This window comes from Oncorhynchus kisutch, linkage group LG17 (assembly GCF_002021735.2).
Source record: "Oncorhynchus kisutch isolate 150728-3 linkage group LG17, Okis_V2, whole genome shotgun sequence".
In the NCBI taxonomy this organism is placed as follows: domain Eukaryota; kingdom Metazoa; phylum Chordata; class Actinopteri; order Salmoniformes; family Salmonidae; genus Oncorhynchus; species Oncorhynchus kisutch.
This window is the reverse complement of record NC_034190.2, coordinates 78,348,626-78,484,031: the sequence shown is the minus strand read 5'-3', so window position 1 is coordinate 78,484,031 and position 135,406 is coordinate 78,348,626. Positions and strand designations below refer to the sequence as shown.

Genomic DNA, 135,406 nt, shown 5'->3' with positions numbered 1-135,406 from the left:
GGAGAGAATTAAAGTAGATGTCACGTGTCAAAATTTTGATTGATGACCCTATGTGAACTATGTGAACTCTATGTGACCCTATGTAGTGATGACGTGTGCATGTCTTCTGGTCAGGCAAGCCTGGTTAGGTGGGGGCTATGGGGTGAGTAAGGGTCCATTTGACAGGCCGTTAATGATTGATGACCCAAGCCTGATAGGCAAGCCTGGTTAGGTGGGGGCTATGGGGTGAGTAAGGGTCCATTTGACAGGCCGTTAATGATTGATGACCCAAGCCTGATTTATGACCCTATGTAATGATTTATGACCCTATGTCATGTAGAAGGGTGCATGCCCATGGGGTTGAGTAAGTGACCATGTGTCAGGTCAACCTGTTACTGTTTCTCACGGTTTGGGTTGGTTAAGGCCCCTTATAAAGCCGCTGAACAATACCTGTTTAAGAGTGCACAAGATCTTAAGAATAACCATGGAATTTGGGATCGGTACCAAAGCAGTGATGACGGTAACAACTGAAACAGGCCTTCGGGTTGTCCATAGAGCAAGGGCAAAGTATCAACCAGCAATATATGATGCGCCAAAAAAACGTTTTTTAAATGTGTATAGAACCCAAATACCGCCAGCAAATGCTCTGACAGATCAAGTGTTGATGTCTAATGGCCAGGCAGTGGGGGTATCGGTTGATTACCTGGCCTGTAGAGTGACCCTCTATACGGTAGATGAAGGAGAAGAATATACAGACCAGACTGTAGGCTTGGAATATGGTGTTGAAGACTGGTCGGTTTTCGCAAGGTTGTGTGTCCTGAACTGAGCCTTATCACCAAGGGGTATAGTGTGTTCACGGGCCACGAGACCCGTTGGGAAGGTACCCCTGACTCCTCAGGACAAATATTTCACAGGGTGAAAATACAAAGAAAGAATGGCCGACCGTGCGGCAGAGCGTGGAGTTCTATATCGGCACCGAGGCAATCCGAAACCACAACCTTAGGGGTGGTGGCCTGACTGGGGATACCCGACTGCGTCTGCTTATTCCTTTTAAGAGTTGGGATGTACTGGAATTGAAAATGTTGCAACCGTTGGATGCTCTCTTTGTACAGAGCCAACAGCGTCAGAGCCTTGTTCATTTAAGAAGTGCATAATATATACGAATCGTAAAGATTACGATGCAAAAGAGCCTCAAGAAGATACAGCGTCAGAAGAAAACTAAGTAAGCGGATGCTTTAACCCCGCCCCCCCCAGATACCCAATGGCCTTGTTCTACAATAAAAAGAAAAAAGCAGCCAGTTCTTCATTTCAGCATACACCATGGATCTCCAGACCATCTACGAGGAAGCCACTACGTCATGGGGGCCCGACACTAAAGACTCTATGCCACGAAGCCCTACACTCTACGCACCCCTGGCAAGACCCGTGACACCCCCGACATTTACCCAGCCTGAGGATGTGTTTGATGGGGTGGCCAGTACTATTTTTGTGGATACAATCAAGGCCTCTGTAGCTACACTTTAAATGTGGTGATTGGCGAATATATACGAGAAAAATGCATCGGCTGTGAGATCAATCATCCCAGCCAGCGTCGTCATCCTTGCCTCTACGACCCTCCTAGATACTACTTTTTCAATCATTTTGAGGAGCTGGTGAAAAGACTGTGGTCCTGCCGTTTTATACCAGCGCTGGTCATCGCCCTGGAGTCTATGGGTATTGCGCCGTCTATCCCTAGAGTTTACGGGGTAACCGAAGCCTTCCTACATGAACTGAAGGAGGCCATCTTCATCCATGAGAAACTCAAAGAAATCCGACACACCCTGGTGGACGACAACAAATACAGGGAAGCTGTGGTGGCTGATGTGATGCTTTTCTGGCTCAATAAATCCCAAGAGACCGAGTGACATTTGTTTATTTAGAGCTATGGGTAACTATGTGTCTACGATGTTTGAGCGAATAAATACATTTTTTCTTTGAGAGACCTTACAAATGTTATGCATCAGATTATTGAAAATAAAGTGAACAATGTAAAGTTCTACACAACCCCCAATACAGGGGTTATTGTAGAGCGTGTGTTAAAAATGGAGCAAATCATGAAACGTGTCCGACATACGGGCGAGAGTTTACAATGGTCACATATGGTATCAAGGCTTGTTGAGGATTCTGAAGAACTAGAAATAACTTTGGCTAAGATTTTACATTATTTGTTTGAACCACCCTTTAATGTGAATGTGTATCATATTTGTTGTTTATATACTTATATATCAGACGTGTGTGTTTTAAAAATTCAGCGAAACAAACCTGTAAATCTAAACAATATATACAGGGTGTTGCATGCTGTGATTGTTGAGAAAACGGGGACTTGTATCTTGCAACAAATCCTGAATTGTCTGTATACGTAATAATTGTTGCATTCTTAAAATAAAATTCACAAACTGAAATGTTGTCGTTATATGAAAGTGGCTCATTACAGTTATTGTACCTCAGAGAGGCAAGAAGGATGGCTGAGCAGCTGTTGAAAAACATATATTATAATCCCTCTAACCCCGGGTCTTATGGGGGTAAAGAGCGTTTACAGAGAGCTATAGTCGAAGAAACAGGTAGTCTGTTAAGCGATGCTAAAGTGAATGAATGGTTATCAGAGCAAGATGCCTACACTCTACATAAACCTGTAAGAAAACATTTTCCAAGAAATAGAGTTTTTTCTACGCATCCATTATCCCAATTTCAGGCGGATCTATGTGACATGCAGTCCCTTGCCGATAAAAATGATGGAAATCGCTACATGCTAACGGTTATAGATATTTTCTCTAAATTAGCCTATGTAAGGGTGTTAAAAAATAAGAGCGGGGCAGAGGTGACCAGGGCCTTTGAATCGATCTTGAAGGCAGGAGGCGCACCCAAGAAAGTGCAGAGGGATGGCGGAAAAGAATTTTTAATAAAACATTTCAGAAGCTAATGAATAAGTATAATATAGTACATTTTGCTACAGGCTCTGATTTGAAAGCTTCGGTTGTGGAACGCTTTAATAGGACTTTGAAAGAGCGGATGTGGCGCTATTTTACAGCTCACAACACCAACCGATATACAGACATAGTTCAGGATTTAGTAAACGGGTACAACCACAGCTACCATAAGACTATACGTACGAAGCCCTCGGAGGTCTCTTCGGAAAACTCTTTTCAAGTCTTTAAAAATATGTATGGTTTGTTCCCACTTCGCCGTAAGAAAAAAATGACTTTTAAATTCCTAGTGGGTGACTTGGTGCGTATATCAAAGTTGAGGGGTGTTTTCGACAAAAAATACGAACAAGGCTTTAGCTCGGAGTTGTTTACCGTTACCGAATGTCTGCCACGCATTCCGCCGGTCTACAAATTAAAAGATTATGACGGGGATCTTATAGAGGGATCTTTTTATGAGAAGGAATTACAGAAGGTCCAGTTGGGTAAAGACAAAGTCTTTCACGTGGAGGAGATTCTAGATCAGAAGAGAGAAAAGGGTAAAAAATGGTTACTGGTCCGCTGGAAAAACTGGCCTCAAAAGTTCAACAGTTGGGTATTGGAGCAGGATGTGGTGGAGGCAACGGGGCTTAATTTAAACCCCTAGTCATGATAACTAGCGCATCATTCGCGTGTACACAGTTGGGCATCATGGAACACAGCGGCTTCTACCTGACTCTCCCCAGTAATGCGTCGGCACAGATATATCGTAATAATCAGAGTTCGAAGTATACAACCAATTTTCCAAAGCCTATAGAGTTATCAGAGGCTTGGGAAGTAGGTCTCAGCGAGATTACATACCCCCATAGTTGGTATAATATCAAAGCTAAGGACCGTGATTTTTATTGCAAAAGGTTCTCGGAACCTGCGATACTTATTAAGCTTAAAAAAGGTTTCTATAGAACCGTCGACAGGATCGTCTCAGAGTTGAATGAACACCTAACCCTGAACAAGATGGAAATATTCCTATTCTACAATCCAATCCATAAAAGGATACAAATCTCAGGGCCTGCTAACGGAGGTATAAAGACCAGCGGTAATTTATCCTACATGTTGGGGATGGGTCCCAATAAATGGACGTATGTGAACGATAAATTATTCCCATTCCCTGCGGATATACATGCAGGCTTTTACAACATATTTGTCTATACCGACATCATAACCTATCAAAGGGTCGGAGACAGCTGTGTGCCCCTCCTGCGAACAGTTCATATAGACGGCAAGGATGGGGACATCGTCACTGTCAATTATGACAAGCCGCACTACGTACATGTCAGCAAGAACTATATTGAAAACATTCTGGTTGAGCTTAAAACGGATCAGAACGAAAACATTGAATTTACTTATGGTAAAACGATTGTAAAACTCCACTTTAGACCCACCAAAACCTCTCTACATATATAATAGCTGTATTATATTTATAAACATAATACAAATAAAAGTGTTATGGAGCACCATCAGCTCGACCCTAACCGTTATGTTTCATACTATGTGGATCAAGTGGGTAATGGACTACCAGGATATCATGGAGCGCCGACAATGTATGGTTCGGGGATAGGAGGTATATTCCGTAACCTCTTCAGGATGGTTTTACCGTTTATGAAGAGAGGCTTCAGCATAGCCAAACCACATTTAAAATCAGCGGCTAAAAATATAGTAAGTGAGGTTGTAGCCAATGCTATGACCCGAAGGGCGTCACCAGAGGTGGAGCATCAAGAAGGCTCGGGGCTTATGATATTGTCTCGAAGGCCAAAAAAGAGACCCCCTGGTTTAAGGCATATGCCGGCACCTAAAAAGCGGCGGTTAACTGTTAAAAGAACCTCAGTAAGTCAAAGACGGGATAAAGTGAGGAGGTCTGTACCAAAACAGGCTAAAAGAATACTAGGAAGTATTTTCTAAAAGAATAAGTGACATGGCTCTTTTACATCGAATGTCCTCTGAAGCTATAAAGACAGAACTTGATCTTTTCACGGCACCGTTAACGCAGCATTCAATAGATAGATCCAGTTATGTGGAGATAGCCCCTCTCTCTGCTATTACCGATAACGGGCCTATCGAATTTTTCATACCAGGCCATGGTGACAACTATCTGGACCTCAACAACACCTTGGTGCATTTACGTCTAAAAGTGACCAAAAGAGATGGGTCTAATATTGCAGACGATGCCAAAGTGAGTCTCATTAATTACCCCTTGGCCACCATTTTCTCCCAAGTTGATGTGACTTTGGGTGAACGCCTAATCAGTCAAAGCAGCGCTACATACCCTTATAGAGCCATCATGGAGTGTTTACTAAACTACTCCGAAGACACTCTCAAAACCCAATTTAGCGCCGGGCTGTTTAGCAAGGATACTGCAGGAGCCTCTATGGAATCGACAGACCCTTCCACCGGTGCAAACAAAGGACTAGCGGCACGAGCTCGCTACTGCGCCGAATCTCGAGAGTTTCATTTGCTAGGCCCTATACACTCTGACATTTTCTTTCAAGAACGGTTACTCTTAAATTCGGTTGATTTAAGATTAAAATTAACCAGGGCCAAGGATGATTTTTGCCTGATGTCTCCCCAAGACGGGGATTTTAGTTTGAAAGTTTTGGGGGCAACCCTTTTTATTAAAAAAGTATCTGTATCTCCGGCCGTGCGCCTGGGTCACTCACATGCTTTGATGAAAGGAAATGCCCTTTACCCTCTCCAAAGAATTACCATGAAAACCTTTAGCATACCTGTGGGCAGTAGAATCTGCAGTCAAGAAAACCTATTTCTAGGCCCTTTACCTAGATATGTGGTTATAGGTCTGGTTGATCACGCCTCTAATACGGGCAGTTTAGATAAAAAACCCTTTAATTTTCAGCACTTCAATGCAGAGTATGTAGCGCTCTGTCAGGACGGACGTCAGGTTCCGGCGAAGGCTTTCCAACCACAATTTAATAACAACATATCTGTGCGAGAATTTTACAATCTATTCCTGGCTACAGGGCGACATCTAAAAGATCTCTCTTTACCTATTGACAGAAATGATTTTGCAGAGGGTTACACATTGTATGCTTTCAATTTATCACCTGATGATGACACCTCAGGAAATCTGTCTGTGGTGTCCCAAGGTAACCTCAGGCTGGAAATGCGTTTCCGTACACCTTTAGCCTGTACAGTTAGCATGATTGTTTACGCATGCTCTGATTCAATCTTGGAAGTGAATGCCCGAAGACAGGTCTTAGTGGATTATTATTAAGGACCTTTGAACAAAGACATGAATACCCAAGAGTTGGACGGGCTCATGAGCCGCTTGATTGGAAAACAATTTTGTGGAGTGTTGGCTTGTGATGAATTACCTATTGAGATATGGCCTGAGAGGCCTGCAATGTTTATTGTCAATACCCATCCTAAACACATGCCTGGTGAACATTGGCTAGCTATGACATTAGAACAGGAAGGTGGACGCTTTCCCCCCGGTTTTTCACATTTCCCTAAATCTATTAAAGATTTTTTGACCCTAAACGGTACAAAGATCTACTACAACATCAAACAAGTGCAAGATAACCTTTCCACTACATGCGGTCACCACTGTGTATTTTACCTGTGCCAAAGAGCCCGGGGAGTTTCTTTTGAAGATGTTATGTCTCTTTATAAGGATGATTTAAGAAGTAATGATAACCTTGTATCTTGTTTTGTTAGAAAATATCAAAAGTGTTCAAATGTGTGTCCTTTAAGAACGCGTAATCAAGGCGTATGCTCACGTCATATGTTTCAAGAATGCCACAAATGTTAACTTGCTTATTTTTCAAATAAAACATTTATTGAATTTAATCATAGTCATTCAAAAGTCATTTTCAAAAGTCTAACCACGCCGAGAGATCGGGTTTAGGAAAAGGTCCTGAGACGTTCATGGGAGTAAATGAGTTAGCATCATCGCTTTCATAGGGGGACGGTGTCGTTGGGGCATCTTTAGGGGTGCTGTATCTCGTTGAAGGCTTTTGTTTTAAAGCTTGAATCTGTTGACGAAGCTTATGGTTGGGTACACCGGAGAGGGGGATGTTGAGGATTGCCAGGGCCTTAAGAAACTGACGCCAGCCGGGAGGCCTTCGGTCATCAGCAACCTTGTGGGCAGCCGTGGTACTTTTAAGCAAGTCCTGCATATGGGACCCCCTAACCACAGAGCCCTGAAGGATAAACTCTCCAGAGTCGTTCCAAGCAGCTATCCCCTTTGAGTCTTTTATCTTGTTCATAATGTATTTAACATTCTTCCTGTTACGTAAAGGCACATGTGTCAGTAGGTCATGCATAACTTTATCTTCAAATGGCATTTGAGCTTCACCCGACATATTATCTCCACTAGGTAAGATCGACGGTACAGGCCTTACAGGGGCATGGCTATCGTTAGGTTCGACATCTGTTAAAGGGTCCGGTAGGGAAAGGGTTAAATGGTTAGTCTCTCTCTCCCCTTGCTTTACCCGAGTCAAATACCTTTGCATTAGGTTTGTGTATTTTTGAATCTTATCATAGGGGTTCAATCCTTTTCGGTTCAAAACATCCTTCATGGCCGTATCCAAATCATTTTCCGCTGTTTGTCTGATATCTTCAGGACCCTGCATTTGTTTTTTAAGTCTATCCAACTCTTGTTGAGGCACCAAGTACATTTTAGTGGCCATCACACCACGTGTTCAACCCCCACGTCTGGCCGCAATAAGGCTGGTGATGAAGGGCACGGCTATACTGAGTAAAGGTAGAAGAAAACCCCCAGACTGTTGTATACTATGTCTTTTCTTTTGAAGACTGGCCCTTTTATTGGCAAAGAGTTTGATCGCTGTCTTTTGTCTCCTTAATTTTTTCAATTGGTTCAGGGTGAGTGGAATGCGTCCTTTGAGAAGATTCAAAGCAATCTCACATAGGGCTAATATGAGATCTGAAGAACAGCGACCCAAGATGGCCTTCCGTTCTTTAGCTGTAGAACCTACTAGCCTTCTCAAGAGGGGGAGGTTTCTTTTTAAACGCAGAGACATAGCGTTTACTTTTTAGGAAGGTATGCAGCAGGCCTCTCCCCCGGAAACAGCCCTGTACGTAGCCTAAGGTGTTCTGGAGTATTTGCTTTTAAATCCACGATTAAATAAGAAAATGGCTCTTTGGTAGCGTCCTCATAGCTCTCCATAAAGTATGATTTCCGTCCAGGGTACATCTGCTGAGCTAGAGTGCTAATTTGCAGTTTGTCTCTAGGATTTTTAAACAATACCATGTAGTTGGCATTCAAGCTAATGGTCCGACTATTTTTACCTTGGTGAAACACATTCTGGACCAAGTAAAGCACGGACAGGTTTCTATGATGAGTATATTGGGTAAAAGCTCGTGCAATTTCAGGGTGTTCGCTACCAGCAAATAGCATATCGTCCAAAACCAGCAGATTATTTACATGTGGGGGGAGAAGTTCATCATCAGACAGAGAATCGGGTATTCCTTCAACAAACTTGATTTTTATTGTCTTCAATAATTCATCATACAGAGGTTGGTAACATGAATAACACCATACAATATTGTCAGGCTTTTGAGATAACACATGTTCAGAATTCTCTAAAATACTTTTTACAAAAAAAGTTTTACCACTGTTTGAAGGGCCTGCAATTAATGCTGAAAAAGGCAATTGTAGCCGGGGGTCAAAACCCTCGACAGCAGTCATAATATCTTAAGCTTTAAGACACACTGGGGCTTGTAGCATAAGTCAGTAGCCAAAGGGCAATGTGGTACCGTCAGGCAATAGCTGTCTCTTGTCATAGACTACCCTGAATCTTTTAGTGAGTGGTGCGTTTCTTAGATGGAACCCCTTTTTATCCCTCACTATTTTGTTGTAGGAGCTCAAAATCTCCAAGTCACTATTCTTGTCCTTTACGAACCCCTCGACCAAGCGCGTGATTGATTCCAAGTTTACACGCGGTGCATTTTCATAGTTTTGAGTCACGCCTTTGGCTTTCAACACCACGTGATTGGCTTTAGTCCTAAAAGCATAGCTTTTTGGACCACATGAGGACCATTCTGTAATATGGTCACCCTCTTCGAGTTCACTCGTTAAACCCCCAAGATAGTTGCTAAGTGGGGGGGTCCAATCCCCCGGTTTGCTTACATAGACCACAGAGTCTGTGTCGTGGTAAAGAACCCGCCTCTGAAGCTGTTCCATGAGGGTGTACAGTTCAAGGCGGCCATAGGCTGTGGTAAATGCTGCAAGAAACACATTTACATTACCCGGGGGTAGAACCCACTTTTGGTGGCGCCTCCATTGCACCAAGGCAATGTCTTGACTCAAGAAGGAAAAATGTGAAATTTCGTATTGGTCCGAAAAAACAAATTCCAAAAATTCTTCGGGGTCTTTAATGATCGAAGTTGTTAGCATATTGCATCTCTGCGCTAATTTCCCCCAAAGGGAGTTCAAGTACAATTTCGACACATTTCTTTTGGTTTTGTTGACCTCTATTCTGTCAGGGTCAAGAAGTATGCCTTCTCTGTCATGGTAGTCTTGAATGTACTGGTCTTTACTTTCTTGATCTGTGACCGATGCAGGATAGCCTGAAGCCATCTGCTTGCATCTCAAGAAGGTTTTGATGTACTCTTTAAAAAGTGTGTCTGATTTCCTGGAAAAGTTCCACACTTCAAAGATTTTGGCCACACGATACCCCTTCTCTAAAGCCTTAGAGAATTCTACAGTGACCCATACACCGGTCAGGGCTCTTTCTTGATCTGTGTGATCACAGGGGTTTTCCTGGTTGTGGTTTTCACAGCATGTGCGACAAAGGGGAAAGAAAAGTTTTCCTTTAGGACCCTTGTAAGGCAACACAGGTATAAACAGCCCCCTAGGAGGGTAGACAGTCGCTTTGATTAAACCAAAATAATTTTGGGGTTCGTCAAAGTCGCTGTGAATAATTTCAGGATGCCCTATAGGATAGAATGAGGAACTCATTACATGAGGATATAGGGATGTAAAATCTACATAGCCTATTGTCTCGTCGGGTTGAGCTACATAACGCAATGTCAAAGCATTGGTCCGGCCTCCAAACAAGGCCTGTCGCGGTTCCAGGGGCTCTGGAGGGTCATAATGGGTAAGGAAGGCCTTAACACTAGGATCTGCCTTTTTGAGGGCTGTCCATTCGTGCTCCCACAAAACCACAACTTTTAACCCGTAAGTAGCCTTTAAAGAATTCAGTTTGTCTTGAAACTCTTGGTACATTTCCCCAAAAGTCTTTTGGGTTAGGACACACAAGGTGTGGGGGACAAAGCATAATTTACACCCGTGGAAGAAACAACCGTTGTACTCATACACTGTCTCAACCCCGTCAATCTGTGTGTATCCATCTACATGGTAAGGCCCAAAAGCCTTCTCCCCCCGATTCAAAGCATGTTGGATAAAAATATCTTTATCCTGGGCCAAGTACTCCAACCATTGAATGGAACCACTAGAGTAGGCCTTGAATTGGCGTCGGTAGTTGTCTGGCGATGGGATAGCTATAGATTCAGGAGTTAGATAGTGTGTACGATAGGTTTTCATGCACGCTGATGCAATAGTTGTACAGCTCCAGGGGTCAATGCCCGCATCTTTGATTACCTCTTCTCTGAATCTGAGGCATCCTTCACGAAGTATAACAACGTCATTGTCACAGTATGATTCCATCTCTTTATGGAAATCAAAAGTGCCATGTCTTACGGTCTCGTACCATGTCATGAATCTCTCACGCTCTTTGGGAGACATTTGATCACACCCGTACATTTCGGGGGCTGGATAAGATCCTATATAATGTAGATTCTCCTCAGATGTGAAGAAATGAGGGAAATAGCCTTTGACAGAGTTTTCAAAACCCAAGGCCTCTGGCATTTGAGCCAATCTCATGGGTAAGAAGCTTAAGCTGTCAATGTATCTCTGTTTGAAGGCGGGGTCAACAAAGCATAATATTTTACTCCCTTGAGCTATGACACTGGGGGCCACGCCTTGCTGTATCAAAGGGTTCAGAAGCAGATAGGAGTCATAGGCCCTAGCATTGTGAGCTATAAACGTGAAGTTTCTGTACTGGGCTTTTCTAAAATGTTTTAGAAAGAGCCGGGCACAATTGGGTCCCTCGGCCGACCATTTTTCACCCTTGAAAGTCATGGTTGACACAAAAATAGGCAAATGAACCCCTGATTGCTGATTTGTCTCAAAATCATAAAACACATATTTCTCTGTATGTTCATCTTCAGCCAAGGGCTGAATGTAACACTCATGTGTTACTTCTTGAACCGCTTCCGCGTCTCTGCTTTTCAAAGGACCTTTACAGATTGGGCAGTGTATAATTCCACAAACATGAGGTTTAGGGCTATCTATTTTAAGGTTGTAATTGCAATGACATTTTGGACATTTCTTGTTAATGTCACAACTGCTTACAGATTTACATGCCTTGGGATGCCATGTTTCAGTTTTGTGTTTTTCGTAACAGTAGGCCGAACGACATGTGCGGTGACAATCCGCACAGGGGGTCAAGTTTAGCGGCTGCATAGGGCAATGTTTATCCAGACATACTGAACAGTTGTAATGGCACGAGTGCCCCCCCATGCGTGTGTAGCCGGTATGACAGGCTGGACAGACATATGGCGCGCCTAAAAAGGCTGTGATGTTAGTTACGGCATAGTAATGCTCATTTTGCACATAAAAGTACATAGTCTTAGGATGTGGTTCGGGTATATTTTGGAACTTGAGGAGAGCGTCATTAGCCCTACTGTGGTACAAAACCACAATCTTGATGTTCAGAAAGTTTTCAAATTTGACTATGTCTGAGAAAGCCACAGCATCCTGTATACCGAGACCCACCGCAGTTTGTAGCTCTCGAGCTTTTTGTAACGCGGCTTGATCAGTACATCCTGGGCTGAGTAAGTGGGCCAAACCTATGGCAAAACATAGCTTATTACCTGGATTGTGAACGTTTATGAGATAGGCCCTTTTATTGCTTATGATTTCGTACTGCATTAAACTCTCGAGCTTTCGTCTCTGACCCCCGCCCCCTTGTGGTTGTCGTACTAATTGTACTACAAGTTCGAGGGTCCTATCTGCTAGCACGTTTAAATTTGACTGAACAAGGCGTTCTAGCAGTTTAACAAATTGTTCAAGCTCTGCTTCACCATTCTGTAAAATAAGCGATACCTTGCTCTGTAGACTGTCTCCACAAATTTCCAACTGTAAGAGATCCCTAGGTTCGCTATAATCTCTAATCCTCGCTAACAGTTCATTCAAAGTGTCCATAAGCATTACGTAAAACACAGCATATTCCCGAATCTGACCCCCCCATGCGAAATTGAAAAACTGGCGAACCTCAATATTGTTGAATTTATTTCGACGCAAAACATGTACACTTCGATCAAGACCTCCCCCCTCCAGATTTGCTAGGCAATTGTCCAACTGTTCAAAAACATCGTATTGGGTTTCAGACTCTTCGGACATTGGTGTTAAAGGCTGATTTATAGGTGTCTGGGGTGCTGAATTAAACCTAGCGCTCTCGTTCTGTACACTGATCTCAAGACCGCCCCCCTCCAGATTTGCTAGACATTTGTCCAACTGTTCAAAAACATCATATTGACTTTCAGACTCTTCGGACAATGTTGTTAAAGGCTGTCTTAGAGGTGTCTGTGGGGCCGAATTAAACCTAGGGCTCGCGTTAAGCTGGGTAATTAGAGATATGATGGTTTCGGGAATCTGTGTTAACATGTTTTCCTCGGAAGGCCCTGACTCATTCATACGTGTAATAATGTCTATGAGTTCGGAGGGAATCTGGGATAATAGATTTTCATCTATTGTCATTATGTCAATTACCCCCGAATCATTCATATGGTTAACTATATCTTGGAGCTCTGTAGGGATCCTGGCTAAGAGGGTTTCAATTGTCTCACTTTGGTCAATAGGGGGCGCCATCTGTCTAATTAAGGATGTGTGTGTGTGTGTGTGTGTTTACATGTGTGTTTTTTAACGGCGGTATTTGCTTGTTTTAGCCCTAATGTTTTTTAACATACGGGGTAGCTCGCTACGCCAGAATGACACATCCTGATTGTATTGATGCTCGAGTAGAATACACATGCGCCTCTGGAGTAGAGCCTTTCGTGATTTTAAACCCAGGGTAAACGCTTTGAAAAAACGTTCTTGGTCTATTTCAGAATCTGCTGTTTCCCCCACAGAATTGGCCGATTCAAGAAGGTTGGCAGCTTCACAGAACATCAAATCGTCTACCTCAGAAATGTTATTTAAATCTTTGACATCATCAGGTTTCGCTGTTTTCTTGACTGGTGTCTTTGGAGCCTCCTCGGGGATGCTTGTCTGGGCATCCTCCGATGTTTGTGCGTTGTGTTTATAAGCCGGTGAGGAGTCTGAAATAAAAATAATACATACAAAAATAGGTTATTAACCCTAAAATATGTTAAAAATGCCAAATACATTTCAGATATAAGCCTATATATTAACAATACATTAATTAAATACCTCGGCTTTTTTGACGAGGGCTGTTCTGAAGAAGCTCTGAAACCAGGGGCTGATGTCTTTGTTCAACCTGTATTACAGCATCTGCAGGTTCGGTAGATGGTGAGCCTGAAAAAAAAAAAAAAAAAAAAAAAAAAAACAGCATTAGGCCTTGTTTTAACATATTCCGGCATAAAAAAAATATATAAATATTAAAATAATAATATATATAAATAATAATATATAATTGATTCATACCTAGTCCTTGGAACGACGTCTCGTGAATATCGGCCAAGTAGAATTGTTCAGGTGAAGCGGAACTGTGGATCTGAGCACTAATTATCCTTTGGTGTTTAGAAATATGGGGGACAACGTTGTCCTGGCCAAGGGGAGTTGACCTGCCGTTTAAAGTCTCTGTTCGCTGCTTTTGTGTAAATACATCCTGGGAGTAGGGCAGAATTGTCTCGTAGTCATATGCTTCGCAGAAACCGTTCAGGCTCCATAGGGCCTCGTTTAACCTTCTAGGCTTTAGGTCCTCTGTAAACATATAAAATAACTTTTAATATAAGATGCCCACACTTTTTGTTTTTAAGGTATAAATATTTTTATGTATGGAATTCTTGGAGCTTACTTACGTTGACAATTCAGGGCAGGCGTTTGTTTGTCTGCACTTTGTTTCGGAGCCCCATTGGATGGTTCGAGCTCAGTTATACCTCGGAGTATCTGCGTGAATGCTTCAGAATCTATAAAACATTCGACAATATTAAAGCTATAATCACTTTAGCTAATATTGCCTTGTTATACGGTAAGCATACTGATCCTAATGATTGTTTAATATTTCTATAACATCCCACGCTTTTCAAACAATTCCCCACAACAACCAAATCTAATAAAGATTTATTTCAAGAACTCACCTTGCGATAGATCCATTAGACTGTTTTCCCCGATTATCTTTTTTAACGCTTCAGTCCGATAACGATTCTTGGAGTTTCTGGAGGTGCTGTTTGCATCGGAACTAAAACGCTGCTAACATTGCCCATGGTTTCTAGCGCTTTTGTACCCTACGACCTAGAGAAAAACCCCTGAATGATTTTTTACATAGCATTTGGGGTTTGTCGTTTTTTTCGGGCTATACCCCCGCCCATGGTATATTTGACACATTTCAAACACATGGTATTGGGTGTGTCTAAACATTAGGATCCTTTTGGATCTTCTAAAATCTCCGGGGTGCTAGCACCTAGATGCATGGGGGTGGGTTGGTCTCGACATCGCTGGGATGAATGACTTTTTAGCCCACCTAAAAAAATAGTTTTATGAAAGGCCTTTAAGATTAGGAGTCGTAAGACACAATATTATTGTTGGGGGGTAGGCATCTGTTTTGCAGGCTAGTGTAAACCTTGGTTTCAAACGACCCACCAGGCATGCAAGGGTATTTTTTTAACAAACAACCCGCCCCCCCTTTTTCTGTTTTTGAAACACACACACACACACACACACACACACACACACACACACACACACACACAGCCACTACAGAAAACTCCCTCACGCACATACGCGCGCACATGGCTTTTTCCGCAAGTTTTTTCTCAGGGACAGACTGCGCTAAGAGTGAACAAACGCGAGAGTTCATAACGTGGTGAGATTCTGATTTTAAAACCATTTATTTCATTCAAAATATTTAGTACATACATTTTATATCCTTACATTCTTAAGGTATTTTACGATGCCTTTCTTACAGATCCTGGGAGCTTATGCAACCAACCGCCATTGTCCGTGTCGAGTTCACCCTCAAAAGGCAAGGCTCTCTTGCTAGGTCCATCAACACTTGGTAAGTTTTCACTCCAGGGGTAGATCCTCCGTCGGGCCTTTTGGTCTTGACTCTGTCTCAAGGAAAGCCTCGCCCAGCGCTTTAACTGTTCCCCATTTTGGAAGAGAATGTCCAGCTTATTCATAAGTGTTATGAAAATTGGATAATCCACCCATTTAAAACTAAACACAGGAATAAAAAAGTTTACATGTTTGCGTGCTCTGGAAGCTACAGGAGAATTGACAGACTTTGTAGCATTATACTTATCATAAAGGTCACAGGCTAAAATTGTCACTTTGTTGTCAGGGCTATAGTCCATTGAAGCAATTCTTAGAGCCTTGAGATCACTGCGGCCGCAGACCTGTTCTTCCAACGCATATCCTGGCACATTTGTAACACTTAGGACCTGTTCAATTTTACAAAGAGCCAGCCTGATGTTTAGCCATTCTCTCATCCCCAGAGCCGGGGGAAAACTCCCAGGTTTTGCAGGATAAAGGGGTTTGGGTCCACGGTCTGTGAATATCTTTACCGTAGAATCCTCCGGGTGGAATATGTAAGACATGTGGCCCTCACTCGTACCCAAAAATCCTTTAAAACATTCTGGAGCTTCACACAGAACTTCTTCAAGGCTTTGGTCACTGGGTTCATGACAAGCCGAGCATAACATCCCTAAAATTGGCATAGGTGTCATTTTTGTTTAATATTCAGGGGGGTTATCATGTACAGTCTTAAACAGGTATTGTTCAGGCGCTTTATAAGGGGCATTAACCAACCCAAACCGTGAGAAACAGTAACAGGTTGACCTGACACATGGTCACTTACTCAACCCCAACAACACCCCTGGGCATGCACCCTTCTACATGACATAGGGTCATAAATCATTACATAGGGTCATAAATCAGGCTTGGGTCATCAATCATTAACGGCCTGTCAAATGGACCCTTACTCACCCCATAGCCCCCACCTAACCAGGCTTGCCTATCAGGCTTGGGTCATCAATCATTAACGGCCTGTCAAATGGACCCTTACTCACCCCATAGCCCCCACCTAACCAGGCTTGCCTGACCAGAAGACATGCACACGTCATCACTACATAGGGTTCACATAGCGTTCACATAGGTTCACATAGGGTCATCAATCAAAATTTTGACACGTGACATCTACTTTAGACTCTCTTGTACTGATTGTAAACGGTCTCTTTGCCTGCTGTTCCGTACGAACTAACGGAGGAGCCGTAATTACGCTGTACTAGATATCTTCACTCTGAATAAACTGTCGCTTGTCATACAATTTACCACCTTGTCTGAATCGATCCTTGACCGACTCACCCGTCTACATATCTAATTTCTAACAACATCTAAGCGAAGTCTATATTTGTCATGACAATATAAACGGATGGATGTGTGGCCATACTATCTATTGGCTGATTTGGCGATCCGGAGTGTAGATCGTTGTTTTGAAAGCGTTATGAAATGTGATAGTGTGAAATCCTGTATCTCCAGTGACAATAATTCTATTGCCTAGTTATGATGCGTTCATACACGATGTCCAGATTTTCACAGGCGGACAATTTACAAGTTAAATCATGAGGAGAAATGTATAGGCTTTCACCAAATTGATTTGTATTTCTGGGGTGGATTATCCACTTAAACTGTACAGTGTGATTATCAGTAGGTTGCCTCCCACTTTTCGCAAACTTTATCTGGAAAGGTCAGTGAAAGTAAAATAGTTCAACTGCGAACCAAGACGGGTAAGATACAGTTTGTGTAAATGTAGAAATAGCCTACTTAACATGTACGGTGCAGTAACTGAAAAGAATGACAGATTTTAATCGTGATGAATGACTGTATTTGTAATTTTACGACAAGGCTGATCTCTTCCTTTTGTTTTCAATGTCGGTTCTGCCTCTGGTGACTCAACTGCTTTTTAATTTGAAGGTGTGGTGCTAAACTCAGTCGAATTTTCCATGTTCTTGAAAAATGAAAAGCTTTGGCCTTCTCATTTGCAAAGAAAAATTATTACAATTTTGCTTGTTTGCAACAAAAAAAACGGCCTAAATAATATATCTTACGTCAGAAGCCCTGAATTGGCCTGGCTGTACTGTACACTCTAATAATAAAAGATTGCTGGAGGATCCTTTAGGGGTTCTTCAAATTGAAACTGTGGAGAACCTCTATAAATTCTTCAAAGAACCCTTAAATGGTTCTTCAAAGAAACCCTTTTAATGAATCCTCGAATAACCTTTTGGGGAACATTTTTTACCTGCATTTTGGCCTGCTGCCAGGTGTAGGACATTGCTCCAAGCATGGGCAAAATTGGCCATCTGACAATTCTGGCAAATTCTAGAAAGGCCAAACCATTGGGGTGGGTTGGTGAAAAATTAATAAATTAAACAATGTTTTATTTATACAAAAAAAACATGGCCTGCGGGTCATGAGCCTGTTTTTGATTACTTTTGTACAATTTCTCTGCTGTCATAATAATCTATATTAAGCACTTGGCTGACCAGTAGGCAATGCCGCTCCACCCTCCCAAAATGGTCCGGCCCGGTTTTCTGATTGGCTGAGCTGAAGTGGCACACATTCAAAGTCAAACGGGTAACAAAAAGAGTGATACATACAGTATGTGTCAAAAGTACACACCTACTCATTCCAGGGTTTTTCTTTATTTGTACTATTTTCTACATTGTAAATATATCAATATAAAATATATTAAAACTATGAAATAACACATGGAATCATGTGTTTAAAAAAATCTAAATATATTTCATAATTGAGGTTCTTCAAAGTTGCCACCTGTTGTCTTGCTGACAGATTTGCAGACTCTTGGAATTTTCTCAACCAGCTCCATAAGGTAGTCACAAATGCTTTAAAAATAACAGGAGTGCCTTGTTAAAAGCTCATTTGAGGAATTTATTTAGTTCTCAATGCGTTTTTGCGTAGCAGTTGTGTTGTGACAAGGTAAGGGTGGTATACCGAAGAAAGCCCTATTTGGTAAAAGACCAAGTCCATATTATTTCAAGAAAAGCTCAAATAAGCAGAGAGAAACTACTTTTTTTCATTACTTTAAAACATGAAGGTCAGTCAATCTGGAATATTTCAAGAACTTTGAAAGTTTCTTCAAGTGCAGTCGTAAAAACCATCAAGCACTATGATGAAACTGGCTCTCATGAGGACCACCACAGGAACGGAAGACCCAGAGTTACCTCTGCTGCAGTGGATAAGTTCAGTAGAGTTACCAGCCTCAGAAATTGCAGCCCAAATAAATGCTTCACAGAGTTCAAGTAACACACACATCTCAACATCAACTATTCAGAGGAGACTACGTGAATCAGGCCTTCATGGTCGAATTGCTGCAAAGAAACCACTACTAAAGAACACCAATAAGAAGAAAAGACTTGCCAGTGCCAAGAAATATGAGTAATGGACATTAGACCGGTGGAAATCTGTCCTTTGGTCTGATGAGTCCAAATTTGAGATTTTTGGTTCCAACCGCCGTGTCTTTGTGACGCAGAGTAGGTGAACGGGCAATCTCTGCATGTGTGGTTCCCACTGTGAAGCATGGAGGGGGTGGTGTAATGGTGCGGGGGTGCTTTGCTGATGACACTGTCTGTGATTTATTTAGAATTCAACACACACTTAACCAGCATGGCTACCACAGCATTCTGCAAAGATACGCCCACCATCCCATCTGGTGTGCTCTTAGTGGGACAATCCTTTTGTTTTTTCAACAGAACAATGACCCAACACACCTCCAGGCTGTTCAAGGGCTATTTGACCAAGATGGAGAGTGATGGAGTGCTGCATCAGAGGACCTGGCCTCCACAATCTCCGACCTCATCCCAATTGATATGGTTTGGGAAGAGTTGGACCACAGAGTGAAGGAAAAGCAGCCAACAAGTGCTCAGCATATGTGGGAAATCTTTCAAGACTGTTAGAAAAGCATTCCAGGTGAAGCTGGTTGAGAGAATGCCAAGCATGTGAAAAGCTGTCATCAAGGCAAATGGTGGCTACATTTTGATTTGTTTAACAATGATTTATTTTCTTTTTTTTACACCCCCAACAGAGGGAATGCAGATGACAAGCATATTATGCACATAGAAACACATTGGGCTTATTCAGGACAGATTCTGGCGAGAGTGAGTCCTCTTACTTCACCTTTCCCTCTCTGCTGAAATTAGCTAGCGAAACAGCGCCCCTCTGTTTTACTATATGTATCTGATTCTGTCTGGCCAGAAAAAGTATGACATGTCATACTCTTTTGATCAGATCAGAGTATGTGAGCGGAGCAGAGCGTGCCGAATTTGACTGGAGAGAGATTCCCAAAGGCTGGAGCGTTGATCTTCTCTCCCGCTCCAATAGTGCTCACTTCAGGAACTCGGGGCATGCCTGCCCCAGCATGCATTTGTAGTCTACCTGTGTGCTGCTACTGACCCTTGCTTTTGCTACTGTCATGGAGTTCGCTAAATATTTTCATAAAGAAACTGATAAAACACACAGGTGCTAAATCAAGGTGACTTACAAAGTTGAGGCGCAAGAGAGGGAGTGTTGTGATGTGTCCACTGTTATGTTTAAGGCTTGGATTCCACCTGCTGGTATGGTGCTAAACTTAAGTTACAGACCGGATTCCATAGTTCTATGTGCAGGATATGGACTTTATTACAGGCTGGCTACATGAAACATCCACAACTAAAGGATCATTGTGGTATCTGAAAATACACTTATCCTATAAGTATGATGGTGTACTTACTACGTGCACATGCTAAAAGAAAGTAATGAGGTGGGTAGATAACAAACTGGGCCATTGTAGCAAAGTATTTATAAACTAAAAATCAGATCTCTTAAACATTTCATTCATATTCGTTCTATTATCTATACAATAGGCCATAATTGATTTTGGCCCAATAGGACTGGCATATTCCCACTTTCAAGGAGCTTTCCATCTTGATTGTGTTTTGCCTAAAAACCTTTAGGCCTACCTATAGACATGTTTGAAAACTCCCACTCTCCCAACCAAGTACATGAGGTGTTACACACACATCCTGACTCCTGTGATTGCAGACACAATAGGAGTAGTTATGTCTGTTCTCTCTACTAAATAACCTGGCAGTGTTAATTCCAGAGTCCTACCAAAGAATCAATGTGTGGAAAAAGGAGCCTGGACACTCGCCACAGACGCCTCTCTCCTATAGGAGAAACACACTGGTGGGCCAAGGATTCTGCTCTGAAGAAGGTCTTTGTATTCTTTGGCGACCCACAAAATACTCTGTTTGTGGATGTAATTCTCACCTTGATGGTTATGGCAGGTCAAAGGCCAACTGTACGTGTCAAGGCCAGAGCATTAACAGAGTCTCTGCTCAAGGTACAACACAATCTTCACTGCCCAAACAGTTCTGTCTATATTTGAGAATACGTCCCCTCTCTCCAAGTACCTTCAAACCAGTGGCGTGGACATCCTGACAGAGGGATGGTATTGGGAACACAAGAGGCTAGGCAAAGGAATGTGAGGGACTTGCTGTGGAGAGGGCTGCAAACAGCTTCATGCAGTGGTCCACTGACAAGCTGCAAGAACAGGATGAAGACAACGAACTGGAAGTGCAAGCTGAGATGCCTCAGAAGAGAACAAAGAAAAGGGAGACCATGCCATTATACCATGATAGGGATGCAGAGAGTGTCTACAAGACTAAGGTGCACTTTGTCATCATGGATACAGTCACTGAGAGCATCTGTCAGCGCTTGCTGACACCAGGCACGTTGTACAAAGACTTTACTCATCTGGACCCCAGCAGGTTCTCAGAGATACAATATAATGGATTGCCCCAGACATCACTTGCAAAACTAAGCAAACTCTTGCTTAAGTTTGACAACTGAGCAGCTGTCAGCACTTTGCAGTGTGAGTTGACTAGTCTTGCCAGTCAAGGGGAGAGACTGAAAACATCAGCAGTGGAGAAGTACACAACCAGGACTGTGAGAGATACCTGCAGATGGACCTGAGGAAGAATAAGTGGAGATGATGAATACAAGTTGTTCAACATGTAAGAACTGTGCTGTATGTTGTTGTCAACGTCTACAGGGGTACATCTTGTTGACAGAGGCTTACCATGTTATAGGCCTGGGGTACAAGTTCCTATTCACCCTGTCTGTCACCCAGGTAGCCGGTGTGAGGAGCTTCTCAACTCTCCAATTCATAAAACATCGACTCAGGAGCACCCTATCCTACGATCTCTTGGAAGTATTTATTCTGATGGCAACTGAAAAGCAATTCCTTATGGTCCTGGATACAGAAGATGTCATTGACAGGGTGACAGAGAAGAACTGCTGTGACACCTGCTGACAAAAGGGTAGGGAGGGCAGAGTGACAGCAGAGGAGAACAAGAAGAGACAGGCTGACAGACAGACCGACAGACAGCAAAGGAGAACAAGAAGAGACAGGCTGACAGACAGGCTGACAACAAAATTACAGACAGAGTGACAGATCAGAACAAGGAAAATCACAGACAGACATGCTGACATACTGTGACAGATCAGAACAAGGTGAATCACAGACAGAGGGACAGTGACAGCAGAGATGCAGAGACAGACAGCACAACAGGGATAAAACAGACTCAGAGCCCAGTTATAGTGATGAGTTGTATCTCCAGACTCCAGTGGTGTTTTAACATGTATTTGTTTTAAACATGAGCTGGTTAAAAAAGGAGGAAGACCATGTTTCTTCACTCACTGGGACAGTAAAGGTTGGGAATCTCTGTACTATAGTGTACTTCTTATGTTATACACCGCAGGTTAGGAGAGTTAGGTTGAGGTTAGGAAAGGGGATAGGTTTAGCGGAAATGCTCTCCTAACCTACTCCGAAAATCACTTACGTTCGTAGTGTCAAAGATGGCAACATTCTCTAATAACTACATGCCTAATTCTGTTTCATACTTCTCAAAGTCCTAAACGATATCTTAACCGCCATCGATAAGAAACATTACTCTGCAGCCGTATTCATTGATCTGGCCAAGGCTTTCGACTCTGTCAATCACCACATCCTCATCGGCAGACTCGACAGCCTTGGTTTCTCAAATGATTGCCTCGCCTGGTTCACCAACTACTTCTCTAATAGAGTTCAGTGTGTCAAATCGGAGGGTCTGCTGTCCGGACCTCTGGCAGTCTCTATGGGGGTGCCACAGGGTTCAATTCTCGGACCGACTCTCTTCTCTGTATACATCAATGAGGTCGCTCTTGCTGCTGATCCACCTCTACGCAGACGACACCATTCTGTATACTTCCGGCCCTTCTTTGGACACTGTGTTAACAACCCTCCAGGCAAGCTTCAATGCCATACAACTCTCCTTCCGTGGCCTCCAATTGCTCTTAAATACAAGTAAAACTAAATGCATGCTCTTCAACCGATCGCTACCTGCACCTAACCGCCTGTCCAACATCACTACTCTGGACGGCTCTGACTTAGAATACGTGGACAACTACAAATACTTAGGTGTCTGGTTAGACTGTAAACTCTCCTTCCAGACCCATATCAAACATCTCCAATCCAAAGTTAAATCTAGAATTGGCTTCCTATTTCGCAACAAAGCATCCTTCACTCATGCTGCCAAACATACCCTTGTAAAACTGACCATCCTACCAATCCTCGACTTTGGCGATGTCATTTACAAAATAGCCTCCAATACCCTACTCAACAAATTGGATGCAGTCTATCACAGTGCAATCCGTTTTGTCACCAAAGCCCCATATACTACCCACCATTGCGACCTGTACGCTCTCGTTGGCTGGCCCTCGCTTCATACTCGTCGCCAAACCCACTGGCTCCATGTCATCTACAAGACCCTGCTAGGTAAAGTCCCCCCTTATCTCAGCTCGCTGATCACCATAGCATCTCCCACCTGTAGCACACGCTCCAGCAGGTATATCTCTCTAGTCACCCCCAAAACCAATTCTTTCTTTGGCCGCCTCTCCTTCCAGTTCTCTGCTGCCAATGACTGGAACGAACTACAAAAATCTCTGAAACTGGAAACACTTATCTCCCTCACTAGCTTTAAGCACCAACTGTCAGAGCAGCTCACAGATTACTGCACCTGTACATAGCCCACCTATAATTTTGCCCAAACAACTACCTCTTTCCCAACTGTATTTAATTAATTAATTAATTTTGCTCCTTTGCACCCCATTATTTTTATTTCTACTTTGCACATTCTTCCATTGCAAAACTCCCATTCCAGTGTTTTACTTGCTATATTGTATTTACTTTGCCACCATGGCCTTTTTTGCTTTTACCTCCCTTCTCACCTCATTTGCTCACATTGTATATAGACTTATTTATACTGTATTATTGACTGTATGTTTGTTTTACTCCATGTGTAACTCTGTGTCGTTGTATCTGTCGAACTGCTTTGCTTTATTTTGGCCAGGTCGCAGTTGTAAATGAGAACTTGTTCTCAACTTTCCTACCTGGTTAAATTAAGGTGAAATATATATATATACATTTTTAAAACATGTTTTCTCTCTAGGTTTGGGTTTGAAGGTAAAGCAGTCATGTAGACCTTCATCAGATACTGTCTGTGGGACACTGGAGGGGTTCTACTGTCTAGACCCAACTAAGGATGGTTGTAGAGCAGCCCAGAGACACAGCAGCTGTAAACCTGGTCAATACATCAGTCACACAGGTTGGTCTTCTGTCTCATCATAATACTCATCGTGTTGTCATAATTCAATTTAGTCAAGTTGGTAACTTTAGTGTGAATAATCATTAACAGTTAATGGAATATAATTAGTAGGGAAAAACTAAATGCAATCATATTTTTCTGCAGGAACAACGTCTACAGATACTGTGTGTGCTGACTGCACTGGTGATACTTATTCAAATGGATCATTAACATCCTGCCAGCCACACACACAGTAAGTTCACATATGTTTACATACATCAAAAGTGTAAGGTAAATCAAACAATATATTAAAGTACAAATCTACAACAAAACAGAAAGTTGAATGATCAAATTGCTGTCTCAGACTGTTATATTATGTGTTACAGGTGTAAATCCTTAGGTCTTCAAGAACTAAGACCAGGAACTCATTTGTCCAATTCTGAATGTGGACCACAATCCTCAAGAATAGAACCTGGAATCATCATTGGTGTTGTTGTGGCATCAGTCCTAATAGCTCCTATTATTATAATAATAAGAATTGTAATTCTAAGGAAGAAAAGAAGTCCAACAACAGTGTCTTCTTCTCCAGTGACAGTAAATGCTGTAGAGGTATGTTGATATAATCTACATGTTGAACAGTCACTGTACTAAGGTTAGCTGAGCAGATGATATTATTGCTCTACTTCCTCTGGGCTGAACTAGAAATGTTTCATTGAGTAATATGTTTCCTTCTATTAGGCATCATCAGATTTAGAGGAAACACCAAGCAATGTAGTACAATGAAACAGAAGACAGTACAGCATCTTGCAGGTGTTAGTTTTGTAAATGGTGAGTTGTCAAGAACTTCAGCCGTATGACTAAAGGTGTATGCTCTATTACTTCACGTTATCAATGCAATGATGATAACTAAGATATGATCAAAGTGCTATGAAACTATAGCTTCACTTTCACACGGTCCTTGTTCATTACTGGTTTATTCTCCCACAGATTCAAGCTCTGACCCCACTCATCATTACAAATGCTACCTGAGGTACGTCCAGATTCTGTACACTGTGGTTAATGTGATCTACATTCAATTGTTTCTTGATGTTCGTTTCTGGCATATTACTGTTGCTAAGTAAGATTTTATGAGGATTGCCAAATTGGAGTAAAATACTGTAATTGTCAGTGTTTTTTGTGCACTAGTATCCCAAAGTATTAAGTGAAAACAAAACATAGAAAACAATATTGGCAGCAATGAAAGAAAATGAAAAGGCTACTATTATATTATAATTATTTCGGTGACAATCTGGTTGATTAATAATATTGGGTTGACAATGCAGATAGTCCGGGTAGCCATTTGATTAGCTGTTCAGGAGTCTTACGGCTTGGGTGGAGAAGCTGTTCATGAGCCTTTTGGACCTAGACTTGGAGCTCCGGTACCGCTTGCCGTGCGGGAGCAGAGAGAACAGTCTATGACTGGGGTGGCTGGAGTATTTGACAATTTTTAGGGCCTTCCTCTGACACCGGTTAACCAATGCAATTGAATAGGAAAACATTCAAAGCTTATTAATAGGACAACATTTAGCGTAATTGGGAACACATATGGCGCGGGGAGGAGTCAAAGGATCCTAGTCAGTCTATTGTTTCAGAGAACCTGTAGGGCTTCATGTGTATCCAATCTGTAGGCGCTAGTGGGCTAAATCAATGAGAAATATAGCTGAAATGTGCAGGCTTTGTCATGATCTCTGATCAAAATAGACAGGGGTGTTTTTGGTTCCGTTTAGGCTATAGGTTATGGGTAAGTACGCAGCTGCACTGAAATGAATAGCCTGATTCAATGCGATTCTCCTGAATAAAAATCTGTTCAACTGTTTGGTCTATGGATACCGCTTCTATCTTTTTGGTATTTTTGTATAGGCATAGCCTACCACTAATATTCTAAATTGCGGAGACTAACACGGAATCCAAACCGGCTGCGTGCCTGCGCTATCATGTATACATGGATTTTGCCGCCCCACACCAAACACGATCACGAAACGCAGGTTAAAATATCAAAACAAACTCTGAACAGGCAACATGTTCGGTGTTGTTAGCATGTTAGGCCTACCAAGAACCCATGTTGAGGGTGAGCAAGACCTTCGATAGTCTAGTGGACTATGCAGAAATAATTGCGGAATTCATTGTTGAAGCCTATATCGCTATATACAGTATAATCTGGACTGTTGTTTTTACTTAGCAAACAAGGGGTAGCATTTGCTTTTTGCCCATATCTATAACAAGAGTTAGTCCTATATCCTCACATACCCACTCAATTCAAGCCCTGCTTTTAACCATAAGACATCTCAGTGATTGTGTCTGTTAAACAGTTGAACTTGTGGTAAACTGGGAACTCTGGGGAATTGACAAGGACAACACTAAAAGGCCACTGAGCCCAGACGTGGCGCCTGCACGATACACTGAACCCACACATGGTGCCTGCACGATACACTCAACCCACACATGGTGCCTGCACGATACAGCATTAGAATACAAGTAGTACTAATCATTAAGGTTGTTGTCAGCATGACTTTCAACTGCACAATATGCATGATTTCAAAAACGTTCTGCTGAGTTGTTTCAAGAAATGTAGCCTCGATAGTATCACTTCTTTATGTCCCTTGTGAAACAGGTTCTACTACCAGCAAGTAAATACACTTATCTCCACAGTTCTAAGGAAAACACATTCACCCCAAAGCAACTTTTTACTGAATTACCATAGACATATAATTTACAGTTGACAGTCTTAACATCCCCCAAAAAACACATAGTTAAAGCATACGACTAGATGCAAATCATCGAACTGAACAAATAAAAGAGCAATAGACTTTTAAACCGTCCTCCTCCCTAACATTCCCTGTCATACAACAGTACATAATGGTTTCACTCTGAGCTGTAGGCCAAGGTTTCCTTCCTCATAAAACTCCCCCCTCTTCCTGTTTTCAATCGCTACAATCAATGGACAAATGTATTTGCAATTAAATTAATCTAACAACAATAAAACTATTTGCAGTTTAGCAGTATTATTATGATTAATTTGTCAGACTACTAAAACAGATAGTAAACAATGTAAATATACGCCTGCAACCATTGGGTACTTTCCACTCTGCCTAACATGTTTCATAAAAAACTGCAAGGACTTTCCTAGTCGAATAACAAACTGGAAGGGTGAAAACAAATACCATAATGCTTTCACCTGTCTCCTGTTCAGATGAGTGACAATGAAAGAAGGGAGATAGAGGAAGCCACTGTAGACTATTGAGATGCACCCCTACAGTAGGCTGTAGCTGCCTTGTTATCAGTCTTGTGTTTCTCTCCCTCAGGAATGGCAGACCAAGGAGCTGCTCTCACTTATGACTCCACTGTCTGATGAAGAAACAAAGCCGCTTGATGACATTGGATCCTCCTCAAAAGGTCAAAGGGCAGACTAACATCCTAGGCAGTAACATCCCAGTCTGCTTCAGTGGTCCAGAAATCAGGAGCAAACCAAGACTCAGCTGGATAGGTATGACACAGACTCAGAGCTGGATTCGTAAGAGATAGCATTATCATAATCAACCCCAGACTCAGAGCTGGATAGGTAAGAGAGAGGAGCATCATAATCAAACCCAGGCTCAGAGATGGATAGGTAAGAGAGAGGAGCATCATAATCAAACCCAGGCTCAGAGATGGATAGGTAAGAGATAGCATTATCATAATCAAACCCAGGCTCAGAGATGGATAGGTAAGAGATAGCAGTATCATAATCAAACCCAGACTCCGAGCTGGAACACCTCTTGTTATACACTACACTTATGAACATTAGTTTGTCTGTGAGACAAGTTTTATATTTAATTCAAACCATCACAACTTAATTATCCTTCCCACAGGCAGTTAAGATGGAATGTTATAGATGATGATTATCTCATAGAACAAAACTCCTAAGCCTGTGTTTACCACAGACCTTATTTTCTACACTCATCCGAAAACCCTACCAAAACGCTGTTCATTTCCCCATAGGCTTCGTCCAACGAACCATGGTGGAGTTAGTGCCTACAAGAAGACGCCATTGCTATTTCTCTCTGTAGTAGTGTTGTATTAATTAGGCTTATTGTCCTTGTCCTGTGTGTGTATGAACCAGTGATGATTCGCTCACCCCCTGCCATGTCAGCTGACCAGGAATGAGGCAAGCCGCCTCGTTACTCCCGAGACTGTCTGGAGGGTAAGATACAGAATATAGGTCTCTCCGTGGGTGGGAGATGGATATTTAAGCTTATCAACACTCCCTTTATTTTACTGACTTGTTGAATGATTGATCCATTTATCCTTTCATCCCTTCCCAGCCTTCCTCTCCTCTGAGGACCCAGCGAGGGTGGAGCACAGTGAGACACTTCTACAGCCAGAGAGGTGAGAGGTCACATGCTTTAGATGGTAAATATTTATATCACGTAAGCAAAAGGGAATATGTTCCATCATCTATGTTGATTTACGTTAGTGAAAAATTTCTCTCCCTTTTTGGCTGTATGACCGTTGATTTCCTCTCAGGAACCCACATTTGTTCTTTGTTATTCTGAAAGTAATTTGTGTAGCGTGTACTTTTCCCCACTCATTCACCCCATCTCTTTACGTAGCTTATACATATTTGGTGGCCTGATTGCATCCAGACTATGTCAAATTCTGAACACAATGCCCATCCTGGCAGATCTGAACCTAATGCGAGCACAATGGCCCCTCACACTAAGTCACCTTTAAGTGCCGGGTGTAACTGAGTCCATAGATGCTCCATATCTATTACATTGAGTGTTTTATATACATAGCATGACTAAAGATGTTTATTTCTGTGTTGCACTGGCAGTCAAGAAAAGGAACAGCAAGGCCACAGAACATGACATACGTAGAGCTGTGGGAGACCACCTGAAGCATAGGTAGAGACAGGGGAATTCCCCTTTACCACGCCACCACCAAACACCTTCAACAGGCTTGAAAAGGTTGATTGATCTGTTTGATCCATTTGTTTCAGTTTTCAGTAGTTGAATCCTTTGACGTATTGTTGATTTTAAAAAATAAATAATTATCAACAAAAATGAATTGGTGGAAGATATCCTGAATTTGTACCATTTTTCATTCTAAGATGGACCAAGATGTATGTAGCTTTTGCAGATATTTGTTCATTATTTTTGCAAGAGTGTTGATTGGTCGATCATTGGGTTCATTAGTTTCTCAATATGCCATTGATTAAAAGAGTAAGAATTTGATACAATATCCAACCCAAAATATAAGCTTATTTTACTCCATTGTTTGCAAACAATACAATTGTAAAAAACAAAAGTCAGTTGGTTGCATAAATAATGACGATTACTAAATGTTACATGAAATATCAAAACCGAATTGAAACGCCTTTGATAAAATGTAATGGCAATAATTCAGTTAATGGTAAGGCATGGAATAATGGACGTTTGAAATATGAGCAGGTGATGATTCGAGTCATGGTTCTTCAGTAGTGGAATAAAGACAATTAGAACAAATGTTGTACAGAAATACTGTGTGTAAATACTGGAGTGATGTATGATTGTTAATAAAAATTGTCCATATACCAAAAAACATTATACTGCGTTATGTGTATAGGCTGCAAGTACATTGAAATGATGTTGTTTTAAATCGTTGAAACTTTCAACCAAAACCAAACGGAGATTGGACGTCGGGCATAGTCGTCTTTTCAACTACATTTTGCTAGGTGGGTATAGCCTGCTACATCTTCCATCCTCTCAGGCCAGAGGCACGATGTATGAATTAATGGTTGGATGAGAATCACCATTATAATCATTGGCCATTACAGAGAATTAGGTAAAACCACAAGTCCAAATACCTATCTCCATCCATTACTAATTTAGGAGAGGACTGATTTTAACTAGCTAGCTATCCACCGGAGGATAAAGACAAGATTTATTTTCAGTTGAAGCCAAATCCAAACTGGCCTCCCTTGACAATTGTTTTGGGTGTACCAGAACCATTCACAGTTGAGCTCAGTCAGTTTAGGTCAACGCTAAACTACTTTTTTATACTTTGTTTGCTAGCCAAATGCTCACTGGCTTCCCTTGCATTCAGTGCTACGGGCGGCAACAATGTAATACTTATTTTGACCAGCTACACATAACTGAGACTGAGGCGCAGTTTCGCTCAATCAGATGCTTTCCCGGTGAGCTACATTCAGCCTCTTGTGAATTGAAGGAAAATTCTGAAACACAGAGAGACAAAATATAAATTATGATTTTTTTTGGGGGGCATTCCATTGTTTGGGGAAGCCTGGCTTTCCTTGGCAGCCATGAATATATGCCACTGGGGGAAATCAGATTTTCAACATTTTGATGCCATATTTATAAATATATAAAATATATGCAACACATTTTCCACCACCTGTGCCATTGCTACACACAACCAATAAACAAAGCAGAACTACTTTGGGCACTTCAATATCATGGTTTACGTTTGTAGTAATAAATAGACTGTCAATCTCAACAAACAGAAAATACATCCCTCCCTACCTTGTAGGCTTACCCAGTACCGAATGCTTGCCTTGACAATTTCCGAATGTACACATACAATTACATAGATACAGGCACATTACAGAGCTACAGATGAAAAAATGCTTATCATCTAAAGGGAGTTTAAGTAAACAATTCTTGCAAGCTTGTTTGGCTGGTAGCTTATGATGTTCAGGCTTAATCACAGTTACAGACTTTTGGCCTCGCATCCTACTCTAACCAGCTCTCGCCTGCTTTGTAATCATGTTGCCTGATGGTTGTATAATATGATCTTGTTGACATCTAATGCACATTCAGATGTCATAAATCAACACTGCAGAGCTCTCCCTGTCCTCTGCCGTGCCTTGACTGTATAAATGTTGATGATATCTGGAAATGTGCTTGTACACCCTGGCCCATCTACTGTTGCTTGCGTCAATTCTGACTTGTGCTCTGATATTTGGTTCACTGATTTCAGCTCTCGTAAAAGCCTTGGTTTTCTGCACTTTGAAAGTGTGGGTTAAATTAAATTAAACAATTAAAAAGACTGATCGAAATTAATTTAAGTTCCAAAAATGCTTCCTTCCTGAATAGAGTTGTACAGTAGCCTGCATATGGTCGTGCCAACATTCTTCTCATCTTAGTCTATTACAATATTACAACTTATATTAAATTCCCCTTGTGTGCTTTTCACTACAGCCATACTCTTTTATTGTGACTTTTTATGAAGTTTTGTTTTACTTCAATGAAAAAGGCCTCCATCTTCACATTCAATGGTAGATAGCCTAGGTCAAGTCCCCTGATTCGCTCTCTCTCTCCCCAGCATCAGGCGCACATGAGGCATGAATCGTGAATTAGGGGTGTAGGCCATGATAGACAGCCTCTCCTGGACAATATGGCTACAATTTTATTTATCGTCTTTAAGTGTTTTAATCGGCCAAAAGCTGGCAATTACCAGCTAAGGGAAACCCTGGTTTGCCATCAGAGTTGTGTTTCCATCAAGTCGACTTGTTGCAGATAAAGGTCTGTGAATGAATTAGAGGTTACATTCCCGTGTACCGAATAAAAAACAAAAGTAAAATGTATTTCCATAGCATTTTCAATTCCAGGCCTACTGATAGTTTTGTGACATAGCATAGGTAGTCAATAGAGAATGTGCCCAAGCTCGCTCTACACAATACATTTTGCAGTGTTAAATCAACACTGCAGTAAATCAGTTAATTGTAATGCTACCCCGGATAACATATAGTCCCACTCTACAGAGTTTAAAAAGCACTCTGATTATAGTGTTACATTTTTTTGTGTTAATGTGAAACTCAGTAGTGTAAAAAAATGAACACTGCATTATAGTTCCTAATTTCACTCAAATGTAACACTTGGAAGGAATTAACACTCACATTGTCATTTCTATTCAACACTTCTGGTGTTAACATTTACACTTCTGGTTACTCTGTCCAGTGTAAAAGCAATGCTTTTTTGGAATGACAAAATAATGATGCATCATGTCCCAAAAAACATGTATTTACTGCTTCAAATATCAAATTGTAACACGTGCCTAATCTTAGCACATACTAATAATGATGTTGACTTATCCAAAATTGGTATGTGGCCAAAGAATAAATTGGAGAAAAAAAAATTATAAAATGCTTTCTATGATGGACGGACTATCACTGAGGATACACTCCAGTCAATCAGCAGTCCACTTGCATTAATATTTGTAATGACCGGTATGTAACCAACCAACATTACAACATTGAAGAGCTGCTTTTAACATCCTTAATGACTTATTTTCCACCATAATTTGCAAATAAATTCATTAAAAAACCTACAATGTGATTTTCTGGATTTTTTTTCTCATTTTGTCTGTCATAGTTGAAGTGTACCTGTGATGAAAATTGCAGGCCTCTCTCATCTTTTGAAGTGGGAGAACTTGCACAATTGGTGGCTGACTAAATACTTTTTTGCCCCACTGTAAGTAAGACATTGAGGAATAAAACAAGTCCAGGACATGGTTTCATTTCAACAATAAGCAAGGTAAGACTGATGAATATAATGAAAAACAAGAAAAGATGCATACGAGTTGGACATCTCCAGTTCAACTACAAATGTACTGTACACCGTGTTTACATCCATAAAGCAACCTGTTCAAAGTTGCAATAGGTGACAGTATGGAATCACATACCAAAAATGATTTGATACATAATCAATCGGTAAATCAAATGGTTTATAGTTCAAAATGTCATTGACTATAAGGGCACAAGGCGAGACCCAGATGCAGGGAATGGAGTTCCCTGCATCTTTGCCAGAAAACAGGCAAATGTCAAAACCTGGAGGACTAGTAGAAGAGAATAGAAAAGCAGGAGCACAGGAAAACACACTGGTTGACTTGAACATACAAGACGAACTGGCACAAAGAGACAGGAAACACAGGGATAAATACACCAGGGAGGATAAGTGACACCTGGAGGGGGTGGAGACAATCACAAGGACAAGTGAAACAGATCAGGGTGTGACATTGACATAAAATACACAGCCCACTTTGCTTCAATACGTCTTTGAATGCATGGAAATGGTCATCAAAACAAAGAGTTTTAAGGGGTGAGCCAACCAATAGAAGTTGCTCATCTTTCACAACAATGTACTTGATTTTGTAAAACAATGGCACGTCGATGATTACTTTAACACATATGATCAAGCCAAGGCGATAGTCAGCACCTTGGTGCTTTAAAACCGTTTCACTGAAAGACCATTTGTGTGCACTGAGACATTCAATCTAGTAGCAATCTCAGGACCTTCTGTCATGTCATTGAGCTGTACCATCTTCCCTGGACCTATGGCTAGTCTGTCCTGGCTGAAGGATTCCAATTTAAAGTGTGTTCAGAAACTACACAGACACCTTGACTTCCACATTTGTTTCTTCACAGCCTGATTCTAAAATTTATTGTGTTTTTTTCCCCTCACCAATCTACACAGTTCTTTAGACATTTTTGCAAATGTATAAAAAAAAAAAAAAATGAAATATCACATTTACAAAAGTATTCAGACTCAGTACTATGTTGAAGCACCTTTAGAACCGATTACAGCCTTGACTCTTCTTGGGTATGACACTACGAGCTTGGCCCACCTGTATTTGGGGGGTTTCTCACACTTTATCTGCAGATCCTCTCAAGCTCTGTCAGATTGGATGGATAGCCTTGCTGCACAGCTATTTTCAGGTCTCTTGAGAGATGTTGGATCGGGTTCAAGTCCGGAATAATCAGATACTTGTACCGAAGCCACCCCTGCGTTGTCTTGGCTGTATGCTTAGGGTCGTTGTCCTGATGGAAGGTGAACCTTTGCCCCAGTCTGACGTACTGAGCAGGTTTTTATCAAGGATTTCTCTGTACTTTGCTCCGTTCATCTTTCCCTCAATCCTGACTAGTCTCCCAGTCCCTGCCGCTAAAAAACATCCCCACAGCATGATGTTGCCACCACCATGCTTCACCGTAGGGATGGTGCCAGGTTTCCTCCAGACGTGACGTTTGGCATTCTGGCCTAAGAGTTCAATCTTGGTTTCATCTAGACCAGGTCATGGTCTGAGAATCCTTTAGGTGCCTTTTGGCAAACTGCAAACGGGCTGTCATGTGCCTTTTACTGAGGAGTGGCTTCTGTCTGGCCACGCTACCATAAAGGCCTGATTGGTGCAGAGATGGTTGTCCTTCTGGAAGGTTCTCCCAGAGGAACTCTGGAGCTCTGCCAGAGTGACTATCGGGTTCTTGGTCACCTCCCTGACCATGGCCCTTCTCCCCCGATTGCTCAGTTTGTCCGGTCAGCCAGCTCTAAGAAGAGTCTTGGTGGTTCCCAACTTCTTCCACTTAAGAATGATGGATGCCACTGTGTTCTTGGGGATTTTCAATGCTGCAGAATTGTTTTGGAACACTTCCCCAGATCTGTGCATTGACACAATCCTGTCTCTGAGCTTTAAGGACAATTCCTTCGACCTCATGGCTTGGTTTTTGCTCTGACATGCACTGTCAACTGTGGGACCTTATATAGACAGGTGTGTGCCTTTCCAAATCCTGTCTAATCAATTGAATTTACTACAGGTGGACTCCAATCAAGTTGTAGAAACATCTCATGGATGATCAATGGAAACAGGATGCACCTGAGCTAAAGTCTCATAGCAAAGATTTTGCATACTTATGTAAATCAGGTATTTCTCTATTTCATGGTTAAAACATTTGTAAACATTCCTACAAACCTGTTTTCGCTTTGTTATTATGGGCTATTGTGTGCAGATTGATAAGGATTTTTATTTATTTTATCCATTTTAGAATAAGGCTGTAACGTAACAAAGTGTGGAAAAAGGGAAGGGGTCTGAATACTTTCCCAGTGCACTGTATACATCGTGTTTCCACTAGTTACCCCAGCCACAAAGCTATAGCATAGAAATTCATGAAAACATGAACTTTTTGGTCTTAATTTAACGTTAGGTTTAGGCATTGGGTTAGCAGTGCTGTTAAGGTTAGGTTTAAAATCACATTTAAAACACATAAATGTTTTAAATAGGCGAGGTTCATGACTTTGTGGCTGTGGTAACTAGTGACGACCGGTGTTACCTTTCTCATACAATTATTTTTATTTGAAAAAGGAAATCAGCTGTTTTAAACAAACAAGTAGATAGGCGACTGCTGCGTGTCATGGGATTAGATCATCTCCCTAAACAAGTGAAAGTGATAGCATAGGCGACTTCGACATGTCATGGGGTAAGTGTATTTCAGTGTATATGCGATTCAGCTGTCAATATGTAGCCACGGATTGTATATGGTGGGACAGCTGTTTTAAACAAACAAGTAGATAGGCGACTGCTGCGTGTCATGGGATTAGATCATCTCCCTAAACAAGTGAAAGTGATAGCATAGGCGACTTCGACATGTCATGGGGTAAGTGTATTTCAGTGTATATGCGATTCAGCTGTCAATATGTAGCCACGGATTGTATATGGAGGTATTTGGGAAATTCCTCTGAGTACCAGCTCATGTGGGAGAAGAGGGTAATGAGGAAGTGGAACATCCTAATGTTGACATGGAATTGTCAATCAGTAAAGCAGAAGCCAAGGGGTTGAAAACAAATGACAAGAGTTGTGGATTAAGGAGGGAAAGTGAAGACACCTGTATCATATATAGGAAAAAGGTGGGGGCAGGGAGGTCCTCAGGCTGAGAGAGAAGTGTCACGAACCGGCTCAAAGCCCCGTAACAAAAGGGAGACAACATGGAGATTACATTTATTTTTACCTTTATTTAACCAGGCAAGTCAGTTAAGAACAAATTCTTATTTTCAATGACGGCCTAAGAACAGTGGGTTAACTGCCTGTTCAGGGGGAGAATAACAGATTTGTACCTTGTACCTTGTCAGTTTGAACTTGCAACCTTCCAGTTACTAGTCCAATGCTCTAACCACTAGGCTACCCTGCCACCACAATAAGAGAAGGAGAAACAAAACATATATTTATTAAATAAGTAACTAAGTACAATAGACAATGGTGCGTGTAATCAGTAATCAGTAGTGTAAGTGAGTGTTTTGCATGCATGTGATAATGCAGGGTGTTGAAAGATGCCAAAGCAAACAACCAAAAGGCCACCAAGATACACAACACAATCTGTAAAGGTGTCTGCATGGAGAGAGTCTCTTCCATGAATCTGCAAGAGGTGTATTTATCCTGGGAGACACCTGGCCTAGGTGTTTCCCATGTAGCTGACGACCCTCCCAACTCCGCCCACCGGCATCCTAATAAGGAAACAAGAACAAAGAGAGAATACGGCAGACAAAGTGGGAGGGTCGTCACAGAAGGGAGGAAAGTGTAGTCACAAGGCTGTGACTGGGACACACAAGGCTCAACAGTACATATAAATTGGAGGGAAAACATCAGACTGGGAGGTGTGATCATTGTCAGGAGGAGATGGAGACAGTGGAACACGTTCTATTTCAGTGCCAGAAATATGGGAGGTAAATGGAGCGATTGTTATTAGATTTGAGGAGTAATGGGGTTGGAGAGCCAGAATTACGTGAACTGCTGGGGAAATCTTCAGGGAGGTAGTATTTAATTATGTATTTAGCTTCTTTGGTGAGATGAGAATATTGGGTAGGATTCATGGTTTGTCGGGTACTTCTAAGAGAGCAATGGAGCATGCGGCTTATTGGCTGAGTCACGTGAGTGAGAGGAGACGTTGTTATAGCCTTGTGTCAATTATTATGCAATTATTAATGGCCATGTTAAGTTAATTAAATTGGAAGTTATCAATGCTCTATCAGTTTTTAGAACACAATAGGTTGAAGGTAACAGTCAGATTAGGCAACAGGTAAAACAAACAACAACAAATTAACACAGTCTGTTGTTGACAAGCATATTCAATTCATATACATTCATATTCATACTTAATTCAGTGATTGAAATTATGACCCCATCCTCAGTAACCAATTCCAGGAGGCTATTGGGAAACACAATTACTTCTTACTTCGAAATTGCCAAACTATTCATGTTGAATAAATGAGTCTGTTGATTTGAACTAAGCAAGCTGCTAAATCTTCCAGTTTACATCTTGCCTACATTTTGCCCAGGCTACTGTAGACTATCTGAAGATGTAGTCCTATCAGGGGCTATATGCTACCTGCATCTATCTAAGCAAACCAACCATGGCAACGTTGAATTACAATCATAAACCTAAGCCTTTTAAAATGACAAGCCAATCTCGCAAATGGGCCATTTATAGCTGTTTGTAGTTGTAGTATCGGTGATCTATATCTGTCTATGTTAGTTACTATGCTGTTACTAAGCAGTAATTTATCACAGCAGTGTTACGACACCTAATATAAAGTGCACATGCTGCTATTGGCCCGGGGGCTGAAGGTCACAAGATGTTTTTACTAAACGACACTAAGCTGTACTCCTGTTTCCTGCCTGGTGATATTCTCCAAAACACAAATATTATAGTAGTCTTAACATCTGGCTCATAATAATGGCACAATTGCCAGAAAATAGCTTAAGATAAAAAAAAATATTAGTCCAAGTGTTTCTTGCTAAGAGATTTCGAGATCCTCTGTCCAACTTTCATCACTCAAAATCTCCTGTCAGATTTATATATAATTATGCACAAAAGGGATTTATTTACAATTATAAACCGGGTTCAAGCCCTGAATGCTGACTGGCTGAAATCCGTTGTATATCAGACTATATACCATGGGTATGACAGTTTATAATATCAATAAGGCACCCAGGTACTGGGTCATCATGCTAAAGAACAGCCCTTAGCCATGGTATATTGGATATATACCATACCCCCTCATGCAGTATTGATTAATTATAGCTGTCAAACAAGTTAATCAACATCCATTGATGGAAAATGATCTGGCAAATGTAATAAGTGCAAATGATCTTTTCTCTTGCGACATATTCAAATCGGTTTATTACGTCTTGTCATAGTTCACAAGAGTTATTATTTTGATGAAAACCTAATTTTGCTTCTAACGTAATTACAAGTTATGCCGATATTCCTTTGTAATTTGCTCGATAACGTTATGGTGAAAAAAATGTGTTTATTGTATAAATGTGGCAGCACTTGCTGTGGGGTGAAACAATGGGCATGTTTTCAGGCCTTTTGGGCATGGCCATTGGTCTGGAAATGTTTGTGCCCCTCTGTCTCAATAAATAGTACCAACTAACCAGTCTCAACATTGGCATTGATGAGGCGACTACGGGATACTGGCTTTCTAGGCAGAGTTCCTCTGTCCAGTGTCTGTGTTCTTTTGCCCGTCTTAATCTTTTATTTTTATTGGCCAATCTGAGATATGGTTCAGGCCAGCATCCCGGAGTCGCCTCTTCACTGTTGACATTGAGACTGGTGATTTGCGAGAACTAATTAATGAAGCTGCCAGTTGAGGACTTGTGAGGCGTTTCTCAAACTAGACACTCTAATGTACAGTGCCTTGCGAAAGTATTCGGCCCCCTTGAACTTTGCGACCTTTTTCCACATTTCAGGCTTCAAACATAAAGATATAAAACTGTATTTTTTTGTGAAGAATCAACAACAAGTGGGACACAATCATGAAGTGGAACGACATTTATTGGATATTTCAAACTTTTTTAACAAATCAAAAACAGAAAAATTGGGCGTGCAAAATTATTCAGCCCCCTTAAGTTAATACTTTGTAGCGCCACCTTTTGCTGCGATTACAGCTGTAAGTCGCTTGGGGTATGTCTCTATCAGTTTTGCACATCGAGAGACAGAATTTTTTTCCCATTCCTCCTTGCAAAACAGCTCGAGCTCAGTGAGGTTGGATGGAGAGCATTTGTGAACAGCAGTTTTCAGTTCTTTCCACAGATTCTCGATTGGATTCAGGTCTGGACTTTGACTTGGCCATTCTAACACCTGGATATGTTTATTTTTGAACCATTCCATTGTAGATTTTGCTTTATGTTTTGGATCATTGTCTTGTTGGAAGACAAATCTCCGTCCCAGTCTCAGGTCTTTTGCAGACTCCATCAGGTTTTCTTCCAGAATGGTCCTGTATGGTCCTGTATTTGGCTCCATCCATCCATAATTTGCACGCCCAATTTTTCAAGTTTTTGATTTGTTAAAAAAGTTTGAAATATTCAATAAATGTCGTTCCACTTCATGATTGTGTCCCACTTGTTGTTGATTCTTCACAAAAAAATACAGTTTTATATCTTTATGTTTGAAGCCTGAAATGTGGCAAACGGTCGCAAAGTTCAAGGGGGCCGAATACTTTCGCAAGGCACTGTACTTGTCCTCTTGCTCAGTTGTGCACCGGGGCCTCCCACTCCTCTTTCTGTTCTGGTTAGAGCCAGTTTGTGCTGTTCTGTGAAGGGAGCAGTAAACAGCATTGTATGAGATCTTGAGTTTCTTGGCAATTTCTTGCATGGAATAGCCTTAATTTCAGAAGAAAGTTTCAGAAGAAAGTTATTTGTTTCTGGCCATTTTGAGCCTGTAATCGAACCCACAAATGCTGATACTCCAGATGCGTAACTAGTCTAAAGAAGGACAGTTTTATTGTTTCTTTAATCACAACAATAGTTTTCAGCTGTGCTATTATAATTGCAAAACGGTTTTCTAATGATCAATTAGCCTTTTAAAATGATAAACTTGGATTAGTTAACACAACATGCCATTGGAACACAGGAGTGAGGGTTGCTGATAACGGGCCTCTGTACACCTATGTAGATATTCCATACAAAATCAGCCATTTCCAGCTACAATAGTCATTTACAACATTAACAATGTCTACACTGTATTTCTGATCAATTTAATGTTATTTTAATGGACTTTATTTTTGCTTTTCTTTCAAAAACAAGGACATTTCTAAGTGACCCCAGTCGTTCAGTCAGTTTCCTCTTGATTGCCTGCAATAGCATAAATTCTTCACTTAAAAGTGTTATCTGACAAAGGTATTGATGTCAATTTCTGTGCCTCTGCCTCCCCTCACATTGTTTTCACCATATCAATTGTAATATCAGTCTCTGCAATAGTGTGTGGTTTCATAATGTAACGGGTCTAGAGATTCACCATAGTAATGATTCAAGTGTAACGGTCAAGTGCGGCCTTTTTCCATGATATTAGGGCGCTCTCTGGTTGAATTTTTATCTTTTGGATTCAAATCATTTTAATTTGGATTTTTAAGGTCAACCACATTACAATCATTTTGAGATACAAAGACAAAATATATATATATTTTTTTTTGGGGGGGGTTTATGAAATTCTCCCGCGACCCCATTTTAATATCAGGCAAACCCACATGGGGTCGCGACCCCTAGTTTAGGGACTCCAGACTGCACACAGACACACAGTGTGCACATGCTGCTCCAGAGCCAGTACTGTTCTAGCTTCACACAAGCATAAGTCAAAACTCACCAAATATACCTATATACACTGAACAAAATCATAAATGCAATATGTAAAGTGTCTCATGAGCTGAAATAAAAATCCCAGACATTTTTCAAATGCACAAACAGCTTATTTCTCACAAATGTGTTTATATCCCGGTTATAGAGCATTTTATCCTTTGTCAAGATACAGTAATCTATCCACCTGATAGGTGTGGCTTATCAAGAAGCTGATTAAACAGCATAATCATTACACAGGTGCACCTTGTGCTGGGGAAAATAATAGGCCGCTCTAAAATGTGCAGTTGTGTCACACAACACAATGCCACAGACATCTCAAGTTTTGAGGGAGGGTGCAATTGTCATGATGACTGCAGGAATGTCCACCAGAGCCGTTGCCAGATAACTACATTTTCATTTGCCTACCATAAGCCGCCTCCAATGTTTTTGAAAATTTGACAGTACGTCCAACCGGCCTCAACTGCAGACCATGCCAGCCCAGGGCCTCCACGTCTGGGGTGCTGGGGAGTGTTTATGTCTGTAATAAAGCCCCTTTTTGGGGAAAAACTCATGTTTAAATGTAAATATTTGTTTATTTTTCTCCCCAGTTTCGGGGTATCCAATTGGTAGTAACAGTCCTGTCCCATTGTAGCAACTCCTGTACGGACTCGGGAGAGGCGAAGGTCGAGAGCCGCGCGTCCTTTGAAACACAACCCAGCCAAGCCGCACTGTTTCTTGACACAATGCCCGCTTAACCCAGAAGCCAGCCACACCAATGTGTTGGAGGAAACACCATACACCTGGCAACCGTGTCAGTGTGCATTGTGCCCGGCCCGCCACAGGAGTCAGTAGTGAGCGATAGGACAGGATATCCCTGCCGGTCAAACCCTCCCCTAATCTGGACAGCGCTGGGCCAATAGTGCACCGCCTCATGGGTCTCCCGGTTGCGGCCGGCTGCGACAGAGCCTGGACTCAAACCAGGTTCTCCAGTGGCACAGCTAGCATTGCGATGCAGTGCCTTAGACCACTGCGCCACTCGGGAGGCCCGAAAAATGAATTCTAATTCGCTTCCTGTTCTTTGACTCCCGCTGGACCGAAGACAATGCAAAGTTTGAAAAATGTCAAAGTATGTGAAGTCCATCTCGCAACGGCGCCTTTGACCGCAGTGTGACAAAAACAACACAGAGTTACACATGGGATAAACAAACGTACAATCTGCATACAGTGTGTCGAAATGAAGTAAGGAGGTAAGGCAATAAATAGGCCAATAGTGGCGAAGTAATTACAGATGAGCAATTTACACTGGAGGGATAGATGTGCAGATGAGGATGTGCAAGTAGAGATAATAAAACTGTCTGAAGATGCCTCGTAACAAAATAGTTAGAAGAAAATAAATTAAGAAATTGCTAAAAGCTTCTGTTTACCAAAGAGAGCACTTTATTCTATCAGCTCTCCTCTACCTGTCCTGGCTGGCAAAGTTCCAGGATGTTGTCTGAATTTTAAAACGGATTCTGAATGCATCTGAGAAGTTGAATATATGAAACATTTGTCAACTTGAAATGATGGTTCTGTAAACTTGATACACAGACTATTAATGCAAGATGTACCATATTGAAACTTAATTTATAAATATGGCAATTGAATATTTAATGTTAAAGCTGAATGCAGTACAGGACTGGAGAAAGCAGGACTTCCCTTCATGTACACCCACTCATACTATACATGGATATTCACATGCTATGTGCCACTATCATAGAGAAGAGAGAAGTAGCAGGCAGTACTGTGTTCAAGGATTAGAATAGAGGACAGTGACACCTGCTTTGTTCAGTCTCAAATTCAACTTCATATCGTCAGTGAATAGATTGCAAACCAGGGCTAATCGCCCAACATCAGTGCCTTACCTTTGCGGACGACACAACAGTGGTAGGCTTGATTACCAACAACGACGAGACGGCCTACAGGGAGGAGCTGAGGGCCCTCGGAGTGTGGTGTCAGGAAAATAACCTCACACTCAACGTCAACAAAACTAAGGAGATGATTGTGGACTTCAGGAAACAGCAGAGGGAACACCCCCCCATCCACATCAATGGAACAGTAGTGGAGAGGGTAGCAAGTTTTAAGTTCCTCGGCATACACATCACAGACAAACTGAATTGGTCCACTCACACAGACAGCATCGTGAGGAAGGCGCAGCAGCGCCTCTTCAACCTCAGGAGGCTGAAGAAATTCGGCTTGTCACCAAAAGCACTCACAAACTTCTACAGATGCACAATCGAGAGCATCCTGGCGGGCTGTATCACCGCCTGGTATGGCAACTGCACCGCCCTCAACCGTAAGGCTCTCCAGAGGGTAGTGAGGTCTGCACAACGCATCACCGGGGGCAAACTACCTGCCCTCCAGGACACCTACACCACCCGATGTTACAGGAAGGCCATAAAGATCATCAAGGACATCAACCACCCGAGCCACTGCCTGTTCACCCCGCTGTCATCCAGAAGGCGAGGTCAGTACAGGTGCATCAAAGCTGGGACCGAGAGACTGAAAAACAGCTTCTATCTCAAGGCCATCAGACTGTTAAACAGCCACCACTAACATTGAGTGGCTACTGCCAACACACTGTCAATGACACTGACTCTACTCCAGCCACTTTAATAATGGGAATTGATGGGAAATGATGTAAATATATCACTAGCCACTTTAAACAATGCTACCTTATATAATGTTACTTACCCTACATTATTCATCTCATATGCATACGTAGATACTGTACTCTATATCATCGACTGCATCCTTATGTAATACATGTATCACTAGCCACTTTAACTATGCCACTTGGTTTACATACTCATCTCATATGTATATACTGTACGCGATATCATCTACTGTATCTTGCCTATGCTGCTCTGTACCATCACTCATTCATATATCCTTATGTACATATTCTTTATCCCCTTACACTGTGTATAAGACAGTAGTTTTTGGAATTGTTAGTTAGATTACTTGTTCGTTATTACTGCATTGTCGGAACTAGAAGCACAAGCATTTCGCTACACTCGCATTAACATCTGCTAACCATGTGTATGTGACAAATAACATTTGATTTGATTTGATTTTGACCTCACTAATGCTCTTGTGACTTAATGGAAGCTAGTCCCCACAGCAATATTCCAACATTAGTAGAAAGCCTTCCCAGAAGAGTAGAGGTTGTTATAGCAGCAAAGGTGGACCAACTCCATATTAATGATCATGATTTTGGAATAAGATGATCGAGGAGTAGGTGTCACATACTTTTGGTCATGTAGTGTTTGGTTTGGTTTTGTCCATCATGAAACACTCCAGCACATTGGCAATCTTGATGCTTCCAACAATTAAATGAATGTGTGCAGTGTGTAGAGTAATTATTTATTCTAAACTTTGAGTTTTTTTTATTGTTGACTTTTATTCCATGAACCTGGTAATACATGGTGAGTTTTCTAGTTGTCCATCAGTCCAGGTAATAATTAAATGAGGGTATTTTATAAACCTGCCAGACACCAGTTTAACTTGCAAACAGAGTTTTTGATGAGGCACAATCTATTATTCTTGTTAACCAGTTGTATATCCACCTCACATGTCTATTTTACTACAACCTTTTTGACTATTTCTGTTAAGCCCTCATAGATCCACTAATATTCCAATTACTCTTGTAATTAATCTCTCTCTCTGATTCCTAAGGTTTCAATGAAGTCTCCAGTCAGTTCATTATACTTCATAACTCCTAAGAAATTTACAAATCTGGTGTGTGGGTTTTCCAGTGACTTGGTGAGGATTGAAGAACCATGGCACAGTTTGAAAGCTTCATATGGACTGTAAGTGAAACATTTCTGATTTGCACATTTTGTGGTTTGGCATGTTTCACAGAAATATTCCTGACAACACAGTACTTTCAAGTCATTTACACCAATGGGTGCCACCACTCACAACATACTGTTTAAAATGGTCCTACATAATTACAATAACTATATTTGAAATGTTAATATTTTGATTAGAATTAGTTAGCTCTGTTTCATTTTTTTTGCTATTTTTTTTCTCTACAACCAGATACCTATTATATTGGTGCTTGAAAGCATCGGATCCTGTATTGCATGTGGTAGAGCTGAGTACAGAATAAGGAATGAATGTTGTCCCATGTGTTCACCAGGTAAGGACCCTCTCTTTACATCATATGATTCACCAGATGTCAATACATCATCAACACTAACAGAAAAACGTGACATTGATTCTCTCTTCACCAGGAAATCATGTACATAAGCATTGTACTGAATTCACCAGCACCAGCTGTGTGCCCTGTGTTGATGCTACATTCCTTGATGAGCCCAATGGTCTATTGAAATGCAAAGTGTGTACCAACTGTGATCCAGGTAAGAGTGGTCCTGTGTGTCTGTACTGAAACCCAGACACAAACACTGATATGTTACTCTATGCTGTTATGCTATGAGGATATGTCAGTTGTAATCTGCATCAGATAATAGATGCCATGTTTTCTCTCTAGGTTTGGGTTTGAAGGTAAAGCAGTCATGTAGACCTTCATCAGACACTGTCTGTGGGACACTGGAGGGGTTCTACTGTCTAGACCCAACTAAGGATGGTTGTAGAGCACCTCAGAGACACAGCAGCTGTAAACCTGGTCAATACATCAGTCACACAGGTTTGCCTCCTTTCAAGTATTCAACATTATTTTGTCATGATTTTTTGTGTGAGTACATCTATAAACAGAGAGTACATGGGGAAAGTTTAAGTACAATGTTTACAAGTTTGTTTTGGGAAGTCTAGGTTTTTAATAATTTAAATGTACAGTATGTTTAAACCTCCATTTATGCAGGAACAACATCTACAGATACTGTGTGTTCTGACTGTACTGGTGACACCTATTCAGATGGATCATTAACAGCCTGCCAGTCACACACTGGGTAAGTGTGGCTTACACAAATAGTTTTTACCCTAAATACAAATTTACCTACCACAAATCCAAAACTGAAAGATGCATGACCAAGTTATAAATTATTAATTAATGGCCAGTATTTCTCTGTTTATAGATGTGAATCCTTGGGACTTCAGGAAATTAAACCAGGATCTCCTTGGTCGGATTCAGAGTGTGGACCACAACTATCCCATTCCACAGCTAGAAGCAGAATTGGTGCTGTTGCATCCATGACAGTTGTCATGATATTAGCTGGAGCTGTTTTCTTATTATTCATAATAGTGAGAAGAAATGTCTGCATTTTATCTGTTTCCATTGCGTCGGTAAATTATTGTTTTGTGTGTGTGTGAGAATAATTGGTTAGTGTTTGTGTGTGAGTATGAGTGAGTCAGAGAGAGGAGCGTCAAGCAACCTAGCGGGACGGCAGGTAACCTAGCGGTTAGGAGTGTTGTGCCAGTAACCGAATGGTCGCTGGTTCGAATCCCTAAGTAGATTACCTATTAACACTAATAGCGTCTGCTAAATTATTTAAATGTTACAAATTTGAGAGTGCGTGTGTGCATCTATCACTCCAGTGTTTAATTGCTAAATTTTAATTATTTCGCCACTATGGCATGTTTATTGCCTTACCTCCCTTCTTACCTCATTTGCACACACTGTAGATAGACTTTTCTATTGTGTTATTGACTGTATGTTTATTCCATGTGTAACTCTGTGTTTGTGTCGCACTGCTTTGCTTTATCTTGGCCAGGTCCCAGTTGTAAATGAGAACTTGTTCTCAACTGGCCTACCTGGTTAAATAAAGGTGAAATAAGAAAATAGGAATCATCGTCAATCTACACACAATACCCCATAATGGCATACAAAACAGGATTTAAGATATTTTAGCAAATGTATTATAAAAACTACAGAAATACCTTATTTACATAAGTATTCAGAGCTCAGGTGCATCTTGTTTCCATTGATCATCCTTGATGTTTATACAACTTCATTGGAGTCCACCTGTGGTAAATTCAATTGATTGGACATGATTTGGAAAGACACCCACCTGTCTATATAAGGTCCCACAGTTGACAGTGCATGTCAGAGGAAGAAGCTGATTAAACAGCACTCATTACACAGGTGCACCTTGTGCTGGGGACAATAAAAGGCTGCTCTAAAATGTGCAGTTTTGTCACACAACACAATGCCACGGATATCTCAAGTTTTGAGGGAGTGTGCAATTGTCATGATGACTGCAGGAATGTCCACCAGAGCTGTTGCCAGATAACTACATTTTCATGTGTCTACCATAAGCCGCCTCCAATGTTGTTTTAGAGAATTTGGCAGAACGTCCAACCGGCCTCACACCTGTAGACCACATGTAACCATGCCAGCCCAGGGCCTCCACGTCCGGGGTGCTGGGAAGTATTGATGTCTGTAATAAAGCCCCTTTTTAGGGAAAAACTTTTTATAATAAATTATCATATTTAAATGTATATTTTTTTTTCTCCCAATTTTGTGGTATTCAATTGGTAGTATTAGTCCTGTCCCATCGTAGCAACTCCCGTACGGACTTGGGAGAGGCGAAGGTCAAGAGCCGTGCATCCTCCGAAACACAACCCAGCCAAGCCGCACTGCTTCTGTGGCACAGCCACTGGAGAATTGCGATGAGGTGCCTTAGACCACTGCGCCACTCGGCAGGCCCAAAAAACTCATTCTAATTGGCTTCCGGTTCTTTGACGGACTCTGTCTGGTCTGAAGACAACGCAAAGTTTGAAAAATGCGGCGCCTTCAACCGCAAGGGGGCTTTGCTATTCCACTCCATTGTGAACGTCCCCATTGAAATGCATTAGGCTCGGAGTCCTTATGGGTAGTTAAATAACAAAATGAAAATAAATATATATATAATTTGCAGAGAACCTGGTTCATCACAAGAAGGCAGCATTTGATTCTATTTGATATTTTGGATGAAAACATTCTAGAACGGGGTGGGCAACTTTGATGGGGGTGGGGGCCACAAAATCTGATAATGAGGGGCCACAGTTGCTCGCAGCTCTGTATACCTACATCCATACCACGCCTCCCCCTCCCATATATCTTTTACGTTTTAGAGTTAATTTCGTGCAATTCTAATTATTTAGCTATGGGGTGTACAGAACATGCTGCACTTTTCAAGCAAGTGTGCTGCAATTCCACACATTTTGCCATGGGGCAGAAAGCAAAATGAGCTGTTTTACATCTAATTTCCTGCAATTCTACACATTTTGTGTGCACTCTCCCTAGATAGAATTGTGTGGTTCAGTGGCAGATTTTCAAAAGAAAATTGACATAATATGAACCACACATACTGTATATCATCAGCAATTCTCGCTCAGATGAGATACACAGCTAACTCAAATTGAATTTCATTCATAAATGTGGGCACTAATTATAGTTAATATTCCAATTATCTAGGTCCTCCATTACCTAAACTGAACCCTCCTGTCCCCAGCAGGAAAGACCAGGACAACATTTTGGCTTAAGGTACATCAGTTTCCTTCTCATGGACTGCACCAGATTTACCAGTTCTTGCTGTGAGATGTTACCCCACTCTTCCACCAAGACCCTCCGATCCAACAGGTCCCAGGCGTGCTCAATGGGATTGTGATCCGGGCTCTTCGCTGGCCATGGCAGAACACTGACATTCCTGTCTTGCAGGAAATCACGCACAGAACGAACAGTATTGCTGGTGGCATTGTCATGCTGGAGGGTCATATCAGGATGAGCCTGCAAGAAGGGTACCACATGAGGGAGGAGGATGTCTTCCTTGTTACGCACAGCGTTGAGATTGCTTGCAATGACAACAAGCTCAGTCCGATGATGATGTGACACACCGCCCAAGACCATGACGGACCCTCCACCTCCAAATCGATCCCGCTCTAGAGTACAGGCCCCGGTGTGACACTCATTCCTTCGATGATAAACATGAATCCGACCATCTCCCCTGGTGAGACAAAACCGCGACTCGTCAGTGAAGAGCACTTTTTGCCAGTCCTGTCTGGTCCAGCGACGGTGGGTTTGTGCCCATAAGCGACGTTGTTGCCGGTGATGTCTGGTGAGGACCTGCCTTACAACAGGCCTACAAGCCCTCAGTCCAGCCTCTCAGCCTATTGTGGAGTCTGAGCACTGATGGAGGGATTGTGCGTTCATGGTGTAACTCGGGCAGTTGTTGTTGCCATCCTGTACCTGTCCTGCAGGTGTGACGTTCGGATGTACCGATCCTGTGCAGGTGTTGTTACACGTGGCCTGCCACTGCGAGATCGATCAGCTGTCCGTCCTGTCTCCCTGTAGCGATGTCTTAGGCGTCTCACAGTACGGACATTGCAATTTATTGCCCTGGCCACATCTGCAGTCCTCATGCCTCCTTGCAGCATGCCTAAGGCACATTCACGCAGATGAGCAGGGACCCTGGGCATCTTGCTTTGAGTGTTTTTCAGATTCAGTAGAAAGGTCTCTTTAGTGTCCTAAGTTTTCATAACTGTGACCATAATTGCATACCGTCTGTAAGCTGTTAGTGTCTTAACGACTGTTCCACAGGTGCATGTTCATTAATTGTTTATGGTTAATTGAACAAGCATGGGAAACAGTGTTTTAACCCTTTACAATGAGGATCAGTGAAGTTATTTGGATTTTTAAGAATTATCTTTGAAAGACAGGGTCCTGAAAAAGGGATGTTTCTTTTTTTGCTGAGTTTAGCTAGCTTTTTATGACCAGCACTGTCCAGAGCTTGGGGAAGTGTGTCTGCACTGTGGCATGTGCGCGAGACAACTTGACCAGCATCATAGCAATACGTATACATGAATCGTTGTGACATATGAAATACGAGGGATAGTTATTACACATTGATTACACTATGTAAAAGATTTATGAATGTGTTAAATTATTATGTGCAGTCATATTCATGTCCTGGTTGGTAAACGACGAGTCAAATAGTGTTTTGACGTGTATCTTTTTTGACGCGCAAAAATAGAATGTTTGGGTCTCTGTGTGGTTGGGTCTTTGCATTCCATAGCCGCCCCGCTGGGCTACCCTCCGTGCCGCTGGGCTACAGGATGCCCCTCTCTGTTACTCACTCATACTCACACACACACTAAACAATATTTAACCGATGTAATAGAAAACGGTACAATGCCTAAAATGAATCTGAGTTGTTTTATTCATTAGAAAACAGCTCCAGTTAATATCATGACAACTGTTATGGATGCCACAGCACTATTTCTGCTTCTAGCTGTGGAATGGGATAGTTGTGGTCCACACTGAATCTGACCAAGGAGATCCTGGTTTAATTTCCTGAAGTCCCAAAGATTCACATCTATAAAACAGAGAAATACTGGCAATTAACGATTCATTTATAACTTGGTGATACATTTATCAGGTTTAGATTTGTGGTAGGTAAATTTTGTATTTAGGGAAAAAAACTATTTGTGTAATCCATACTTACCTAGTGTGTGACTGGCAGGCTGTTAATGAACCATTTCAATAGGTGTCACTAGTACAGTCAGAACACACAGTATCCGTAGATGTCGTTCCTGCATAAATGGAGGTTTAATCAAATGAAATACACTTCCCAAAACAAACCTGTAAACATCGTACTTAAACTTTCCCATGTACTCATCTGACTGAATTATTTTCATTGTCTAATGATTTCAATCAAACAAACAGTTACTTTTAATTCAGTCCATAAACTTGGCACAATAGAAATCATGACAAAAATAATGTTGAATACTTAATTAAAAGGACACAAACCTGTTTTTCTGATGTATTGACCAGGTTTACAGCTGCTGTGTCTCTGGGCTGCTCTACAACCATCCTTAGTTGGGTCTAGACAGTAGAACCCCTCCAGTGTCCCACAGACAGTGTCTGATAAAGGTCTACATGACTGCTTTACCTTCAAACCCAAACCTAGGAAAATCACATGGTGTTTATTGTAAGGCTAAGATGTGCTGTTTTTATTCACACGTCGCCTGTGTTTTGTGTCTGGCTGTTTTTCTGCAAAGGGACCAGGGCGACTGAAAAGTAAAGGAAAGAATGAATGGGGCCATGTATCGTGAGATTTTGAGTGAAAACCTCCTTCCATCAGCAAGGGCATTGAAGATGAAACGTGGCTGGGTCTTTTAGCATGACAATGATCCCAAACACACCGCCCGGGCAACGAAGGAGTGGCTTCGTAAGAAGCATTTCAAGGTCCTGGAGTGGCCTAGCCAGTCTCCAGATCTCAACCCCATAGAAAATCTTTGGAGGGAGTTGAAAGTCCGTGTTGCCCAGCAACAGCCCCAAAACATCACTGCTCTAGAGGAGATCTGCATGGAGGAATGGGCCAAAATACCAGCAACAGTGTGTGAAAACCTTGTGAAGACTTACAGAAAACGTTTGACCTCTGTCATTGCCAACAAAGGGTATATAACAAAGTATTGAGATAAACTTTTGTTATTGACCAAATACTTATTTTCCACCATAATTTGCAAATAAATGTGATTCTGGATTTTTTTCTCTCTCATTTTGTCTGTCATAGTTGAAGTGTACCTATGATGAAAATTACAGGCTTCTCTCATCTTTTTAAGTGGGAGAACTTGCACAATTGGTGGCTGACTAAATACTTTTTTGCCCCACTGTAGGTATATTTGGTGAGTTTTGACAATTGACAAATGAACAAAGTTTTGACTTATGCTTGTGTGAAGCTAGAACAGTACTGGCTCTGGAGCAGCATGTGCACACTGTGTGTCTGTGTGGAGTCTGGAGTCCCTAAACTAGGGGTCGCGACCCCATGTGGGTTTGCTTGATATTAAAATGGGGTCGCGGTAGAATTTCATAAACCATCCCCCCCAAAAAATACATTTTTACCCACTTGCTTTTATCTTCCGAGACAGGATTGTGTCGAGGCACAGGTCTGGGGAAAGGTACCAGAGGTCTGGGGAAAACCTTCCAGAAGGACAAACATCTCTGCAGCACTCCAATCAGGCCTTTATGGTAGAGTGGCCAGACAGAAGCCACTCCTCAGTAATAAGCACATGACAGCCCGCTTGTAGTTTGCCAAAAAGCACCTAAAGACTCTCAGACCATGAGAAACAGGATTCTATGGTTTGATGAAACCAAGATTGAATTATTTGGCCAGAATGCCAAGCGTCACATCTGGAAGAAACCTGGCACAATCCCTATGTTGAAGCATGGTGGTGGCAGCATCAAGCTGTGGGGATGTTATTCAGCGGCAGGGTCTGGGAGACTAGTCAGGATCGAGGCAAAGATTAATGGAGCAAAGTACGGAGAGATCCTTGATGAAAACCTGCTCCAGTGCTCAGGACCACAGACTGTGGGTGAAGTTTCACCTTCCAACAGGACAACGACCCTAAGCACACAGCCAAGTCAACGTAGGAGTGGCTTCGGAACAAGTCTCTGAATGTCCTTGAGTGGCCCAGCCAGAGACTAGAAGCTGATCGAACATCTCTGGAGACCTGAAAATAACTGTGCAGCAATGCTCCCCAACCTGACCGAGCATGAGGATCTGCAGAGAAGAATGAGAAAAACTCCCCAACTACAGGTGTGCCAAGCTTGTAGCGTCATACAAGATGACTTGAGTCTAATCACTGCCCAAGGTGCTTCAACAAAATACTTATGTAAATGTAATATTTCAGTTTTACATTTTTATATAATGTAACATTTCTAAAAATCTGTTTTTGAAATAAAAAAAAGGGGTCTGAATACTTGCCCGGATTCACTGTAAATTAGGTTACTTACATTGTGTCTTCCAACACCCCTGGGATAATGTACATTTGCTGAAGCATTATGACAACTCAGCGACACAACGGTGGGGATTAATTGAGCTGCACCTGGGTCATTGATAAATCATTGTCTCAACGCAGCCTGATAATGGTGTGAAAAGATCCAGGAACCCAAATGATTTGGGTGGATCCCATCCTCCTTTATAAAACAAGCTTTGTTTCCAGAATGTATTATTATGTTTGTCAATTAATGTTACACCCACAGAGCTGCAATAGTCTGGTAGCCAGTTATGGAGAGCTAAACATCTGTTGAAATGTTCAATGCCACAAATTAGGGAGGGCACAGGGCCAGATATTAGAGTGTTTGTGGTTGTCAAGCAGAGACTGCCTACCTCGGCCAAACCCGGAAGACGCTGGGCCAAATTGTGCCCCGCCCTATGGGACTCCAATCACAGCCGGATGTTATACATCAAAAAATGGATAATTACTACTCTCTGAAGCCCCGGTAATTAATTATATATATATACAGCAGCAGGCTGTCTACACTCATTGAGTGCAGGTTCCTCTTGATTCCTCCTCTGGTTGGTGGTTGCAGTAAAAACATATATATATGTTTTTACTGCAACCACCAACCAGAGGAGGAATCAAGAGGAACCTGCACTCAATGAGTGTAGACAGCCTGCTGCTGCCGCACTGATAATCATCAGATGGTGGAGAAGAGGATGTAGGGGGCCCGCATGGGTAACTGGGGGGCCCTGCCTAGATTGGGTAACTGATTAATACAAAAACACACAATGAACTACATAATAAATAAATGTGTATGGTCAATTGTGTGAGTCTTGTCATTCATAAACTGATCAGAAAGCTGTTACCAAATATGACATGCGTAATGTGTTTGCAAAAATCTTACTAGCTAGCATGCCTACTCAAAAATGGTGAACAAAAAATAAACAGCAGGTGAAAGAATTTAAACGAGAAAAACTGACTGGTTATTTTCCAGCTCAACACAAAGACACGAAGGACAACGACAACCAAGCAGGGCCCAGCAGAGTGACATCGAGTCCAGGTAACTTAGCTAGCTAGCTACTTACCACCACCACCACCAGAGGCCAGACCTGTATCTAGCATGATGACAAGCAATTTAGATAGATGTTGTTATATGTACGCTGAACAAAAATATAAATGTAACATGTAAAGTGTTATGAGTTGAATAAAACATCCAATACATTTTCCATGCACACAAAAAGCTTATTCCTCTCACATTGTAACGGCTTTCTTCCTGGGAAGGAGAGGTGGACCAAAACGCAGCGTGGTTATAGTTCATGGGAATTTAATAAGGTAACTCAACCATGAACAGAATACAAAACAATAAACGTGGCAAAACCGAAACAGACCTAACTGGTGCAGAAAACAAAGACAGGAAACAACCACCCACAAAACCCAACACAAAACAGGCTACCTAAATATGGTTCCCAATCAGAGACAATGACTAACACCTGCCTCTGATTGAGAACCATATCAGGCCAAACATAGAAATAGACACACTAGACACACAACATAGAATGCCCACCCGGCTCACATTCTGACCAACACTAAAACACACAAGAACGTGACAGTCAGAACGTGACAGTACCCCCACCCCCCCAAGGTGCGGACTCCGACCGCACAACCTAAACCCATAGGGGAGGGTCTGGGTGGGCATCTGTCCGCGGTGGCAGATCTGGCGCTGGACGTGGACCCCACTCCCTCAGTCTTTGTCCACCTCCTTAGCGTCCTTTGAGTGGCGACCCTCGGCGCTGACCTTGGCCTAGTAACCCTAACAAAGGGCCCCACTGGACTGAGGGGCAGCTCGGGACTGAGGTATCTCAGGACTGAGAGGTAGCTCAGGCTGGTTGACGGCTCTGGCAGCTTCTGGCTGAATGGCGGCTCTGGCGGATCCTGTCTGAATGGCGGCTCTGGCGGATCCTGTCTGAATGGCGGCTCTGGCGGATCCTGGCTGAATGGCGGCTCTGGCGGATCCTGGCTGAATGGCGGCTCTGGCGGATCCTGGCGGCTCTGGCGTCTCCCTGCGGACTGGCGGGAGGCTCTGGCGGCTCCCTGCGGACTGGCGGGAGGCTCTGGCGGCTCCCTGCAGACTGGCGGGAGGCTCTGGCGGCTCCCTGCAGACTGGCGGGAGGCTCTGGCGGCTCCCTGCGGACTGGCGGGAGGCTCTGGCGGCTCCCTGCGGACTGGCGGGAGGCTCTGGCGGCTCCCTGCGGACTGGCGGGAGGCTCTGGCGGCTCCGGACAGGCGAGACGCACTGTAGGCCTGGTGCGTGGTGCCGGCGCTGGTGTTACTAGGCCGAGGACACGCACCTCAGGGCGAGTGCAGGGAGGAGGAATAGGGAGTACTGGGCTCTGGACACGCTTAGGAAGCCTGGTGTGGGAGGCTGCCACCTGAGGGCTGGTGCGTGTAGGTGGCACTGGATAGACCGGACCGTGCAGGTGCACTGGAGCTCTTGAGCACCGAGCCTGCCCAACCTTACCTGGCTCGATGCCCACTCTAGCCCGGCCGATCCGAGGAGCTGGAATGTACTGCACCGGGCTATGCACCCGCACTGGAGACACCGTGAGGTCCACAGCGTAACACAGTGCCTGCCCGGTCTCTCTCGCTCTCCAGTAAGTTTTCACAGGTCTCCTACCTGGCTTCGCCATACTTCCTGTGTGCCTCCCCCCAAGACATTTTAGGGGCTGACTCTCGGGCTTCCTACCGTGCCGCCGTGCTCGTTTCTCCAACTCCATTCTCATGTAACCCTCCTCGCACTGCTCCAGCGAATCCCAGGTGGGCTCCGGCACTCTCCCTGGGTCGACCGCCCACCTGTCTATCTCTTCCCAAATTGTATAGTCCAGATTCTGCTCCCAAGTCCAATAATCCTGACATCGCTGCTCCTCCTGCTGCTGCCTGTCACCACGCTGCTTAGTCCTGTTTTGGTGGGTGATTCTGTCACGGCAGATTTCCTCCTCTGAAGAAGTGTAGCAAGGATCGGACCAAAACGCAGCGTGGTTATAGTTCATGTTTTTTAATAAGAAAACTAAACATGAACATAATACAAAACAATAAAACGTGGCAAAACCGAAACATTCCTAACTGGTGCAGAAAACACAAAGACAGGAAACAACCACCCACAAAACAAGCTACCTAAATATGGTTACCAATCAGAGACAATGACTAAAACCTGCCTCTGATTGAGAACCATATCAGGCCAAACATAGAAATTGACACACTAGACACACAACAGAATGCCCACCCGGCTCACATCCTGACCAACACTAAAACAAGGAAAACACACAAGAATTAAGGTCAGAACGTGACACACATTTTGTGCACAAACTTGTTGACATCCCTGCTAGTGAGCATTTTTCCTTCACCAAGATAATCTGTCCACCTGAAAGGTGTGGAATATCAAGAAGCTGATTAAAAAGCATGATCATTACATAGGTGCACCTTGTGCTGGGGACAATAACAAGCCACCCTAAAATGTGCAGTTTTGTCACACAACATAATGCCACAGATGTCTCAAGTGTTGAGGGAATGTGCAATTGGCATGCTGGCTGCAGGTATGTCCACCAGAGCTTTTGCCAGAGAATTGAATGTTAATTTCTCTACCATAAGCCGTCACAAGTTGTATTAGATAATTTGGCAGTACATCTAACTGGCCTCACAACTGTAGAACACGTGTAACCACACCAGCACCTCCTCATCTGGCTTCTTCCCCTGCGCGATCGTCTGAGACCACCCACCCCGACAGCTGATGAAACTGAGGAGGATTTCTGCCTGTAATGAAGGCCCTTTGTGGGGAAAAGCTAATTATGATTGGCTGGGCCTGGCTCCCCGGTGTGTGGGTTATGTCATGTTATGGCTAGTCGCTGTGAAATCCTTAGATTAGGGCCTAATACATTTATTTCGATTGACGGAAAGTATTCCGACCACTTGACTTTTTCCACATTTTCTTATTCTAAAATTGATAAAATTGATATTTTTACCCATCAATCTACACACAATACATTTTAATTGAATCATTTTTAGAAAAAGTTAAAGGGTCTAAATACATTCCAAAGGCACAATGTACAATAAGAAAGGTGTTTGATAGAGATGGATAGAAAGCAGTTGTTTCGCAAGGTATCTCTACCTGAAAATACATGAGCTTAGTGATTGATAGTTGGTATTCAGTCATAAAATAATGCCCGATTTACTTTGAACTAAAATAATGATTTCGTCAGACAGCATCTCTATAGAGGTGAGATGACTTGGAATAAAGTCATGAGAAAATATTTTAAAGGAAAGTAGCATGAATATTTTGTGCATACACAACATTTATGAGATACCTTAAATCAACGGAATACCAGATAGGGTATGCGCTTTTGAAGAGCTAATGTCACACAGGAGGGGCTGGTGACACAGGCAAATAGGAACAGGAAGAAGGAATATTTTTGAAACAGCCTTCCTCCATACATTTCAAATGAGAAACAAAGTATTTCCCCTAGCCTTAGAAAAACAGAAAGTATTTCCACAATTCATGGAAAAAGGATGCTCCAACTTCCCAAAACCCTCATACAGAAACAGAAATTATTTCCCAAAACCCTCAGATAGAAACCCAAACTCTGTGTGTGGGGTAGTACACTCTTAGAGAGAGAAAAAAAAAGAAGGTGCTTTCTAGAACTTAAAAGGGTTCGTCGGAACCCTGCGAATAACCCTTTTTGGTTCCTGGTAGAAACCTTTTGGTTAACAGCTTCTATCCCCAAGCCATAAGACTGCCGAACAATGAATCAAATGGCCAACCAGACTACTTACATTGAAACCGCCTCTTTGTTTTTACACTGCTGCAACTTAATGTTTATTATGCATTGTCACTTTACCCCTACAGTTGAAGTCGGAAGTTTACACACACTTAGGTTGGAGTCATTCCACAAATTTCTTGTAAACTAACTATAGTTTAGGAAAGTCAGTTAGGACATCTACTTTGTAGATGACACAAATAATTTTCCCAACAATTGTTTACAGACAGATTATTTCACTTCTAATTCACTGTATCACAATTCCAGTGGGTCAGATGTTTACATACACTGTGCCTTTAAACAGCTTGGAAAATTCCAGAAAATGATGCCAAAGTCCAGTGGTCTTCACTTACAGATTCAAACGGCGTCTTGAAACATGTGTTTCTGTGTTAACATGTTGTGCAGCATTGTCTCTGTAACGGCTTTCTTCTGTGGACGAAGGAGAGGACCAAAGCACAGCGTGGTTAATGTTCATCATGTTTAATAAAGACGGTAAACGTGAACACTACAAAATACAAAACAACAAATGTGGGGAAAAACACAAAACAGTTCTGTCTGGAGCAGACACACGAAGACAGGAAACAATCACCCACAGAATACCCAAAGAACATGGCTGCCTAAATATGGTTCCCAATCAGAGACAACAAATAAACACCTGCCTCTAATTGAGAACCAATCTAGGCACCCATAGACTTACATAAACACCTAGAAAGGAAACAGACCCATAAATATACAAAACCGCTAGACAAGACAACCCATGTCACACCCTGACCTAACCAGATTCCAAGAACACAGGATTAGATGTTACTATCCGTTGTGCAAGCAATTCCAAGAGTTCATGAACAGTGAGCCTGGTGAAATTTGGGGAGCGCATCGTCAGTAGTGTACCTTTGGTTCCTAGGGTATTTCGGCCTTTCACACTATACACCCTCCCCAAAGGCGGCCAGCGACAGGGTGATCAATCCTACGCTTGCGTCCCATTCCCAATTAGTCATAGGAGTTGCCTTGATGTTGATAGCCAACATCCCACCAAAATAACAAGAAAAACAAAGAACACTAAGGTCAGGGTGTGACAGTCTCACAATCTCCCACTGCAATATTTCCAGTGCTGGAAAAAGTACCCAATTGTCATCCTTGAGTAAAAGTAAAGATAGTTTAATAGAAAATCACCCAGTAGAATACTACTTGAGGTAAAGTTTTTATAAAGTATCCAGTTTTAAATGTACTTAAAGGGATACTTAACCAAAATTACATATTGGTTTTCTTACCTTGTAAGCAGTCTACAAACACGGTATGACGGAAATCGATGCTTTGGTTTAGTTTTCCTGGCACTGTTTCCAAATACTGACCTTTTAGCATTTGTGGCACAAATCCCGCTCAAGTCATGGTATGAATATTATCATTTTCCTTGCATCATGTTGTAATCATGTAGGACTCTGTTGAGTTTCCCCATCAATTTGAGATACTTTCGGATAATTTGGACATGATGCCCGAAAAATGCTAATTCTTGAGTCTCATCTTTCAAACAAAATCTAACTTTATTTGTCACATGCGCCAAATACAACAAGTGTAGACCTTACCGTGAAATGCTTACTTACAAGCCTTTAACTAACAGTGCAGTTCAAGAAGAGTTAAGAAAATATTTACCAAATAGACTAATGTAAAAAATAATTATAAAAAGTAACACAATAAGAATAACAATAACAAGGCTATATACAGGGGTTACTGGTACCGAGTCAGTGTGCGGGGGTACAAGTTAGAAGAGGTCATTTGTACGTGTAGGTAGGCGTGATTTGACTATGCATAGATACTAAACAGTGAGTAGCAGCAGTGTACAGAAGTGAGGGGGGGGGGTCAATGTAAATAGTCCAGAAGCAATTTTCTTATTTGTTCAGCAGTCTCATGGCTTGGGGATAGAAGCTGTTGTGGAGCCTTTTGGTCCTAAACTTGGCACTCCGGTACCGCTTGCCGTGCGGTAGCAGAGAGAACAGTCTATAACTTGGGTGACTGAAGTCTCTGACAATTTTATGGGCTTTCCTCTGACACCGCCTGTTATATAGGTCCTGGATGGCAGGAAGCTTGGCCCCAGTGATGTACTGGGCCGTACGCACTACCCTCTGTAGCGCCTTACAGTCAGATGACAAGCAGTTGCTATACCAGGCGGTGATGCAACCAGTGGTGCTCTCAATGGTGCAGCTGTAGAACCTTTTGAGGATCTGGGGACCTATGCCAAATCTTTTCAGTTTCCTGAGGGGGAAAAGGTTTGTCGTGCCCTCTTCACGACTGTCTTGGTATGTTTGGAACATGATAGTTCGTTGGTGATGTGGACTCTAAGGAACTTGAAACTCTCGACCCGCTCCACTACAGCCACGTCGATGTTAAAAACTTCTTCGGGTTCGGTGTCCCTTCCACAGTACGGTTGAGCTAATGTAGGCTAATGCGATTGGCATAAGTTTGGAAGTAACAAGAAAATTTCCCAGTACAAAGACATATCTCATAGTTGCGAAAAGCTACATTCTTGTTAATCTAACTGCACTGTCCAATTTACAGTAGCTATTACAGTGAAAGAATACCCTGCTATTGTTTGAGGAGAGTGCACAATTTTGAACATGAAAAGTTATTAATAAACAAATTAGGCACATTTGGGCAGTCTTGATACAAAGCTTTTTATTACGGCAGAGTGGGATATAAAAAGCCACGTCCTTCTAACACATTCCCTTGAGAGTAGTCACACCAGTGTAAACTTGGGGGAAGAGCTAAGGGAAGTAGTTGCAGTGTGGAAGTTGGAGAGGGATAATGTAATGAATCCTGTGACCACTGACAACGCTAGAAATAAATGCAATTGCACTAGCTGGATTGGGGCCACAGATTTAACCATGGAAAGAGGTCTGGTGATATGGCTGAATATAAACAGTGTAGTTATTCCCTCTGCAAGGTAATCAAACAAGCGAAATGCTGGTACAGGGACAAGGTGGAATTGTAATTCAACGGCTCAGACATGAGATGTATGTGGCAGGGTCTACAGGAAATCATGGACTACAAAAATAAAAGCAGCCACGTCACGGATACCGATGTCACGGTTCCAGACAAACTAAACACCTTCATTCCCCGCTTTGAGGATAATACAGTGCCACCATCACGGCTCGCTAACAAAGACTACGCCCCCCCCCCCCTCTCCTTCTTAGTGGCTGACGTGAGTAAAACATTTAAACATGTTAACCCTCGCAAGGCTGCTGGCCCAGAGGGCATCCCGAGCCGCGTCCTCAGAGCATGCGCAGACCAGCTGGCTGGTGTGTTTACAGACATATTTAATAGCTCCCTATCTCAGTCTGTTGTCCCCATATGCTTCAAGATGGTTACCATTGTTCCTGTACCCAAGAAGGCAAAGATAACTGAACTAAATGACCACTGCCCCGTAGCACTCAATTCTGTCATCATGAAATGCTTTGAGAGGCTAGTCAAGGATCATATCACTGCCACCTTACCGGCCAACCTAGACCCACTTCAATTTGCATACTGCCCCAACAGGTCCACAGATGACGCAATCGCCATCGCACTGCACACTGCCCTATCCCATCTGGACAAAAATAATACCTATGCAAGATTGACGACAACTCTGCATTCAACACAATAGTATCCTCCAAGCTCATCATCAACCTGGAGGCCCTGGTCAACCCTCCTTGTGCAACTGGGTCCTGGACTTTCCCAAGGCGCCTCCCAGGTGGCGAAGGTAGGAAACAACATCTCCACTTCGCTGATGCTCAACACTGGGGCCCCACAAGGGTGTGTGCTCAGCCCTCTCCTGTACTCCCTGTTCACCCACGACTCAATGGCCATGCACGCCTCCAAGTCAATCATCAAGTTTGCAGACGACACAGCGGTAGTGGGCTTGACGAGAAAGCCTAAAGGGAGGAGGTGAGGACACTTGGAGTGTGGTGTCAGGAAAACAACCTCTCGCTCAACGTCAACAAAACAAAGGAGATGATCGTGGACTTCAGGAAACAGCAGAGAGAGCACCACACTATCCACATCAAAGGGTCAGCGCCTCTTCAACCTCAGGAGGCTGAAGAAATTTGGCTTGTCACCCAAAACCCTGACAAACTTTTACAGATGCACAATCGAGAGCATCCTGTCGGGCTGTATCACAGCCTGGTACGGCACCACCCTAAACCGCAAGGCTCTCCAGAGGATGGTGTGGTCTGCACAATGCATCACCGGGGGAAAACTACCTGCCCTCCATGACACCTATAGCACCCGATGTCACAGGAAGGCCAAAAAGATCATCAAGGACAACAACCACCTGAGCCACTGCCTGTTCACATCACTACCATCCAGAAGGCGAGGTCAGCACAGGTGCATCAAAGCTGGGACCGAGAGTGAAAAACAGCTTCTATCTCAAGGCCATCGGACTGCTAAACAGCAATCACTAACTCAGAGAGGCTGCTCCCTCCAATGAGACCCAATCACTGGCCACTTTAATAAATGGATCACTAATCACTTTAAACAATGCCACTTTAATAATGTTTACATATCTTACATTACTCATATCATATGTATATACTGTATTTTATACCATCTATTGCACCTTGCCTATGCCGCTCGGCCATCGCTCATCCATATATTTATATGTACACATTCTCATTCACCCCTTTAGATTTGTGTGTATTAGGTAGTTGTTGGGGAATTGTTATATTACTTAGATATACTGCAATGTCGGAACTAGAAACACAAGCATTTCGCTACACTCTCATTAACCTCTGCTAACCATGTATACGTGATCAATACAATTTGATTTTTTAAATTTAAGGGAGTTGTACTCCAGTCTAGTAGGTGGCGGTAATGCAACATTCATTGGATGCCATCCACCGTTAAATCTCATCGAAGAAGGAAGTGACGAAATCGTTTGTGCCGCTGGTTCTTTTCACACCGGCTGCACCGTTGTTACTCTGCACCGTTTTTGACAGTCATCAAAGCGTGGAATCATCATGGTGCTCGATTTAGACCAATTTCGAACCGATAAAGGCGGTGATCCTGATGTAATCAGAGAAACTCAAAGAAAAAGGTTCAAAGATGTGTCACTTGTGGATAAACTAGTACACGCAGACACAGAATGGAGAAAATGTAAGTTCCGACTGCAAGCTAGCATTCATTGAATCGGATGGTGGTGTCCACTCACATGGCTTGCTAGCTTCATGCATTTATTATAGGTAGTTAAAAGCTGGCCTTGTAGTCACCCAGATACAAATTAAGAAATTGAAGCATAATACGTCAGTTCACGTTTTTAGAAAATGTATAGTGAATTATCTGCCTGGATATTTTCAGCTAAACTCTGTTTAGTTGGTAGCCTGCGCTAGCTAGTTAGTCACCGGTAGATAGCAAATGACTGTATAGCCAGTTAGCTATCCAGCTACGTTAGTTCACTAACCACAACCAATACATTTTCTTTCCCATGTCTTTAGTTAGGCTATACCTGATATGTCGTTCAATGTTGTTTAACATTAATTTAGCTAACTAAAATAATGTATGCTTCAGTAACTAAACTATCAAGGAAAACCCAAACGATGGTTAGCCACGTCATCCTATCCACACTGACTGTAGCTCCAATCTGATGCAATCCCCGTCCAACGTACCCATAGCAAATGCATCAAAACGTCTCCTCTCAGCGTCCCAGAGCTGTTATTGGGTCTTGGCTAGAAGGGATCCAGCTTTTGCCAGAATGTACTTTTCGTAGTAGGTTTAGGATAATTTACTTAGCTGGTTAGGATAAGTAGGTGAAGGTTAGGAAAAGGGTTAGCTAAAATGCTAAAAAAACATATAAACTTTTGTTGTAAATTTGACAAGCTGGATCCCATCTATACATGACCCTGTTATTGGAACAAGATGGAAAATAGCGTGGATGCAGATTTGACTGAGATTGAATGTTGGACTACTCAAGTCTACATTGTTATGGTTATGGGGGTCTCTTCATTGTCGCCTGTGAGTGTCACTGACGTTAAAGCTACTTGTCGTGATACCTAGGTTCAAGACACAACCACCATTAAATTGATTCATGACGTGCATATGACGCTGACCCTTGCCCTTTCCATGCTCATCAGGTCGTTTCACTGCCGACAACCTCAACAAGGCAAAGAATTTATGCAGCAAGACAGTTGGAGAGAAAATGAAGGTAGAGCCTGTGAAACTGCTGGTGAACTATATAGGCTTTATGTAACCTACATGGCTACATGTCCCCCCCATCAGTCTGAAAGCGTTATGTTCTATTCTATATGCAGATAGTTTCTTTCTACCAGTTCACCCTGTTCTGTGCCTTTTCTGTATACAGAAGAGGGAGCCAGTTGGGGATGATGATGATTCTGTCCCAGACGACGCCCAGAACTTGGAGGCCCTAACGGCAGACACACTATCGGTAGGTCAACTCGCTAGCCAGCAGTTCATCTATATGCTGATTGACTTGTGGGTCCCATACTCATGGGTATGTTTCATGTCTATTTTTTTCTAGCCCCTCACGGTCACCCAGATCAAGAAGGTCCGTCTGCTTGTAGATGAGGCAGTGCAGAAATCTGACGGTGAGAGGGTAAAGCTGGAGGAAGAGCGCTTTCAATACCTGCGAGAGATCGGCAACCTCCTGCATCCATCTGTGCCCATCAGTAATGATGAGGTGGGTGTCATGGAATTTGAATTCCCATCCGCAATAGGGAGATGGATGAAAGTTCACATTGCCTCGGGGAGAAAATTCAAATTCTCATGCCTTGTCCGCTGCCTTTGTCTCATGAATGAATTTTGTTTTGCCTCTTGTTTACTTGTCTACTCTGTAGTTTACCTTGTCGCTCTCTCCCTGCCAGGATGCTGATAACAAAGTGGAGCGCACCTGGGGAGACTGTACTGTGCAGAAGAAGTATTCCCACGTAGACCTGGTAGTCATGATCGATGGCTACGACGGAGAGAAAGGAGCTATAGTGGCTGGGAGCCGTGGCTACTTCCTCAAAGCAAGTTCTTAGTCACTGTCATATGTAGCCAATACACTCACAGGCCGATTCATACCAGGTGTAATTCTGTTAAACTCAGTGTATCCTTGATAGTTATCCTTACTGACTGTTTCCTTTTTTGTGTTTGTAGGGGCCGCTAGTTTTCCTGGAGCAGGCATTGATCAATTATGCTCTGCGGATGCTCCACAGCAAGAACTACCAAATGCTCTACACCCCCTTCTTCATGAGGAAAGAGGTCATGCAGGAGGTGGCTCAGCTCAGCCAGTTTGATGATGAACTTTACAAGGTATGATGGATTTGAAACTAATCTTCCTTTCATTCCTATTGCGGGATAAGGGCCCCGATATGTTTTTTTTCTTCATGTCTCTTAGTTTTGTTGCATGTTAAGACAAATATGCATTTTTGATCATTTTGATATGTGGGTTTTTGTATGTAATGTATTCTCTGCCTTCCCTCCTTGTCTCTCAGGTGATTGGGAAGAGCAGTGAGAAATCTGAGGATGCAGCCATAGATGAGAAGTACCTGATTGCCACCTCAGAGCAGCCCATCGCAGCCTTCCTGAGAGACGAGTGGCTGAAGCCAGAGGATCTGCCAATGCGCTACGCCGGCCTCTCCACCTGCTTCAGACAGGAAGTGGGTTCCCACGGGCGTGACACCCGAGGCATCTTCAGGGTGCACCAGTTTGAGAAGGTAAGTGGACATTTTCTCAAAGTAGACATGGTGGGTGTGTCATGGTCAGTGTAGAAAAGGCAACATCTTTGTTGTAGTGCTTTGCATTTTATAGGCCTAATTGGCGAAGGATAAAGTCTGGATATTATTGACAATTTACAGATCATGTCAAAGGATACTCGTTTCCAGAACAGGTCATTTTTTGGGGGGGTGGGCCTCTGCTAACGATTGCGAAATACTAATGAACATGCTCTCTGCCCCCAGATAGAGCAGTTTGTTTTTGCCTCTCCTCATGACAACAAGTCCTGGGAGATGATGGATGAGATGATTGGGACGGCTGAAGAGTTCTACCAGACACTAGGGATCCCCTACCGCATCATCAACATAGTCTCAGGTAGGTCCTGTAGATAGTCCTCCCCAACACGTCTGTTCCTCTCTGGGACAGAGACTAATGATCACATAGCAATTCCATACGCGGTTGGCCCAAAGATATTTGTGTTTTGGATCTTCCTGTAAGTAAATCCATAGAAAGGTCCTTTTTGGAGGAAGAATGATTGGCAGACCTGTATCCAAAATGATTGAGAAATAAAGGATTAAGTTTGGGAATTGTGACATTTTGGGCTTACCCAAGGTTTCTGTACGACAACACAACAATGAGGCTGTAGTTGCTACAACAATGAGGCTGTAGTTGCTACAAATCCTGTCTTGATGTCATTTGAAACCTTGTGTGCTCTGAAATACAAGTTTTAGATTAAATGGATAGTGCTATATTCTGAGTGCAGTTTAAAGGGAGTTGAGGGTAGTTTTGTGCGCCAATACTAACTAGCGTTAGCGCAATGACGAAGTCCTGTTTCCCCTCTGAATTTTTTTCAGCAGTGGTGGCAAAGGTGGAGGCGGTTCATTGTTGCTACTAGCGTTAGTGCAGTGACATGTTACCTTTTGCCAGTCATTGTGCTAACTCTACTTAGCATTGGCTCGCGAAATCGCCTTCAACTTACTTCAAACTGCACGCAGGGTCATACCTGGGGTCCAAACCATACATTGGTATCCATAAGACCATTTGACTCTGGGTAAGTAAAATAGGGCATACAAGTCCAATGCAGCTGTTTTTCTTTCTCAATATCAAATTATTTCTAGGTAACCAATTTAAAGTACCTTTACTGTGATTTGTTTTCAATTAAAATGGTCAAAAAGAAACAAAAGTAGCTTCTTAGCAAAGAGCAATTTCTCAAGCAAGAATTGTGCTTGGACTGTCTGGGAGTGGGGATGGAAAAACTGAAAACTAGCTGTTATTGGCAGAGGTTTGGAACTCTTATTGGTCTAAACTAATTTACCACCAAAGCTCCATCACACCAAAACAGGCTGAAATTTCAGGTGATCTTTTCAAATGGCTCTTACACTAAAGCATCCTCATTTTCACAATATTATTCTAACCTCGGTGTAAAATATAGATAAAACACAGGGATATCACGTTTTTGACTGCACTGGGCATTTATATTGATACTTTGGGCCTTTGGCAATTAAGCCCCTTCTACATCACCGGAGTCAGATGAACTTGTGGAGAAAAAATGTCTGCGTCCTGTATGAAGGATGGTGGAGGTAGTTTCACGAGCCATTGCTAACTAGCTTTTGCTCAATAACCGGAAGCCTATGGTATCCATGAGTTCATATGAATCTGGGGAAGAAGATAAAGGACTTCATTGCCAAAATCCTGAGGTATCCCTTATTGCCAGAATCTTGCACTATACTTTTAAGTATACATCATGACAATAACAGTCACTCATAAATGTTAACTTGCCATTTAAAAAAAATACCCTTCTCATTGTAAGGTATTACAATGACCTTTTATCCTGTGTGATTTATGTGACATATAACGGACATTTCCCTTGCAAGCTGTCTTACTACCTACATGTCTTTTATTTTTTTCACCTTTATTTAACCAGGTAGGCTTGTTGAGAACAAGTTCTCATTTACAACTGCGACCTGGCCAAGATGAAGCAGTGCGACACAAACAACAGAGTTACACATGGGATGTCTGTGTTTGTCTGCTCCCACCCAGGTGCTCTGAACCATGCAGCCAGTAAGAAGCTGGACTTGGAGGCCTGGTTCCCAGGCTCTGCAGCCTTCAGAGAGCTGGTCTCCTGCTCCAACTGTTTAGACTACCAGGCCCGTCGGCTGCGTATCCGCTACGGACAGACCAAAAAGATGATGGACAAGGTGAGCATACCCAGTCTTTAAATAGAATCTGGATTTTCTTCCATAATCAAAAAGTCATAGTAAGATGGAATATTTGAACCAGTTTTAAAACCACACTTCCTGTGTTCTTCAGACTGACTATGTGCACATGCTCAACGCAACCATGTGTGCCACCACACGTGTAATGTGTGCTATCCTGGAGACGTACCAGACCGAAGAGGGTGTGGTCATTCCAGAGGTACTCCGGAACTTCATGCCTCCAGGTGAGAGACAGTATTTATTTATATTTTTTTTGTGAAGGGGCCTGCCATACTTTTGTCCTGTGCATGGAAGATGGTGGTCATGAAAGGTTGTCTTTCTCACAGAGTACTTATTTTTCTAAATGTCTCTAGAGTTGTAGTTGGTTCTATGCATATTTGATGACTAGTATTGCCATAAACTGTGTGGGGACATCATTTTCATTCGTCTCCTATTCATTTTCTTAGGTATGACAGAGATGCTGAAGTTTGTGAAGCCTGCGCCTATTGACGTGGAGACGTCCAAGAAGCAGAAGAAGCAGCAGGATGGAGGGAAGAAGAAGAAACAGGGAGGTGGAGACCAGCTCCAGAACCAAGTGGAGAACATGTCTGTCAACGATTCTTAGACACCATCATCATTCCTATCCTTAAGTTCCCGTCACTTATTATCACAGAGCCCTGTCCTACTGTAGAACCAGAGGACTTTGGAAAAGGGAAAGGCCATTGGCGTTGTTAGGGAAACAGCTTGGGGGTAATGTTGGGTCTGCTGCATGCAATTATCGTCACTAAGATCCAAACAAAGTCTATCAAGTCTGAACTCTGGAATTCTGTTAAATTTCGTTTGAAGCAAACATGCGACATCTTGTATATAAGGTGCTTTAAGAAATAGGGTTGCTTTGATGTTCTGAACTCAATTTTAATTATCTTATTGCACATCACCATAAATCGCACATGTAATCTGGACCCATTTTTTTCCTACATTGTTGCTTGCCTTGAGGTCATTTGCTTCTAATTACGTCTGTATGTACTATTGTAAGACGAGGCATTGATAAAGTGGTGCGCTGTAACGATACAAAATCTGAATGACACTTTCCTGATGTTTTTTTTCTTCTCCCTCCGATCTGAGAGATGTCAGTGCCTGCAATAGCAATACCTGCAAAACAGTCACATAGCGTCTGAAGGTTATTCGATTAATGCTATTAAGTGAGAAGTTCATTTTGGTTAGTCATTTACCTCCCGAGACTTTACACACAAAGCAAGCTCGCCACCTGACGTCAACAGTGCTAAAATAGAGTTATTTAAAAGGGTTAAGATCCCAAATTGAACAAAGAGTTGTATTATTGCGTAACAGGGCCTTTACACGTCATTTACACCCAGGGATCATGAACCAGTTGATTCAGTGGTGTAACATCCTGAAACCCTAAACTTTCATCTGTTGTTCCAGGAGCACAGCCCTGCCAAAGATGAGTAATATCAGACAATAATGAAAGCGGAGTGCACACTATTAGAGGTTTCATACATGACAACTGACTTCAAAACAGCGTGCATAATATTTTTCCTAATGTAATATATATATTAGTAACTCTGTATTGTTATTGAGGATGGGAGGGAAAAATTTTGTGAATGTTCTTGGCCTCTTGACTGGCTTTTTTTGGTCTAAGTTTCTGTGGCGTGTTAAGGTGGTCCATCCTGAGGGCATGCAAATTTGAATGAAGCTGTCCAGACGTCAGATGACTAGTGTGTCATTGAAGTACTGTTAGTATGATTGTTTGGTTTTGTCGCTAATAGATAAAAAAAAATCAAGGCTCATGAAGGAAGCAATTTTATCAGTGTCTAACATGGTTTCAATGAACAGTTTTTCAAAAGATCAGATTGATTTAAATATTCATATTCAGTGGTTGAGCAAGGCCCTGTCCTTTGCCCTCCATTAGATGTCTGACACAGTCGACAGAAAAGCTGCAGAAGAAGAGCAAAGTTAGTTTTTGTCCTTGAGCGGGATTGACATTTTGGAGCACAAAACCAAGGTGAGAGCCTACTCAGTAAGCAAAATGGCATACAAAATACACATTTCAGTAATATTGTCCTGACATTAACATCTTGTGCATTTTAGTTGCTGAATGAAAGGTAAAAATACATGTTCGCTGGATGTAAAAATGTTATTTGCAGACATTGTAAATAAGTATTTTTCAGTTATTGATTCTATGGTCAAATTTCAGCTGCTACACATTCGCATTACAACACAATTGTACTTTTTTCACACATTTTAATAGAAAAGAGGAGCCAAATTAAGAGTGCAACAAAATATGTATTATTACTCCCATCTATCATGCAATTATGCTTGCATTTCCTAAATCTGGGAGCAATGATGTTTAGAACAAGTAGAACAACATGCATAATAAACCAACAGACCAATTCAACTACAATAACATTCTGAGTAATGGTTAGAGATTTTATTTTCTCACTATTATTGTGATATGTTGTCGTTTATCTATCCTTAGTTGAATGCACTGACTGTAAGTCACTGGATATGAGCGGCTGCTGAATGACCAAAATGTAAACGTAAAAACAAACACTTGCAAAGCATGCTGGCTATTAATGAGCTCTGCCCCCAAACAAGTACAATTTGGTTGGTGCAGACCAGATCCAAATCTGAACGAATCATAGACGTTAAAGGCTGTGTTTCACAAGTTTGAACATCACAGTACAGTTTTGTACAGTAGAACACAAGAGTACACTACAGGACAGTTCAGTTTTATTCAGTAATGGACAGTACCGTACAGAATAGTTAATTAAGTAGAGTACAGTTTTGCTTCAGTAGTACATTACAGTAGAGTACAGTTTACTACAGTAGAGTATATTACAGTAGAATACATTACAGTAGAGTACAGTTGACTTCAGTAGAGTAGAGTAAAGTAAGATACATTATAATACACTTTTCTTTACTGTAGGCTAGTGTGCTCCACTTCATTGTACTGTACTGGACTCTACTGTGCTATACTCTAATTTTCTGTACTGTACTGTGTATTGTAATGTACTGTGCTGTCCAAACTTGTGAAACATAGAAATCTGAACCCATTCTAGACATCTATGTTTGGGCTAAATCGGGATATTTGGGACAAATATAGGCTGGATCGGACATCTGTGATTGGTTCAGATTTGTTTCGGACCGGTAAGTCCGTGGACGTTGAAATCAAGGACTGCACCAAAAAAAAAGACGCTACCTAACGTTAACTGCTTAGTTGCGTAGGGTCCAACTCCAAAGGAATAGCCTAGGGTTTAACTCCAAAGGAATAGCCTAGGGTTTAACTCAAAAGGAATAGCCTAGGGTTTAACTCAAAAGGAATAGCCTAGGGTTTAACTCAAAAGGAATAGCCCAGGGTTTAACTCAAAAGGAATAGCCTAGGGTTTAACTCAAAAGGAATAGCCTAGGGTTGAACTCAAAAGGAATAGCCTAGGGTTGAACTCAAAAGGAAGAGCCTAGGGTTTAACTCAAAAGGAATAGCCTAGGGTTTAACTCAAAAGGAATAGCCTAGGGTTTAACTCAAAAGGAAGAGCTTAGGCTCCAACTCCAAGGTCAGAGCCTAGGGTTCAACACCAAGGTGAGAGTTTAGGGTTAATCTCCAAGGGAAAATGAAACTGCTTCATTATGATGAAGTCTAAAAAGGAGAAATGTACACTTGGTTTACAGAAGTAATTGGGCCCCTTACATTTTCTGTGTTTCTATGGTGTTGTGTAATACAACTGCCCCATCCTCCCTCTTCCAATAATCTTAATTTAGCTTTTTATCACTCTCATTCTTCCCTCTTTTGTCTTGTGTTCCCCAGTTTATGCTGTACACGTGCCTCCTCTCCTCTGTGTCCTTCTGTGCCGTCCTCCCGACCACACCCAAAATCATTGGCTTTTTGTTTATACACCCAGCTGCAGACATGTACCAATGTTACATGTTCCAGAGCTAGACATTTGTGAGTACAGGGAAATAATTCAGTCTTGATTTCAGGGCACATCACTAAAAGCATCTATGGGTTGTAGATTGCAGATCTCTTATCTTTTTTTATTTCCTTGCTCCTCTTCCCAGTATTACCTGCTGGTGTTCATTATCGCAGATGCGTTTCGTAGAGAGAGGAGTCTCAGAGGAGAACGGCTGCATCTGACTGTGGAGGCGCTGAGTCACAAGATTAGATTAAAGAGACTTAGTTGGTTTAAAACTAATAACAGTTTTGTAGTTTGTGTCAACTGCTTGTTTTTATACAGTGTATTTTACAATTTAATATTTTCTACTTCATTTCTGTACCTTTAAAAAAAATAAAGTTCTGCAGAGGGAGAATGTAGAGCTGCGGATGAGACTCAATGCATCAGGAGATGTGAGTGAGGAAGCAGTAGGCCTACACACACACACACACACACACACACAGTCTTGTACAGCTAACCTTGTTTGGACACACAATTCAGTCCCATTCAAAATCGTATTTTCCCTAACCTCTAAACCTAATCCTAACCCGTACTTTTCCCCTAACCCTAACCTTAATCCAAAACCCTAACCCTAGCCCTAGCTCCTAAACCTAATTCTAACCCTAACACTAATTCTAACCTTAACCTTAAACCCCCTAGAAAAAGCATTTGACCTTGTGGGGACAAACAAAATGTCCCAAAATGTGTGTTTGTTTCCTATTATTGTGGGGATTTCCCCATAAGAACAACAATACAGCCATGCATTCATCACACCAAACTGAAATCTGTTGAAAAACCTTTTCTTAATTTCACTCATTTCCAGTAACATTTCTCCTCTGTGATGACACAGCCCCTTTACTGAGAACACAGGAACTGAACATGACATACACATGAAGAGGAGTGGACTATAATGCTTAAGGTGTCCGGATACCCAGGTTTGTTTTGCTCATAGCAGAACTCGGCTAGGCAAAGTCTGTGCTCGCATACTCCCTTAAAATACCTTTGTTTGACAAATGAGGAAAAAAATGGCAATGTAAATGTTTGTCCCTGTTGAGATGCCGTAGCCAGTACACTTCCTCAAAATATCATGAAGTAAGACAACTCAAGAAATATGTCATTAATTTAGACCTTTTGTCTAGAAGATCTTTGTGGCAATTTTTTTAAAATCTAGCCAAGATGTTGGTGCAGTATTTGCATGAAAACTAGTTGTCTGTCATTGAAAGACAACAAGCACTTCATTCAGGGTTTCCTACTGTTGACCAATCACCGGCGAAGGGGGGTAGACTTCGGCAACTGAACTTCGACAAACCTGAAGATAACAAAATGTGTGTCAACAGCTGAAAAAAACACTGCCGAACACCAAAATGAACAAGAATGTCACAAAATTCCAAAGCATACAGTGGAAACAGTTCGCACAAACTGTTTCGACTGGGAAGCACATGGTAAGCTTTTACAGCATGCTTCCCAGTTGAAACAGTAAGGTTTACCTTATGCTTCCCAGTGTTTTGAGGACGTTTACTTGTTGCTATGTCATCTTAAGATGGGCAAACAGTAATGCCGCTTTTTCTTCATTTTTTCAAGCTAATATATTTTAAGGGAGTATAAGAGCGCAGATGTTCACTTCGCCTAGCTGAGTTCTGCAAGAAGGAAACCAAACATAGTATCATCAAATCAAATCAAATTTATTTATATAGCCCTTCGTAAATCAGCTGATATCTCAAAGTGCTGTACAGAAACCCAGCCTAAAACCCCAAACAGCAAGCAATGCAGGTGTAGAAGCACGGTGGCTAGGAAAAACTCCCTAGAAAGGCCAAAACCTAGGAAGAAACCTAGAGAGGAACCAGGCTATGTGGGGTGGCCAGTCCTCTTCTGGCTGTGCCGGGTGGAGATTATAACAGAACATGGCCAAGATGTTCAAATGTTCATAAATGACCAGCATGTTCGAATAATAAGAAGGCAGAACAGTTTTTATTAACAGAACAGTATGGTGAAACCTTTATGCAACACACATGTTGAAGATGTACCACATGACTCTAACTATAATGTCTGAATAAAACAGTAAATACTCGTTGGATACTGTATGTGTTGTCTTTAATATACTTTATTTTCCAAGGATCATGCACTTTCTCTCTACATTTAGTCTATGGATATACATCACAGGAGGCTGCTGAGGGGAAAACAGCCCACAATAATGTTAGAAGGGAACAAATGGAATGGATTTGATACCATTCCACTTATTCCACTCCAGCCGTTACCACGAGCCTGTTCTCCCAATTAAGGTGCCACCGACCTCCTGTGATATGCAGTACCAGTCAAAAGTTTGGACACACCTACTCATTCAAGGGTTTTTCTTTAGTTTTACTATTTTCTACATTGTAGAATAATAGTGAAGACACCAAAACTATGAAATAACACATATGGAGTAATGTAGTAACCAAACAAGTTTTAAAACAGCTTAAAATATATTATATATTTGAGATTCCTCAAATAGCCACCCTTTGCCTTTGACAGGTTTGCACACTCTTAATAAAGTAAAGAAAAACTCTTGAATGAGTAGGTGTTCTAAAACCTTTGACCGGTTGTGTACATTACTTTATTTCAATATTATTTTTATGTAGGGAAGTGCAAAACGGAAACTTCGCAAACTTCTTTCAAAATAAAAAACTGTAGGCATAAATCCTGGTTTGCACTGTACCTTTAAGAAGATTTTCAAGCGCCAACTAGAATTAAACCGATTGCAAGCCCATCAACAACCGGGGTGTAAACATTAATCCTCACAGTTTCAAAAAGTTCCGTTTTGTAACTAAAACTATTGGACAAATTCAGGTAGCTCCCGCCCCGTTTAGTTCAGTTTACTTCCGTTTAAGAAACGCTTTGCAACATAATCTGCGGAATGAATACACCCCTGCACAAGAAGGAACTGCAAAGTGAGTGTCACGAGCTGCTGGCAAAACAACACGATCAATGACTTGATAGCCTTGCCTGAATGTTCTTAGAAATATCGTCAACCAAATATATAAAGGTAAGACAACTATTATGTCTGAAGACGCAAGCCTAGTGCAGATTGTGCACCTTGGTAAACGTTGACAGCTAGCTAGTTAACTTTGCTTGCTAGCTAACAGCTCGATAGCTAAGTTAACTAGCTGCTTACCTTACGTAACTTTACCGCTAGCAAGATAGCTCAAACATTCTCGACCGCAGTGGCACGAAGCTTGCTGTTGTTATTGTGCTTTGATTCGACTAAGTAACTGATAGTTGTGTTGTTGTTGGACATAATACGTTACTAGCCAATGTGTAGCTAGCTAGCTATTGTATTGTGACAGTGTTCATAGCTATGTTTTTAAACATTTTATGGTCATTGTTCATGCCTATCCACATACTTCCACGTTTGACATTAAGAGGCCACGCCATCCGCCATTTATTCCGATTGCCATATCTGTGCTACAGGGTATAGTAGTAGTGCCTGGGACATTATGTGCTTTGAGGCCTGGCGTACTGGCCAACGTCTGTGTAGTCTGGAAATCCCAGACCTACTGTAGGGCAACACAACTGGAACATTGTTTACATTGTGGGAGGCAACCCATCTGCAGTAGGCTAATAATTTTAAATACAATTGCCAAACGTTGATTATTAGCCTAAATAAGTCCTGCCCTTTACTCAACTTTTATTTTTGCTGTGCCCTAGGGTCTGTCCTTTGAAAAAAGGCTGGCTTGATTATCTGCCAGCCAGCTCATGGGCACTCAATGGTCCCGAAGCGAAAGCGACAGCAGTCTTCTGCTCGTCCCGGAGGTTGGGACAGGGTGGCAGACGGGAGATGATGATGATGACTCGCTGGATGGACTGGACAGACAGGAGGACATTGCTCGGTTCCCTTATGTAGAGTTTACTGGCAGGGACAGTATTACCTGTCCAACATGCCAAGGCACTGGCCACATCCCCTCAGGTGAGGCATTTCCTGTCTGGATTTCTGTCCTGCATTGATTGCTGTACTGATGTGGTAGGGATCATTATGATGGTGTTCTCCCATTTGACTTGTCCCTCTTCTGTGGGCATTGTCTTTCAGAGCAGGTCAATGAGCTTGTGGCTCTGGTTCCCTACAACGACCAGAGACTTCGGCCCCAGAGAACGTACGTTTTACAGCTAACCCGTTTTTCTCACCAGCTTATATCTGGATCGGTCACATACAGTTGAAGTCGGAAGTTTTCATACACTTAGGTTGGAGTCATTAAAACTAATTTTTCAACCACTCCACAAATTTCTTGTTAACAAACTATAGTTTGGGCAAGTTGGTTAGAACATTTACTTTATGCATGTCACAAGGAATTTTTACAACAATTGTTTACAGACAGATTATTTCACTGCATCACAATTCCAGTGGGTCAAAAGTTTTCAAACACTAAGTTGACTGTGCCTTTAAATAGCTTGGAAAATTCCAGAAAATGATGTCATGGCTTTAGAAGCTTCTGATAGGCTAATTGACATCATTTGAATCAATTGGAGTTGTACTTGTGGATATATTTCAAGGCCTACCTTCAAACTCCGTGCATATTTGCTTGACATCATAGGGAAATCAGCCAAGACCTCAGAAAACAAATTGTAGACCTTCACAAGTCTGGTTCATCCTTGGGAGCAATTTCCAAACGCCTGAAGGTACCAAGTTCATCTGTACAAACGATAGTACGCAAGTATAAACACCATGTAACCACGCAGCCGTCGTACCGCTCAGGAAGGAGACGCGTTCTGTCTCCTAGAGATGAACGTACTTTGGTGTGAAAATTGCAAATCAATCTCAGAACAACAGCAAAGGACTTTGTGAAAATGCTGGAGGAAACAGGTACAAAGTATCTATATCCACAGTAAAAACGAGTCTTATATCGACATAACTTGGATGGCCGCTCAGCAAGGAAGAAGCCACTGCTCCAAAACCGCCATAAAAAAAGGCACACTACAATTTGCAACTGCACATGGGGACAAAGATTGTACTTTTTGTCCTCTGGTCTGTTGAAACAACAATAGAACTGTTTGGCCATAATGACCATTGTTATGTTTGGAGGAAAAAGAGGGAAGCTTGCAAGTCGAAGAATCCCAACTGTGAAGCACAGGGGTGGCAGCATGTTGTGGAGGTGGCTTTGCTGGAGGAGGGACTGGTGCACTTCACAAAATAGATGGCATTATGAGGAGGGAAAATGATGTGGATGTATTGAAGCAACATCGCAAGACATCAGTCAGGAAGTTAAAGCTTGGTCGCAAATGGGTCTTGTCTTCCAAATGGACAATGACCCCAAGCACACTTCCAAGGTTGTGACAAAATGGCTTAAGTACAACAAAGTCAAGGTATTGGAGTGGCCATCACAAAGTTCTGACCTCAGTCCTATAGAACATTTGTGGGCAGAACTGAAAAAGCCTGTGCGAGAAAGGAGGCCTACAAACCTGACTCGGTTACACCAGCTCTGTCAGGAGGAATGGGCCACAATTCACCCAACTTATTGTGGGAAGCTTGTGGAAGGTTACTCAAAACATTTGACCCAAGTTAAACCATTTGAAGGCAATGCTACCAAATATTAATTGAGTCTATGTAAACTTCTGACTCACTGGGAATGTGATGAAAGAAAGAAAATCTGAAATAAGTCATTCTCTCCACTATTATTCTGACATTTTGCTTTCTTAAAATAAAATGGTGATCCTAACTAACCTTAAGACAGGGGATTTTTACTAGGATTAAATGTCAGAAATTGTGAAACTGAGTTTAAATGTATTTGGCTAAGGTGTATGTAAACTTCACCTTCAGCTGTACATAACCATCACATTCTGTCATTTTTAGTTGGTTCACAGTATGTTTTTTTGGGTAACATTGATTGTCAAAGTAAACGGTAAGTGCTATGTTTGACAGGAAGCTGTATGTGGTCCTCTCGGCGGTGCTATGTCTCCTGGCTTCCTCGCTGGTGGTCTTCTTCCTCTTTCCTCGCTCTGTCATGGTGGAGGATGATGGGATACGCTCTGTCACCGTGCAGTTTGATCACATCAACACTAAAGTCCTCATAAATATGACAGTAAGTCAGTAAATCGCGTGAAGATGTACTCTGTTTAGTTGGAGATAAGATGGTCATTTGACTGTGCCTGCTGTTTATGGTGTGTTCTGCTGACTGTTCATTTTCCCTGGTCCTATTTGTCAGAGCTCCTTGAACTTCACCAACTCAAACTTCTTCACAGTGATGGTGGATAGTCTAAGCTGCCAGGTTCTCTATATGAAAACAGTCATAGGCACCATGCAGCTAGATAACGTCATCACCATCCAGCCCCTGAGCCAGACACAGGTAGGGCCTGCTGCAGTCTTAGACGCAGTGAACCATCACTTGGGACACATTCACTCCATTTTATATGTAGTTTAATGATTGACTTGTATACGTTACTTGCTTCGAATATACGTCTTGTTTGCATTTCCTGCCAAAATTTCATTTGACTTTTGGTCTTGACTATTTTATTTTTTACTACAGGTGAACTTCACAGTCAGCGTTCAGATCAGTGGAAGCACCTCCTATGTTTAGTAAGTTAAAGGGACCTGTAAAGACCTGTGTTTGTTGTTTTTGTTTCAAGTAATTGTAATTGTTAATATATCAAATGTTATTTGTCACATGCACCGAATACAACCAGTGTAGATCTTACTTACAAGCCCTTAAAACCTCTTAAGGATCCACCCCTTAAAAAAAAAAAAAAAGAAATCCCCCTAAAATGACACCCAAATCTAACTGCCTGTAGCTCAGGATATGCATATTCTTGGTACCATTTGAAAGGAAAAACTTTAAAGTTTGTGGAAATGTGAAAGGAATGTCAGAATATAACACAATAGATCTGATAAAATAAAAAAAGTTATTTTATATTTTTGTTGTTACATCTTTGAAATGCAAGAGAGGCCATAATGTATTATTCCAAGATTTTGTCCACTAGAATGCAGCAGTGTATGTGCTTTTTTTGTGTGTGACTGATCCTATGAACCATTGCATTTCTGTTCAAAATGTTGTATCAAGACTGCCCAAATGTGTGTGATTTGTTTATTAATAACTTTTCAAGTTCAAAATTGTGCACTCTCCTCAAATATTAGCATGGTATATTTCACTGTAATAGCTACTGTAAATTGGGCAGTGCAGTTAGATTAACAAGAATTTAAGCCTTCTGCCAATATCAGATATGTCTATGTCCTGGGAAATGTTCTTGTTACTTACAACCTCATCCTAATCACATTAGCTCATCCATCCCATGGATGGGACACCGATCCTGAATACGTTTTTAATTAACCAACAATGCAGTTTTAAGAAAAGAGTTAATAAAATATTTACTAAATAAACTAAAGTATCACAATAACGAGGCTATATACAGGGGGTACTGGTACTGAGTAAATGTGTGGGGGTACAGGTTAGTTAATGTAATTTGCACATGTAGGTAGGGGTGAAGTTCTATTTGTGATTGTGAAGAGGTTCTAACCACTCTTTCCACCCTCCAGTGCCTTCTGCACCATGGCAAGCATCAAGGTTCACAATATCTTGGTTATCATGCAGTAAGTATATCCTACCTCGTAATTGTGAAACCGTAGCACTTCCATCTCTACCTCTTGCCATTTTGTCTTATATTTCAACGTTTTTAATCATAACTGTGTTCTTCGTTCCCAGGACATCTGTGAAAACCTCCTACATGATGCGCACGGCTCAGAATACCCTGGAAGCCTATCGCTACATTGACTGTGGTTCAAACTCCACGGTTCACCAGCCCCCACGCCGACTGTGGCAGTAACCCTCCCTTCCTCCCTCACCACTAAAATCACCACCAGCCAGTGGTGAGGCCAAGAGTCCAGCAGCAAGGGACAGAGGGACCAAGATGCTGGGAGCCAGGCGACTTGAACCAGGGAATATTTCCAATCATTTCAGTCCAAGCATTTGTTTTGACTTCAGGATCATTAAGTTTGATCACTTGCCTTCATAAATGCAACAAACACCAGCTCTTCAGTAAATTATATTTAGCTGTTGTGCATTTTGCTGAAATTCAAGGCATGACTAATTTACATCCTGTTGAAGCTGCAACAATCTTGACTTTAGGAGGGAATTAGTTATCCTTTTGCTTGAGCACAGTTACCGGTGTTACTACTGAATTATGACTACGTATCCTGCTGTGCTAGTCCTTGAGCTTTCGCTCACATTTTTAAGTGTCCTTTGGTGTGGGTCCTATGATTTCATGGACTTGGCACAGTAGGAATGTATAAAGTGGCTGATATTTTATTGCGCAAGAAGGGAGATTTGCTTCCTGCTATTTATATCTGGGACAGGACTAGTCGAGGGATGTGCCTAAGACAATTTGTTTGCACCTCAAAAATGGTACATAGGGCTATTGTTTGTATCTCTGATTTATTTTCTGCTTTTTAATAAGGGAGTTACTGTCAGCAGGTACTATCATAAGTTAATACACTCCGTTTTGGTGTTTCCCTCTGATTTACTAAGCATTTATACTAGTACAAGATTACACATAAGAGTAGTAATATATGATTCTAAAGTCCATAAAAAGGCAGGTTTTCTTCTTCTTTGGGATCGAACATTTTACTGCCCTTTCATTATGGGGGGGGGGGGGGGGGGACTGCAAATGTTTTGCAAGAGCATGATTAGCTGGTGTATCCAACTATCATGTCGAAGTACCACGTTGTTGACATGATTGTTAAAAATGTAATACTAAGAGCATAGTCTTGCCAAGTACACAGCACACTAGCACAGTGTAAGGACCTCTGTCCGGAGGCCCAACTTGGACTTAATAACTCCGTAATGGCTTGCTAAAGGGCTCTTTAATGACAGCCACTGCAGTATTAACCAGGTCGGCATGACTAAAACGTCATTAACTCACTCACTGTCCTATTGTGTTGGGTATCTTCGTAATGGCGTTTACATTCCAAAGCACAGCCTCTTGTTGTCATAGACTTTATAATTAAGCTGATGAAATTACTTGAAATTTGGTTTCGGAGTTTGGAATTTCTAGAGTGTAAAAGCGATAAGCTTGTGTGGTATTTCCAAGTTAGTGGATTGTTTTGTTTAATTTAGCTCTGCTGGTTAGATCTTTTGAATTGTGTTTTGTGTTTTTGAACAGGGTTTATTGCACTAAAGGGCAATGGAGACCGTCTGAGTGCCAATCTGTTTGTGCTATCATGCTAACTTCCTGTCACTCATTGTCATGCAAAACATGTTTGGCTTGACAATGACAGCAATGACTTGGCAAGAGCTCAACCAGATCTGAGACCAGGCTACAATGGAGAAAGGTGAAAACAGATGGTGAGGTGTAAAACAACAAAAAAACACGTGTTTTGTATGCTGAAGGAATATGACAGAATCATGCCTTTTAGGGGATGAAATTGAGGAAATGTATGTATTTTTCAAATGCCAAAATTCTAAAATGGGGAGAAAAAAAAATAAGGGAATGTTCAACTAATAAAGATGGTTACTTTTTTAATGACAACATGTCTGTGACGTTTTTGTTTTTAGACCTTGCTCTTGAAAAGTGCTTGTTTCTAAGCAAAATACACAAGGCTTTAAATTCTTGCGTACAGTTTGCAAACCTAGAGATAGTAAATCCAATGAGCAGAAATCAGATTTGGTACCACAACTTTTGTTTTATTATATTCATTTGTGCATACAAAGCTTTCTTTAAAAAAATAGCATATAACAAGATTATTTTCCTCAATGTTTAATTTTTAACTGTCACTTTCCTAGCTGCATGTGAGAAAATATATTACTACATGGAAAGATCAATAAGAAAACAGACCATAATATATTACCACTGTTATACAAAGTAGTCTTCATGTCTTACAAAAACGATGCAAAACTCGTATCAATACAAACACATGAAGCTTAAAAATATGAAAGATGAATTCATAATACAGGAGTGCTTTGTCTTTGGTTTTAAGTACATAGGGCCTTAGACACCTCTGATTTGTGTTTGTACATAAAGTCATACAGGTAAAAAAAAGTTGTGAGCATTATGTTGACGTTGTGGCAAAGACATGACCTCATGTCTTTGGAATATATTTCTCAAAAATATACAATATAAGGAATATTATTTGCATCATAGGTTAGCATTTACCCATAATATATGTGTATAATAGAACTACATGACTATTTGCAGCGATATTATTGTGTACAGTGCTTGACAGAAGAATCCATGGTTATACAATGCACTGGGGAGGGCAGTGGTGTGGCACACCGTTGTTCCTTGGTTACTGCAAGCGTTTCTTTCTAGGGCACAATTCATAACTTACATGTGAACTAAACATAATACCCCATCTCTGGGACTTGCCATATCTGTGGCCTAACCCCTAGCCTCTACACATTACCCTAACCCCTAGCCTCCACATATTACCATATCTGTACCCTAGCCTCCACACATTTCCATATATGTACCCTAACCCCTAGCCTCCACACATTACCATATCTGTACTCTAACCCCTAGCCTCCACACATTACTATATATGTACCCTAACTCCTAGCCTCCACATACATGACCATATCTGTACCCTAACCCCTAGCCTCCACACATTACCATATATGTACCCTAACCCCTAGCCTCCACACATTACCCTAACCCCTAGCCTCCACAGATTACCATATCTGTACCCTAACCCCTAGCCTCCACACATTACCATATCTGTGCCCTCACCCCTAGCCTCCACCACATTACCATAGCTGTACCCTAACTCCTAGCCTCCACTACATTACCATATCTGTGCCCTAGCCCTTAGCCTCCACCACATTACCATATCTGTACCTTAGCCCCTACATACATTACCATATCTGTGCCCTAACCCCTAGCCTCCACATACATTACCATATCTGTACCCTAGCCCCTTGCCTCCATCACATTACCATATCTGTACCCTAGCCCCTTGCCTCCACCACATTACCATATCTATACCCTAACCCTTAGCCTCTACCACATTACCATATCTGTACCCTAGCCTCCACCACATTACCATATCTGTGCCCTAGCCTCCACCACATTACCATATCTGTACCCTAGCCCCTTGCCTCCATCACATTACCATATCTGTGCCCTAACCCCTACATACATGACCATATCTGTACCCTAGCCCTTAGCCTCCACCACATTACCATATCTGTACCCTAGCCCTTAGCCTCCATCACATTACCATATCTGTACCCTAGCCCTTAGCCTCCACCACATTACCATATCTGTACCCTAGCCTCCACCACATGACCATATCTGTGCCCTAACCCCTAGCCTCCATACATTACCATATCTGTGCCCTAGCCCTTAGCCTCCACCACATTACCATATCTGTACCTTAGCCCCTACATACATTACCATATCTGTGCCCTAGCCTCCACCACATTACCATATCTGTGCCCTAGCCCTTAGCCTCAACCACATTACCATATCTGTACCCTAGCCTCCACCACATGACCATATCTGTGCCCTAACCCCTAGCCTCCATACATTACCATATCTGTGCCCTATTAGCCTCAACCACATTACCATATCTGTACCCTAGCCTCCACCACATTACCATATCTGTACTCTAGCCCCTAGCCTCCACCACATTACCATATCTGTGCCCTAGCCCCTAGCCTCCACCACATTACCATATCTGTGCCCTAGCCCCTAGCCTCCACCAGATTACCATATCTGTGCCCTAACCCCTAGCCTCCATACATTACCATATCTGTGCCCTAACCCCTAGCCTCCATACATTACCATATCTGTGCCCTAACCCCTAGCCTCCATACATTACCATATCTGTGCCCTAGCCTCCACCAAATTACCATATCTGTGCCCTAACTCCTAGCCTCCATACATTACCATATCTGTGCCCTAGCCTCCACCACATTACCATATCTGTGCCCTAATCCCTAGCCTCCATACATTACCATATCTGTGCCCTAACCCCTAGCCTCCATACATTACCATATCTGTGCCCTAACCCCTAGCCTCCATACATTACCATATCTGTGCCCTAGCCTCCACCACATTACCATATCTGTGCCCTAACTCCTAGCCTCCACACACATTGATACCCTAACCACATACACTTTGTTGCTTGCACATTACAAATAGACATTTCTCACTTTTACTTTCTACTGTAGCATATCATACCCTGCTGTAGCCTAATGTAGTCTACTGTAGCCTAATGTAGTCTACTGTAGCCTAATGTAGTCAGTCTAATGCAGCCTACTGTAGTCTACTGTAGTCTACTGTAATCTACTGTAGCCTACTGTAATCTACTGTAGCCTAATGTAGTCTACTGTAGCCTAATGTAGTCAGTCTAATGCAGCCTACTGTAGTCTACTGTAATCTACTGTAGCCTACTGTAATCTACTGTAGCCTAATGTAGTCTACTGTAGCCTAATGTAGTCAGTCTAATGCAGCCTACTGTAGTCTACTGTAATCTACTGTAGCCTACTTTAATCTACTGTAGCCTAATGTAGTCTACTGTAGCCTAATGTAGTCAGTCTATTGCAGCCTACTGTAGTCTACTGTAATCTACTGTAGCCTACTGTAATCTACTGTAGTCTACTGTAGCCTAATGTAGTCAGTCTAATGCAGCCTACTGTAGTCTACTGTAATCTACTGTAGCCTACTGTAATCTACTGTAGCCTAATGTAGTCTACTGTAGCCTAATGTAGTCAGTCTAATGCAGCCTACTGTAGTCTGCTGTAATCTACTGTAGTCTACTGTAATCTACTGTAGCCTAACATACCCTTCTGTACCCTAATGTAGTCAGTCTACTGCAGTCTACTGTTATCTACTGTAATCCACTGTAGCCTAATGTAGTCTACTGTAGCATAATGTAATATACATGTAGCCTATTGTAATCTACTGTAGCCTAATGTAGTCAGTGTATTGTAGCCTACTGTAGTCTACTGTAGCCTACTGTAATCTACTGTAGCCTACTGTAGCCTAATGTAGTCAGTCTACTGTAGCCTATTGTAGCCTACTGTAGTCTACTGTAGCCTAATGTAGTCAGTCTACTGTAGCCTAATGTAGTCAGTCTACTGTAGCCTACTGTAATCTACTGTAGCCTAATCAGTCTACAGTCTACTGTAGCCTACTGTAATCTATTGTAGCCTAATGTAGTCAGTCTACTGTAGCCAACTGTAATCTACTGTAGCCTAATGTAGCCTACTGTAATCTACTGTAGTCTACTGTAGCCTGCTGTAGGACTATATCATCTTCTACATTGTGTTTGACTTACACTTATGATTGTCAAAGGGAGAGTGACAGGGTTGAGGCAAGATCTTTGGTAGACTAGGCTACTTATTGATACCTTAGATTACTGACTAACAAGTGACAACAAAGCTTTGGTATCTCGAAGGCAACTATCAATGGCGGCATTATAGACATTAGAATATAAACAACGATTACATTTAGATTATAATTCAAAATGGCAGTCATGTTTAAAATGTTGAGCCTTTGGGGTCAAAACTCAGTCTTTGAAAAGATGCCACCACCACTGGTGCTTTATGGGTCTGTAAAGCATTTCTGTAGCCTCCTGATTCTCTTTAGGAGTTGTGACAGTGTTGTTGCGGTGACAGGTCCCTGGCTTGGTCCTTTTCTGTCTCTCTACCTGCGCTGCGGCCCTAACATCACCTTGTTGATGAAGTTGACGATGGCTGAGGCAGGCTGCTCCGGGTCGAGCTCGGCAAACAGATGACACACGTTCTCTGCCATGCTGCCTGGCTTCTTGGCTACAAACCCAAACACCCTATTGAATAGGAGGAGGAGGAGGAGGAGGAGGAGGAGGAGGAGGAGGAGAAAGAGAGGGTAAGGGAAAGAGAGAGGGGGTGGAGAAATACACACTTACTCAGACATGGTGATGCCCATTCTTACTGGTTTAATATGACGACTGAGACCTCTTTGATCAACTCTTGAGAAGGAAACAGGGTGAGACTAAAGTATGTGCCAGGTAATTACAGTTACTGTAGTAGAAGGTACGACCTGGAAGGATAATATTTGCCTTGTTCAACCATTCTGATCTCACAAGCTTCCATTCTGTTTCACCCTCTCAGATTCAGTGAAGTGAAACGAAACAAGAGACCAGCGTTCAGGATGGTGGATCACGTTAGCATAATACCTCCTAAGCTAAAAAACAATATATATTTTTTAAATCATCAAACCCCGCAGATTTCGTAAATTGGCATAAAACAGGAACTGTGAGCATAGATATTTGTGAACATGAATTTGAGACTGTTCATGATCCACAGATATTTACCGGGATGACGGCCACGGCACAGAAGAAATAAGATGCCATGCAGGTAATCAAACATTGTCAACACACATTAAGTGCTCCAAAACCAACATGTCCAGACACGTAGAGCACTTACTTAGAAGTTGTGCTGTCTGAGTTAGTCCACCTGAAGCAAAGAGACAGACAGAGCTCTCAAACAAGCACAGAGGCATAGGTACAGCTTACGTTCACAGCCAAGGCCTGCAATAGCCAGTTATACACATACCACACACTCTCTCCATCTCACATGCACACACTCTCTCCATCTCACATGCACACACGCACACACTCTCTCCATCTGTATGGGTATATTACTGTATTGTTACACACACACACACACACACACACACACACACACACACACACACACACACACACACACACACACACACGACACAATTCAAGCTCATACAGATCCATGCACAGGTTTACAGCAAGATGAATGAAATATGATGATGATTGAAATGTCTCTTATTTAAATGGATGGTGTACATACACTGTGTGGTCAGAATGTTTCCATTACATTGAGGATATAGTACTGATGTAATACTGTGTGGTCAGAATGTTTCCATTACATTGAGGATATAGTACTGATGTAATACTGTGTGGTCAGAATGTTTCCATTATATTGAGGATATAGTACTGATGTAATACTGTGTGGTCAGAATGTTTCCATTATATTGAGGATATAGTACTGATGTAATACTGTGTGGTCAGAATGTTTCCATTATATTGAGGATATAGTATTGATGTAATACTGTGTGGTCAGAATGTTTCCATTACATTGAGGATATAGTACTGATGTAATACTGTGTGGTCAGAATGTTTCCATTATATTGAGGATATAGTACTGATGTGATACTGCCTGGCACTGGTTTCAATAACATCTCAGTCTTCAGTAGGATCTACAGCCTATCTGTCATATCTGGGTTGACCGTGGTTGTGATTAGGTTGTGTTCTGTGCTGGCTGGCTCCAGTGCCCACCTCCTGTCCTGGGGGTCGATGCTGCTGAAGGTCACACTGTTGACTGGGTAGTGTCTCCTGAAGAACACCCTGTAGATAGATAGATAGATAGATAGATAGATAGATAGATAGATAGATAGATAGATAGATAGATAGATAGATAGATAGATAGATAGATAGATAGACAGACAGATAGACAGACAGACAGACCATTCAGTGTGACCATTGATATCCCAACCATCTCCACTAATCTACCACAATACATCCATGCAAACCTTTCTTCCAATTTTCTTTACTTATCGCTAATGATATACTGAACATGGGTGATGGGCCTCAGAAATTTAGGCAATATGAACTGGTCAGTGGTCATGTTACCTGCGCTGGCTGTCGGTCAGTGTGATGCCCTGTGAGGACACTTTGAAGTGGACCACTGTGGCCGCTGGCCGGGGGTTCTGTGCCAGGGTGGCTCCGGTTGCTCTGGAGATGGCCTGGGGTCCGGTCAGTGACTCAGTCTCCACAGAGTTCAGGTAAAGCACATTACAGGCTGGAGAAGAGAGGGGGGGTGGGGCGGGACAGTTACCACTCAGACCAACAGGGATGTAACGATGGGGATCACTTTAGAGCACTGTGGTGATCATAGATGTCACACACAACAGGGTCTCTCACCAACAACAGCAGGAATGCAGCCATTAGTGATTGAACATTATGATAACTGATTCATGGAACTCACCTGCACCCTGTTTGAGCAGGTCTGAAGCTGTGCTCATGTTACTAGCAGTCGACTGTAGCTCCTGCATTTCTCCAATGGGATCTACAACACGGAGATGTAAACAAGAGGGCATCATATACTTTGTCTCCATCAGGAGGGCATGGCTGGAAATGTCCCCACCAGGCCAGAAGTCAGTAATTATTTGCATTTTCAGCACAAATTGTCTCGTGATTTGATTGTAAGAGGGTACTTAGCATCAATGGTTATAAAACTGCTTATTTTACTTAGGTGTGGACTGGTTCTTTAGTAGGCTAAGTCATTACAGTCCATAATGGGTTGTTGGGATGTTGAGTGTCAGTAGGCCAACTCATTACAGTCTATCATGGGTTGTTGGGATGTTGAGTGTCAGTAGGCCAACTCATTAGAGTCTATCATGGGTTGTTGGGATGTTGCTGCTGACCTTTCTCTGGGATCCGTAGGGAACAGGGCAGAGAGATGGGAGTGATGGAATGCTGGTATACTAACGCAGACAAACTCCCTGTGGAACACGCACGTACACACACACACACACACACACACACACACACACACACACACACACACACACACACACACACACACACACACACACACACACACACACACACACACACACACACACACACACACACACACACACACACACACACACACACACACACTTAGACTAAAATCTCCATTGGGCAGAACAACTATAGAACATATCACTTGAAATGACTGAAAACGAACAATGTAGCCCAAAACGGAGAGCATCCTATTCATTATGAACAGCTCACCAAAGTGGGGCTCATTCTGACACCCTTTGATCTTCACTCCACGTGGGCCCGTCTCAATCAGGAAGTGTCGCACCAGCTGCTCCAATGGATCGACCACTGTGTGTGTGTGTTACAGGGAGAACATTACTAGCTAGCAGAAATTGAAGTGCTTTGTGTCGAAGAAATCTAGGTGGTTGAGACGTTGGCAAGTGGCAGTGGTTGAGTCATACCTCTGCTGCTGGGGTTGTTGAGGTTAGCGGGCGGGGTGGCCACTTTCAGCGCCAGGCCATAGGCTCCCTGGAAGGAGTTGCTGTCCCGGATAAGAAAGGCCCCTGGTTCTCTCTCCTTCAGCGCAGCTATGGCTACAGGAATAGAGAAAATAGACATGAAAAATGTTCATGCATATTGCATAACAGTCTGCTTCCTTTATGAAAAGTAAAACAGTAACTGAAGTTACCTTGGTCCCTGGAGATGCCAGGCTTGTACCAGAAGCGTGAGTTGTCCTGGACAAACGTAACACTGACTCTGCCTGCCATCTCTCTCTCCAGAGATAGCACTCCCTCCCCTTGGCCTGCAGGGGGCGCCATCTCCCCCACCGTTGGAGAGAAGGTGACATGGTGCTGTGAGGGGGTTGGCCTCAGGGTCCTCACCCCGCAATTAGGCGACCCTGGCTGGGCAGACTGACCCCGTTTCTCTGGGAGTGGGCACTGGGGGATGGTGACAGCAGTGTAGCTCAAGTATGGCACATGTGGGACTGATGGGGGATAGCAGCCGGTGGCAGAGATGGGGAATGTGGGGGTGGTGTGTACCTCAGGGGCTGGAGAGTGCCCACTGGTGCTGCCCTCCATGCCAGGGTAGTGCTGCAGGGGTCCTGGGGGCTCAGTGACCAGCATCAACCTCCGGCCCAGGGTGGCGAAGCCGGGCACAGGAGGCTCTGAGGAGGGGAACCCCTCCAGACTGCTGATGGGAGGCTGGGGGGAGGAAGGGGCCGAGGTGAGGGTGGAGCTGGATTTAGGGACCTCTGTGGTCAGTTTCCTGAGTGGACATGCTCCAGGTACAGGGTTGGGGGACTGGAACTGGGGCTGGGCAACAGGAGGCAGTACAGCAGTCTCTGTAGGATGGGTGGTCTTTGGACCAGTTAGGCTAGCTTTCTCAGTGGGTGTCTGAGTGGGTGTAGCAGGGTGGCAGTGGTTGCTGGGCTGGCCGGTTGTAGTTGAGGGTGAAGATGTAGCAATGTAGTTCTGGGGCTGGTGGGGTGAAGATGTAGCACTGTGGTTCTGGGGCTGGTGGGGTGAAGGTGTAGTACAAGGGTTTTGGGGCTGGTGGGGTGAAGGTAGAGTACTGTGGTTCTGGGGCTGGTGGGGTGAATATGTAGCACTGTGGTTCTGGGGCTGGTGGGGTGAAGATGTAGCACTGTGGTTCTGGGGCTGGTGGGGTGAAGATGTAGCACTGTGGTTCTGGGGCTGGTGGGGTGAAGATGTAGCACTGTGGTTCTGGGGCTGGTGGGGTGAATATGTAGCTCTGTGGTTCTGAGGCTGTTGGGGAGAAGATGTAGTGCTGTGGTTCTGGGGCTGGTGGGGTGAAGATGTAGCACTGTGGTTCTGGGGCTGGTGGGGTGAAGGTGTAGCATTGTGGTTCTGGGGCTGGTGGGGTGAAGATGTAGCACTGTGGTTCTGGGGCTGGTGGGGTGAAGATGTAGCACTGTGGTTCTGGGGCTGGTGGGGTGAAGGTGTAGCACTGTGGTTCTGGGGCTGGTGGGGTGAAGATGTAGCACTGTGGTTCTGGGACTGGTGGGGTGAAGATGTAGCACTGTGGTTCTGGGGCTGGTGGGGTGAAGATGTAGCACTGTGGTTCTGGGGCTGGTGGGGTGAAGATGTAGCACTGTGGTTCTGGGGCTGGTGGGGTGAAGGTGTAGCACTGTGGTTCTGGGGCTGGTGGGGTGAAGGTGTAGCACTGTGGTTCTGGGGCTGGTAGGGTGAAGATGTAGCACTGTGGTTCTGGGGCTGGTAGGGTGAAGATGTAGTGCTGTGGTTCTGGGGCTGGTAGGGTGAAGATGTAGCGCTGTGGTTCTGGGGCTGGTAGGGTGAAGATGTAGCACTGTGGTTCTGGGGCTGGTAGGGTGAAGATGTAGCGCTGTGGTTCTGGGGCTGGTAGGGTGAAGATGTAGCGCTGTGGTTCTGGGGCTGGTAGGGTGAAGATGGAGTGCTGTGGTTCTGGGGCTGGTAGGGTGAAGATGTAGCACTGTGGTTCTGGGGCTGGTAGGGTGACGGAGGTTGTGTTGCTGTCAGTGTGGTCCAGCGGCTGTTGGGTTGGGTGGGGGAAGGTGTGGGTGTCACGGATGTAGACTGTAAAGGGTCAGGGATGTGTTGCTGGCTGACCTGCGACCCCTGAGCAGAAGCACTGCCGGGCCTATCCTGAGACTGGACAGACTCACAGTCACTGTTGACTATGTCAGTCGATCCAACTAGTGAGTGCACACCTAGACTGAGGCTGAAACAAACAGAAAGTCATATTAAAGAGGTATGCAATATATTCTTACATGACCTCCATCCTATGCTAGCTTGCTACCGATGGCCTGGCTAGCTGTCTAAATCGCCGTGACCCCCAACCAACCTCTCCATTCACTGGACCCTTTTTATCACTTGATTAAGCATGCCTCTCCTTAATGTCAATATGCCTTGTCCATTGCTGTTCTGGTTAGTGTTTATTGGCTTATTTTACTGTAGAGCCTCTAGTCCTGCTCACTATACCTTATCCAACCTATTAGTTCCACCACCCACACATGCAATGACATCTCCTGGTTTCAATGATGTTTCTAGAGACAATATCTCTCTCTTCATCACTCAGTACCTAGGTTTACCTCCACTGTATTCACATCCTACCATACCTTTGTCTGTACATTATACCTTGATGCTATTTTATCGCCCCCAGAAACCTCCTTTTACTCTCTATTCCAGACGTTCTAGACGACCAATTCTTAGCCGCACCCTTATTCTACTCCTCCTCTGTTCCTCTGGCGATGTAGAGGTGAATCCAGGCCCTGCAGTGCCTAGCTCCACTCCTATTCCCCAGGCGCTCTCTTTTGACGACTTCTGTAACCGTAATAGCCTTGGTTTCATGGATGTTAACATTAGAAGCCTCCTCCCTAAGTTTGTTCTATTCACTGTTTTAGCACACTCTGCCAACCCGGATGTTATAGCTGTGTCTGAATCCTGGCTTAGGAAGACCACCAAAAATTCTGACATTTTAATTCCAAACTACAACATTTTCAGACAAGATAGAACTGCCAAAGGGGGCGGTGTTGCAATCTACTGCAAAGATAGCCTGCAGAGTTCTGTCCTACTATCCAGGTCTATACCCAAACAATTTGAACTTCTACTTTTAAAAATCCACCTCTCTAAAAACAAGTCTCTCACCGTTGCCGCCTGCTATAGACCAGCCTCTGCCCCCAGCTGTGCTCTGGACACCATATGTGAACTGATTGCCCCCCATCTATCTTCAGAGCTCGTGCTGCTAAGCAACCTAAACTGGAACATGCTTAACACCCCAGCCATCCTACAATCTAACTTTTATGCCCTCAATCTCACACAAATTATCTATGAACCTACCAGGTACCTCCCCAAAGCCTTAAACACGGGCACCCTCATAGATATCATCCTTACCAACTTGCCCTCTAATACACCTCTGCTGTCTTCAACCAAGATCTCAGCGATCACTGCCTCATTGCCTGCATCCGTAATGGGTCAGCGGTCAAACGACCTCCACTGTCAAACGCTCCCTGAAACACTTCAGCGAGCAGGCCTTTCTAATCGACCTGGCCGGGGTATCCTGGAAGGATATTGATCTCATCCCGTCAGTAGAGGATGCCTGGATATTTTTTTTAAATGCCTTCCTAACCATCTTAAATAAACATGCCCCATTCAAGAAATTTAGAACCAGGAACAGATATAGCCCTTGGTTCTCCCCAGACCTGACTGCCCTTAACCAACACAAAAACATCCTATGGCGTTCTGCATTAGCATCGAACAGCCCCCGTGATATGCAGCTGTTCAGGGAAGCTAGAAACCATTATACACAGGCAGTTAGAAAAGCCAAGGCTAGCTTTTTCAAGCAGAAATTTGCTTCCTGCAACACTAACAAACAAAAAAAGTTCTGGGACACTGTAAAGTCCATGGAGAATAAGAACACCTCCTTCCAGCTGCCCACTGCACTGAAGATAGGAAACACTGTCACCACTGATAAATCCAGCATAATTGAGAATTTCAATAAGCATTTTTCTACGGCTGGCCATGCTTTCCACCTGGCTACTCCTACCCCGGTCAACAGCACTGCACCCCCCACAGCAACTCGCCCAAGCCTTCCCCATTTCTCCTTCTCCCAAATCCGTTCAGCTGATGTTCTGAAAGAGCTGCAAAATCTGGACCCCTACAAATCAGCCGGGCTAGACAATTTGGACCCTTTCTTTCTAAAATTATCTGCCGAAATTGTTGCCACCCCTATTACTAGCCTGTTCAACCTCTCTTTCGTGTCGTCTGAGATACCCAAAGATTGGAAAGCAGCTGCGGTCATCCCCCTCTTCAAAGGGGGACACACTCTTGACCCAAACTGCTACAGACCTATATCTATCCTACCATGCCTTTCTAAGGTCTTCGAAAGCCAAGTCAACATACAGATTACCGACCATTTCGAATCTCACCATACCTTCTCTGCTATGCAATCTGGTTTTAGAGCTGGTCATGGGATGCACCTCAGCCACGCTCAAGGTCCTAAACGATATCTTAACCGCCATCGATAAGAAACATTACTGTGCAGCCGTATTCATTGATCTGGCCAAGGCTATCAACTCTGTCAATCACCATATCCTCATCGGCAGACTCGACAGCCTTGGTTTCTCAAATGATTGCCTCGCCTGGTTCACCAACTACTTCTCTGAGTTCAGTGTGTCAAATCGGAGGGTCTGCTGTCCGGACCTCTGGCAGTTTCTATGGGGGTGCCACAGGGTTCAATTCTTGGACCGACTCTCTTCTCTATATACATCAATGAGGTCGCTCTTGCTGCTGGTGAGTCTCTGATCCACCTCTACGCAGACGACACCATTCTGTATACTTCTGGCCCTTCTTTGGACACTGTGTTAACAACCCTCCAGGCAAGCTTCAATGCCATACAACTCTCCTTCCGTGGCCTCCAATTGCTCTTAAATACAAGTAAAACTAAATGCATGCTCTTCAACCGATCGCTACCTGCACCTACCCGCCTGTCCAACATCACTACTCTGGACGGTTCTGACTTAGAATACGTGGACACCTACAAATACTTAGGTGTCTGGTTAGACTGTAAACTCTCCTTCCAGACCCATATCAAACATCTCCAATCCAAAGTTAAATCTAGAATTGGCTTCCTATTTCGCAACAAAGCATCCTTCACTCATGCTGCCAAACATACCCTTGTAAAACTGACCATCCTACCAATCCTCGACTTTGGCGATGTCATTTACAAAATAGCCTCCAATACCCTACTCAACAAATTGGATGCAGTCTATCACAGTGCAATCCGTTTTGTCACCAAAGCCCCATATACTACCCACCATTGCGACCTGTACGCTCTCGTTGGCTGGCCCTCGCTTCATACTCGTCACCAAACCCACTAGCTCCATGTCGTCTACAAGACCCTGCTCGGTAAAGTCCCCCGTTATCTCAACTCGCTGGTCACCATAGCATCTCCCACCTGTAGCACACGCTCCAGCAGGTATATCTCTCTAGTCACCCCCAAAACCAATTCTTTCTTTGGCCGCCTCTCCTTCCAGTTCTCTGCTGCCAATGACTGGAACGAACTACAAAAATCTCTGAAACTGGAAACACGTATCTCCCTCACTAGCTTTAAGCACCAATTGTCAGAGCAGCTCACAGATTACTGCACCTGTACATAGCCCACCTATAATTTAGCCCAAACAACTACCTCTTTCCCTACTGTATTTAATACATTTATTTATTTTGCTCCTTTGCACCCCATTATTTTTATTTCTACTTTGCACATTCTTCCATTGCAAATCTACCATTCCAGTGTTTTACTTGCTATATTGTATTTACTTTGCCACCATGGCCTTTTTTTGCATTTACCTCCCTTATCTCACCTCATTTTCTCACATCGTATATAGACTTGTTTATACTGTATTATTGACTGTATGTTTGTTTTACTCCATGTGTAACTCTGTGTCGTTGTATGTGTCGAACTGCTTTGCTTTATCTTGGCCAGGTCGCAATTGTAAATGAGAACTTGTTCTCAACTTGCCTACCTGGTTAAATAAAGGTGAAATAAATCAAATAAATAAATCATGTTGGAATGTTTAATTTCTGATATGTGACTTTTGCAGATGTTAAAAAGAAGACAGCAGAATAGGCACCTTTCTTGTGTGCACAGAGGGCTGCTGGTGAGAACAGGGGTGGGCGGCCTAGAGAGGTCAGAGGGCGTGGAACACGGGACATCTCTTGAAGGATGCATCCTCTTGAAGGAACCCTGGGAGATGTGGTCCCGCCAACTCACGTTCTCACTCATCCCTCTTCCATCTTATGGAAGACAGTGAACAGAGAGAATGACTTTATGTGACAGAACTGTCAGTTGAATAATGATTTCCTACATTGGTTGAAATGTATTTCATGAAATCATCTTATACAACCCCCCAGTGGGGGTTGTCTCACCTGTCTGGCTCTCAGATGGGTACTGCTGAGTGTGGGCTTCGGGGTGGTGGTCTGCTGGCCCTCTGGTGTGGCTGCAGGGGCCTGACAGGGTGGAGGGAGGGGGCAGAGGGGAGGTGGACTCAGACTGGTAACCTGAGGCATAACCCCTGCTCTCAGAGGGGGAGGGCTGGTAGTGGGAGTAGAGGCAGACCTGGTGCGGGGTCTGGTAGCCACTGCTGCTGCTGTACTTCAGGTCCAGGTGGGCGTGGCCGTGGGAGCAAGACGCCTCTGGGTACGCAGGGTGGCCGGACGGCAGAGGGTCAAAGGAGAAGGCAGGTAGCTCGTGGTCCTGAAGCCTGTAGGCCCTCCGGTGCCAATAGTCGGCCTTTCTCTCCCTCTCCCATTGGAGCTCTGCCTCCCTGTCTCTCTCCCAGTGCAGTGACATCTCCCTGCCTCTTCTCAGTCCCCCTGCCTCCCTCTCCCAGTGCATCTCTGCCCCTCTAGGCAGCTCAGACTCCCTTACTCTCCTTAGCCCTGCTTCCCGATGCTGCAGTTCTGCCTCTCTGTCCCAGTGGAAGCTCTCTCCTCGCTCCAGCCGCAGGCCGTGGAAGGCTGAATCCTCCCTCCTGATGAGGCAGTCCCGGCAGGGGCAGCCAGGGGGCGGCATCCCATCCAGCAGCAGCATATCTTGGTAGGACCCGGAGGACTTGGGGTGGTGAGGGTGATGGTGTGTGTGTGAGGGAGGGTGGTGGTACGGACCATAGTCATCACTTCTACAGAGCAGGCGCCCGGGATGAAGGGTGTGGGGGTGAGAGGTCAGGTCCTGGGATGGATAGGGGCACAGAGAGGGGTGACGAGAGGGTCCCTCACGGTGCAGGTAGTGTGGAGGGCCCTGTTGGCGGTTCCATACCAGGTCAGGGGGAGGCAGGGTCTGATGGGGTTGAGGGTGTGGGCTGTAGTGCTGACACAGGTCCATGTGTGAGGGGACGGTGGCAGGGTTAGTCAAGGGCGGTGACCCAGGGTGGCCGTTGGTGCCCGGAGCTCTGTCCCGGCAGTAGCCACTGGACATGAGGTGGAGTCGGTCACAGCCGGGCTCGGCACAGCGCTGGGAGTGGTAGCCCACCCGGCAAGAACAGGAGCGGTCGAGCCTCAGGGTGCCTGTATGCTCAGACGACAAGTCCCCATCGTCCAGGATGGCAGTCTCCCTCTCTCTGTCCAGGCCGTCCCTCTCCCCCTCGATGCCCCCCAGCAGTCGGTCCAGGTCCTCTCTCTCCTGCCGGGTGGGTGGCGGGAGCCCTCTGGACTCCTCTGGATGCTCTGGGAGGGCAGACGAGTGGCCGGAGTGAGTGAGAGAGTCAGAGCTGGGAGAGAGCAGCTGGCTCTGACTGGGCCTCTCCTCGCTGGTGCCTGCTGGACTGCCATTGGTGGAGGTCAGGGAGCCAGAGCCTGGGGCTGAGAGACGCTTCTTTATCTGGGCGTACAGACTTCCGTCCACTGGACCCCTGGTGTGGGCTATGTCTGAGAGGGGGAGAGAGAGCAGAGATTTAACATAGCTTCAGAGTACAGTATCATCAGCACAGTATTAACTGCGGGCTGAATGTATTATTGAGAGTGTCTCCCTGGTTCTCTGTACTGCTCTGTACTGTACCATCGAGGCTGTCTTGATAGCGCTGGTTGAAGTTCTCATAGGAGTCCCAGCGCACCACTGGATCAGCTGTGTTGTAGTCCACTGTGACAGCAGGGTCATTTCTCTGGTACTCACGCCCTGAGGAGAGAGTTCATGTTATTAGAAACGTGATCAAACACATCAATACAAACTTGTTATTGTGTTCCCTGGCACTGTTACACTGTAAATGCATAGTTCAAACAAACCTTTCATTTTCTCTGGTCCCGAGGAGAAGACAAACTCCACAGTGGCATCCGAGGGAAATCGTTCATCTGAGAAAATACATTTTACAGTTTTCCTTTCAATTCTGTCAGTACTTATCCGATTGGGATCATTACTGCCACATAATCCCCTGGTGCTTTTTCAATACAGAGCACAACTTTTCAGCTGGGAGTAATTTAACATTTCACAGAACGCAATCACATTAGCGGAATTGGGAAACGATCGTGTTCAATATACAATGAAGCAATGGACCACCACACATACTGTGTTGTTGAGGGATTGATTCATTTTGACACATCTGCTGCATACAGGCATTTCTATTGAGCACTTCCCTTAACCACCATGTTGAATAGACAAGCTTTATTGTTCCACACTGACCTAACAAAACAGATACCTCAGGCCCTGAACAGAGAGACCCCCCCCCACCAGAACCCCACTAGTTCCTACCAGTACAGGCCTCATCCAACTCCCCCTTGCCGAACCATAGCTGGGCTCCGTGGATGGTGCAGGTGTGGAACTGCAGTCTGAACACTGTGTCCCTCTCTGCACCCTGTGCCCGTCTGTGGTAACACTTCACCTGCAGGGAGAGACAGAGAGGTAGAGAGGGAACAGAGCAACAGAAGAAGGAGAGAAGAATCATACTTAATGGACTGCCAGTGGCAAGGCGGTGACTAGTCTAATGGCCAGACAGATGGTCTCACTCACCATGATGTCTCCCTTCAGCAGCAGTGCAGGCTCAATGGTCACACACAGTCTTCTGCCCACAGAACCCTTCAAGTCACTGTGGACAGACAACACAGAACATATGAATACAAATGGACACACACAAGGACAAGTAGGCCTAAAGATACATCCTGTCCGAGTTAGAGATTTGTCTTTTCTGTCAGTGGTGTTGGTTGATAATACTGTAGGACATGAAGTGATGCAGACTCACTATATCCCTGATGTATAGACCAGCTGCATGGACTGGTAGATCTTCAGGAAGGGGAAGTAACCTGGGCAACGATAAAGAGAGGCGGTGTTCAGTGTTACACAGTGGAATGTGCTGACTGTCTCTGTCTCTATCCGTCAAACAATTCAAGATAAACAGCCCAGTGTGTAGGTGGAGGGTGAATTTGACCATCTGAAAACACTGCTATCATTCACAGGGCCATATCTCAGAGCCTTCTGTACAGACAGGCCTTCACAGACACACACACACACCTGGCACATTCACGCACTAACATGCACACACACACACACCACGGTCTCTACTGTAAAGACAGACTGAGCCAGACTCAGCACCCGAGTGTAGTGGTCTAATGTGAGGATGGGAGGAGCCAACTGTTAGTCAGGGGAAACAAGTGTGTGGTGCCCCTCGCACGGCCTCACCTCCTTTGCCCTGGAAGTTAGGAAGCGTGGGGATGAGGACCTGGTGGAGGAGTAGCAGACTGCTGTTCATCTTGATCGCCCCAGAGAGGAGCCCCCCAAAGTAGTAGATATACCTGAGAGAGAGGGAGGGAGGGAGGGAGGGCAGCGTGAGAGAGAGAGAGGGAAGAGGGAGAGGGAGGGAGGGAGGGCAGCGTGAGAGAGAGAGAGAGAGAGAGAGAGAGAGAGAGAGAGAGAGAGAGAGAGAGAGAGAGGGGGAAGAGGGAGAGAGAGAGAGAGAGAGAGGGAGGGCAGTGTGTGAGAGAGAGAGAGAGAGAGAGAGAGAGAGAGAGAGAGAGAGATGGAGGGAGGGAGGGAGGGCAGTGTGAGAGAGAGAGATAGAGGGAGGGGGGAGGGCAGCGTGAGAGAGAGAGAGAGAGAGAGAGAGAGAGAGAGGGAGAGAGAGAGAGAGAGAGAGAGAGAAGAGGGAGAGAGAGAGAGAGATAGAGAGGGAGGGAGGGATGGAGGGAGGGAGGGCAGCGTCAGAGAGAGAGCGAGAGAGAGAGAGAAGAGGGAGAGAGAGATAGAGAGGGAAGAGGGAGAGAGCGAGGGAAGAGAGGGAGAGAGCGAGGGAAGAGGGAGAGAGAGAGAGGGAGGGAGGGAGGGAGGGCTGGGTGATTTGTAAGCATACTTCACAAAAGACAACATCAAATCAAATAAAACAACACTGAATGTTGGTGAAAAGGATGCATGAAGCAATATACAGTGCCTTGCGAAAGTATTCGGCCCCCTTGAACTTTGCGACCTTTTGCCACATTTCAGGCTTCAAACATAAAGATATAAAACTGTATTTTTTTGTGAAGAATCAACAACAAGTGGGACACAATCATGAAGTGGAACGACATTTATTGGATATTTCAAACCTTTTTAACAAATCAAAAAGTGAAAAATTGGGCGTGCAAAATTATTCAGCCCCTTTACTTTCAGTGCAGCAAACTCTCTCCAGAAGTTCAGTGAGGATCTCTGAATGATCCAATGTTGACCTAAATGACTAATGATGATAAATACAATCCACCTGTGTGTAATCAAGTCTCCGTATAAATGCACCTGCACTGTGATAGTCTCAGAGGTCCGTTAAAAGCGCAGAGAGCATCATGAAGAACAAGGAACACACCAGGCAGGTCCGAGATACTGTTGTGAAGAAGTTTAAAGCCGGATTTGGATACAAAAAGATTTCCCAAGCTTTAAACATCCCAAGGAGCACTGTGCAAGCGATAATATTGAAATGGAAGGAGTATCAGACCACTGCAAATCTACCAAGACCTGGCCGTCCCTCTAAACTTTCAGCTCATACAAGGAGAAGACTGATCAGAGATGCAGCCAAGAGGCCCATGATCACTCTGGATGAACTGCAGAGATCTACAGCTGAGGTGGGAGAATCTGTCCATAGGACAACAATCAGTCTTATATTGCACAAATCTGGCCTTTATGGAAGAGTGGCAAGAAGAAAGCCATTTCTTAAAGATATCCATAAAAAGTTGTTTAAAGTTTGCCACAAGCCACCTGGGAGACACACCAAACATGTGGAAGAAGGTGCTCTGGTCAGATGAAACCAAAATTGAACTTTTTGGCAACAATGCAAAATGTTATGTTTGGCGTAAAAGCAACACAGCTCATCACCCTGAACACACCATCCCCACTGTCAAACATGGTGGTGGCAGCATCATGGTTTGGGCCTGCTTTTCTTCAGCAGGGACAGGGAAGATGGTTAAAATTTATGGGAAGATGGATGGAGCCAAATACAGGACCATTCTGGAAGAAAACCTGATGGAGTCTGCAAAAGACCTGAGACTGGGACGGAGATTTGTCTTCCAACAAGACAATGATCCAAAACATAAAGCAAAATCTACAATGGAATGGTTCAAAAATAAACATATCCAGGTGTTAGAATGGCCAACTCAAAGTCCAGACCTGAATCCAATCGAGAATCTGTGGAAAGAACTGAAAACTGCTGTTCACAAATGCTCTCCATCCAACCTCACTGAGCTCGAGCTGTTTTGCAAGGAGGAATGGGAAAAAATGTCAGTCTCTCGATGTGCAAAACTGATAGAGACATACCCCAAGCGACTTACAGCTGTAATCGCAGCAAAAGGTGGCGCTACAAAGTATTAACTTAAGGGGGCTGAATAATTTTGCACGCCCAATTTTTCAGTTTTTGATTTGTTAAAAAAGTTTGAAATATCCAATAAATGTCATTCCACTTCATGATTGTGTCCCACTTGTTGTTGATTCTTCACAAAAAAATACAGTTTTATATCTTTATGTTTGAAGCCTGAAATGTGGCAAAAGGTCGCAAAGTTCAAGGGGGCCGAATACTTTCGCAAGGCATTGTATACACTGAGTATACCAAACAGGAACACCTCCCCTTTTGCCCTCAGAACCACCTGAATTCGGTTAGGCATGGACTCTACAAGGTGTCAAAAGCGTTCCACAGGGATGTTGGCCCATGTTAACTCCCAATGCTGCAACAGTTGTGTCAAGTTGGCTGGAAGTCCTTTGGGTGGTGGACCATTCTTGATACCCACAGGAAACTGTTGAGCATGAAAAATCCAGCAGCGTTGCAGTTGTTGACATAAACCGCTATGCCTGGCACCTACCTCCATACCCCGTTCAAAGGCACTTAAATGTTTTGTCTTGCCCATTCACCCTCTGAATGGCACAAATACAAAGTCTGCATCTTAACCTGTCTCCTCCCCTTCATTTACACTGACTGAAGTGGATTTAACAAGTCACATCAATAACGGATCATAGCTTTCAGCTGGATTCACCTGGTCCGTCTATGTCATGGAAAGAGCACGTTGTTCTTAATGTTTAGTACACTCAGTGTTTACCTGAGAGAAAGGGATGGGAAGGAAGAGGGAAGAGCGAGAGAGACATACAGACATTTACAGCACTTGTTGGTTAGTGATATAGACAACATGGACAACAAGATGGTGCTTACCTGTTTTGGGACGGTTGGAGGGAGGAAGATACCTTATCCTCGCAGAACTTCCTCATGGCCAGGGTGCTGAGGGCCTGGTCTGCCCTGCTCAAACACAGAAAAACACAGAATACACACTTCATGTAGAGAATTATACAACAATTATACAACATTTATACAACATTTATACAACATTTACACAACTTTCCCATATTTCCCATTTCCCACAACAAGAATACACACTTCATGTAGAGAATTATACAACATTTACACAACTTTCCCATAATGGACAAGACCAGGCTCTCTAAGAGCCAGAAGTACATGAATGCAGCAGGCTTGAGCCAAAGAACCAGCCAGTTTCCACTACTACAGCCCTAAACCATGCTCAGTGCGGAAACTGTGGCTTTGGATGCAGGACAGGACACTCACCCTGCAGAGATCTTGCTGTAGTGCATGTAGGCTGCAATAATCACTCCTGTTTTGCCCTTGTTGCCCTGAAGGAGAAAGATCAGTGCCAAAAGAACATGAAGTCCCATCGGTTTTTAGCCCCGGGTTTGAGGAATAAACTGATTATTATTGTTTTAAAGACACGAATGACCCCTACAAGATCTCATAGCAATTTCAACATTTCACAGTGAAAAGATACAAAGATGACTTATTGCACTGATCAAAGAGCCTCTGTGAGTGAAGCCAGCAGACCCTAAAAGACCCTAAAACAACAAAACGACCCTTTAAAACCTAGTCAGAAACAGGCCTGAACCCTGACCTTGCAGTGCAGGACCACCACATGCTGGGGGTCGGAGGTCAGCCACGTCTCCATGGCCTTACACATGGCACAGATCTTGTCCAGGGGAGGGGCATGGAAGTCAGGCCAGCCGAAGTCAAGGACCTGGACCACATGGGAAAATAGTGAGGAAAAGTACATTAATATACTTAGTCTTAGAAACTGATACAGTATTGATACAGAAAATAAAAAATGATACCTTTGGATTCATGCGGGTGATGTCATGGTGTCGTTCAGAGAGGTTGAAGAGCTGAAAGGAAAATGGATATTCAAATGAATGATGTGTGTTCAACCAGCCCAGCAAGCAGAGGCGTCATGCCCATATGGGGCACAGGGGCACGTGCCCCCTCAGATTTGTCTTTTAATTAAAAATAATAAATAAAATAATCCTATTTTTTGGTTTATTTTGTTGTTGTTGTTTCTCTGTAATACTACTAGCCACCTAGCCATTTTATTAAGTTGTCTTTAGCTAACCCAGCTAGGATCCGAATCTCTCAACCTCATCTCCCAATTAGCTACCAAGAATCCATTTCAGGCTATCAATCAAGTTAGAGTAGCTAGCTTGTCTAACTATCTTAGCTGGCATGTCTGCTGGCAAGGTTGGTAGACTTTAGAAAAGCAAGCAATTACTAAATGTATTGAATAAGACTAACATTCCTTTCAACCTTTTATCCAGATTTTAGCAGGGATGCAGAGAAGCATATTTCGTTTCTTTAAAAAAATAACCAAGAGGATACAGACAGCTCAAGAGAGATGCTGAGCTTGATGTTTCTTTGGCATACAATTAAACATTATGATTATGGCTTTAGATTGCAGGAAAAGGTTGTTTCAAGATTTCAAACTTTCGAAAAGGGGGTCCTAGCCCCACGCCGGACCCCCCTCCCCCCCCCACCCCCCCATCCTCACGTACTTTATGACCCCTCAGATTTGTGTGTGGTGCAGCCAGTACCTGCCAGCAAGTAGCACATATAAAACGCCATATGAAAGCGTCACTGAGTGTATGGCTACTTTCCAATATCCATACCAGCATACCACTCAGAATGCATTCCTTCATATTAAGTGCTAGGCTGGTAGTGTGCATATTGGAAGCCCATGTCTACATCAGTGGCAGGAAGTACTGTACTCACCAGGAACTTGTCCTGGTGCTTGGACCTGAGCATGGCGGTCACCTCCTTGAGGTTGAGACGGTAGCGCTGCTCGTCCAGCAGAGGGGGGAAGAACACGGAGATGATCCTCTCAGTGATGTAGGTCAGGTCAAAGTCATAATGACGCTCCATGACTCTCTCCATCACACGGTCCACACTGATACTCCTAATCAGGGAGATTGCTGGGATTTATGCTGTGGTCTATAGATTTATGTTCTGTTACTGCTTTGAGCTCTAAAACAACCCTGAAAACGTACATTTTCAGTCTCCCTTATATTAATTAACCCAGCGTTCACCAAACTAGTGGTCGTGACCGATTTGAAGAATGGGGTCAAGAGAGAAACTCTGAAAAATATGTAATGCACCACAGAAAGACCTGGAGGTAGTGCAGTTGGAGAATGAGATGAGGTGGAGAATGAGATGAGGGGGAGAATGAGATGAGGTGGAGAATGGCAGGAGGTGGAGAATGAGATGAGGTAGAGAATGAGATGAGGTGCTTCTACACCTGCATTGCTTGCTGTTTGGGGTTTTAGGCTGGGTTTCTGTACAGCACTTTGAGATATCAGCTGATGTACGAAGGGATATATAAATGCATTTGATTTTGATTTGATTTGACGTGGAGAATGAGATGAAGTAGAGATTGAGATGAGGTGGAGAATGGCAGGAGGTGGAGAATGAGATGTGGAGAATGAAATGAGGTGGAGAATGGCAGGAGGTGGAGAATGAGATAAGGTGGAGAATGACAGGAGGTGGAGAATGAGATGAGGTAGAGAATGAGATGAGGTGGAGAATGGCAGGAGGTGGAGAATGAGATGTGGAGAATGAAATGAGGTGGAGAATGGCAGGAGGTGGAGAATGAGATAAGGTGGAGAATGACAGGAGGTAGAGAATGAGATGAGGTAGAGAATGAGATAAGGTGGAGAATGGCAGGAGGTGGAGAATGAGATGTGGAGAATGAAATGAGGTGGAGAATGGCAGGAGGTGGAGAATGAGATAAGGTGGAGAATGACAGGAGGTGGAGAATGAGATGAGGTAGAGAATGAAATGAGGTGGAGAATGGCAGGAGGTGGTGAATGAGATGAGGTAGAGAATGAGATAAGGTGGAGAATGGCAGGAGGTGGAGAATGAGAGGGTTAAAAGGAGGAGTGAGAACATAGAAACAGAGAGAGAGAGAGCAAGAGAGAGAGCGAGAGAGAGAGAGAGAGAGCGAGAGAGAGAGAGAGCAAGAGAGAGAGAGAGAGAGAGAGAGCGAGAGAGAGAGCGAGAGAGAGAGAGAGAGCGAGAGAGAGAGAGAGAGAGAGAGAGAGAGAGCGAGAGAGAGAGAGAGAGAGAGAGAGAGAGAGAGAGAGAGAGCGGGGAGAAGAGAAGACAAATAAAGAGAATAAAGAGGAGTAGGAGTACATCCTCTTCCTCATTCTCCCCCTCCTCCTCCTCTCCCCCCTCCTCACATCATAATGCTAGAGTACATCCTTCTTCTCTTCCTCCCCCTGCTCCTCCCTCCCCCTCCTCCTCCTCTCCCCCCTCCTCACATCATAATGCTAGAGTACATCCTTCTTCTCTTCCTCCCCCTGCTCCTCCCTCCCCCTCCTCCTCCTCTCCCCCCTCCTCACATCATAATGCTAGAGTACATCCTTCTTCTCTTCCTCCCCCTGCTCCTCCCTCCCCCTCCTCCTCCTCTCCCCCCTCCTCACATCATAATGCTAGAGTACATCCTTCTTCTCTTCCTCCCCCTGCTCCTCCCTTCCCTCCTCCTCCTCTCCCCCCTCCTCACATCATAATGCTAGAGTACATCCTCCTCTTCCTCCCCTGCTCCTCCCTCCCCTCCTCCTCCTCTCCCCCTCCTCACATCATAATGCTAGAGTACATCCTCCTCTTCCTCCCCCTGCTCCTCCCTCCCTCCTCCTCCTCTCCCCCCTCCTCACATCATAATGCTAGAGTACATCCTTCTTCTCTTCCTCTCCCTGCTCCTCCCTCCCCTCCTCCTCCTCTCCCCCCTCCTCACATCATGATGCTAGAGTACATCCTCCTCTTCCTCCCCTGCTACTTCCCTCCCCCTCCTCCTCCTCTTCCCCCTCCTCATCACAATGCTTCAGTAGATCCTCCTCACCATCATCCTCCCCCTGCTCCTCCCTCCTCATCCTCCTCCACCTCCTCTTCCCCCTCCTCATCATAATGCTCCATAAAACCTCCTCCTCATCCTCCCCCTCTTCCTCATCCTCCTCTTCGAGGAAATTATGCATTGAAATAGGGTATGATAGAGAGCTGAGTTACCTGGAGAGGGGTGTTCCTCTGTTTGTTGTAAGTCAAAGACCTTGTGGAGCCCTGAAGACAGAGAGAAATTAAATTACCACCATTTCTGACACCGATAAGAGAAACAGCATCAGCATTAATTTGTGGAGGAAGAAAGAACACTCTTACCAGGTGTTGGATGTGTCGGGATGGAGCAGTTCCTTTGCCCTGCTGAAGCAACAAGGAGAGACATACGGTATGCAACAAAGAGAGACATACGGTAATGCAACAAGGAGAGACATACGGTAATGTAACAAGGACAGACATACGGTAATGCAACAGGAGAGACATACGGTAATGCCAACAAGGAGAGACATACGGTAATGCAACAAGGAGAGACATACGGTAATGCAACAAGGAGAGACATACGGTAATGCAACAAGGAGAGACATACGGTAATGCAACAAGGAGAGACATACGGTAATGTAACAAGGAGAGACATACGGTAATGCAACAAGGAGAGACATACGGTAATGCAACAAGGAGAGACATACGGTAATGCAACAAGGAGAGACATACGGTAATGCAACAAGGAGAGACATACGGTAATGTAACAAGGAGAGACATACGGTAATGCAACAAGGAGAGACATACGGTAATGTAACAAGGAGAGACATACGGTAATGCAACAAGGAGAGACATACTGTAATGCAACAAGGAGAGACATACTGTAATGCAACAAGGAGAGACATACGGTAATGCAACAAGGAGAGACATATGGTAATGCAACAAGGAGAGACATACTGTAATGCAACAAGGAGAGACATACTGTAATGCAACAAGGAGAGACATACGGTAATGCAACAAGGAGAGACATACGGTAATGCAACAAGGAGAGACATATGGTAATGCAACAAGGAGAGACATATGGTAATGCAACAAGGAGAGACATATGGTAATGCAACAAGGAGAGACATAAGGTAATGCAACAAGGACAGATATACAGTAATGCAAACAAGAAGAGACATACGGTAATGTAACAAGGAGAGACATACGGTAATACAACAAGGAGAGACATACGGTAATGTAACAAGGAGAGACATACGGTAATACAACAAGGAGAGACATACGGTAATGCAACAAGGACAGACATACGGTAATGCAACAAACAGGCTTCTTTCCTGACGGCCCAACCTATACTACTTCCTGTTACAATCTACTTCTAGAAAACCCTCTCCTCATACAAGAACAACCAAGCCCACTCTTCAAGCCAAGGAAAAGAGAAGCTTCTGCCATTTTCCAACAGCACTGCAGATTTAGGGATGGTCACAGCTGATTTATTTCAAACATAAATTGAAGGAATGAAGTGGACTATAAAAGAGTGAGAGAGAGCAAGAGAGACAGAGAGAGATAGAGAGAGAGAGAGAGAGCAAGAGAGACAGAGAGAGAGAGAGCAAGAGAGACAGAGAGACAGAGAGAGAGAGAAAGAGAGAGAGAGAGAGCAAGAGAGAGAGGGAGAGAGAGAGAGAGAGCAAGAGAGTCAGAGAGAGACAGAGAGAGAGAGAGCAAGAGAGACAGAGAGAGAGAGAGAGAGAGAGAGAGAGAGAGAGAGAGAGAGAGAGAGAGCAAGAGAGACAGAGAGAGAGAGAGAGAGAGAGAGAGAGCAAGAGAGACAGAGAGACAGAGAGAGAGAGAGAGAGAGAGAGAGAGAGAGAGAGAGAGAGAGAGAGAGAGAGAGAGAGAGCAAGAGAGTCAGAGAGAGAGAGAGACAGAGAGACAGAGAGAGAGAGGGAGAGAGAGAGAGAGAGAGAGAGAGAGAGAGAGAGAGAGAGAGAGAGAGAGAGAGAGAGAGAGAGAGAGAGAGAGAGAGAGAGAGAGAGAGAGAGAGAGAGCAAGAGAGACAGAGAGAGAGAGAGAGAGAGAGAGAGAGCAAGAGAGACAGAGAGAGAGAGAGACAGAGAGAGAGAGAGAGAGAGAGAGCAAGAGAGACAGAGAGAGAGAGAGCAAGAGAGACAGAGAGAGAGAGAGAGAAAGAGAGAAAGAGAGACAGAGAGAGAGAGAGAGAGCAAGAGAGACAGAGAGAGAGAGAGAGAGAGAGAGAGAAAGAGAGAAAGAGAGACAGAGAGAGAGAGAGAGAGAAAGAGAGACAGAGAGAGAGAGAGAGAGAGAGAGCAAGAGAGACAGAGAGAGACAGAGAGAGAGAGAGAGAGAGAGAGAGAGAGAGAGAATGAGTGGTCAACTTACCAGATCAGACGGGAGAGCTGTGATACAAGCTGTGGTCACCTGAAACATAACAACATACCATTTTTCCAACGAGAAACAATATTAAACCAAACACATAGTGAAACATAAACATAGCATTCTGAAGCTATCCACTAAGTTTTGCTTTCTGCCGTCTGGTTTTTGTTGTTGTATTTCCCTCCAGGAAAGAGGGAAGGGAGTGGTGGGGCTGGCGAGGCCACCGGGGAAGATGGGCCGGGGGAAATGCTCCCTCGCTCAGACGGACAGAGAGATAAGGAGAGAGAGAGAAAACACAACTAAAGCCAGATAAGAGAGCCTTGTCATCCAACGAAGATATGATCCACCTGAACGTAGATTACAGTAGAAATACCATGACCAGGGAAGTATGGTATGCAAGTCCCAACACTCTCAGAGGCGTTTGGTGGGACCGTCCGAGGCTGCTGCATTTATCTGGCTAATATATACTTCTCCTTGGTGTCACTCACACAATGGCACAGTTGTAGCCTGGGAGCATGTGCACATGATCATAAGTGCACTAACGAGGTCATACGCACACTGATTCACATAAACAGACAAAGGGCTACAAAGTACAACTAATAGGATGGTTAAAACCATGCAGTAGAAACTGTTGCTTTGACATCACTACAGCCTTTGCTGTCTGGCACGCACACACACACACACACACACACACACACCATTTCCCATGTGCAGTGGGCTCCAGATCTTGACCTCTGACCCAGGGAGGAAGTGGAAGCGCTGCAGCGGTGGTGGTGGGGCTGAGGCAGGGTCGAAGACCACAGTCATGCTTTCGTAATGGCTGAGCTCACTGCCGGCCAGTGTGTCCCAGCGTTTCCACTCCCCAACCCTGTTACGTCTGTTTGTTTGGCCACAGGAAAGGGCAAGGGCTTGTACATCTCATTGTGTACAGAGGGAAGTGACAGAAGCCTTGGGTAGGGGTGTGTTTGAGTGTGTGGGCCAAATATAACTAGTGTTCTTGTGCGCATCTCTAAGAAAGTGTGTGGGCCTCAAACCTCTTCTTATCATACAGATGCTAGAATAGGTCAGGGGTCAACAGACAATGTGCTGAAACGAGACACATGACTACATCAGAGAGCTTGTTTCAGTCAACACCACTGCTATATTCTATAAATCTTCAAGAATTATAGCAGATCTTACCCAATGAGCAGAATTGGTTGAAAAACATATTTTCAACATGTTTTCAACCCCAAAATACCTATTTTCAACATCTTGTGCAATAGGGTATCCTGTGTCCTGGCTGCAAGTTGGGCTTGGAAAACTGAGAACACGTAACTTGCGGGAACAAGAACCATGTCTAAAAGGATGCACGGTTCTGCTGCAGACATGAAACCAGTTTGAAAGAACAACATAGAAAGACAACCAGACAGCACTCTAGTAAAATGTTACACGCTCTTTCTCTCTCTCTCTCCAACTGTCCCTCTCCTCTTTCTCAACCTTTTCTCGCCCACCACATCCTCTCTTTCTCTCGTTCTCTTCCAAACTGGCTCTCTCTCCATCCCTCAAAAATTCTCTTTCTGCCTCTCTCTAATAATCCCTCCATCCCACGTTCTCTCCCCTCCTCTCTTTCCCCTCTCTCTCCCTGTCAATCTTTCCCTCTCTCTCGCAGCACCCCCCCCTCTCTCCCAGTCTGCTGCCCTCCCCTCTCTTTCCCCTCTCTCTCCCTGTCAATCTTTCCCTCTCTCTCGCAGCATCCCCCCCTCTCTCACCCAGTCAGCTGCCCTCCCCTCTCTTTCCTCTCTCTCTCCCTGTCAATCTGTCCCTCTCTCTCGCAGCATCCCCCCCCCCCTCTCTCTCCCTGCCTGCTGCCCTCCCCTCTCAGAGTGAGTGATGGGGCCTGCAGCAGGGGAGCATTATGCCAAAAAACACACCACACACCATCTCTTTGGCCAACACTTACGAACACGCTTCCTGCAAGTGCTCTCCCTCTACCCTCTACCCTCTACCCTCTCCCTTACTCCCGCTCTCCTTCTGTGTACCTCTCCCTCCTCTCCCACTCTATCTTTTTCTTAACAGGCCCAGCTGGTAAGGCTCACAGTGCTAACCCCTCTCTCCCTCTCATAGATGGGCCACTGGTCCAACCAATGTTTTGATCCATCAAAGCCAGGAACCATGGCTAATGCACTCACTGTGAATGCATGTGCAGTTCTATGAGAGACTAGCTGGGGATGAGGTAACATTACTGGTATGTTATTAGAGTGAGTGAGTGAGTGAGTGAGTGAGTGAGTGAGTGAGTGAGTGAGTGAGTGAGTGAGTGAGTGAGTGAGTGAGTGGATAAGTGAGTGAGTGAGTGAGTGGGTGGATAAGTGAGTGAGTGAGTGAGTGGATAAGTGAGTGAGTGAGTGAGTGAGTGAGTGAGTGAGTGGGTGGGTGGGTGAGTGAGTGGATAAGTGAGTGAGTGAGTGAGTGAGTGAGTGAGTGAGTGAGTGAGTGAGTGGGTGGGTGAGTGAGTGGATAAGTGAGTGAGTGAGTGAGTGAGTGAGTGGATAAGTGAGTGAGTGAGTGGGTGGGTGAGTGAGTGGATAAGTGAGTGAGTGAGTGAGTGAGTGGGTGGATAAGTGAGTGAGTGAGTGAGTGATTGGGGGAGAGAGCCTGGATAACAGGGGAGAGAGCCTGGAGAACAGGGGAGAGAGCCTAATGAACACTCTAAAGAAACCTACTGAACACTCTAAAGCAGACCTAATGAACACTCTAAAGCAGACCTAATGAACACTCTAAAGCAGACCTAATGAACACTCTAAAGCAGACCTAATGAACACTCTAAAGCAGACCTAATGAACACTCTAAAGCAGACCTAATGAACACTCTAAAGCAGACCTAATGAATGTTCAGAAGCAGACCTAATGAACACTCTAAAGCAGACCTAATGAACACTCTAAAGCAGACCTAATGAATGTTCAGAAGCAGACCTAATAAATGTTCTAAAACAGACCTAATGAACACTCTAAAGCAGACCTAATGAACACTCTAAAGCAGACCTAATGAAAACTCTAAAGCAGACCCAATGAACACTCTAAAGCAGACCTAATGAACACTCTAACATAGACCTAATATACACTCTAAAGCAGACCTAATGAACACTCTAAAGCAGACCTAATGAACACTCTAAAGCAGATCTAATGAACACTCTAAAGCAGACCTAATGAACACTCTAAAACAGACCTAATGAACACTCTAAAACAGACCTAATGAACACTCTAAAGCAGACCTAATGAACACTCTAAAGCAGACCTAATGAACGTTCTAAAGCAGACCTAATGAACACTCTAAAACAGACCTAATGAACACTCTAAAGCAGACCTAATGAACACTAAAGCAGACCTAATGAACACTCTAAAACAGACCTGATGAACACTCTAAAACAGACCTAATGAACACTCTAAAGCAGACCTAATGAACACTCTAAAGCAGACCTGATGAACACTCTAAAGCAGACCTAATGAACACTCTAAAGCAGACCTGATGAACACTCTAAAACAGACCTAATGAACACTCTAAAGCAGACCTAATGAACACTCTAAAGCAGACCTGATGAACACTCTAAAGCAGACCTAATGAACACTCTAAAGCAGACCTAATGAACACTCTAAAGCAGACCTAATGAACACTCTAAAACAGACCTTATGAACACTCTAAAGCAGACCTAATGAACACTCTAAAGCAGACCTAATGAACACTCTAAAACGGACCTAATGAACACTCTAAAACAGACCTAATGAACACTCTAAAGCAGACCTAATGAACACTCTAAAGCAGACCTAATGAACGTTCTAAAGCAGACCTAATGAACACTCTAAAACAGACCTAATGAACACTCTAAAGCAGACCTAATGAACACTCTAAAGCAGACCTAATGAACACTCTAAAACAGACCTGATGAACACTCTAAAACAGACCTAATGAACACTCTAAAGCAGACCTAATGAACACTCTAAAGCAGACCTAATGAACACTCTAAAGCAGACCTGATGAACACTCTAAAGCAGACCTAATGAACACTCTAAAGCAGACCTAATGAACACTCTAAAGCAGACCTAATGAACACTCTAAAACAGACCTTATGAACACTCTAAAGCAGACCTAATGAACACTCTAAAGCAGACCTAATGAACACTCTAAAACAGACCTAATGAATGTTCTAAAGCAGACCTAATGAACACTCTAAAGCAGACCAAATGAACACTCTAAAGCAGACCTAATGAACACTCTAAAGCAGACCTAATGAATACTCTAAAGCAGACCTAATGAACACTCTAAAACAGACCTAATGAACGTTCTAAAGCAGACCTAATGAACGTTCTAAAGCAGACCTAATGAACACTCTAAAACAGACCTAATGAACACTCTAAAGCAGATCTCTCTCTCTCTCTCTCTCTCTCTCTCTCTCTCTCTCTCTCTCTCTCTCTCATGTGTCCCTCTGGTATCGGTAATTACTGTGTGTGACTCCCAGTCATGGAGCCAGTGTTAACAGTGATTACAACAACCCCCTAGTCTCCTCCCCTCTCCTCCTCCCCTCCTCCCAGTCATGGAGCCAGTGTTAACAGTGACTACAACAACCCCCTCGTCTCCTATCCTCTCCTCCTCCCCTCCTCCCAGTCATGGAGCCAGTGTTAACAGTGACTACAACAACCCCCTCGTCTCCTCCCCTCTCCTCCTCCCCTCCTCCCAGTCATAGAGCCAGTGTTAACAGTGACTACAACAACCCCCTCGTCTCCTCCCCTCTCCTCCTCCCCTCCTCCCAGTCATAGAGCCAGTGTCAACAGTGACTACAACAACCCCCTCGTCTCCTCCCCTCTCCTCCTCCCCTCCTCCCAGTCATGGAGCCAGTGTTAACAGTCTCTACAACAACCCCCTCGTCTCCTCCCCTCTCCCCCTCCCCTCCTCCCAGTCATAGAGCCAGTGTCAACAGTGACTACAACAACCCCCTCGTCTCCTCCCCTCTCCTCCTCCCCTCCTCCCAGTCATGGAGCCAGTGTTAACAGTGACTACAACAACCCCCTCGTCTCCACCCCTCTCCTTCTCCCCTCCTCCCAGTCATAGAGCCAGTGTTAACAGTGACCACAACAACCCCCTCGTCTCCTCCCCTCTCCTCCTCTCCTCCTCCCAGTCATGGAGCCAGTGTCAACAGTGACCACAACAACCCCCTCGTCCCCCCCCCCCCCCAGTCATGGAGCCAGTGTTAACAGTGACTACAACAACCCCCTCGTCTCCTCCCCTCTCCTCCTCCCCTCCTCCCAGTCATGGAGCCAGTATTAACAGTGACCACAACAACCCCCTCGTCTCCTCCCCTCTCCTCCTCCCCTCCTCCCAGTCATAGAGCCAGTGTTAACAGTGACCACAACAACCCCCTCGTCTCCTCCCCTCTCCTCCTCTCCTCCTCCCAGTCATGGAGCCAGTGTTAACAGTGACCACAACAACCCCCTCGTCTCCTCCCCTCTCCTCCTCCCCTCCTCCCAGTCATGGAGCCAGTGTCAACAGTGACCACAACAACCTTCTCGCCCCCCCCCCCTCCCAGTCATGGAGCCAGTATTAACAGTGACCACAACAACCCCCTCCCCTCCTCCCCTCCCAGTCATGGAGCCAGTGTCAACAGTGACCACAACAACCTTCTCGTCCCCCCCCCCCCTCCCAGTCATGGAGCCAGTATTAACAGTGACCACAACAACCCCCTCGTCTCCTCCCCTCTCCTCCTCCCCTCCTCCCAGTCATGGAGCCAGTGTTAACAGTGACCACAACAACCCCCTCGTCTCCTCCCCTCTCCTCCTCCCCTCCTCCCAGTCATGGAGCCAGTGTTAACAGTGACCACAACAACCCCCTCGTCTCCTATCCTCTCCTCCTCCCCTCCTCCCAGTCATGGAGCCAGTGTTAACAGTGACCACAACAACCCCCTCGTCTCCTATCCTCTCCTCCTCCCCTCCTCCCAGTCATGGAGCCAGTGTTAACAGTGACTACAACAAAGCTCTTGTCTCCTCCCCTCTCCTCCTCCCCTCCTCCCAGTCATAGAGCCAGTGTTAACAGTGACTACAACAACGCTCTTGTCTCCTCCCCTCTCCTCCTCCCCTCCTCCCAGTCATGGAGCCAGTGTTAACAGTGACTACAACAACCCCCTCATCTCCTCCCCTCTCCTCCTCCCCTCCTCCCAGTCATAGAGCCAGTGTTAACAGTGACTACAACAACCCCCTCGTCTCCTCCCCTCTCCTCCTCCCCTCCTCCCAGTCATAGAGCCAGTGTTAACAGTGACTACAACAACGCTCTTGTCTCCTCCCCTCTCCTCCTCCCCTCCTCCCAGTCATGGAGCCAGTGTTAACAGTGACCACAACAACCCCCTCGTCTCCTCCCCTCTCCTCCTCCCCTCCTCCCAGTCATGGAGCCAGTGTTAACAGTGACCACAACAACCCCCTCGTCTCCTCCCCTCTCCTCCTCCCCTCCTCCCAGTCATGGAGCCAGTGTTAACAGTGACCACAACAACCCCCTCGTCTCCTCCCCTCTCCTCCTCCCCTCCTCCCAGTCATGGAGCCAGTGTTAACAGTGACCACAACAACCCCCTCGTCTCCTCCCCTCTCCTCCTCCCCTCCTCCCAGTCATGGAGCCAGTGTTAACAGTGACCACAACAACCCCCTCGTCTCCTCCCCTCTCCTCCTCCCCTCCTCCCAGTCATGGAGCCAGTGTTAACAGTGACCACAACAACCCCCTCGTCTCCTCCCCTCTCCTCCTCCCCTCCTCCCAGTCATGGAGCCAGTGTTAACAGTGACTACAACAACCCCCTCGTCTCCTCCCCTCTCCTCCTCCCCTCCTCCCAGTCATGGAGCCAGTGTTAACAGTGACCACAACAACCCCCTCGTCTCCTCCCCTCTCCTCCACCCCTCCTCCAAGTGAAACAAGTATTCAAAGAGCAATGCTGGACAAAAATAAACGAGTAGTAAATAAACAGAACTGAAAAAATCTGCAAGGCGAGATTGCCAGAGATCAACAATGGAAAAATCCCATAGTAGTCAGTTCATTGTCTTTATGAACCTATAACTGGCAATAACCTGGACGTGACTCCACGGCACCGAACACATGTCCATGGTCTGCCTCTGACCTTGGCGGAGAGAGGTAGAAGACATTCTTGGGATGATAGGGAGACTTCAGAAAATAACAGAAAATAACAGAACAGTGGCCAAGTACCCTGGTTTTATTTCCCCTCCACCAAGGGTCATCTGGCAGAACCCCAGAGCTGCTAAGTCAGCTGTCACGCTTATGCTTTTAATGCTGATCAGCATCACACGGACTCACTCATTAGTATGACCACATTAAAAACAAGCCACTCTATCTACCCCGGCAATTATCATGACTCTGTGACAGGGTGACTCCGACTCCCTAACGATGACCAGACAGACATTCTATTTCTATTCTACACTTCCTGTTGTTGATTCTTAACATAAACAACTTTAGACTATTCCTCCCCAAAATAGGAGAAATGTCTTTCTTCCTGACATATTTGGGCAGCTCATCATGGGCAACATTACCCAACCCTTAACCCATCACTCCCTGTGGAGAACTCCAGCTCACAGATAAGTTGTTCTCTACACAGAGAACTCCAGCTCACAGATAAGTTGTTCTCTACGCAGAGAACTCCAGCTCACAGATAAGTTGTTCTCTACACAGAGAACACGCTGAAATAAAACACTGTTTTGGTGTATTTGTGTATTTTTGAAGTGGGATTGTTCATGAAAGAGATGAGCCAGCTGTAGGTTGTTGACTTTGTGTTTGGATGACTGACAGCAACTCCACAAGACAAGTACAAGAAAGGAAGCCACAGAGAGAAACAAGAGGGGAAGCCATAGAGAGAAGTACACAGACTTCTTTATTCTGGTCACTTTGTTTTCCAGGAAATGCTTTATTCTGGGAAGAGAAGATGAAGTGCTTTTCCTGAGGGAGCACTGACAGGACAGTGAAGTAACTGTTCTGGACGACGGTGTGATCTCGCTCTCCGTAGCCGATTTGAGTAAGACTTTTAAACAGGTTAATATTCACAAGGCCTTGGGGCCAGATGAATTACCAGGACGTGTACTCAGAGCATGCGCTGATCAGCTGGCAAGTGACTTCAATTACATTTTCAACCTCTCCCTGGCTCAGTCTGTTATACCTACATGTTTCAAGCAGACCACCATAGTCCCTGTGCCGAAGAACACCAAGGTAACCTGTCTAAATGACTACCGCCCCGTAGCACTCACATCTGTAGCCATGAAATGCTTTGAAAGGCTGGTCATGGCACACATCAACACTATCATCCCAGACACCCTGGACCCAATCCAATTCACATATCGCTCCAACAGATCCGCAGATGACGTAATCTTGATTGCACCCCACACTGCCCTTACCCACCTGGACAAGAGGAACACCTATGTGAGAATGTTGTTCATTAACTACAGCTCAGCGTTCAACACCATAGTGCCCTCCAAGCTCATCACTAAGCTCAGTACCCTGGGACTGAACCCCTCCATCTGCAACTGGATCCTTGTTGCCTACCCACAGGTTGTGATGTTAGGCAACAACACATCCGCCACACTGACACTCAACATGGAGTCCCCTCAGGGGTGCGTGCTTAGTCCCTCCTGTACTCCCTGTTCACCCATGACTGCGTGGTCGCTTGATGAGATGAGAACATCTTGACTGGCTGCATCACTACTTGGTATGGTAACTGCTTGTCATCCGACCGTAAGGAGCTACAGAGGGTAGTGCGTATGGCATCACCTGGGCCGAGCTCCCTGCCATCCAAGACCTCTATACCAGGCGGTGTCAAAAGAAGGCCCTAAAAATTGTCAAAGACTCAAGCCACTCAACTGCTACCTTGTCTAGCCCGGGCCTACAAACTGTTAGCTTGTTAGCACAGGCCTGCTAACCGCCTGAATCGCCGCGTCCCAAACGCCCACCGGACCCATATTTACTTTCTATCTCTTTTGACTTTTAATTTGTTTATACCTTCCGGAAACCTGCCTCACCCAATGTGATACGGAATCGCTATTATTTTTTATTTATTTTTAGAACACACTCAAGAACCTCCAGAAGCTAACCAGCTAACTAGCTACAAGCTATTTAGTCATTGTTAGTTTTTTTAAACCTGGATAACACTCGCCAGTCCAGCTTCCCTGCCCCATCCACCGCTGCCCCCTGGACACTGATCTCTTGGCTACATAGCTGATGCACGCTGGACTGTCCATTAATCACGGTACTCCATTCTGCTTGTTTGTTTTATCTGTTGGCCCCGTTGCCTAGTCTACGCCATTTTACCTGCTGTTGTTGTGCTAGCTGATTAGCTGTTGTCTCACCTACTGTTTTAGCTAGCTTTCCCAATTCAACACCTGTGATTACTGTATGCCTCGCTGTATGTCTCTCTCAAATGTCAATATGCCTTGTATACTGTTGTTCAGGTTAGTTATCATTGTTTTAGTTCACAATGGAGCCCCTAGTTCCACTCTTCATACCCCTGATAACTCCTTTGTCCCACCTCCCACACATGCGGTGACCTCACCCATTACTACCAGCATGTCCAGAGATACAACCTCTCTCATCATCACCCAGTGCCTGGGCTTACCTCCGCTGTACCCGCACCCCACCATACCCCTGTCTGCGCATTATGCCCTGAATATATTCTACCATGCCCAGAAACCTGCTCCTCTTATTCTCTGTCCCCAACGCTCTAGGCGACCAGTTTTGATAGCCTTTAGCCGCACCCTCATACTACTCCTTCTCTGTTCCGCGGGTGATGTGGAGGTAAACCCAGGCCCTGCATGTCCCCAGGCACCCTCATTTGTTGACTTCTGTGATCGAAAAAGCCTTGGTTTCATGCATGTCAACATCAGAAGCCTCCTCCCTAAGTTTGTCTTACTCACTGCTTTAGCACACTCTGCTAACCCTGATGTCCTTGCTGTGTCTGAATCCTGGCTCAGGAAGGCCACCAAAAATTCAGAGATTTCCATACCCAACTATAACATCTTCCATCAAGATAGAACTGCCAAAGGGGGAGGAGTTGCAGTTTACTGCAGAGATAGCCTGCAAAGTAATGTCATACTTTCCAGGTCCATACCCAAACAGTTCGAACTACTAATTTTGAAAATTACTCTCTCCAGAAATAAGTCTCTCACGGTTGCCGCCTGCTACCGACCCCCCTCAGCTCCCAGCTGTGCCCTGGACACCATTTGTGAATTGATCGCCCCCCATCTAGCTTCAGAGTTTGTTCTGTTAGGTGACCTAAACTGGGATATGCTTAACACCCCTCCAGTCCTACAATCTAAGCTAGATGCCCTCAATCTCACACAAATCATCAAGGAACCCACCAGGTACAACCCTAACTCTGTAAACAAGGGCACCCTCATAGACGTCATCCTGACCAACTGGCCCTCCAAATACACCTCCGCTGTCTTCAACCAGGATCTCAGCGATCACTGCCTCATTGCCTGTATCCGCTACGGAGCCGCAGTCAAACGACCACCCCTCATCACTGTCAAACGCTCCCTAAAACACTTCTGTGAGCAGGCCTTTCTAATCGACCTGGCCCGGGTATCCTGGAAGGACATTGACCTCATCCCGTCAGTTGAGGATGCCTGGTCATTCTTTAAAAGTAACTTCCTCACCATTTTAGATAAGCATGCTCCGTTCAAAAAATGCAGAACTAAGAACAGATACAGCCCTTGGTTCACCCCAGACCTGACTGCCCTCGACCAGCACAAAAACATCCTGTGGCGGACTGCAATAGCATCGAATAGTCCCCGTGATATGCAACTGTTCAGGGAAGTCCGGAACCAATACACGCAGTCAGTCAGGAAAGCTAAGGCCAGCTTCTTCAGGCAGAAGTTTGCATCCTGTAGCTCCAACTCCAAAAAGTTCTGGGACACTGTGAAGTCCATGGAGAACAAGAGCACCTCCTCCCAGCTGCCCACTGCACTGAGGCTAGGTAACACGGTCACCACTGATAAATCCATGATTATCGAAAACTTCAATAAGCATTTCTCAACGGCTGGCCATGCCTTCCGCCTGGCTACTTCAACCTCGGCCAACAGCTCCGCCCCCCCCGCAGCTCCTCGCCCAAGCCTCTCCAGGTTCTCCTTTACCCAAATCCAGATAGCAGATGTTCTGAAAGAGCTGCAAAACCTGGACCCGTACAAATCAGCTGGGCTTGACAATCTGGACCCTCTATTTCTGAAACTATCTGCCACCATTGTCGCAACCCCTATTACCAGCCTGTTCAACCTCTCTTTCATCTCGTCTGAGATCCCCAAGGATTGGAAAGCTGCCGCAGTCATCCCCCTCTTCAAAGGGGGAGACACCCTGGACCCAAACTGTTACAGACCTATATCCATCCTGCCCTGCCTATCTAAGGTCTTCGAAAGCCAAGTCAACAAACAGGTCACTGACCATCTCGAATCCCACCGTACCTTCTCCGCTGTGCAATCTGGTTTCCGAGCCGGTCACGGGTGCACCTCAGCCACACTCAAGGTACTAAACGATATCATAACCGCCATCGATAAAAGACAGTACTGTGCAGCCGTCTTCATCGACCTTGCCAAGGCTTTCGACTCTGTCAATCACCATATTCTTATCGGCAGACTCAGTAGCCTCGGTTTTTCGGATGACTGCCTTGCCTGGTTCACCAATTACTTTGCAGACAGAGTTCAGTGTGTCAAATCGGAGGGCATGCTGTCCGGTCCTCTGGCAGTCTCTATGGGGGTGCCACAGGGTTCAATTCTCGGGCCGACTCTTTTCTCTGTGTATATCAATGATGTTGCTCTTGCTGCGGGCGATTCCCTGATCCACCTCTACGCAGACGACACCATTTTATATACTTTCGGCCCGTCTTTGGACACTGTGCTATCTAACCTCCAAACAAGCTTCAATGCCATACAACACTCCTTCCGTGGCCTCCAACTGCTCTTAAACGCTAGTAAAACCAAATGCATGCTTTTCAACCGGTCGCTGCCTGCACCTGCATGCCCGACTAGCATCACCACCCTGGATGGTTCCGACCTAGAATATGTGGACGTCTATAAGTACCTAGGTTTCTGGCTAGACTGCAAACTCTCCTTCCAGACTCATATCAAACATCTCCAATCGAAAATCAAATCAAGAGTCGGCTTTCTATTCCGCAACAAAGCCTCCTTCACTCACGCCGCCAAGCTTACCCTAGTAAAACTGACTATCCTACCGATCCTCGACTTCGGCGATGTCATCTACAAAATGGCTTCCAACACTCTACTCAGCAAACTGGATGCAGTCTATCACAGTGCCATCCGTTTTGTCACTAAAGCACCTTATACCACCCACCACTGCGACTTGTATGCTCTAGTCGGCTGGCCCTCGCTACATATTCGTCGCCAGACCCACTGGCTCCAGGTCATCTACAAGTCTATGCTAGGTAAAGCTCCGCCTTATCTCAGCTCACTGGTCACGATGGCAACACCCATCCGTAGCACGCGCTCCAGCAGGTGTATCTCACTGATCATCCCTAAAGCCAACACCTCATTTGGCCGCCTTTCGTTCCAGTACTCTGCTGCCTGTGACTGGAACGAATTGCAAAAATCGCTGAAGTTGGAGACTTTTATCTCCCTCACCAACTTCAAACATCAGCTATCTGAGCAGCTAACCGATCGCTGCAGCTGTACATAGTCTATTGGTAAATAGCCCACCCTTTTCACCTACCTCATCCCCATACTTTTTTTTTTTATTTACTTTTCTGCTCTTCTGCACACCTATATCTCTACCTGTACATGACCATCTGATCATTCATCACTCCAGTGTTAATCTGCAAAATTGTAATTATTTGCCTACCTCCTCATGCCTTTTGCACACATTGTATATAGACCCCCCCTTTGTTTTCTACTGTGTTATTGACTTGTTAATTGTTTACTCCATGTGTAACTCTTTGTTGTATGCTCACACTGCTATGCTTTATCTTGGCCAGGTCGCAGTTGCAAATGAGAACTTGTTCTCAACTAGCCTACCTGGTTAAATAAAGGTGAATTTAAAAAAATAAAAAATAGACTGTTCTCTCTGCTACCGCACGGAAAGCGCTACCAATGCACTAAGTCTGGAACCAACAAGACCCTGCACAGCTTCTACCTCCAAGCCATAAGACTGCTAAATAGTTAGTTAAACAGTTAACCAAACAGCTATCCGGACTACCTGCATTGACCCCTTGTTGAACTAACTCTTTGGACTCATCACATACCCTGCTGCAAGTGCTTATTATCTATCCTGTTGCCTAGTCACTTTGTCCCTACCCATACAGTATCTACATATTTACCTCAAGTACTACGTACCCCTCCACATCAACTCGGTACTGGTGCCCTGTATATATAGCCAAGTTATCGTTACTCATTGTGGATTTATTCCTTGTGCTATTTTTTTCTCTCCGGGAAAAAAAGGGCCCATAACTAAGCATTTCACTGTTAGTCTACACCTGTTGTTTCTCTCCGCATTGTTGGGAAGGGCCCGTAACTAAGCATTTCACTGTTAGTCTACACCTGTTGTTTCTCTCCGCATTGTTGGGAAGGGCACATAACTAAGCATTTCACTGTTAGTCTACACCTGTTGTTTCTCTCCGCATTGTTGGGAAGGGCCCATAACTAAGCATTTCACTGTTAGTCTACACCTGTTGTTTCTCTCCGCATTGTTGGGAAGGGCCCGTAACTAAGCATTTCACTGTTAGTCTACACCTGTTGTTTCTCTCCGCATTGTTGGGAAGGGCCCATAACTAAGCATTTCACTGTTAGTCTACACCTGTTGTTTCTCTCCGCATTGTTGGGAAGGGCCCGTAACTAAGCATTTCACTGTTAGTCTACACCTGTTGTTTCTCTCCGCATTGTTGGGAAGGGCCCATAACTAAGCATTTCACTGTTAGTCTACACCTGTTGTTTACGAAGCATTGTTGGGAAGGGCCCGTAACTAAGCATTTCACTGTTAGTCTACACCTGTTGTTTACGAAGCATTGTTGGGAAGGGCCCATAACTAAGCATTTCACTGTTAGTCTACACCTGTTGTTTCTCTCCGCATTGTTGGGAAGGGCCCGTAACTAAGCATTTCACTGTTAGTCTACACCTGTTGTTTCTCTCCGCATTGTTGGGAAGGGCCCATAACTAAGCATTTCACTGTTAGTCTACACCTGTTGTTTCTCTCCGCATTGTTGGGAAGGGCCCGTAACTAAGCATTTCACTGTTAGTCTACACCTGTTGTTTCTCTCCGCATTGTTGGGAAGGGCCCATAACTAAGCATTTCACTGTTAGTCTACACCTGTTGTTTCTCTCCGCATTGTTGGGAAGGGCCCGTAACTAAGCATTTCACTGTTAGTCTACACCTGTTGTTTCTCTCCGCATTGTTGGGAAGGGCCCATAACTAAGCATTTCACTGTTAGTCTACACCTGTTGTTTCTCTCCGCATTGTTGGGAAGGGCCCATAACTAAGCATTTCACTGTTAGTCTACACCTGTTGTTTCTCTCCGCATTGTTGGGAAGGGCCCATAACTAAGCATTTCACTGTTAGTCTACACCTGTTGTTTCTCTCCGCATTGTTGGGAAGGGCCCGTAACTAAGCATTTCACTGTTAGTCTACACCTGTTGTTTCTCTCCGCATTGTTGGGAAGGGCCCGTAACTAAGCATTTCACTGTTAGTCTACACCTGTTGTTTCTCTCCGCATTGTTGGGAAGGGCCCGTAACTAAGCATTTCACTGTTAGTCTACACCTGTTGTTTACGAAGCATTGTTGGGAAGGGCCCATAACTAAGCATTTCACTGTTAGTCTACACCTGTTGTTTCTCTCCACATTGTTGGGAAGGGCCCATAACTAAGCATTTCACTGTTAGTCTACACCTGTTGTTTCTCTCCGCATTGTTGGGAAGGGCCCGTAACTAAGCATTTCACTGTTAGTCTACACCTGTTGTTTCTCTCCGCATTGTTGGGAAGGGCCCGTAACTAAGCATTTCACTGTTAGTCTACACCTGTTGTTTACGAAGCATTGTTGGGAAGGGCCCATAACTAAGCATTTCACTGTTAGTCTACACCTGTTGTTTACGAAGCATTGTTGGGAAGGGCCCATAACTAAGCATTTCACTGTTAGTCTACACCTGTTGTTTCTCTCCGCATTGTTGGGAAGGGCCCATAACTAAGCATTTCACTGTTAGTCTACACCTGTTGTTTCTCTCCGCATTGTTGGGAAGGGCCCGTAACTAAGCATTTCACTGTTAGTCTACACCTGTTGTTTCTCTCCGCATTGTTGGGAAGGGCCCGTAACTAAGCATTTCACTGTTAGTCTACACCTGTTGTTTACGAAGCATTGTTGGGAAGGGCCCATAACTAAGCATTTCACTGTTAGTCTACACCTGTTGTTTACGAAGCATTGTTGGGAAGGGCCCGTAACTAAGCATTTCACTGTTAGTCTACACCTGTTGTTTACGAAGCATTGTTGGGAAGGGCCCATAACTAAGCATTTCACTGTTAGTCTACACCTGTTGTTTCTCTCCGCATTGTTGGGAAGGGCCCATAACTAAGCATTTCACTGTTAGTCTACACCTGTTGTTTCTCTCCGCATTGTTGGGAAGGGCCCGTAACTAAGCATTTCACTGTTAGTCTACACCTGTTGTTTCTCTCCGCATTGTTGGGAAGGGCCCATAACTAAGCATTTCACTGTTAGTCTACACCTGTTGTTTCTCTCCGCATTGTTGGGAAGGGCCCATAACTAAGCATTTCACTGTTGGTCTACACCTGTTGTTTCTCTCTGCATTGTTGGGAAGGGCCCGTAACTAAGCATTTCACTGTTAGTCTACACCTGTTGTTTCTCTCCGCATTGTTGGGAAGGGCCCGTAACTAAGCATTTCACTGTTAGTCTACACCTGTTGTTTCTCTCCGCATTGTTGGGAAGGGCCCGTAACTAAGCATTTCACTGTTAGTCTACACCTGTTGTTTACGAAGCATTGTTGGGAAGGGCCCATAACTAAGCATTTCACTGTTAGTCTACACCTGTTGTTTCTCTCCACATTGTTGGGAAGGGCCCATAACTAAGCATTTCACTGTTAGTCTACACCTGTTGTTTCTCTCCGCATTGTTGGGAAGGGCCCGTAACTAAGCATTTCACTGTTAGTCTACACCTGTTGTTTCTCTCCGCATTGTTGGGAAGGGCCCGTAACTAAGCATTTCACTGTTAGTCTACACCTGTTGTTTACGAAGCATTGTTGGGAAGGGCCCATAACTAAGCATTTCACTGTTAGTCTACACCTGTTGTTTCTCTCCGCATTGTTGGGAAGGGCCCATAACTAAGCATTTCACTGTTAGTCTACACCTGTTGTTTCTCTCCGCATTGTTGGGAAGGGCCCATAACTAAGCATTTCACTGTTAGTCTACACCTGTTGTTTCTCTCCGCATTGTTGGGAAGGGCCCGTAACTAAGCATTTCACTGTTAGTCTACACCTGTTGTTTCTCTCCGCATTGTTGGGAAGGGCCCGTAACTAAGCATTTCACTGTTAGTCTACACCTGTTGTTTACGAAGCATTGTTGGGAAGGGCCCATAACTAAGCATTTCACTGTTAGTCTACACCTGTTGTTTACGAAGCATTGTTGGGAAGGGCCCGTAACTAAGCATTTCACTGTTAGTCTACACCTGTTGTTTACGAAGCATTGTTGGGAAGGGCCCATAACTAAGCATTTCACTGTTAGTCTACACCTGTTGTTTCTCTCCGCATTGTTGGGAAGGGCCCATAACTAAGCATTTCACTGTTAGTCTACACCTGTTGTTTCTCTCCGCATTGTTGGGAAGGGCCCGTAACTAAGCATTTCACTGTTAGTCTACACCTGTTGTTTCTCTCCGCATTGTTGGGAAGGGCCCATAACTAAGCATTTCACTGTTGGTCTACACCTGTTGTTTCTCTCTGCATTGTTGGGAAGGGCCCGTAACTAAGCATTTCACTGTTAGTCTACACCTGTTGTTTCTCTCCGCATTGTTGGGAAGGGCCCATAACTAAGCATTTCACTGTTAGTCTACACCTGTTGTTTCTCTCCGCATTGTTGGGAAGGGCCCGTAACTAAGCATTTCACTGTTAGTCTACACCTGTTGTTTCTCTCCGCATTGTTGGGAAGGGCCCATAACTAAGCATTTCACTGTTAGTCTACACCTGTTGTTTCTCTCCGCATTGTTGGGAAGGGCCCGTAACTAAGCATTTCACTGTTAGTCTACACCTGTTGTTTCTCTCCGCATTGTTGGGAAGGGCCCGTAACTAAGCATTTCACTGTTAGTCTACACCTGTTGTTTACGAAGCATTGTTGGGAAGGGCCCATAACTAAGCATTTCACTGTTAGTCTACACCTGTTGTTTACGAAGCATTGTTGGGAAGGGCCCGTAACTAAGCATTTCACTGTTAGTCTACACCTGTTGTTTACGAAGCATTGTTGGGAAGGGCCCATAACTAAGCATTTCACTGTTAGTCTACACCTGTTGTTTCTCTCCGCATTGTTGGGAAGGGCCCATAACTAAGCATTTCACTGTTAGTCTACACCTGTTGTTTCTCTCCGCATTGTTGGGAAGGGCCCGTAACTAAGCATTTCACTGTTAGTCTACACCTGTTGTTTCTCTCCGCATTGTTGGGAAGGGCCCATAACTAAGCATTTCACTGTTAGTCTACACCTGTTGTTTCTCTCCGCATTGTTGGGAAGGGCCCATAACTAAGCATTTCACTGTTGGTCTACACCTGTTGTTTCTCTCTGCATTGTTGGGAAGGGCCCGTAACTAAGCATTTCACTGTTAGTCTACACCTGTTGTTTCTCTCCGCATTGTTGGGAAGGGCCCGTAACTAAGCATTTCACTGTTAGTCTACACCTGTTGTTTCTCTCCGCATTGTTGGGAAGGGCCCGTAACTAAGCATTTCACTGTTAGTCTACACCTGTTGTTTACGAAGCATTGTTGGGAAGGGCCCATAACTAAGCATTTCACTGTTAGTCTACACCTGTTGTTTCTCTCCACATTGTTGGGAAGGGCCCATAACTAAGCATTTCACTGTTAGTCTACACCTGTTGTTTCTCTCCGCATTGTTGGGAAGGGCCCGTAACTAAGCATTTCACTGTTAGTCTACACCTGTTGTTTCTCTCCGCATTGTTGGGAAGGGCCCGTAACTAAGCATTTCACTGTTAGTCTACACCTGTTGTTTACGAAGCATTGTTGGGAAGGGCCCATAACTAAGCATTTCACTGTTAGTCTACACCTGTTGTTTCTCTCCGCATTGTTGGGAAGGGCCCATAACTAAGCATTTCACTGTTAGTCTACACCTGTTGTTTCTCTCCGCATTGTTGGGAAGGGCCCATAACTAAGCATTTCACTGTTAGTCTACACCTGTTGTTTCTCTCCGCATTGTTGGGAAGGGCCCGTAACTAAGCATTTCACTGTTAGTCTACACCTGTTGTTTCTCTCCGCATTGTTGGGAAGGGCCCGTAACTAAGCATTTCACTGTTAGTCTACACCTGTTGTTTACGAAGCATTGTTGGGAAGGGCCCATAACTAAGCATTTCACTGTTAGTCTACACCTGTTGTTTACGAAGCATTGTTGGGAAGGGCCCGTAACTAAGCATTTCACTGTTAGTCTACACCTGTTGTTTACGAAGCATTGTTGGGAAGGGCCCATAACTAAGCATTTCACTGTTAGTCTACACCTGTTGTTTCTCTCCGCATTGTTGGGAAGGGCCCATAACTAAGCATTTCACTGTTAGTCTACACCTGTTGTTTCTCTCCGCATTGTTGGGAAGGGCCCGTAACTAAGCATTTCACTGTTAGTCTACACCTGTTGTTTCTCTCCGCATTGTTGGGAAGGGCCCATAACTAAGCATTTCACTGTTGGTCTACACCTGTTGTTTCTCTCTGCATTGTTGGGAAGGGCCCGTAACTAAGCATTTCACTGTTAGTCTACACCTGTTGTTTATGAAGCATGTGACATAGACAATTTTATTTGTGTCAATGTTTTACTTTGTCACAGGGCGTATAGCAACACTTGTCTGTTAAAGGATGTCCATGTAGTCATAATGACAGTACAGTGGTTCACAGATGCCTAGTGAATGAGGATTCCTCCAGAGTCATGGAGAAAGTACGTGACAGGAGGAAACTGAGATGTTAAATACCCAACTAAGACGTTCAGGATTAACGTGAAAAGCAGCCAAATATGATCAATGTCTTGTAGAGAACAGACTAACAGTGTTCAATGTCTTGTAGAGAACAGCCTAACAGTGTTCAATGTCTTGTAGAGTAACCTAACAGTGTTCAATGTCTTGTAGAGTAGCCTAACAGTGTTCAATGTCTTGTAGAGAACAGCCTAACAGTGTTCAATGTCTTGTAGAGTAGCCTAACAGTGTTCAATGTCTTGTAGAGAACAGCCTAACAGTGTTCAAGGTCTTAAGGCCAGTTGAGAGGCCAGAGTCCCACACCCCCAGAGGCTGGCCTGGCCTTTCCCTTCCTGGGCAGGACCGATGGCTATCACTGCCGGGACATTTCACCAGCCACCACCAGTCAACAGCCCACTCTCAGCTATGCAGCTATCATTTCCAGACCCCAACACAACCAGGCCAGGCCACAAACAACCGAGCCTATACAAAACACAACCAGACCACAAACAACAGAGTCTATACAAAACACAACCTGGCCACAAACAACAGAGCCTATACAAAACACATCAAGACCACAAACAACAGATCCTATACAACACAACCTGGCCACAAACAACAGAGCCTATACAACACAACCTGGCCACAAACAACCGAGCCTATACAAAACACAACCAGGTCACAAACAACAGAGCCTATACAAAACACAACCAGGCCACAAAAACAGAGCCTATACAAAACACAACCAGGCCACAAACAACAGAGCCTATACAACACACAACCAGGTCACAAACAACAGAGCCTATACAACACAACCAGGTCACAAACAACAGAGCCTATACAACACACAACCAGGTCACAAACAACAGAGCCTATACAACACAACCAGGTCACAAACAACAGAGCCTATACAAAACACAACCAGGTCACAAACAACAGAGCCTATACAACACAACCAGGTCACAAACAACCGAGCCTATACAACACACAACCAGGTCACAAACAACAGAGCCTATACAACACACAACCAGGTCACAAACAACAGAGCCTATACAACACACAACCAGGTCACAAACAACAGAGCCTATACAAAACACAACCAGGCCACAAACAACCGAGCCTATACAACCCAACCAGGCCACAAACAACAGAGCCTATACAAAACACAACCAGGCCACAAACAACCGAGCCTATACAACACAACCAGGCCACAAACAACAGAGCCTATACATAACACAACCAGGCCACAAACAACAGAGCCTATACAAAACACAACCAGGTCACAAACAACAGAGCCTATACAAAACACAACCAGGCCACAAACAACCGAGCCTATACAACACACAACCAGGTCACAAACAACCGAGCCTATACAACACAACCAGGTCACAAACAACAGAGCCTATACAAAACACAACCAGGCCACAAACAACCGAGCCTATACAACACAACCAGGCCACAAACAACAGAGCCTATACAACACAACCAGGTCACAAACAACAGAGCCTATACAAAACACAACCAGGCCACAAACAACCGAGCCTATACAACACAACCAGGCCACAAACAACAGAGCCTATACAACACACAACCAGGTCACAAACAACAGAGCCTATACAACACACAACCAGGCCACAAACAACAGAGCCTATACAACACAACCAGGTCACAAACAACAGAGCCTATACAACACAACCAGGTCACAAACAACAGAGCCTATACAACACAACCAGGTCACAAACAACAGAGCCTATACAACACAACCAGGCCACAAACAACAGAGCCTATACAACACAACCAGGTCACAAACAACAGAGCCTATACAACACACAACCAGGCCACAAACAACAGAGCCTATACAACACAACCAGGTCACAAACAACAGAGCCTATACAAAACACAACCAGGCCACAAACAACCGAGCCTATACAACACAACCAGGTCACAAACAACAGAGCCCAAACAGAACACAACAGTGTGGAAATAGTATCTTCCTGACCAACAGCATTGTTTCGAGGAAACAGAGCCAGAGCTTTACAATCCACAGAACAACAGTGGCCTACATACTATGCCAGGTCTACTGCAGACCATTTCGTGCTCATTCCTTGATAGAAATCTTCAAAGATTAAACTAATATAAAAATAATAACTGTCTATGGATTTGTATTGGTTTGCTACTTTTCAAACCCATCCCCTTATCCTCTAGGGCTGTTTCCTCAAATGGAAATAGATGGTACGAAGACTGGACAGCAATCTCTGCCACATGCCATCTTCCATAACGCACGGCGCCAGCCGCTGCAGTCTGCCAAGTCTCTGCCTGCCCCTGGCCAAAGCTGGCATTCACTCCTCCATCAATGACCCTTTCAAATGGGGCTTGGGTGCAGTTGGTCACATCAATGGCTACTAGCTCATAGCAGGATCAGGGAGGGTACACTCTTAGAAAAAAGGATTTCAAAAAGGTTCTTTGGCTGTCCCTATAGAAGTAACCTTTTGGTTCCAGGTAGAACTCTTTCTGGTTCCATGTAGAACCCTCTGTGGAAAGGGTTCTACCTGGAACCAAAAAGGGTTCTTCAAAGGGGACAGCTCTAGGTAGCACCTTTTTGTCTAAGAGTGTAGAATAAGTTGGGTAAGTTACGCAGGAGTGAATCGGTTTGAAGTCTTACCTTTGCCTCGCAGTTCTTGTGAGTGGCTGTTTTACACACTGGAGAGAGAAGGATGGCAACAGAGAGGGTGGGTAAGGAGATAGAAGGGAAGCATTAGTCAGGTTCATTTGGTGTATTCTATGTAGCATGTTAGCTGGTCTGAGGGTCCTTGACAACGAGCAGCTTACAGTGAGTCAGCAGTATGAGGGCTCTGACAGAGACAGAGAGCTAGAACTGACAGCTAAACAGGATCCTCTATGGAGGAAGAGGGTGGAAAGAGAGAGAGAGAGAGAGGGGGGGGGAGAGAGAGAGAGAGAGACAGAGAGAGAGAGAGAGAGAGACAGAGAGAGAGAGAGAGAGAGAGAGAGAGAGAGAGAGAGAGAGAGCGATAGAGAGAGAGAGAGAGCAATAGAGAGAGAGAGCGATAGAGAGGGGAGAGAGGGATAGAGAGAGAGAGAGAGAGAGAGAGAGAGAGAGAGCGATAGAGAGAGAGAGAGAGAGAGAGAGAGAGAGAGAGAGCGATAGAGAGAGAGAGAGCGATAGAGAGGGGAGAGAGGGATAGAGAGAGAGAGAGAGAGAGAGAGAGAGAGAGAGAGAGAGAGAGAGAGAGAGAGAGAGCGATAGAGAGAGAGAGAGAGAGAGAGAGAGAGAGAGAGAGAGAGAGAGAGAGAGAGAGAGAGAGAGCGAGAGAGAGAGAGAGAGCGATAGAGAGAGAGAGAGCGATAGAGAGGGGAGAGAGGGATAGAGAGAGAGAGAGAGAGAGAGAGAGAGAGAGAAAAAGAGACTCACCTCGGCAAAAGGACCCCGTGTTGTCCACACTCTGACGACACACCCCACACTGACGGTTCTTCTTAAATGTTTTCTCCTTGAAGACATGGGGCTCCCCCTTCCCTGTCTACCAACACACAGGTACACACACAGTCAGAAACCCAGTACGTAGGGAGTAGCAAGCACACCCTAGAGGATTCTTGGTGTGTTTGAGTGACAGGAGCTTTGCTGTCAGGTGTTTTTTCTGCTCCAGAACCTCTATATGGTTGGTTGTGTAACGGAGGTAATCCTTCTAGTAACACGCCCATGATCCCACTGTGTTTCACAACATAAAAATGGCTATAAACATGAGACTGCAGGGGAATGGGAGTTGCATGTCTCATGGCATGGTAACTAAGAAAATGTCAACATGTGAACACATGGTTGCTCTGCTCTTACACACACACACACACACACACACACACGTGTGTCCCTGTCCGTGTGTCCCTGTTCGTGTGTCCCTGTCCGTGTGTCCGTGTGTCCCTGTGTCCCTGTCCGTGTGTCCCTGTGTCCCTGTCCGTGTGTCCCTGTCCGTGTGTCCCTGTCCGTATATCCGTGTGTCCCTGTCCGTGTGTCCGTGTGTCCCTGTCTGTGTGTCCGTGTGTCCCTGTCCGTGTGTCCCTGTCCGTGTGTCCGTGTGTCATTGTCCGTGTGTCCGTGTCCATGTGTCCCTGTCCATGTGTCCCTGTCCGTGACCGTGTCAGTACACTCTATTCACCGCCTCAAAGCCAGTCTGTTTTCATTAGTCTGCAAATCAGACTGATAAACATAAAGAACCTTTGTTACTGTGGAGTGTGTTTTCCCTCTTCAATAAAAGGGCTGTTTGCACATTTTCCCAATCTCCTCTTCCGCTACGACTGGGAACTATTTGGACAGCTGACAGGAGACTGTACTTATCATGTTCACTACGCCACTGTGTGGACACCAGGGCAGGCACCATCCGCCTGCCTCACCACCCCCATCCACGGCCCCCCTCACCACTGACCCAAAGCATGCCAGGCATGAGACTAAACCCCTGGCTCTCTGACAACTAAATGTCTGTTTGTCTGTCTGCCACCATGAAGTAGACAGAGAACACAGTTTAAATAGAGACAGTGATTAACTGCAAGCCGATCATTGCGTGTGAGTAAAATACTGTGGTCAGTTACACAGACTGGGCGTGGTTTTGCAACATTTCTGCGTAGAACACGATCACCACCTGGCAGACAGACAGACAGACTGCAGCTCCTGCATACTCTGGCACAGGAGGTTGATGTCACCTTAATTGGGGAGGACAGGCTCGTGGTAATGGCTGGAGCAGAATAGTTGGAATGGTATCAAATACATCAAACCCATGGTTTCCATGGTTTCCATGGTTTCCAGGTCTTTGATTCCATTCCATTTGCTCCGTTTCAGCCATTATTATGAGCCGTCCTCCCCTCAGCAGCCTCCTGTGTACCCCGGGTTGCGTTCAGAAAGGTGCAATGTACTGACTGTCGCAGAGATAAAAAGCTGACACGATTCCTTACTTTACTTTTTAGAGAGAAATCTCTGTAATTGGGAACATTTCACAACATTGTGCCATATTGAATGCGGCCCTGGATACTGACATAAGCACCAAGTCTAGGTCCAAGAGGCTTCTTAACAGCTTCTACCCCCCCAAGCCATAAGACTTCTGAACAGCTAATCAAATGGCTACCCAGACTATTTGCATTGTCCCCCCCACCCCCATTTTTACGCTGCTGCTTCTCTCTGTTCATTATCTATGCATAGTCACCTCAATTACCTTGACTAACCTGTAACCCCGCACATTGACTCTGTACCGGTACCCCCTCTACATAGCCTCGCTACTGTTATTTTATTGTTGCTCCTTAATTATTTGTTATTTTTCTATTTTATTTTTAATTGTATTTGTTTTTTACTTTCAGTTTATTTTAGTAATTACTTTCTTGACACATTTTTTTCTTAAAATGGCATTGTTGGTTAAGGGCTTGTAAGTAAGCATTTCACTGAGATGTGAGGAGAGAAGGGAGGAAAAGAGAGATGTGAGGACAGGGGCAGGAAAAGAGAGATGTGAGGAGAGGGGCAGGAAAAGAGAGATGTGAGGAGAGGAGAGGAGGAAGAAAAGAGAGATGTGAGGAGAGGAGGAAGGAAAAGAGAGATGTGAGGAGAGGAGGAAGAAAAGAGAGATGTGAGGAGAGGAGGAAGGAAAAGAGAGATGTGAGGAGAGGAGGAAGGAAAAGAGAGATGTGAGGAGAGGAGGAAGGAAAAGAGAGATGTGAGGAGAGGAGGAAGGAAAAGAGAGATGTGAGGAGAGGAGAGAGGGAAAATAGAGATGTGAGGAGAGGGGGGAAAGAGAGATTTGAGGAGAGAGGGAAGAAAATAGAGATGTGTGGAGAGGAGGAAGGAAAAGAGAGATGTGAGGAGAGGAGGAAGGAAAAGAGATGTGAGGAGAGGAGGAAGGAAAAGAGAGATGTGAGGAGAGGAGGAAGGAAAAGAGAGATGCGAGGAGAGGAGGAAGGAAAAGAGAGATGTGAGGAGAGGAGGAAGGAAAAGAGAGATGTGAGGAGAGGAGGAAGGAAAAGAGAGATGCGAGGAGAGGAGGGGGGAAACGTACTTTGGTGCGAAAAGTGCAAATCAATCCCAGAACAACAGCGAAGGACCTTGTGAAGATGCTGGAGGAAACAGGTACAAAAGTATCTATATCCACAGTAAAACGAGTCCTATATCGACATAACCTGAAAGGCCGCTCAGAAAGGAAGAAGCCACTGCTCCAAAACCTCCATAATAAAGCCAGACTACGGTTTGCAACTGCACATGGGGACAAAGATCGTACTTTTTGGAGAAATGTCCTCTGGTCTGATGAAACAAAAATATAACTTTTTGGCCATAATGACCATCGTTATGTTTGGAGGAAAAAGGGGGAGGCTTGCAAGCCGAAGAACACCATCCCAACCGTGAAGCACGGGGGTGGCAGCATCATGTTGTGACTGGTGCACTTCACAAAATAGATGACGTCACGAGGAAGGAAAATGATGTGGATATATTGAAGCAACAGCTCAAGACATCAGTCAGGAAGATAAAGCTTGGTCGCAAATTGGTCTTCCACATGGACAATGACCCCAAGCATACTTCCAAAGTTGTGTCAAAAGGGCTCAAGGACAACAAAGTCAAGGTATTGGAGTGGCCATCACAATGCCCTGACCTCAATCCTATAGACAATGTGTGGGCAGATCTGAAAAAGCGTGTGCGAGCAAGGAGGCCTACAAACCTGACTCAGTTACACCAGCTCTGTCAGGAGGAATGGTCCAAAATTCACCCAACTTATTGTAGGAAGCTTGTGGAAGTCTACCCGAAACGTTTGACCCAAGTTAAACAATTTAAAGGCAATGCTACCAAATACTAATTGAGTGTATGTAAACTTCTGACCCACTGGGAATGTGATGAAAGAAATAAAAGCTGAAATAAATCATTCTCTATACTTTTATTCTTACATTTCACATTCTTAAAATAAAGTGGTGATCCTTACTGACCTAAGACAGGGGATTTTTACTAGGATTAAATGTCAGGAATTATTAAAAACTGAGTTTAAATGTATTTGGCTAAGGTGTATGTAAACTTCTCACTTCAACTGTATATAGTCTTAATTAATTCCTACTTAGATTTGTGTGTATTTTGTATATGCTGTGTAATTTGTTAGGTATTACTTATGAGATATTACTGCACTGTCGGAGCTAGAAGCACAAGCATTTCACTACACCCACAGTAACATCTGCTAATCACGTGTATATGACCAATAAAAGAGGCTGAAAAGCTCAATCAGGTTAGGTAATAGTTGAAATACAATTAAGGTCACTAAAATAAAGATAATGTAAAAAAAAGCCTGTTCACTGAAGTTTTTAAAGTTCCTCTTTGTGACGTCACAAGGCTTTGATTTGGGTATTCTAACATCTCTAACACAAACAACGTCTTGGGCGGGGACACCAGTAGAAACATAATTCTCTGGTGTATTCGTTAAAATAAGATCAATCACAGTTTTTTTTGCGGCATCTCTAGGGTTGGGCCGTGTAGTTACCAGCTGGGCTAGGTTTAGATCATTACACATGTTTATTAGATTGTCTGAAGCCTTAGGTCATTTAGGTCACCCAGGATAATAACTTTTTATTTAGTAAAAGAAGACAACAAACTTGTTAACTCCTTGAGTGCATAAAGGTTAGCCGAGGGAAGATGGTAGACCCCTATAACAGTTATGCATACATTCTTACCCAGACAAGCGATTAAAGATAGCAGAAAGAAAATAAATTGGCAAGGGGAAATGGATTTCAGTTTTTTTAATAAAAATGGCCACTCTACCACCTCTACCCTGTCTGTCAGCTCTGGACACATGATAATAGTCTTGACTGAATCCAAGTTTCAGTCAATACTATAATGTCCAGATTATGGTTCCAGATCTTAATGTAATCTAGTTCAGGAACTATACTCCTAATGTCCAGATGCATCAACACAAGTCCTTTACACTTTATAAAGGCACATGGAAACTCCAACTCAAACAAGCGTTCAACAGGCAGTTGCAGGCCCTGTCTGATGATTGATAATGGTGTAGTTGATATGACTGTAAGATTGGTTGCCATCGTGCAACAGCCCAAACTCTCTACATTATTTGAAAACCGAGGGGGTATTCAAGTTTCTGGAATTCACATTGGAACTAAAAGCACTGGGTGAGCAGACCCCAGTGGGCTTCTCTTTTGAGGTAACAATAGCTGATCTAAAAGTGGAGTTCAAGCTAATGGGTAGAAGATTACAACAGGCAACACCCCTGGCAGTATAGACAACAGTAGGAAGATAACACATAGAGTATGGGAGGTATTACCTGAGCTGGGCTTGCTCTGGAGAGGGAAGAAAATATAGACTAGCGTTTCTAGTGAAACTGCTCCAACAACTTGAAAACTTGGACAGATTGAGACGTTTCAAATCAACATCGGTATCTTGGTTTTCCCTATGTCGTTACAATGTTGGTCTAGCTCTCTGTGATTTTTATGATTCTTTTAGTTGACATATTTGTTGAAAAACATGCTTACATTCCTGCAATGCTCCTCGTACATTACTTCCTCTATACAAACAATTTGTTTTACACGTTTGGGATTTTCACCAGCAGGCTATATCCCATATACCTTCATGGAAAAGTAAAGTCTAAAACGGGAATGATAACGTCTTACTCATCAGCCGCACAAATACAACTTTAAACTCGGTTCAAAAAAATGCAGTCACTTGTGACTCTCTTAAAAATACCTTACAAGTACACACCAATGAGTTTCTACCTAAAAAAAAACAGACTGTGTGTATTCAGTCAGTGTAATGGGACAAACTTTACCGTCAACTCACCGAGTGTCCTGTCTGCGCTGGGACAGCCCCCTGCCCCCTCACCCCTCAGGCATCAACAGCAGTACAGCACACAAGAGGGTCCTGTTCTCTTATTTTTTGTCATCCAGCTCAGAGAACTAGAAGTTCTTCAGTCAAAGAACCGCTTTTTGAAAAGAAAGCCCTCCCCTTCCTTCTCCCCGTTTACCAGAAGCCCCAGAAGATGGATTGAAAGGAGCCGACATATACACACTGATGCTACACAAATCCATCCCTACATGCTTTTCTCTCTTCCCCTCCAAAAATGGCTTGATATTTAGTTAACACGATGTGTATTTTGTGGCACACTAAAGCCAGACCAGGGTCCCTAATCAGCTGGACTACAGTGATACTCCATAAGGGTCTTCTCCTTGGTTTTCCTTTAGACATCTTTAGATATAAAAACAACTGTAGCTATATTTGGACCTATATGTCAACTCCTATGATTTTTTGATGTAATACAATAATAATAATAGACAAATTATAAAACCTCTTTGCTTTAAAAACCTGTGGGCTCTCCTTCACTGCAGCCAACGTGAGTAAAACATTTAAATGTGTTAACCCTCGCAAGGCTGCCGGCCCAGACGGCATCCCCAGCGACGTCCTCAGAGCATGCGCAGACCAGCTGGCTGGTGTGTTTACGGACATATTCAATCAATCCCTATCCCAGTCTGCTGTTCCCACATGCTTCAAGAGGGCCACCATCGTTCCTGTTCCCAAGAAAGCTAAGGTAACTGAGCTAAATGACTACCGCCCCGTAGCACTCACTTCCGTCATCATGAAGTGCTTTGAGAGACTAGTCAAGGACCATATCACCTC

The 135,406-nt window shown here is 44.0% G+C and overlaps 4 protein-coding genes and 3 long non-coding RNA genes across 11 annotated transcripts in view; 4 read left to right on the top strand and 3 right to left on the bottom strand.

The window, feature by feature from the left end:
- The first annotated feature begins 23,744 nt into the window (after window positions 1-23,744).
- LOC109876641 (uncharacterized) lies at window positions 23,745-29,465 on the top strand. Its single transcript, XR_002253036.2, has 9 exons — window positions 23,745-23,897; window positions 24,042-24,129; window positions 24,263-24,485; window positions 24,615-24,704; window positions 24,864-24,906; window positions 27,218-27,399; window positions 28,015-28,095; window positions 28,217-28,280; window positions 28,729-29,465. It is a non-coding gene; the product is annotated as an uncharacterized LOC109876641 (long non-coding RNA).
- Window positions 29,466-36,227: 6,762 nt separating this feature from the next.
- On the top strand, window positions 36,228-50,289 carry LOC109876643 (tumor necrosis factor receptor superfamily member 14-like). Of its 2 annotated transcripts, XM_031794702.1 has the most exons (7): window positions 36,231-36,379; window positions 43,986-44,119; window positions 44,352-44,451; window positions 44,546-44,671; window positions 44,803-44,958; window positions 45,133-45,220; window positions 45,347-45,890. In XM_031794702.1, exons 2-7 carry the CDS (start codon window positions 44,090-44,092, stop codon window positions 45,579-45,581), a joined length of 735 nt encoding a protein of 244 aa, XP_031650562.1. In that variant the 5' UTR covers window positions 36,231-36,379; window positions 43,986-44,089; the 3' UTR covers window positions 45,582-45,890. The 2 variants fall into 2 exon arrangements, with proteins under 2 accessions (XP_031650563.1, XP_031650562.1); XM_031794703.1 differs by lacking the exons at window positions 45,133-45,220; window positions 45,347-45,890 and adding an exon at window positions 50,250-50,289 and having other exon boundaries at window positions 36,228-36,379.
- Window positions 49,348-50,173, bottom strand: LOC116354443 (uncharacterized). The gene is made up of 3 exons (XR_004203736.1): window positions 49,999-50,173; window positions 49,694-49,781; window positions 49,348-49,564 (listed from the first exon to the last, which is right to left on the bottom strand). It is a non-coding gene; the product is annotated as an uncharacterized LOC116354443 (long non-coding RNA).
- An 11,322-nt stretch (window positions 50,290-61,611) lies between the features above and the next one.
- On the top strand, window positions 61,612-67,738 carry LOC109876644 (serine--tRNA ligase, cytoplasmic). The gene is made up of 11 exons (XM_020469032.2): window positions 61,612-61,903; window positions 62,878-62,948; window positions 63,105-63,188; window positions 63,282-63,440; window positions 63,625-63,768; window positions 63,899-64,054; window positions 64,237-64,458; window positions 64,702-64,831; window positions 66,497-66,654; window positions 66,767-66,896; window positions 67,119-67,738. The coding sequence occupies exons 1-11, from the start codon at window positions 61,768-61,770 to the stop codon at window positions 67,274-67,276; spliced, it is 1,548 nt and encodes a 515-aa protein (XP_020324621.1). The 5' UTR covers window positions 61,612-61,767; the 3' UTR covers window positions 67,277-67,738.
- A 5,675-nt stretch (window positions 67,739-73,413) lies between these two features.
- LOC109876645 (transmembrane protein 106C) lies at window positions 73,414-80,084 on the top strand. 2 transcript variants are annotated; one of them, XM_020469034.2, is made up of 8 exons: window positions 73,414-73,525; window positions 74,283-74,541; window positions 74,662-74,725; window positions 76,489-76,648; window positions 76,772-76,912; window positions 77,093-77,142; window positions 78,097-78,150; window positions 78,263-80,001. In XM_020469034.2, exons 2-8 carry the CDS (start codon window positions 74,331-74,333, stop codon window positions 78,381-78,383), a joined length of 801 nt encoding a protein of 266 aa, XP_020324623.1. In that variant the 5' UTR covers window positions 73,414-73,525; window positions 74,283-74,330; the 3' UTR covers window positions 78,384-80,001. The 2 variants fall into 2 exon arrangements, with proteins under 2 accessions (XP_020324623.1, XP_020324622.1); XM_020469033.2 differs by having other exon boundaries at window positions 73,489-73,620; window positions 78,263-80,084.
- A 129-nt stretch (window positions 80,085-80,213) lies between these two features.
- LOC109876648 (tensin-2) lies at window positions 80,214-104,611 on the bottom strand. Of its 3 annotated transcripts, XM_031794695.1 has the most exons (25): window positions 104,570-104,611; window positions 104,423-104,473; window positions 102,134-102,317; window positions 101,206-101,256; window positions 100,989-101,111; window positions 100,652-100,716; window positions 100,244-100,327; window positions 97,267-97,379; window positions 96,830-96,890; window positions 96,601-96,676; window positions 96,343-96,472; window positions 95,880-95,945; window positions 95,656-95,772; window positions 94,029-95,525; window positions 93,734-93,896; window positions 89,569-89,823; window positions 87,791-89,496; window positions 87,564-87,695; window positions 87,355-87,450; window positions 87,000-87,077; window positions 86,561-86,641; window positions 86,206-86,374; window positions 85,852-85,920; window positions 84,965-84,994; window positions 80,214-84,345 (listed from the first exon to the last, which is right to left on the bottom strand). In XM_031794695.1, exons 3-25 carry the CDS (start codon window positions 102,293-102,295, stop codon window positions 84,204-84,206), a joined length of 5,466 nt encoding a protein of 1,821 aa, XP_031650555.1. In that variant the 5' UTR covers window positions 102,296-102,317; window positions 104,423-104,473; window positions 104,570-104,611; the 3' UTR covers window positions 80,214-84,203. The 3 variants fall into 3 exon arrangements, with proteins under 3 accessions (XP_031650555.1, XP_031650553.1, XP_031650554.1); XM_031794693.1 differs by having other exon boundaries at window positions 87,791-89,823; XM_031794694.1 differs by lacking the exon at window positions 84,965-84,994 and having other exon boundaries at window positions 87,791-89,823.
- A 24,584-nt stretch (window positions 104,612-129,195) lies between these two features.
- LOC109907089 (uncharacterized) overlaps window positions 129,196-135,406 on the bottom strand; it is a 19,080-nt gene continuing 12,869 nt past the window's right edge. Inside the window, exon 3 of the long non-coding RNA XR_004203735.1 lies at window positions 129,196-129,299. This is a non-coding gene — a long non-coding RNA (uncharacterized LOC109907089). The remainder of the gene's footprint in view (window positions 129,300-135,406) is intronic.

Coding starts and splice junctions, on each gene's coding strand:
- LOC109876644 (XM_020469032.2), top strand. CDS start 61,768: ATGGTGCTCGATTTAGACCAATTTCGAACCGATAAAGGCGGTGATCCT. Junction 64,055..64,236: donor TTGATGATGAACTTTACAAG/GTATGATGGATT, acceptor CTTGTCTCTCAG/GTGATTGGGAAGAGCAGTGA. Junction 66,655..66,766: donor CCAAAAAGATGATGGACAAG/GTGAGCATACCC, acceptor TGTGTTCTTCAG/ACTGACTATGTGCACATGCT.
- LOC109876643 (XM_031794702.1), top strand. CDS start 44,090: ATGGCACAGTTTGAAAGCTTCATATGGACT. Junction 44,120..44,351: donor TTGAAAGCTTCATATGGACT/GTAAGTGAAACA, acceptor CTCTACAACCAG/ATACCTATTATATTGGTGCT. Junction 44,672..44,802: donor GTGTACCAACTGTGATCCAG/GTAAGAGTGGTC, acceptor TTTTCTCTCTAG/GTTTGGGTTTGAAGGTAAAG.
- LOC109876648 (XM_031794693.1), bottom strand. CDS start 102,295: ATGGAGAGAGTCATGGAGCGTCATTATGACTTTGACCTGACCTACATC. Junction 95,946..96,342: donor GTTGGATGAGGCCTGTACTG/GTAGGAACTAGT, acceptor GTATTTTCTCAG/ATGAACGATTTCCCTCGGAT. Junction 95,773..95,879: donor GGGACCAGAGAAAATGAAAG/GTTTGTTTGAAC, acceptor CTCTCTCCTCAG/GGCGTGAGTACCAGAGAAAT.
- LOC109876645 (XM_020469033.2), top strand. CDS start 74,331: ATGGGCACTCAATGGTCCCGAAGCGAAAGCGACAGCAGTCTTCTGCTC. Junction 74,542..74,661: donor CACTGGCCACATCCCCTCAG/GTGAGGCATTTC, acceptor ATTGTCTTTCAG/AGCAGGTCAATGAGCTTGTG. Junction 78,151..78,262: donor AATATCTTGGTTATCATGCA/GTAAGTATATCC, acceptor CTTCGTTCCCAG/GACATCTGTGAAAACCTCCT.